Source organism: Podarcis filfolensis (assembly GCF_964270895.1).
Source record: "Podarcis filfolensis genome assembly, chromosome: 13".
NCBI lineage: Eukaryota > Metazoa > Chordata > Lepidosauria > Squamata > Lacertidae > Podarcis > Podarcis filfolensis.
In genome coordinates this window covers 52,856,944-52,964,970 of record NC_139615.1, presented here as the reverse complement: position 1 = coordinate 52,964,970, position 108,027 = coordinate 52,856,944, and the positions used below count along the sequence as shown (strand labels likewise).

Here is a 108,027-nt window from a genome sequence, read left to right as displayed (position 1 = left end):
CGTCCTCGGTTTGCTCCGCGCCGGGGCAGCTGGGGCGCCGCTCGCCTTCCTGGGCGCCGGAGTCGGAGAAGCCTTCTTCGCCCGGAGCGCCCTTGGCCGCCTGTTGGGGCGCGGCGCCCTTCCTGCGCCCCGGCGGCCGGCGAGGGTCGGGGCGCACACAAAGGGAGCAGCCGCCTGGCGGCGTCCCCCGCTGCCGCCGCCGCCCGCCCTCCATGTCGCCTCGGCCGGGCGGCGCGCGGCCCCGGCGGGAGAGGAGCGCGGCGGGCGGCTGGCTCCCCCGGCCCGCCGTGCCGCGGCGCGGCCCTCGCTGCCCGTGAGGCGGCGGCCCATGCCCGGGGGCGGCGGCCCGGCCCGCGGCGCCTGCGGCGGCGGCTGCTGCTGCTGCTGCGCGTCGCCTGACCCCGCGCCGACTCGGCCGCCCTGGACCTCCGCCTGGCGCGCTCTCCGGCCAGGACCTCCTTCTCTCCCCGCCGCGGCTCCATGGCTCCCCGGACGCGCCGGCTGCTCCCGCCGGGGGCGGCCTGAAGAGGAGGAGTGCGCCAGGAGCGGCGGCGGCGCTTGCCGGGTAAGGGCCGCGGGGCGACGGGGCTCCGGCCTCGGGGCGGGAGAGAGGAGGCTGCCGTCGGCCCATCCTTCCCGGGGCGGGCAGGGGCGCCTCGCCCCCTCCTCTCTTCCTTGGGCTTTTCCCTCTCGCCTTTTGTTAGCCACTCTGAGCGTTTTGTCGTGTTCTCTTTTTGCCACCAAGCTGCCTGTTAGTTGACATGCATCTTTTCGGTGCTCGCGACAGCCCGGCCAGGTGGGTTGAGCTGAGAAATGTGAAGTGCCTGCCCCAAGGTCACCTCAGCCAAAGGGCACCTGTGGCCCCCCAGCCCCACAATAACTCCTTACTGCCGTCCCATCTGCCTTGCTTCATGGGGGGCAGGCGGGGGGGGGGCATTCTGCTGCGCCCATGCTGCTCCTGCTAGCAGGGGGGTGAACTTGCTGGCTGAGCTGCAGGTGCCTCTGGGGGCGCCGGAAAAGGGTGCTTTGGCCCAGGGGCAGTGGGAATCTCCTTGGCTGCCTGGAAGAGCCTTTTTCGCGGGGGAGGGGGGAGGAGAAGAGGCTCTGCAATTTGGCTACTTATTTTTCCTGAGACTACCCAGGTGGCCTCTTATTGCATGCTATGGAATCTCTCACTTTGGGGTAAAGAGCTGGAAATCTTTCCTTTGGATGATTAATCTGCTCCCCTCCCCCATAAAATTGGAATGAGTGGCAGAATTGCTTCTGCTTAGGCCGGTGAAAGTGTAGTGAAGCTTTCTCAGAACTCACAAGAGAGTGGTGTTTTCTTTGATTACCTGGCAAGCCTTGTGTGTGTTGGAAATCACCTGCCCCCCACCCTGGGAACGTGTGTGGCGGGGGGGGGGTTTGGATGTACCTTCTAACTCTGCAAGTGTGATCTGTGTGGAGAGGTTGGTCTGCCCACGTGCCTCACCCCCCTTGGTCCTCCTTGGGGCAGGAACAGGAGGTGGGCATGTACCTGTGGTTTTTAATTTCTAAAGGAGCGCAGGGGTGCTTTTAATGAAAAGGGTAAATGTTGCTGACACATCCTCATGGCAGCAGTGGGATGGAGAGCAAGGGAGATCTCAGCCAACCCACCTCAGCAGTACATTGATTTTCTTTTTAGGCTACTGTTAGGGATTCTTGGCATTACATGTAAATGGAGAGGTTTTTGGTAGCGAGAGGAAATCTGCTGTCTTGAATAATACAATATTTTTTTGAACGGAGTGGAGGGTTGACAAGTAGACTGTTGGCCTCCTTCGCAGAGATGTGTAACCGGGGGGGGGCTGCAGATGTAGCTGGACCCCCCTTTTAAAAATTAAATTATTGAACGCTTCACAAACTTGCATGCTGCTGTGCTCCTGAATGCCCTTTGCCCCTAACTTGGGCACATTGGCTTTAGATGATGCTTCAGCAGCCTCTGGAGGGCCACACGTTTGCCACCCCTGCTGTGGAACTACCTGAGCCTCTTGTGAGCAGAGGGGGTGGGTGGGCAAAAGGCTTTTGCCTGGCTTGCAGCTGGTTGCTGGTCTGGTCCACCAAAGCAATTCTGTCTTTGGAACCTTAGATAAAATGCCCGGGGGGGGGGCAGTTCCCTGGCTGCTGAGAAGCAAACCCCCATGTGCAGGGGCAGTCTGCCATGATGGCGGGGAGGGGGCGGGGAGGTAGAGGCAGAGCTTGGGGGCACCTGGCTGGCAAGTCCTGCGAACAGGACTCAGTGTTGGACTGAGTGGGTTTGACCCAGCAGGGAGATGATCTTCTTAATGTCCCTCAGTTTACTCATTTAGTCTGTAGTTTAAGAGAAATCCCATTTTGCTGGAGGAGGTGGAGGCTTTCCAGAACCTGCATTTTTGTTTGCTGTGCCCACATCAGGGGCTAATTTCCTGCTAAGATCATGCCCATCCTTGAATCCGGATTCTTTTAAGAAAGAACAAGCTCTAAGAAGTAGGAGTTTGCTTGGCTGTGTTGTAAGAGGCACAAAGAAATGCAGCAAACATTATCTCCCCATCCTCTTGCAATACAGCTCACCTTCCAGCTGGCCCTTATCTTTCCATGAAAGGAGCTTACAGTAAATGTGTTTATTCCCCCACCCCCCTATTTTTTTTAAAAGTGCAGTCTCTGCATAGTGCCTGATGGGTTGGGCTGCACACAGTAATTCTGGGTCTGAAGAGGCAAGAGTTAAATGGCAGTAGTGAGGCTGTGTGTGTCTCTGCCCGCCCCATCCCTTTTAAGCTGATCTCGTTCCTTTCACATGACCAGGGATGGATGAGCGCACTAACCTCCTTCTCTTTGGCTGAGCAGGAGCAGAAGAGCTCCCTTTAGTGTCTCTTACAAAGAAGCTGTTCAGCCAAAGAGCATCTCGTAATCCGAGGTCGGAGGCATCTGGCGAATTAAGGGCAGAAACTTAGGCGAGGGTCTTAAAGGGGCCGAAGCTGCCCGTCTCTTAGGTGGGGAAGAGAGGCGTGCCTGTGAATGGAGATAAGGGGAGCTGTGTCAGATGCGACTGGTCTTTGTATTTAATTTATTTATATCCCTTCCTTTCCCCCAAATTGCCATTCAAGGTGGCTTCCAATGTTTAAAAACAGCACCATTGTTATTATTTATTATTAGTGGCATTTATTAATCGCCTTCTATGCCATTGTCTTGAGGCGATTTACCCATAAGATAATGACCAACAGTTAAAAGCATAAAAACAACCAGTACCTTTAAAAACAAGACTGGTGCCCTGACAAGTGGTGAAGACCCCTTTACCCAGCTGGGGAAGCCTGTCAGAACATTTCCAGGAGGTGTCAGCGGGCAGGGAAGCTTTTCCATAGAACAGGGGCAGCCACACTAAAAGCCCTTCTCCAGGTTCCTGCAGAGCATGGCTCTCCTTCCAAGGGTCTAATTACCCATGCAATGTCAGCAACGTTATTGGCCCGTGGCCAGTACATTCTTAACGTTATAAAATATAAAGTAGTGAAAAAAGCTAGTTTAAAAAACCAACAGTTGTAATACACCAGACCCCGTTTAGAGCCAGCAGTTTGCCCTGACAGCTGCCCAGTGGTCAGCGCTGCCTGCACCTCCCTTTCCAGAGGCCTGTTCCAGGAAGACACAAAAGAGGGAGCCCGTCTGGCCTCTCTTGGGAGGGAATCCCGCCTTCTGGGAGCAGCTGTAGAAAAGGCTTGCTCTCGCATCCCCACCAGCATCTGGTGTTGAGGGGACTGAGAGAAGGTGCTCCCCTGAGGATCTTTGCACCCGGGCATGTTCAGGCCATAGATTTACTGGTCATCAGCAGTACTTTGAATTGTGCCTGGGATCAGATCAGATGTCAGTAAAGTGGTTTTAACTGGAGAGTAGCGTTCCTGGCTGCTGGTTCCCACAGTGGCAAACTGACCCTCTGGACTTAAGGACCCCAGCCTCCTCCTCTCCCCGTGGCTCAGCAAGAGAGCAACCCTGCCTGAAACCCTGGAGCACTGAGCCAGGTGGGCCAAGGCGGCTTCCTGCATTCCCCAGCTGGTCTTGAGATGGTGTCTGTTGCAGCGAGGAACTTTGGAGCTCACAGGGAGAAGCACCTGCCCAGTTGCATTGGGTGTTTTGACCTGCAGGTTCTAGGAGATGGACTTATGCCTGCTACACAAGGCCAGGGTCCTTTTCTGGGCTGGTTGGGAGCTGCACTTCAAAACGTATGGAGGGCACCAGGTTGGCGAAGCCTGGATTAAACGTCCTCCTGCCACAATCATTTTCTGCAATGTGCTCCCATGCTGTTGATCCACATGGATGTGGTGTGGCAGCAGAGTAGGAAGCTGTGGTTTATAACTCAGTGTTGGGCGCTGATATGTAAATATTCTGGCCTTTGAGCAGACCTATGCTCCTTGCTTTGTAGCTTAAAAGGTAAAGGGTTCATTAGGTTCAGTCGTGGCCGACTCTGGGTTGCGGTGCTCATCTTGCTTTATTGGCCGAGGGAGCCGGCGTACAGCATGACTAAGCCACTTCTGGCGAACCAGAGCAGCGCACGGAAATGCCGTTTACCTTCCCGCCAGAGCGGTACCTATTTATCTACTTGCACTTTGACGTGCTTTCGAACTGCTAGGTTGGCAGGAGCAGGGACCGAGCAACAGGAGCTCACCCCGTGGCAGGGATTTGAACCACCGACCTTCTCATCGGCAAGTCCTAGGCTCTGTGGTTTAACCCACAGCGCCACGCGTGTCCCTTGCTTTGTAGTTTAAGACTAGCTGTATTGAGGGATGGGAAAGACCACCTTCATGTTCTATCAGCGTCCATGGTTCTTGGGTGCCAAAGCCAGATTTAAAATTTTATTTTTTTAAGCTGGTGTCTGGAGTTTTCCACCATGGGCTAATTGCAGACCTTAGTTGGCAGATAAAAACCGTATGTAAAGTAGTTATTATTCATTTTTTAGAAACTTCGGTTGGAGCAAAAGTATGTAAGCTTTCAGGCTTTGTAGGTGCTTTGCTAGGTGAAATGTGAAGGGAACAACATTTCTGGCACAGATGGAACAGGTTGGCTTAGTGGCTGAATACATTTTCGCAAGGAAAAACCTGCTTTCCAAATAGCCCAGCCCTTGTGAACTTTTAAAGCCTGCGTACTTTTTAACCCGACTTAAGTCACTTGAGTGAAAGATGGTAGCTGTGTGGTGAGCAACCTGTGGTCTGAGGGCCACATTCCGTGCTGGGTGGCCTTCCAGGGCCGCGTGCAAAAGTGGGCACAGCAACAAATGTGCGTTTTGCCTTTTTACTACAAGGCTGCTTTTTCTCTCTGTGCTGCATCCATCCAAGCAAGCAAGAAGGGGGGGCTGGACTTGGCCCCCCAGGGCTGCAGTCCCGCATCCCTGATTTAGAGGGTGCTGCCTTGTAAGTGTTTTGCATGGATTTGGCCTCTCTCAGCCATAACGCTCTATGGTGGCCTTAGCTCCCCCCCCCCCCGCCAGCATACCTCACAGGGCTGTTGTGAGGCTGAAACAAGATTGCCATAGAATGGCAGAGTTGGAAGGGACTGTGAGAGTCAAACCCAGGACCCTCAGATTAAGACTTTTGTGCTCTGCTGACTGAGCTAATGTATATGAAATGATAAAACAAACCAAAAAGGGTGGGGGGAGAAACTAAGGTAAATGGTAGCTTCTAAGGTTGTAAGCTCCTTGGGCAGTGGTGGAGTTGCATGTATAAAAACCTTGAAATAGTCGGGGAAATGGAAAGAGGGAGAGAGTTTATTTGGATTTGTAGCGAAATCTCAGCTCATTTCCTCCTCCTGTGCTGGAACCTCTTGATAATGACGGTGCCTGCAGATTATAGATTTGATCATTTGGAACCAAATAAAACCCTTGGCTTCCTTCAACTTTATACACCTTTTGAAAGGCTCCAAGAATTTGGTGGGTCTGTCTCCCCAAGTGGCACCTGCCACTTTCTTTTCCCTGCATAAAGATCCATCTCCGGTTTTAACAGGTCGATAAATCTCCGCTTCCAAGTCCCACCTCTCAGTTTCATGCTGCAAGATATTTCAAGCCTGAAGAGGGAGGGCCATTAAAATTGCAAGGCTCTGAGCCGCTGGGTAGTGATCCGGGGCTGCAGGAAGGCAAAACTCACCCTTCCCCCCTTTTCTTCCTAAGGTAACACTAATGTCTCAGCAAATGAAACTGATCTGTAGAAAACGTAACTTGAAAAAAGAGACATTGCACATACCTTTGTAAACCAAGAAATCTTTAATAGAAATACATTATTTTTTTAAAAAAGACGTTGGCCGTGTGCTTGAGTAGTGAAATGGGACTTCAGTGGCCCACCTTCCTTCTTCCCTGAGACCACCTCCTCTTTCCATGTGTGAGGATAAGGAAATATTTCTTTACAAAGCGGATTTCAGTTGAGAGTGGCGCTCAGAACTTGTTGGGAATTTGATGGCCTTTCACTTTGGAAGAGTCCTGATCCTGCAACCCAGTTGCTAAGACAGTGGCTGCCAAAGTGACTACTTCTGGCCCTTGGGGGAGGGGGGTGCTGATGGCGTAAATGGCTATCAGACTCTGAAAAGCTGGTATCACCGGATCACATCCATCAGTTTCATTGTATTAATTAGACTAAGTAGTTTTAATTAAAACAAAAAAATTTTTTTTCCTTCCAGTAGCACCTTAAAGACCAACTAAGTTAGTTCTTACCAAGACTAACTTGGTAAGTTAGTCACTTACCAAGAACTAACTTAGTTGGTCTTTAAGGTGCTACTGGAAGGAAAAAAAATTTTTTTGTTTTGACTATGGCAGACCAACACGGCTACCTATCTGTAACTAGTTTTAATTAGCTTTTGCAGTAAAGGTGTAATGCATTGTTGCAGTTTTGAATTTTATTGTGTTATTATCTTCCTTGATGGGTCCTGCAGACCACTATTCTGAATCATGCTTCTTATAGGGCAGGGGAGGGGGCACTTGGGGTGAATTCATGGAGCCAAGGGGGGCAGTGGCTGGGGAAAGTGTGGGGCCCCCTGCTCTGAACTCTTATGTGCAGCAAACCTGCTACTTCTCCCTGGAGTGGAGAGGGAGAAAGAGGCAGTGGAGGGGCATTTCTGAGTTCCCGCTGCTCCTACTTGCAAGAGAGTCGTGTCAAGTGGCTGAATGTGCCTTTGCTGTGTGTAAAGGCTGCAGGTGTGGGGGCCATTAATGGCTGCCCTGGTCTGCCTGCCTTGCCAGCTGCCCTTACTAAGCCTCCGAGTAAGCGGAGAAGCTAGATTTTTGCCATCCACCGTGAAAACATGCTTAACTTTTTTCTGTACTGAAAAGAAAATGCAGCTAATGTCATTTTAAGAATAATTTAAAATGTGTTACCCAATTGCAGCCCATTTTGCATCCTTCTCCAGGTTGCATATATGGGTTGGTTTGTTTTTTATTTGAAAATAATGATCTTGAGCTTATTACAGCACTTCAGAGTACAGGACGATACTTAACAGTCTAAAATGGAGAAAGGGGGAAAGTGGAGGTCTGAGTAAACAGGGATTCTTTATAAGGGGTTCTTTCAGTTGCACCAGAGACTTTCCTGAGTCCTTTGTATGGCGCATGAGGTTCTCCCCTCCCCCCTGTCCTCCTGCCCACACGCAGAGTGCCTTCTTGTTCCTGAACAACCACAGTTGGTCTTCTTTCTCTGTGGCAACTAGTACTTAAGGGGCATATCCTGATGGGGTCAAAAACTCTGCTTTGATCCCTTGCAAGCCTGTAAAGGAGGAAAGAGCTGGCCTGTTGCTAATGCCTTGAGAAAATATGTGACTCTCTGGACAAGCTGCTATGCCAAATATAAATGACAAATTGCATTCAGGACTTTCCAGGCAAGCGAAGGAGTGAGAGAGGAAGGACATTTCTCTCCTTTTTCTCTTGCCTGGTGCATTCTTTGGAAAAAGCTAATATTCCTGCAAGGTAATTCAATCAAACAACGATTCCTGTCTGCAAATGCGGCAGAGAGGCAGGCTTACAAAAGCCCCTGCTTTTATTATCTCCTGCTTGCTCGAGAATTGCTTTTCTCCCTCGAGTGAGCTGGCTAAAGCTGGCTTTATTATGTTAACCTATTTGTGTGTCAAGAGCTATTGTGCTGCTCAGTATCTCTGTTTGTGTTTGCTTGGCACTGCAAAGAAAAGGGCAAGGGAAGGGAGAAGAGGAGGAGAAATGGCCGGCTGGTCAGTGCCTGGCACTTGGGGGGGGCAGCACCCCCAAGGAGGGGTCCGCCATGATTATCAGCCTGCTGCCTAATAATGTCTCCTAAAAAGCGCACCTCTTTGAGTTTTTGTAGTGTTTGCGGCAGGGATGCTATTTCTACTTTGGTTGTGCAACCTTTGCTCACCTAGTGCCCCTAAATGTTTTAGCCTGCAGCTAGAGGCTACCAAGGCTGCTGAAGGCTGCACCCCTATCTGCATCTAAGTCTCCCTCCCTCCCCCCGGTTTTGTAGTATCTGACACAGACCAATGGTCCTTCTAGTTCAGTATTGCCTACACTGACTGGCAGCAGCTCCCCAGAGTTTCAAATGGGTCTCTCTTAGATGCTGGGGATGGAACCTGGGTCCGTCCTTCTGCATGCAAGGCAACTGCTCTACCACTGAGTGAGTTATGCCCTTTCCCAGATCATTAGCCCAGCTGGGGAAACCCAGTCAAATGGATAGGGTATAAATAAAAAAATTACTAAATGTATAAAATGAATTGGGTGGTATAAAATATATGCAGGGGGGAAAAAGAACCATGGAGGTGGAAGTCTTTTGATAAGAAATTAGAGAATGAAAATGTAAGATGTGTATTATAGGTCTTTGAAAGTGCATAAATAAAAATTCAAAAAACTAAATAAAATATTATTGTTATTATTTGCCAAGTCCAGTTGGAGCAGGAGTGTCTTAAGTTCTTGGACAGAGAAGAATTTCCCCTCCGTCTTCTTGCCTTTGCTGTCCCAAAATATTTTTAACTGGATGTGCCCACCCAGAGACCTCCTGCCCTCATTTCTTTTGTCAAAAGAGCTCAGGACAGTGAGCTTGATGCTTTTCTGGTGTATCCTCACAACAGCCCTCTGGGGTGGGCCATCCAGTGTGCGAGCAAGTACCTGGCCCAGGATCTGAGCTGTCCTGTCCAACATTTAATCCCTTTGCCACATGAGTTGGATGTTAAATAACTGAACCCCCAAAATGTAAAAATCATGGTGGTTCCTTTCCCCTCAGCTGCTCCTCTGAGGATTTAAGTAAAATGATACTGTGCTTCAATAGACCTCCAGTTTGGAGAAAATGAAGAAAGATGCTGGGTTGAAAGTACTCCAGGATGGAGAAAGCTCTTGTTGCTTTGACTGAGAAATAATTAATTAATTAATACATACTTTTTATTATTTATACCCTGCCCATCTGGCTGGGATTCCCCAGTCACTCTGGGTGACTTACAGCATATATAAAACATTAAAATATCAAGCATCAACTTCCCAATACAGGGCTGCCTTCAGGTGTCTTCTAAAAGTTATGTATCTTCTTGACATCTGAAGGGATGGTGTTCCACAGGGAGGGCGCCACCACCAAGAAGGCCTTCTAAGAAAGCACTTTAAAAAGAAAGTATGAAGGAGCCGGTGGTCTTTTTGATCCACACGTCCCAGGAGTCTGCAGGTAAAGGGTGAAAGTGCATGCGACAGGTGTATTGGGATAGCCCTACCCCCACTGTTAATAACTGGGTGGGCGGGTTGCATTCAGTTGCATTCAAATGCCTTTCTTTTGAAATGAAGCAAAATGCCGTCACTGAATTGATCTTTGCTTGATCCCATTGTCAAGTTGGCCCAAGTCTCTTTTCCCCGTGTTGTGGAGGTCAGGGCCCAGTGAGATTGTGTCTCCTTTCCTTAGATTCTGGAATCCTGAGCGGCTGGTCTTTTCTTGCACGGACCTCACCAGGTCTAAAACGGATTGGGATCCCCAAGTATCCATCAAGATGGATTGAGTCATCCAGACTCAAAGGCGTAACTGAACCCCATTTACCTTCCTGGGTGTGTCTCCGGACTTTCAGTACTGTGGGGACTTGAATAATTTTGAAGTCTCCACCCAGGATGGGTGCCTGTTGTGACCCTGTCTGAGTGAATGGCCTCGCCTCCTCCCAAAGCAGGTGGAAAATCCTGCCTGGTGCCTCCTACCGGGATGCCATGGAGCCAACATGCAGCCAGCCACCTTACTGCCCCCAAGGAGACTCAAAAATGGGGGTGGGTGGGGTGTCAACTCCTCCATGTGCAGGGAGCCTCCACAACCCAGAAGGGCTACCTTTTCTTTCCCTTTTTCTGATACGCCATAGCAAGTTATGATTTATTGATACGCCGTCTTTCTGCCCAGAGGAGACCCCGAGGCGGCTCACAAACAATGCAAGTGCAGATAAACACGTAGCAATATAAATGCGGTGAGAATGAGACAGAAGAGTAACATTTCCAGAGTATTTGAGGGCATTCATTTTCCTGCCCAAAAGACAGCAGATTGTCCCCCACAAAAACATGAAAAGAAAGAGAGAGCCACAGGGAGGACTTAAAGTAGCAGCTCCTCCTTTTAAGGGTCCAAGGAAGGCGCTGGGAGGCAGGTGCAGCAGCCTCTGCCCTTGAGAGCGAGTTACAGGTTCCTACTTTGGATCTAGTATGAAAGCTTCCTCCAGCTGCCAGAAGTTTGCAGACGCCTCTGGTTGGGAGGCCAAATTGGATTCCCTTTCCTTGTGACATGGCATTAAAAGCCGGGGGGGGGGGGAGATGTTTGTTTAAGCCTGTTATGGGTCTCTTGGTGACCCCGAGTGCACCCTTCCACCGGGGCACATGAAATTCTCTCTTGGCCAGAGGCTGTGGACGCACTTAGAGTTGGGCTGAATGTTACCTCACTTAGCTAATAAGCTGACCGGGGGGGGGGGGAGGTTAGGATGACCTCTTGAAGATGCACACAGCCGGATGTGCCCCCCAGGGCTGTGAGCTACTAAAGACGGAAAGGTGTGCAGATTCCTCGCTCAAGACAGATCTTTCCTGAATGGCAGATGATGGATGCTGTCTCTGGTTAAAAGGGGGAAGCCTACAGCCCAAAGGGTGTCTGGCTTCTGTGGGGGAAGGACACAGAGCCCCAGGGGCCACTGAACTGCCTGGGGGCCATTTCTGGAAAAGTTGTTTTGCTCCTTGGTAAGAAGCAGCCAAATAATGAGCATCAGGAGCCCCTGTTTGAAAGTCCTTGGTCCTCATTGGCTGCTGGAATTAAGCCAGGGGCACATTAGCCCAGCTTTTGTCCATCCCCTTAGCTTGGTGGCTTCCATTATCTCCTCCTCCTCCTCCTCTAGGCTGTCCTAGAGGGCTGTGGTGGGACACATGGGAAGGTTAAAAGGGTGTCTCTGTACATGTGCTGTTGTCCTGCCCTGATTCTAGAGCTGTGGTTTTCTTGCTGTTTTGTGCATTGCATTGATTTTGTAGCTGTAATGGAAATGCTCCCTTCCTCCTAGAGGTTTTGAGGCCCAGCACTTACTATTTTAGAAATTGAGCATCCAGTGATTGCCGCCCCCCCCCCCGCCCCGCCACCTTGCAGTAAATGCTGTGGGAGGATTGCAGCACAATTCCATTTCTGTGAGCTGATGGGGGTCCTTAAAACAACGCCTTGTAAATACCTGCCCCTCTTTGTCACCTGGAGGCGATTCTGACTGTCCCCTGGGTGCTCCCCGGCTCCTTTTGCAAGGAGCTAGCTTGGTCTCTGGGGAGCAGAAGTGCCCCCAACTGGGGCTTTTATTTAACCCTCTTCTTCTGCCGTATCTTCAATGGGCAACCAGTCACAGGCCAAACAAGGTGCCTTTGCTTCCCTTTGCGTTTATTGCAAATGCAAAGCCAGGGCTTGTGGGGTGTCTGGAGGGGAAAATGCAGCTCTGTGCTGGGCCGGAAGCCATGAATGCAGCAGCTCAGTCCCATCCTGTTCCCCCTCCGCCCGCTTCTTTCGTCCTCCCTCCCTCCCTCCATTTCAGGGTCTCGTGGTGGCTTTTTCCTGGAGAGGCGCACAAACGCATCTCTTTATGGCTGGCTGTAAACAAGCTTCCAATAAAAACAAGTTAATGACCTGAAACCGACAAGAGCCTGCTGGGGATTTTTTATTGCCCTGGAGACTCCTCTTGCCAACGAGGAGACGGAGCAGCAGGGCTGTCGTGCCACCCCCACCCGGCGCCCCAGCCTCCTCCCACCCCTGCAGAAAGGCGAGATGATTTCTGGTGATCTCTGCAGGGGCCACCTCAAGTGCTTTAACTGATTCCGACCTTCCTTGGGCATTTAGTTCAATAAAAGTTGAGAAAAGGGCAACTGAGGAGCCGGAGTTACACAGAAGATGGAGCAAGCGTGTTTTCTCCTGCTCTGGAGGGTGGGACTCAAACCAGTGGCTTCAAGCTACAAGAAAGGAGATTCCGACTAAGTATCAGGAGGAATTTCCTGGCAGTAAGAGCTGTTTGACGATGGAACGGACTCTGCCTTTGGAAGAAGGTGCTGGACTCTCCTTCCATGGAGTTTTTTAAACACAGTTTCATAGAGTAATAGAATGGTAGAGTTGGAAGGGATCCCAAGTGACAGGAGCGAGTGAGCCTGGGTTCTGCTTGCCAGTTTCCTACGGGCAGCTGGGACCAGGATGCTGGGGTAGATGCCCCCCCAGCCTGATCCAGCGGAGCACAGGGCTCTTCTTGTGTTCTTAAACTTGCCCAATGTCTCTTGGTGGCAGTTCACTGTCCCATTGTGTGTATATGTTACTGGGGGTGAAAATAGGTCTGATCCATTCCTACTAGCCCGTAACTGTCTTGTGGACTCATAGTATCATAGAATGGTAGAGTTGGAAGGGACTCTGAGGGTCATCTAGTCCAACCCCCTGCAGTGCAGCCGTGACAGAGGGCCATCCAGCCTCTGCTTAGAAGCCTCCAAGGATGGAGTCTGTTCTTCTGTCAGCTTTTACCATCAGAAAGTTCTTCCTGATACTTAATTGGAATCTCCTTTCTTGCAACTTGAATCCATTGGTTTGGGTTCTACTCTCCAGAGCAGAAGAAACAAGCTGGCTCCATCCTCCATGCAACAGCCCTTGAAATATCTGAAGATGTCTTTCTCATGGGGTCGGTCACAGTGAAGTATGTGAGGATAAAAACTGCCCATCAGATATCCCTGCCCCTCTGGGTCTTGCCTGGGAAAGGCCTTGCGTCCTTGCGCTGCTCCTTTTAAAAAAGAAGCCTTTCGTTTCACCTGCCTAACTTCTGTAGGCCATTTTTTTTAGCAGCAGAAGGAGAATGCCATGGGGTGCGGGGGGGGGGGGTGTCTGGGAGCAAAGCTGCCTTTGTGGTTGGTAAGCAAGCCCTAATAGAGCAGTAAAACCTTACACTTCAGGGGCTTCATCTGCCCCACACAGCCAGGCTCTGTTGCAACTTGCAGGATACCCAGGACCTGGCAGGACGAGCAAGAAGTTGCCCTCCTACTCATATGCCATAATTTGCCAGCTGTGTTAGTGCCCTGCTTTAATCTATGACCCCAGGCAGGTTATTGAGTGTGCAGTTAGTCATCCGAGAGCGACTTTATGTTTTAGAAGACCAATTAAACAAAAGCATGCTTCTAGACCACATGGGACCAGAGATGTAGGCAATTGCAGGTGAAATATCAGGTATCTGAGAAATGTTGGGATGGTGTGTGTGTGCTCCAGGCAGCCTTTGCCCTGTTCCACCACTGCAAGAATAAAATAGGTGAAGAAAGCAGAAATATGCATTGACAGTTAATTTTTATGCGTTCTCTTGGACACGGAATGTTGGTTAAGAATCTGGATCATTTTAAATATTGAGGCCCTGCCGATGGTATGCAAAACGGAGAGTTCTGTCCACAGCGGAAGAGTTCCATCACAAAGAAGGAGCTATTGCTTCTTCTGCCCCAGGTATAAAGCCTGCCCCCAGTCCCAGGGTGCAGTGAGTGGAATAGACGGGCAACCAGCAAAGCCTCTTGCTGAATGACGCTGACAAATCAGTGGCTTAGAAAGAATTAAATTTGCAGCGACTGTAGCTAAACTCCATTCACATGTTGAGAATAACAAGTTAACACACTGAGGAGGTGGTGAGAGAGGCCTGTAGCTTTTGATGCCTGGTGCACCTGGCTGGATTGGGTTGAATTGCCGTGTATATGTTACAAAGCAGCTCTTCCCGCAACAAATGATAGATCGGTTTGCCTGTTCATCATGACTCAAGGATCCCCCATGGAACTGGGGCAGAAAAGCACAGATTCGGTGGAACTAGTTGTGCGTTTAGGCTGCAGCCTGATGTTTGTCATTGCAGGGGGTTGGACTAGAGGACCCTCGGGGGCCCCTTCCAGTTCTGTGAAATGTGGCTGGAGTCATCAGCTGGGGGTGGCGGGGTGAGCTGGTTGCTTTGCTGGATTCTTCCTAACTGTGCCCTCGGCACCCTGATGGGTGTGCCCCAAGCCCCAGCTCCAGGGGGGCGGGCAGAAGCTGCTGGCTTTCTGCACCTCCAGTTGCCTGGGCAGTTGGGTGCGGGGAGAGAGGGATAGAGAAGATTGAGGCTGGGGACCATTTTTCTAACTCAATAACTGGCAAGACAAGACGGAGTCTGCAGTCCGGAGATATAATTAGTTTGCAGCCACTGCACTTCCTTGATTTAGCTTCCTCGAGCTGAACAAGACAAGGCTGCTCGACCCAATTAGTGGGTACATCCCAGCAGATAAGAGGCTGTTTCTCTGGTCCAGAAATCGGGGGGGGGGGGATAAAAGAGTGGGAGGAGAAAGAGAGGAATTGTTTGGGGGTCTTTATTCCTCAGAGTTGGAGAGATCTGTGTGGTTTCCTATAAACAAGATAAAATTTGTTAGCTGAAAAGTTAACAAATTGTCAACTGTAAAACCAGTAAAACTGCTTCTGACCCCAGGGAGTCACCCCAGACCACTGAGGGCCCTCCTGGCTTGAAGGTTTGCTTGCCATCCTGAATGGCCAGTTGTTTTTGGGAAACCCCCAGCAAGGAAGCAGGTGAGCCGCCCCTGGTGCCTTGGGTTCAGCATCCCAGTGCTGCTGCTGGGTCAGACTCCAGCCTGCCTTGTTCACCCTGCTTCCAGCAGTGGAAGCTGAGTGCAGAAGCAGCGCCCTCCTCTCCCCGAGGGTGGGACCCAAACCAAGACAGGGGAAGGGACTCCCTTGGAGGATGGCAGGTGCTCCTTCATTGGAGGCTTCCAGGCAGAGGTTGGGTGGCCGTCTTGGCAGGGATACTTCAGCTGCGATGTCTGCAATGCAGGGGGCTGGACTAGATGACCCTCAGGGTCTTTCAACTCTACGATTTATTGTGATCCCAACAATCCTGCCTCTGACAGTGGAGCTAGGAGCCATTGATGACCCCATCCTCCATGAGTTTGTACAAACCCCATTGAAGGCCCATGAAGTTGGCAGCCATTGGTACATGTTGCCCCTGCGAATGGATTTGCTGCCCAAAGAAGCTCTTCTTGTCGTTGGTGGTGGACCTGCCTTTGTCCATCCTCACAGCACAACCATACCACGTTTCACACCTCTCTCAAGGGGAAACATGGTGGCAGTGCATGACATTATGTAGTACATAGTTAAACTATGAAACTCCCTCCCACCGGAGGCAGTAGATGGGTCAGCCCCTGCCCGCCTCCCCCAGCTCTGAACCAGTGTCTCTAAAGATAGCACCCCTTTCTGTATCAGGGAAGGTCAGTTTGAGGGGACAAATTTGGCCTGGCCCAGGGAGGGCCACCACCTTGGAGGGCTTTAGAAGAGGATTGGACAAATTCATGGAAGAGGGAGCTATCGGTGCTACTTGCCACAAGGACTACAAGCCACAACCGTTAGGCTCTGCCTCCAGTAATGCTTCCACCTATCAGCTGCTGGAAACCGCAGGAGGGGAGAGAGTTCTGGTGCTCGGGTCCAAATTTGCAGGTTTTCCACAGGCACCTGGCTAGATGGGCCACTGGCCGGAACCACCAGGCTCTTCTTTTCTCCTTTTGCTTGGCATCCCAAAACGTTGCAATGGTGCCCCGAGCTACAGTCCCCAGGGATGGGGGCTTATCAAACCACTCTGGGAGGGGACCAGGGGTCTCCCTGCAGCTGCCAGCACCCTTTGCAAACAACAGCTCCCAAGGTTCTCTGGACAAAGCCAGGATTGTCTGACGTGGCATCATAGCGCTTTCAACATATGTCGTGAGTGGGCTGGGGTTGGCAGGGCGCTGGGACAAGTGTGTGCATCCCCTTTGTAATGTCGTGCGTCAATTCCAAAAGCGTGAAATAGATCCTGAAGCTCCAGTTTTCCTTTGTGATGGCTGGGGGGGGGGGGGGCTTAGATGCACTCATACCTGTTTTTTGAATTCTGATCCCTCCCTACTTTCCTCTCTTGTTTGGAGGCAGTTTTGCGGCTTGGCTCCCTTGCTTGTGTCTCCTGGATTTGTGCACGCCGTGGGTCCTGTTCTGAAGGCGCTCAGTGGCAGAGCGTGGCACAAGGCCGCAGGTTGAGTCTGCGATGGCTACCAGTTGAAAGACTCTCGGGATAATACTGCATCTGATGTTGTAGGAATGGTATAAGGCAGCTTCCTATAGTCCGTGGGGGTGGGGGAGACAATGAAATGATATTGTTTTCCCTCCCCCAGCCAAGATCTCACTCAACCCCTGGTGAAGTTGAGGCTGGGCAAATAAATTAAAGCCGGCAACAGATCAAATGGCTGAGAAGACAGAGATGATGGATCGCCAACGCTCGGTGTTTTGGAGAGGATATTTAAAAGGGAGTTGCTAGAGCTGCCTGAAGCTCCATCTGGTCCAGCTTCCTGAATCCAAAGCAGATGCCTCCAGGACGTCCACAGGCAGGATAAGAAAGCAATAGTAGGTCTCCCCTTTAGCACAACCCATCAGATTGGCATTTGGAGAGGGAGAGAGAAAGTGCCCCGGAACATGTTTATTCTGTTCTCGCCTAGTATGAGCTCCCTGAATTTGTTTACCCCTTAAAAAAAAAACCTACATTTTTTAAAATTAAATACATTTTATTAGTATTTTCCACACAACAACAACACGAAAAATATCGAAAAATAACAATACTTTTTTAGTTTTTCGAATGTTGGTTTTTGTGTGTTGTGTATTGTTAAACAACCTACATTTTAGTGTGCGCTAGAATCCCCCTGTTGGATCAGACCAAAAGCACATCTAGTTCAGCCCGGCTTCCCACCATGACAAACTAGATGGCCTTGTGGGGGGGGGGCACAAGCAGGAAATGAGGACAGTAGCCCTCTCCTGCTGTGGATCTCCAGCAAGCTAGACTTTGGTAAGGGACATTCACTGGCCAGAGTGCTGCTTCTTTCTTTCTTTCTTTCTTTCTTTCTTTCTTTCTTTCTTTCTTATTATTAGATTGTTGAGCTGTGAGGGTGGACATGGATAGTCAAAGAAGGGGTTTGATCTCTGTTAAAACTGTCTCAGTCGGTTTCCCACACCATATCTTGTGGCAGGGAATCCCTGAATAACTCTGGCCCTACACATAGCAGTGGACATGCCTTAGATCTGGTGTTTTGCCTCCGTGAACGTTGGTGTTCCGACACTTAAGTTCCAGTGGAACAAAAGAAGTGCCATGGTCAAATCACTTCTTGGTGCAACTGGACTTCTCTGCAACCCTTCCCCTCTGCAAGGAGGTGGGACTGATTCGGGTGGTCCACCCCCACCACTTAATGGATCCAAATGGTTTACAGAGTGTGGTAGGGGATGTCTTATCCTATGTTGATGGCCTCTCAGCTGATTCCCTGGTGGTCCGCTGGAATGCGGAGTTAACGAGGGCTATCAACTGTCTGGCTCTGAAGTGCCCTCTCCGATTGCATGGAGCTCAGATGGCCCCATGGTTTTCCTTGGGGCTGAGGGTGTTGAAATGGCTAGAACATGAGTGGCCAAAAAACTCATTCCAAATTGGGCTAAACATGGGTTAGAGCTCAACTCTGAGCCGGCCAAGTGGTGATGGCGAAGATGTTCTTCGCCGCCTCTATTGCATCTGCAGAAAACAGTTGCAGGAGACTCTTTCAGGTGATGCGTAGGGTGATAGAAACACCTTTGCCATCGGGGTCCAATAAGAACTCCAAGATCTCCTGCAACAAGTTTTTTGCAGGTAAAGTGACTCGAATTTGGAGGGAGATAGACTCCACCATGAGAGCAGGGCCAGGCAGGAGATTCCCAGAGCTCTGTCTAGTCACATTGTATAGGGTCAGTTTCAACCTGTTACCTTTGAGGATGTGGACAGGCTGCCTGGCCTAGTGAAACAGACCCTCTGTCTTCTTGACCCTTGCCCACTCTGGCTCATAAAAGCCACGCCTCTTGCTGGATCCTAGCCAGGATGGCTCTGCCTGCCTCCCCAGTCAAGGCAGCAGTGCTGGAAGGTGCAGGGGGGACAGACGCTTGTGCTCAGGTCCTGCTTGCGGGCTTCTCAGTTGGGATTGGGGCACCTGGCTGGCCACTGGAAGAAGAGGATCCTAGATTCGATGGCCCGATCCAGCAGCCTCTTCTTACGCCATTATGAGCGGAGCTGGCTGGCTGCCAACCTGACAGCGTTTCAGCTCCCACTTAAAATCTCTGATCGATGGTCAATTGATCCTTCTTTGAAAATCAGAGCCACTCAAGGCAACACGAGGGTGCTACGTGAAAATGTGTCTTTAGTTTTCTTTCTTTCTGGACTCTTTCCTCTTTCCCCTCCTGGCTGAACATATATCCATCTCCTGCCTCATCCCCCCCCCCTTACAATGTCCGTTGTTGCTGCTTTTAGAGAGGCACTGACCCTCGTCCTGTTCCTGCTCCAAAATTTGTTACTACAATAAAGCCGAGAGGTTGTTAAAGGATGTCAGGGATATAAACTGCGTACTAAAAGTTCCCTGTCGAAGCTTTAGATTGTACGAAATCTTGGTTTAATTGCCTCTTTGCTGGATTTATGCAGCTTATTCAGTAACTCTTTATTTTGTGTGTGTTCCAGTTTTCTTCCTCCCACTCTTCTGTCCTTTACTCTTCAGGTGTAGTTGGAATCAGCTTTGCACTCAAAACATCAGCTGCTCCCAGAGAAGACGAATCACACACACACACCAGCTCAAATCAACATGGGCCAGGAGTCCAAGGGAACGTAGAAAATTAGGCTGTCAGCTGCAGACTTCTGCTACCTAAGAACCTCCCGCTTTTTTGTTTGCCATTTTACTTATCAAAAAAGGCCAAGTCTCTAGTCCTCCTGACTGTGAAAGCGTGCTTGGAAAGTGCCTGTGTGCAATGCTTTCTGGGGTTTCAGGAGCCTGGGCTGGGGGAGAGATGCCTTTTCCTGCAAGTCTTTGGCACTTCTTTCCGGTGGCAAGATCTGTTGCTTGTAAGATGGGGGGGGGGGAGGTCTTGTTCCTGCTGGTTTTGTTCCCTTCCCACAAGCAGTAGGAGTCTCTGCCTGGTTTCTTGGCAGAAAACTCACTGGGTTGGCTGGCACCCTTTTCTTGGCTCTTCCAGTTTTTTCCTCTGGCAGCCGTCACAAGAGCATATGCCACCTCCCTCCCTTTCTCTTCCTCTTCCTCTTCCCTAAGTAGGTAGCAGGGAAAAGGGGTGCTCTTTGAAGTTTGAGACCTGGATCATGCAGCCCTACTGCTGTGGGGGGGTGTGGCAGTCTGGGGGCCACCTTATCAGGCCCCCAGGACTCTTCCCACCCACCCCGCCCCCTGCACCAGCCCTGTTCTGTGCCTCCATGGAGTATTTTTGCCTGCTGGGAGGTGTCCTTGGGCAGCAGTGATGCCCTTGGAGGATGGAGAGGTGTGGGGGGGGGATGCTCAAGCCTCTGACTTTTTATGTAACTGGAATGTAGCTTTCTGGAGTGAAGTCTTTGCAAAAGGAAGGGGCACATTTAGTGCCCTGCTGCCACCCGTGCCACATGGCTGCTGGAAGCTGCCCACAAGGAAATGTGGCCCTTCAGACAGAAAGGGCTTTCTGTCCCTGTTTTAATGCGACAGGGAGACAAGTCATTGGTTCTTTGGTGAATGACTCTTCTATTGCTTGAGAGCCAGTGGCACAGTGGTCAGTGTCAGACTAGGGCCTGGGAGACCAGGGTTCAAATCCCCACTTGGGTGTGAGGCTGGCAGGCTGGGTGTCACGGCCCTCATAGGGCTGTTGTGGGGTTCAGATGAGGAGGGGGAGGAGAACGCTGCCTCCTGCCTTGAGCTCCTTGGAGGAAAAGTGGGAGATACATGCAATGAAAAAGCAAGATGCCGTCCCAGACAGCCCCCTCAATTATGTGTGCTAATTGTGAAACAGAGGTAGACTATAAATATCAGTATAACTTTTTTAAAAAAATTGGGGGCATGGGTGAGGTCCACGCTGCCCAAATTCTCTGGGTTTGCAAAAAAAAAAAAAAAAAGGGACAGAATGGGCCTCTGTCCAGCAGGAGGTGGACGCAGTGCAGCTGATTTACCTTCTCTCTCTCTCTGTGTGTGTGTGTGTGTGTGTGTGTGCATGTAAATATGTAAAATGCGCACCCCCCTTGCACATGCATGCACCCCCCACCCCCAGTGGAGGGGGCCCCTGCTCCCCACCACAGGCCTGCCGCTTGCTTGCCCGCCCAGCTGTTCCTGGGTTATTAATGCACGACGCTGATCATGGGCTCCCGTTGTAATCATTAAAACTATTAGAAGGGAAATGTTCGCTTGAAGCTAATGTCAGCCTCTCTCTGTTCTGCTTTGCAAACGCTCACAATTAATGCCAATCAGGAGCCAGGAAGGAGCCAACTTGAAATCGCGTCTGTTTGATCTCATTTGTCAGCTGTTGCCGTTCTGTGTTGTACATTTTCATACAATTGCTATAAACATAGAATGGGAGCTGGGGGGGGGAGTGCCTCATTCTCTCTCTTCTCCACCCCCCTTCCAAGTGAGCATTCACCATTGTTCTGTATGTTCATTTTAATCATTTTGTATTTCTCTGCCTGTCATCTGGTCCTCGCAGGCAGCCTCGAGTGGGGAGAAGAAAGTGGGCCTTTGTAAAACAAATACATAGATCTTGATAGATGCCTCATTTTCTGATCCGGTGGCTGTGCGAGATTATCTGCAGCTAAATAGGAAAGGCCTGTTTAAATTCCTCTTTTCCGCAACAAGCCGCTTGCTTTGCTCTGAATGTAGCAGATGTTTTACTAAGGCTTGTGGGGGGGGGGGGGTTGGGGGCTCAGTCTGCATATTTTTTCTTTTAATGTTTTAAAGGAAGTTGTTTATGTGTGAGGAGAGAAGTGCGAAATCAGAGATGGTTTGACGGGGTCGCAGCACTGCTCTGTTAACCTAATAATAATAATAAATTGCATGAGGTAAGCAAAAGGAAAAGTGGACTTTTTAAATTATTTGGTTGATTGGACCCGTTTCAGCGTTGGGTCAGTGCAGCTGCCACACAGGTGAAGGAAGGGGCTTCTCAGGAGGCACCTGGCTAGCCCTGCCCCCACGACCCACCTTCACTAACCTGGGGCCTCCAGGTGTTTGGGGCACAGCTGGCATCAGCCCAGGGTGCTGAGGCTAATGGGGGATGGAGCCCAGGATACCTGGAGGGCACCAGGTTGGCCCAGGCTTGTCTTGATGTCGCTTTGCAAACCAGCCACACTCCTGGACAGTGCGCTGTGAGTCCTGCACGGCAGGGCTTGGGGGACCCTCGGGGCCCCTTCTGTGCTGGGTGCTCCCTGGTCTTGGAGTCCTGGATTCCACGCAGCTTTTCCTCCAGCAAAATCTGGGGCAGCTCTGTAGGAAGAAGAAGAGTGTGGATTTGATATCCCGCTTTATCACTACCCAAAGGAGTCTCAAAGTGGCTGACATTCTCCTTTCCCTTCCTCCCCCACAACAAACCCTCTGTGAGGTGAGTGAGGCTGAGAGACTTCAGAGAAGTGTGACTGGCCCAAGGTCAGCCAGCAGCTGCAGGTGGAGGAGCGGAGATGCGAACCCGGTTCCCCAGATTACGAGTCCACCGCTCTTAACCACTCCACCACACTGGCTATCCTGTGTGTCCTGTTTTCCCACAGCAACCCTCAGTCCCTCTTCATAGCCAGCCCCATGGGATTTGGACACAGGCTGCCCCTCCCTTTATCTAGAAGGGGCTCATAGACTAAGGTTACCAGATTTTTATCATTTAATCCGGGGACACTTCAACTTCAATGGATTTTGTACTGGGGGACTGATTTGTAAATCCGGGGACTGTCCCTGGGAAACGGGGATGTCTGGTTGCCTTATCATAGACCCCTCCCCACCTCCCAGATTGACCCGTTTCAGCACCAGGCTGCCAGCTTGGCAGCCAGCGAAAGTGGCTTGATCTGACCAAAGAATGGTCAAACTTCACAGTCCTAACAAAAGCACCCTAAAATTTAAGCTCACTTCATTCTAGCAATTTTGATTGGTCTTCTTTTAAAAAAAGTGAGGAAATATGTTAAAGGGACACCAAAAGTAGATTTTCTCAAGCAGAACTGATATATCGCCCAGGACCGGTATGAGGAGCAGACCGTGATGTCGGCTTCGCTCAGCGGTATATCTCTGGGTGAAAGCGCCATCCCACTCTGCCCTCATATGGCAGCGGGGAGGGAGAAGCTGGCTGTCCTGGCGAGGGGCTCAGGCACTTTGTCCCTCCCTCTGCATCAGGAGCGGGCTGGGGCTGTCCCTTCCCGCTCTCCAGCTGAGCTGCGCAAACAAGCCAGGTGAGAGCTGGGCAGTTTCACCTGGTGTCTCACAGGCAGAGGCCAATGCAGCTTGTTTTTACAACATCGCAGTATATATGTTTGGCTGGCGATACACCACAATGTTGAAAAGCTGATATTGCCCAGCCCTAATAGGTGAGCGGAAGGTAGATCAGGACTTTCAGCAGATTAGTAAGGATTTCTGAATCCTGCTTTGTTTGCAATAGTCGTAGGTGGGCCTCAGGGATCTAGAGTAAGGGAAGAAAACCCAGGTCCCTCAAGAGGTCTTGAAGTGCACCCCCTCACCCCCTGGGCTCGATTGCCGTTGGAAGCTGTTGGCCATCGCTCCATCTTGTGGCACGTGAGCTGTTGTGTGAATGATCAGGTTATATTGTCCGCTCTGCATCTGCTGCCTTCTGATTTCCATTGGGTGACCCCTGAGTTCTAGTATTGTGAGAGACGGGGGGGGGGGGGGATTTCCCCTTTCTTGTTTTTCTGCAAACTGATATTCTAACCTCCTTGCAGTCGCCCCCCTCCCCCGGCTCCTCTTTCTAACCTGGCAAACACACAAGTCCAAAGTGCCAAATAACTGCAGTGGTTGCCTTGGACGATGACTTTATGTTGGTGTCCAGTGAACCTGTCCTACAAGTTCATTTGGTCTTTCTTTTGCAGCAAGTAATGATTTAATGTTTGAATATTTCCTGACAGAAACGAACCACACCAAGCTTGCAAGTAGGGTTCCCATTTCAAGTCCAAACAAAGAGTTCAACATGGCTCTCTCTGTTCCAGTGTTTTTTAATATTTCATTGTTCCTGGCAAAAGTTATAATTTTATTTGCTCCAGAAAACCGTACAGCAACCTCCTGAACCTGTCTCTTCTCTCTTCTCTCTCTCGCTCTCTCGCATTCTCGCTCTCTTTCTCTCCCCCCGCAGCTGAACTGTCTCATTTAAAGAATTGCATCCATTGTAGAAGGGTTAGGGGTCTGGCTGTCCTAGAGCTTTGTGTTGCAAAACAGTGTTGGGGGTGATGGACGTCCCATCAAACCGTAACCCAATTAGGCAGGGGAGGGCCACAGCAGAGGTTGGGAGCCAATGGTGCTTGAGGACATTCTTCCCCAGGAGCCCCTGAATGGGAACCCCATCTGTTGACTGGTAAAGCCTTTCTCTGCTCCCGCTGTGTGCCTCTGATAATGGGGGCTGCCTTCAAAGGAGCCCCCCTCCTCCCAAGCAAGAGTTGGATGCTTCCTGAAGGCCCGTCCCAGGAGGGGAGAGAGCGAGTGGTGGGTGTGCTGCAGAGACCCTATTGTGTGCGTTTGCCCTGCACGAGGGAGATGGGGCGAGTCCCAGACGCCCCAGACAGTGGGAGTGAGTGAAAAATGGCCCTTCCATTCAGCCACGACAGCTCCTTTTTGCAGGTGGCTCCGGGGGCGAAAGGTCAGTAAGTCGGGCTGCTGGCACAAAGGCGAGGCAAGGGAGCCGAGCATGAAGGCGACGGGAAGAGAGGCAGCCAGTGGGAAGGAGGGCCAGGAGGAACCGCACTGGTTTCCAGGCAGACGGGATACGAGGTGCCCTCTCCACTTGCATGGAGTTTCACCCCCTGCCACTGAACTGTGCGCCCGCCGGGAATGCCCCTTCGTGCATCATGGCCGCGTGAGCCACATTCCTGAGAATCAGAAGCGGAGCTCACTGCCCCTGGGCAGCCTCTGAGAATGCTGGACCAGATTGGCCTGTGCCCCCCCCTCCAGTTCCCTGCTGAAAGTGAATAATGATGAAGAGACTGGTGCAGTTCACCAGGAAGGGTACTTCACAACCGGGGAGCCACCACTGAAAAGGCCCTGTCACAGGCCAGCACCAACCAGGCAGCCCCTGGTGGTGCCACACAAGGATTTTAGGTAGCAAGGCTGGGCAGGACTCTTCTCTGCCTGAGATTGTTGAAAGTTGCTGCCCGTCAGAGTAAGTACTAGGTGAAATGGGCCACTGGCCTGACCTGATTATCAGGCAGCTGCCCATCTTGCCCCAGGCAAGGGACTGAGGCTGAAATTGCGCACTGTGGCACACAACAGGCTTCTGCTGCAGCACACAGGTGCAGACTTCCAAGGCGCCCGTCTCTGTCGCAGGAGGTCAGGACACTTCCTCCGCTATGACCTGATCCAGGGGTCAGCAAACCTTTTCAGCAGGGGGCCAGTTCACTGTCCCTCAGACCTTGTGGAGGGCCGGACTATATGGGGGGGGGGGTGAACGAATTCCTATGCCCCACAAATAACCCAGAGATGCATTTTAAATAAAAGCACACGTTCTACTCATGTAAAAGCATGCTGATTCCCAGACCATCCGTGGGCTGGATTGAGAAGGCGACTGGGCCGCATCCGGTCCCCGGGCCTTAGGTTGCCTGCCCATGAGATCAGTGCATCGCTCAGCCCTTTCAGCTGTTCTCCAGGCGTTCCAACCAGGTACTCCAATACAGCTCCCACCAGTTTGTGCTGCCTGGCACTAAGAAGCATTGTCGTGCAGAACACCTGGAGGGCACCAGGTCGGCAAAGCTTGCCGTCATTTCCTCCTGTCCCTTGCAGGAGTTCTCAGTAGGGGGATTTGCCTCCTTTTTTCTTCCAGAAGTGGCTGGATGCAAATGACCTTTTTATTTGTCTAAAGTAGATCTTGGGTCTCTTTGCTAGAAATTGCCCTGATTAGATTATATATAGTGCTAATTCTGCTTTTCTTAATTAAAAAAAAAATCAAGAGTGCCTCTGAAAGTGACTGTGCCCAATCAATAGGCTGCTGACAGTGGCATAATTTGTAATTCCATTTGTAATTTTCCATCAGACATCTGTCTCGGTTCCTTGTGAGTCAACATAGATCTGTGCAACTTTACCCAACTGGCTCTGTTCCAGCAGTGTGGGGTGACTTTTCCCCCCTGTAGCTTAGATGGATCTCTGGCGTCTGTCACCATCAGGGTGAACACACTTTCCCCTGGTCCCAAATGCTGATTTATAACCAGAATGGTATGCACTATGTGCCTTAGAAAAGCCCACACCCAGCCCTGGAGGACCCACAGTCTTTATCCCCATAAAGAACAGAATTCTGCAATCTTGCAGATCACTGAACTTGACATGATGTTGAGCTTCGGGCAGTGAAGCCTCTGGCTCTGATTGATTGAGCTTCTGTGACCCTACAGAACAGAGCCTGGGAGCTGGGGTGGGGGCAGACTTCAGACTTGCAGGGTCTACTCAATGTTGCCCCCCCCCCAGCTGGAAGATCCATTAATTGGAGCCTGATCCAAAAGGCAAAAGGCAAAACTTGGAATAAAAGTATTCTGAGCTCAGGAAATTGTTTTTGAGTACCAGAACTGAACCTAGTACATAGTACTTTGTTGTCCACAGCTTTCAATATTTCAGTGTAGTGTAGTGTAGTGGTTAAGAGCAGTGGACTCGTAATCTGGGGAACCGGGTTCGCATCTCCGCTCCTCCACATGCAGCTGCTGGGTGACCTTGCGCTAGTCACACTTCTCTGAAGTCTCTCAGCCCCACTCACCTCACAGAGTGTTTGTTGTGGGGGAGGAAGGGAAAGGAGAATAGTAGCCGCTTTGAGACTCCTTCGGGTAGTGATATAGAGGGGTATCAAATCCAAACTCCTCCTCCTCTTCTTCAGCAGTGTAATTTGGAAAGGGGGGGTGGGATTTTTGCCCCTGCTGCTTTTATATGGTGTGGTGGGGATTTAGAGATCCTTGATGATCACCTGTAAACCACCCTGAGATTTGCCAGTAGATCCCAGTCCACCTTCTTCTCCCCCCCCTCCCGTTGCAGATTGATGTACAGTGTATTTATTTGTCTCTATGCAGGTGGCACTGTGGGTTAAACCACAGAGCCTAGGACTTGCCGATCTGAAGGTTGGCGGTTCGAATCCCCATGACGGGGTGAGCTCCCGTTGCTCGGTCCCTGCTCCTGCCCACCTAGCAGTTCGAAAGCACGTCAAAGTGCAAGTAGATAAATAGGTACCGCTCCGGCGGGAAGGTAGACGGCGTTTCTGTGCGCTGCTCTGGTTCACCAGAAGCGGCTTAGTCATGCTGGCCACATGACCCAGAAGCTGTACGCCGGCTCCCTCGGCCAATAAAGCGAGATGAGCGCCGCAACCCCAGAGTCAGCCACGACTGGACCAAATGGTCAGGGGTCCCTTTACCTTTACCTATGCAGATTGCATTCTGTGGACATCATTCACTTCCTGGGGCTCCCACAGGAGAAGGGCAGCATATAAAAACAAGCTGCATGTGAAAATAGTAAAACAGCCAACTTTAAAACACCTGGACAAGCAGATATGTTTTGACCAGGGTTGAAACCATTGTAAATCAGGTTCTCCCACTGGGTTCCTGCCTCGCTTGGCCGACAAAGAGCCTCTTTGGAAGATGGTCGGGTGTAGAACAGGGGTTGTCACCCTGGTCCTTGCCGCCCACTAGTGGGCGTCTCAGGATTCTAGGTGGGTGGTAGGGGGCTCTACGGGACAAGCGCTGGTGGGCGGTAAGGAAATTTGACCATCAAGAAAGATGCATTGGTGGGCGGTAGGCATAAAAAGGTTGACTACCCCTGATGTAGAAGAACATGAGCAGAGCCTGCCGGATCAGGCCAGTGGCATCCGGTGCCCATGAGTCCACCATGAGATGCTTGTGGGAAACCAGTAAGCAGGACCTGAGTGTGAGAGCCACTCTCCCCTCCTGCAATCTCCAGCAGCTGACATTCGGAAGCATCTGTGCCTCTGACCGTGGAGCACAGCCATCCAGGCTAGAAGCCGTCCATCGCCATCGCCTCCTCATTCCTCTTTTTCAGCGAGTCTCATAGTTACACCTGGGTCCCAAGCGCTTCGGGGTTCTTCTGCCTGCTTTTTCGTTTTTTGAAGCAAACCACCGCTAGGTTTCCCATTCAAAGTGTGATTTGCCCATGTGGACAAAACGGGCAAATGGCAGTGGGTTCATTCAGACGCAGGAAACACTGAGCTTTCCTGATCATAACGCCAGCACTTCTTCTTCCCCGTTTTCTACCTCTTGTGTGATGGAACTGTGACTTTTTGAGTGATGTGCTGGAATGTGACAATAAATACCTTTCCCCCCAGTGGGTGTGATGTGGCACAACAACAACCCCCCTGCTTTCCACACAGGCATGCTTTTGTTGCAGAGAGAGCCCCCCCCCCCCCCCGAGGGGTGCATCTTCCAGTTTAAAGAGACTTTAAGCGGATCTTTGCTGGAATCAAACAACATGGATGTGAGCACTAAACGTGTCCTCTATTCCACTAGTTTTCCAGAATGGCTTTTATGTTAGGTGAAAACTCAAGTATTGTGCGGAAATTAACAGTCAGGGGAAACATCAGGGGAATGGAGCAAACTGCTGTGTGAGTTCAGCCTTGGCTTTGCTTCAAGCTAGACGCAACAGGATTCTTCAGCTGAGATGCCTCCATTTCTGGGGGTTGGGCTAGATGACCCTTGGAGTCCTTTTCAACTCTACCAAGAGAGAGTTGTTGCACACAGTAAACCGAAGCACATCAGCTCATGCATGTGGAAACTGAAGGCTTCTTAAGGTTTGTTCTTGTTGCTCCAAGCTCTGGTTTGCATTTTGGCTGCCCTGGGCCAGTCAGTTGGGTAGGTCATAATTCAATTTTTAGGGGGCAAGTGCAGAGTTCCAGCTTGCTGGCATTCGTGTTGAATTTATGTTTTACTTTAAGGTAAAGGTAAAGGTACCCCTGCCCGTACGGGCCAGTCTTGACAGACTCTAGGGTTGTGCGCTCATCTCACTCTATAGGCCGGGAGCCAGCGCTGTCCGCAGACACTTCCGGGTCACGTGCCAGCGTGACAAGCTGCATCTGGCGAGCCAGCGCAGCACACGGAATGCCGTTTACCTTCCCGCTATACAGCGGTCCCTATTTATCTACTTGCACCCGGGGGTGCTTTCGAACTGCTAGGTTGGCAGGCGCTGGGACCGAACGACGGGAGCGCACCCCGCCGCGGGGATTTGAACTGCCGACCATGCGATCGGCAAGTCCTAGGCGCTGAGGTTTTACCCACAGCGCCACCCGCGTTCCTATGTTTTACTTTAAACCAGGTTTAGAGGGGCATTTAGTATATTTGAAAAATGAAAATAAAGCATGCTTGAAGTGGGATTTTTATCTGTTCTCTGGCAGGCTGCAGGATGAGGCCAGTGGGTGTTGTTTACCTTGCTTGGGTCACATCCTGCACAGGCCAGCTGCAGCTTCCTTCAGCTTTTGTGCCTCTGCTGCTTTAGACTTTCCTTTGCTGATAAAGATCAGGTTTGAATGGGAGGCCTGCCTGGGCTAAATGTATGCAAACTAAATCAATTTGCAGATAATGATTTACTTTGCTTAGTTTTGCTCTTTAGAGACTTTCAGGGTTTTTTAAACTGTGGTTTTCCCCCTTTACTTTTGCTGGGGGATGGAGGGGAAAGTGTGCTCTGTGGATGGAAGAGATAAGAGCGGTTGGGAGCCTGAAGTACATGGAGGGATTAGCTTGGCTGTCTTTGTTCCGTGTTCATATGGGCAGATTCAGAATCTTGAGTGCCTACGATTGTGTTGTGGGTACGCACACCAGAAGCTACTGTTGCTGCTCATGTGGCTTTCTCGCAAATCCCACCAGCCCCACACTCCCCTTGCCAACCCACAGCCTTCCCTTTACACCTCACCCAGACCCCCTAGCCTCACAGCTCCTCGGTGCCCCTCCATCCCTGCTTTAGTCAAAGCTGCCTTCTCTTCATGCAAATCCAGGACTGTGACGCTGGGATGAGGCAGACCAGTTCCTCCTACGGGGACTGCACGTTGACTGCCTTACAGACAGATAGGTACTGTAGATAGATAATTGGCAGATAGGTAGATAGATAATTAGAAAACGAAACGTTGCTGGCTCTCCTGAATGCAAAGTGAAATCCTAGAAAGGGGGGGGGGGGGGACTAAGCAGTTCTCTCTTCAGAGTTTGTCTTTTGGGCTTTGCACCTCACCATTCACCTCCTTCCCCTCCTTGGAGGAGCAGATGCAGCCATGCAGAATTAGCAGGTCTGTGCAGGTGACATGATTTACTCAGCTTGCAGAATCCTAGAAGCCAGAGCTTGGCAGAGAATGTTAGATACTTCCTCACACAAATAAAGATGCAGCCTTGACTATAGCAGGGATAGCCTTCTGGAAGTGGATATGCAGCTGGTTAGATATGCTGCAGGGCTTCAAAATGAGAACTCTTGGTTTCATGAACACTCCAGACCACACATTTTTCTCAAGTTTTCCCCATAATCCATGAGAACTAGGAACTTCCTTTAAGAGAGAGAGGGAAATTACCGTAAGGTCAAATTCCATGCCTTGGGGAAAAAGCTGGTGTAAGGAATCTACAGCTGCTGGCCCTGGGTGCCGGCCCCTTCCCACTCTCGCCCTGCGACGTCTCCAGTCCAAAGCCTGGTCTTCCTTCATTTTGCCAGCCAGTTATGTGCCTTTGCTTTGCCTTCTGATCCTCTTGTGTGGCTTTTCTTTTTAATCTTGAAATGTAAAGATTCAGACGTAACATCTACCACTCTCTCCTAAATAAATAAAGGCATAGGGGCTCTTACTTGCAGAGCAATCTTAGGCATGTCTACTCTGAAGTAAGTCCCACTGAGGTCCCTAGGACAAGCACATGGGATGGCAGCTTTTAATGCCTTTGCAGATCCACTTTGTCCCTCTTTCCCTCCCTCCCTCCCTCTCACGCACTTGTCATGGGCTGAGCTTTACAACAGTCACAGCCCACCTTCAGCAGACAAGAGCTCCTGAGGCAGCATTTTTAATGCAAATGAGGCAGAAGAAGGGAGTTACTGGCTGTATTATGAAAATCCACTGTTGGAGCAGGAAGGATTTGGGGAGACCTCCCATATTGTATACATGAAGGAAAGTCGGGACCATAGAATGGTAGAGTTGAAAGGGACACCCAGGAGTCATCTAGTGCAACCCCATGCAATGCAGGAATCACTGGCAGATGGCCACCCAAACTCTGCTAGGAAGATGATGGGAGCTGGTCTCCCTCCCAGTAGCAGATGGAGGGCTGCCCCACAGTTGTAGCTGGGGCACAGGGGAGGAAAACTCAAGGAACATCCATTTTTGCAGGGTAGGGGTTGAGTGATTCCCCCCTGCTGCCGCCGCCCAATGTTGTTGTGAAGGAGACAACCGAGCTTCTTTAAATTAACAGACTTGGGGGAGGGGGGAGAGGATGCCCCCGGTCCCCCCCCCCAGGTATTATCTGTGGAGAAGCCCCCTCTTTTAATCAGCAGTGTCTGTGTCTCTTTAAGATCACCAGGCTTTTAAAGATCACACAAGGGGTTAGAGGAAAATTACCCTTGACTCTTAACATGCTAATATAATCTTGAACCACATCTTCAGAACGGCAGCTAAAATTGCTTTTTAGATTAACATTTAATTATTAACAGGTCTCTCTCTCTCTCTCTCTCTCTCTCTCTCTCTCTCTCTCTCTCAGCTAGCAGGCTGCTCTCCCCCCCCCCCCGCCAAATATATTAGGCGGGTCTGATGGAGACATTTTCAAGTGAAGGTGGGAGGGAAGGAGGGTGACAGAGAGGAAGGTCAGCCATGCCTCCGACAGCCCCCCCCCCCCCGCGTGCTTTATTGCAAGCCGTTGGCAAGGTGCTAGTGAACTTTCCCTTTTGGGTTTTTTATTTTATATTTCCCATAATTTACAGAGGGGTGACCTTTCCCCAGATTAACTCATTCCACCACCCAAACTGTCAGCTTTGCTAATTGAGTCTCCACTCATTTTCCTTTTCAAGGTTGAGCATAAATTACACCGCAGTTTCCAGCATAGCAACCTGGGGGGAGGAGGGAGGGACACACCCCCACACACACCCACACACCCCACAAACACGCACAGTAATTCAGCAGTGACTAGCCTTGGAACATGTGAGGAAGGAACAGAGGGTCCTTCTGAACATGTGCAGAGTGCATTGCTATCCTTTCCCAGTGTTGCAGCTTGGAATGGGCTCAGGTGGAGTTGCCCCACGTGGTCTTGAATCCTCGAGCTTCTTGGGACGTTGTTGGGGTTTTTGAAGAGGACGTGAGGAGCTGAACAGTTGGTGCCCTTAAGATCATCAAAATGTAGAGCTGTAAGGGACCCCAGCGGTCATCTAATCCAACCCCCTGCTTAGGAAGGCCAGAACAGCCTGGCTTAGGAAAGTTGTTACAGGTTGGGTTTAACAATTGGGTGAGGAGCCTCCAAACTACTTTTTTGTGCTGACATTTGTTTCCTTGCAAATGGCTCTTGAGGAGCAGTTTTCCTGATCAAGCCAAAAAGAACATTTTGAGAAGACGGGGCAGATCCCTAGAATTCGGGTCATGTCGAGTTTGGTGAATTGCTGAGCCTGGCAGATGGGATTCCCCCGAATGTGAAGCTTTAACACTTGGCTGATGGTAAAAGCTAGACCTGACGAGGCTTAAAACAGACCAGAACTATTTTATGTGTTAAGGTTTTACCCTCCAAATGACATCCTCACAAGAACCCTGCTGGGTAGGATAAGCTCTGAGGGGGGGGGCCTGTCCCCCAGCAAGCTCCGTGGTGGAGCGGAGATTTGAACCCAGGAGTTCCCTGCCCTACTCCAGATTGCGACACCACACTGGCTCTTGTCTGGGGTCCAGATTCAGCCCTTGACCGTTCAGCTTACCAGGGGACGTGGAGCCAGTCTACCTCACAGGGTTGCTGGGGACTAACATGAACTTGTGAAATAACCATTGTGGGAAATGGTGTCAATGTTCCTGGCTGCTATATGTAATGACCTGTCTGTGCACCAACACTGTGCTAGTGCTGTACAGACAAGGGAACTTGGGGTCCAGGTCAGGGGAGGTAATAGTCCTTCTCTCTTCTGCCTCGGTCAGAGCCCTCCTGGATTCCTGTGTCCACTTCTGGGCTCCCCACTTGGAAGAAGGATGTGGACCAGCTGGAAGGTGTGCAGAGGAAGGCAACCAGGGGGATCAGTTATCTGGAAACTGAGCCTTACAAGGAACGGTTGAGGGAGTTGGAGATATTTAGCCCAGAGGAGAGAAGACTGAACGGTGACAGGATCACCATCTTCAAATACCTGAAGGGTTGTCACATGGAAGATGGAGCAAGCTCCAGGACCCAAACCAGTGGGTTGAAATAGCAAGAAAGAGATTATGGCTAAACATTAGGAAGAAATTTTTGACAGTGGGACAGACTCCCTCGGGTGGTGGTGGACTCTGATTCTTTGGAGGTTTATAAATAGAACTTAGATGGCCAACTGTCGGGAATGCTTCAGCTGTGATTTCTGCATTCCAGGGGGTTGGACTGGATGACCCTGTGCGGTCCCTTCCAACTCTACAATTATGTGATTCCGTGGAAGTTTATGGACCTTCTGCCAGATGGATTTAAAATTATGACTAAGAATAAAAATAAAAAACCAGGCAGAGGAAATGTTGTGTATCGGTGGAGATGTTTGAATGGTCTGAGGACCGATTTTGGTAATGAAGAAGGTCCTGCGGAGGGAGAAGGCATCATTCCAAAAAGGGACAGAGCTTGGAGAAAAGATAGCTGCCTTCCTGTCAGGTAAACAGAGGCAGCCAAAATGGCATGGTTGCCATGGATTGTGCCAGAGCAGGATGCCCAGCTTTTGACCTGCTGGGAGAACCTTTTGGGATTTTCTCCTGCGCCAGCCCTGCCAGGAGATGTGCAAGGGGATAGAAGTGCGGAAGGTTGTGCAGGAGAACATCCCAAAGAGGGGATTTGGCTCCCGTGTCAGTGAATGCTTTGGTACTACCATTTTCCTTTTTGTTTGCCAAGTTCTGTTGTAGCCCTGAGTGAAACTTGGTGCTGTCTGAATTGGGCACCTTGCTATTGGGCACCTCTGCTTTTGATGGGTTTTGGGGAACTCCTGAGCATATCAGTAGGGGGAGGGCACCAAATTTGGAAGATTTGCCCATGATGCACATCTTGGATTGAGAAGATGAATTGGGAGCCCTGCCTTTTCCTTTGAAGTCTTAAACCACCTGTCCTCGTGTGACTGGCAGGCGGATAGCCCTGCTCACTTGCCCAGGGGCCTGTGGGTGTCCTGAACGCGTCTCCTTCCGCAGCCCTGATTTTGATCCCTTCATCCCTAGAAGTCCAGTGTGCTCATTATCCATTGTGCCACGGAGCCACCTGTTTGGCCTGTTGAGATTGTGGCAGTTCCCAAATCTTCAGAAATCGTCTTTGGGTTGGTTAGCACTTCTCCAGCAGCCTCTCTGGCTCTGAACGTGTCTCTCTCCTCCGCTCTGGCCTCCACCCCCTTTCCCTTTTATCTCAGCCTTGCCGGGCAAGGCGGGAGAGAAGGGCATCGACAGCTGTGCGGCGCCTTATCTTGCCACGGGGACCTTCAGCGCTGGAGATAAGGCCCATCTTATCGCCTGCGGATGTCAGAAAAAGTGCCAAAGAGTTCTATCATTGGCGCATTAGATGTCGGCTGGGTTTTTTTCTTTTATTAAAAAAGTCACAAAGACCTTGGACTTATAAATAGCCTCGATTTTAACGATAGGCTTTCAAAATTAGCAGGCGTTAAGAGAAAAGGCTGTGAAATGGGAGCTGAAAAAAACAGTTGGTTGCCATAGGGTAACTTTTAGAAAGGCAGCTATTTTTAAAAACCGGAGAGTGGCGGATATTGAATGCATTGTGTTGTACCGTTGCTTTACGGGAAGCCTGAAGGCAAAAAGGTGCAGCTGATCTGTTTTGAGTTGGGAGGTGCGATTCAGACCCTCCACCATTGATGGTCGACAGAAAATGCCTCTTCTTGTCCAGAGAACCTGGGGTGGAACTCCCCCTCCCTCCCTTTCTGCCTCCTTGGATCCTTGGCCCCTTGCCCACATCCCATAATAAGTTTATGGAATGCAGTGCCACAAGCTGCTTGGTGACAGCCACTTGCCCAGAGAGCTGTAAAGCACACAGATCTCTGGAAGAGGAGGGAGGAAATGTCTGTCCGCAGGGACTTGCCATGTACAAGTGTCGTTCCCCCCTGCTTATGTGGGGGTTGCATTCTGGGCCCCTGCGCACATAAGTGAAATTGCATAATAGGGAGGGCGTGTGGGGAGGACATAGAGAGAGACTCGCCCTGGAAATCAGTCAGGCCGCTGCCTCCCTACCTGGGGGGGGGGGAACCTGAGCAAGTGGCGGCAGCGGCCACGGAGGGCGAGGGCCTAGAAAGGGGCCCAGCAGGGCCTTTGGTCTAGCGGCCTTTCGTGGAACCTCCATGTTCAGAATCGGTGTGCCTGTGAGTATGAGCTCCTGGGGATGAACCACAGAGGAGCCCTGTTTCCCGTGTGGCTTCCTAGGGGCACTTAGCTGATGACTGCGGAAGGGGGAAGGACCTGGCCTGATCCAGCCCTCCTGCAATGCACAGTTTTCCTTGCCCTTGAGTCCTGGGAGGGAGTTTTCTCTCCCCAACCCATTTCTGTAGGTGACCTGCTATATTCAGCCCAGATTCAGCACTTCCGATATATTTCAGGAAGCTGTTTGTTTGCCTGTTCTCTGTGCATTTGGACAGCTCTTAAGATACCATAAACAAATTTGGCATGGTGGTTCCTGAGATCAAGGGGCAGGTTTTAATTGTGCTCGGATAAGATTGGACACCATTTTGAATCAAGGCTGAACCTTTGAAAACAACATGGATTTTAACAATTGATGTCAAAACTGCATTATTTGTTCCTGAGCCATGGCTGCTGGTTCATTGCAAGAGGGGTCCTCCTCAGCCTTTTCTGAGCTGCACCTTGCAGGGCAGAGGGCCCCCCATTTCTCAATATGCCTGCCTCCCCCCTTCTCTCTCCCTCTGTAAAACAAAACCAGAAGGAGCTGTGGGCATTGGTGCTGACGGGCAGCGTGCCTTAGTGTGGCCCAGTGGTGGCTCCGGCCTCACCAGGGTGCTGGCCAGGGTGCAATAGAGATCTTGTACCTGTAGAACTGCCTCTTCTTGAGGTGGGCAGAAGATGCTCTAGGAGACAAGGGGACCAAAGCATCTCTCCAGGTTCAGGTGGTTTGAGGTTTTGTGGCTAATTAAGAGTGATGTGACCTTTTCTAGGAGAACCTGTCAGCGGAACTTATTGGGGAGGGCATGAGAAGGATGTTGGCGCCCGCGGCACCCTTTGCCTCTTTGCCTTGCCACGTGAGTTTAGTGACCCAGAGAAGGAAATGGGGATCCACAAATACAGTTGCTAACAAACGGTGACGGCTAGAAATTTAATTTTGTTCTGGAAGGACTTCCGGGGTGGCGCCATCGGCAATGGCGGACTCCCTCTGAACTGGAGGGACCAGCTCCGCGCGAAACGGGTCGTTTCCGCTACGGCGAAGCGGGGACCCTTTAAAAAATCACAGGCGGGTGAAGCCTGTGACCATGGGACTCGGCGGGCACCTTTAGCGCCCCCCCAACCCGCAAAGGAACCCATTAACGGGCTCCGAAGCGAAGAGGGGGATGTGGCGCGGTGCTGTGAGTCTACTGCTTTTTCCGTGGAGCGAAGCCGCATAGCCGTTGCCGGAGAGCGCTGCCTTTTTCCTGGGACAATTTGGCATTTAAAGAATCACCCGTGAGTACTTAAAACTCGAACAATTGGATTTTAAATAAGGACTGGCCAGTAGAGAGGAATTGGACTCAAAATTTACCTCAATTTGGTACTGAAACGGGAAGGTCTAAACAGGAAGTCAGCCTTCCGTTTCTTTGTAGTCAGAATAAAGCAAAGACAACGTAAACTAGAGCTTAGAAAATTACTTTTAAAGGATTGGCTTTCATCATTTAAAATCGTGGAACCCCCCTTCGGTAGCAGGAGAAGAAGGGGGATCTCTTTTTGGACTGTTTAAACCTGCAGAAGTGAGTTTAAAGTAAAGTAACTTTCCACCGTCCTGATCCTGGAGCGGAGTGTCAGGACTGACGTTTGAAGCTCATTGACCAGAGACAAATGTTTTTGACAGACAGCTAAAAGAAAAGTAACATAGTGATTCCATTGTTTCCTTTCGCATTTCAAAGGAACAAATATTGACTGAATATCTTAAAAAAGAAACTTTGTTGCTATTGTTCTTAAAAGAAAGAAGAAACAGAAGTTTTCCCCCTAGAGGGAGACTGTGAAATTGTAACCAACTTCAGGAGCTTGCAGCTGTTACAGATTACAATCGTGGGAAAGGACTTGTGACCTTGTAGGACAATGTTTTCAGAAGCTCGGTTGGGTGCTTTCTGTAAAATAAATGCCCTATTGGACCAGCTAAGCCAGAAGACGGATTTGATGACTAATGCGGCCAGAAATTTTGAACAGGCAGTAGGAAACTACATGGAGCCTACCCAGGAACTAAAACAGGAGTGTGCTATGGCAGCACAGATGAGAGAAGAGGATACTGCTGAATCCTGGGTGCCAGAAATGGAAGGAGTTGCGGCCCTGCAGGATTATGAGCCTTTGGATTTGATAAATGAATTTGGAAAAAACCAGATTTGGAAAGATAAAGTTTGGTTTGGTTTGGAAATGGGGGGTTGGACTGACCCTCCCATGCAGGGATCTTTGGACTTTCTGAGTCTGGTAATGGGCCGTCAGATGTTTGGAGCTGTGGGGGCTCTTAATTTTGGAAGGAATCTGAAACAGGTGTTTAAATATCACATGGAGTTTAGTCTGGACTATGGAAATGGGGCTGATCTGCTGAAAAGGGTCAAAAACATTACTAAGCTGGAGTTCCTACGAGTGAAAGGAAAATATGAAGAAGAGTCGCGGAAGGGACATGGAAGAGACTTGAGGGCCTCGGATATAAGGATACCAGGTTAATGCGCTAGATTAATGGGACAAAAAGGACTGACAAAATCCGGGAGCAGGAGGAAGGGACGCTGGATGAAGATTGGATTGTTTTACTTTTTTTTCTCTCTCATCATTAGGACTGTTTTAAAATAATTAATGAATGTTAGAAAAATGTTGAAATGGAACTACTTGGTTCTAGTAAAAATGTTTAAAGAAATAGGTTAATGATATGGTTATGAGAAGTTGGTAAAAATATGATTTAAGTTTTAAGTTTTAAGGTTTGCTATAAGACAAGATGAAAATAGATTAAGATAATGTAAGGACAAAATATTATGAACTATGGAAAGGATTTGCTGTGCTAATTATTAACCAGGATACAAGAAAGGGGAGGAGGAGGAGGTCAAAGAAAGAAGGTAATGAAAGTTAAAAATTTGAGAATGATGGATGTATTTTTTCTTTCTATTTTTCTGTTTTGTCTATTTTTTTCTGTTTTTTCTTTTTTATATAATTTTAAAAAACCTTTAATAAATATTACTTAAAAAAAATTAATTTTGTTCTGGAAAACCTGCTGGGAAGACTCTCAGAAAGGCAGTGTCTTGTGCTAGGATCAGCGTCATGTAGGTTGGATGCTTTTGAAAAACACCTGGTGCTCTTAAACTTTGCCTGTGTGGAGCAGAAAGCTCAAAAAGGCCGTCTCTTTTTCTGACTAGTGAAAGCATACAGTGGCTTCCCAATGCAGCCGTAATTTGTGGGTCCTTGGAGAGAAGCCTCCCTCCCTCCCTGGATCGTGAGGATCCCCAGGCTGCTGCGAGGATGGAGGCTGTATTTCTGCATGTAGAGAGCACCTCCATCACATTCGCTGCATCTCTGCTTTCAGAGTTTCATCAGAGGCAGTAAATGCTTCTGAGTAGTCATTGCAGGAACTGCAGGGAAGGAGAGTTGCTCTTCTGCTGGGGTCCTGCTTGCAGGTTTCCCATAATGAGCATGTGGCCGACCATGGTGAGAACAGGGTGCTGGAGTCTTGTCAGCCTTGTTCTGCAGGCTCTCTTTCTTCCTATCCATTGCAAGGGTGACCCTCTGCTGTTGTGCAGTTCTTTATTTCAGGTGAAACAGAAGGCCAGCAGTCCTTTTCCATCTGAGCCGAATACCCCAAATAGACCCAACTGGAGCCTGCTGCAAAGAGTTGTGGGAGCTGGGGGGGGGCTCCAGAGCATACCCCTTGTGGCTAGTGGCCATCAGTAGCCTTACCCTTTAAAAATCTGTTCAGTCCTCTTCTTAATCCATCCACACTTTGTGGCCATCCCGGCCTCCTGCTGCAGGGAGTTCCATAGTTTAACTATGTGCCGTGTAAAGAAGTCTTTTTTTCTGTTCCAAATCCTCCAGCCTTTCGCTCCCTTGGGCTGTTTTGCGTCCCAGTGGCCTGCTGGATGAGGGAACTGGTGGGAAGTGGAGTCAGCAGCAGCTGGAGGGGCTGCAAATGGGTCTCCAGCCTCCATCTCCACTTTCAGTGTCCATATTATAAAGCCCAGACAGCAAACTCTGGCTAAAGTGGGCAGGAAGAGAACTGTGTGCTGAGCATGGTCTCTTGCTCTGTCTCTGGCCAGAGCCAGCTTGGAACTCAATCTGGGGTGGTTGGGAATTAGTTCAAATGCAGATGAAGCTAACTAAGCTAATGTTAAGCATTTGAACAGATCAGCCTCAAAGTCTCATCAGCTGATTCAGGGCCTTGCAGGGTGCACCCTTCCCTTTCGAACAGTCCTCCTCAGATGACAGTCAATCAGGACAGCTGGCTTCTGTGCCCCATCTCGGCCCTCCCATGTGCAGACCACGATAGGTTGATGTTTGTGGGTGGGGGGTGTTTCTCATGCTGGATCTCCTGTAGGAATTAGGGATGCAGAAGGTTACAGTTTGTGCATTTGGGGTGGGATCCTAGAAGGGTCCCCAGGGGACATCTTGTCCTACCTCCAGAAAAGGAGGAATCTCAGCTAAAGCACAGGTGACAGGTGGCTGTTCAACCTCTGCTTAAAAATCCACCGCCTTCTGAGGGAGTCCATTCCACTGCCAAACACTTCTTACCCTCGGAAAGTTCTTCCTGGTGTTTAGCTGGAATCGCCTTTCTTGTAACTTGGCTCCATTGCTTCGCGTCTCCCCCCCCCCCCCGGAGTGGCAGAAAACACAGCCCTTCAGATATTTGAAGATGTGTTTTTATGTGTTTTTAGATTTCTGGATTTTGTCTGTGTTGCTTTAACTGATGTAAGCAACCTTGAGTCCTGGTTGGGGGAAAAACATGGAGTATAAATAAATGTTCTAATAATAACTCACCTGCAGCTTAAACTCCATGTTGGGAGATCCCATCTCTGCCCCATTTCGAGACACACAACCCCCACGGTTGGCCCAGTGCATTTTCCTGCAAAATCCAAGCAGCTTTTCAATTTTGAGGCAGTAGGGTAGGTCTGAAAGTGAGAGCATTTGCTGCCAGTCAGTGTTGACAGTACTGAGCTGAATAGACCAGTGGCCTGACTCAGTACAAAGCTTAGCCTGTTCCTAGTAGGTTTGCTCCTTCCATAGGTTTCATGGCAGCTCATGTCTGGCAGTGTACCTTGAGTTCATGCCGCAGAAGCTGCAGTGGACCCCTGGCAGGGGTGGGGGGAACATAGCAGATGGAGTAAACCAAATGCACAAGGTGCCCCGTTAAAGATGTGGTAGATCAGCCTGGCTAGTTGGTCTCCCGCCATTCTCTGGTCCACAGCCTCCAAAGCTCCCTCAGGCATTTCCTCCTCTGCCTCATACCAAGCCAGACCTTCATGACCTGGACCACCAGAAGAGCCCCTCTGGCTCGGGACAGCGGGGTCCCCTTCAGCACAGCCTCCTGTTCTCACGGTGGCCAGCCAGGTCCCTGTTGTGGGGAAGAGCCTCTGGCCTCCTTGGGCTTCCAGCAACTGGCATTCAGAAGCGTTGCTGCCGTAAAGCTAAAATTTGCATTTGTTGCTTTGCCCCCCTTTTTCTTTTTTTAAAAAAAAGATATTTATTGAGATTTTACAAAAACATAAGTTTACAAAATAGAAAAAAGTCACATAGGAAGAAAAAGATACAAAAAAGAAGACATAGAAAAATACATAAAAAAGAAAAAAGAAGAATAAAAATACAAAATACAAAAAACAAATAGATAACAAAGAATTAAAAACAAATCCATTTTTAGTAACTTTAAACTCATTAGCTTGTTTCCTTGACCTCCTCACACCTCCCCTTTTTGTATTCCCATTTAAATAGTCAGATCAGCAAATCCTTACCCTCTTTCATTTATCTTAACTCTATATCTTAACATATTATAACTCTATATTTTCATCCATTTATAAGTTCATTTTTGCATATTCTTATTAACTTTGTTGCTAATGCCACTTATTTTCAATCCAACATCATTTTAACATTCATTAATTTTACAGTGTTTCTGAAGGTAGTCTTTAAATTTCTTCCAGTCTTCTTCCACCACCTCTTCTCCCAGGTCTCGGATTCTGCCAGTCATTTCCGCCAATTCCATATAATCCATCACCTTCATCTGCCACTCTTCCAGGGTGGGTAACTCTTGTGTCTTCCAATACTTTGCAATCAGTATTCTTGCTGCTGTTGTTGCATACATAAAGAAATTTCTATCCTTCTTTGGCACCAATTGGCCGACTATGCCCAGGAGAAAGGCCTCTGGTTTCTTCAGGAAGGTATATTTAAATACCTTTTTCATTTCATTATATATCATCTCCCAGAAAGCCTTGATCTTTGGGCACGTCCACCAAAGGTGAAAGAATGTACCTTCATTTTCTTTGCATTTCCAACACTTATTATCGGGCAAATGATAGATTTTTGCAAGCTTGACTGGTGTCATGTACCACCTGTATATCATTTTCATAATATTCTCTCTTAAGGCATTACATGCCGTAAATTTCATACCGGTGGTCCACAACTGTTCCCAGTCAGCAAACATAATGTTGTGACCAATATCTTGTGCCCATTTGATCATAGCAGATTTAACCGTTTCATCCTGCGTATTCCATTTTAACAGCAAGTTATACATTCTTGAAAGTATCTTAGTTTTGGGATCTAACAGTTCTGTTTCCAATTTTGATTTTTCCACCTGGAGGCCAATTTTTTTATCCAAATTATAGGCCTCTCTTATTTGATAATAATGAAGCCAGTCTCGCACTTTATCTTTTAATTTCTCAAAACTCTGCAATTTCAATTTGTCTCCTCCTTGTTCCAATATTTCCCAATATTTCGGCCATTTGGCCTCCATATTGAGCTTTTTCTGAGCCTTCGCTTCCATTGGTGACAACCACCTTGGGGTTTTATTTTCCAGTAAATCTTTGTATCTTATCCAGACATTGAACAATGCTTTCCTGACAATATGGTTTTTAAATGCTTTATGTGCTTTAACCTTGTCGTACCACAAATATGCATGCCATCCAAAAACGTTGTTAAAACCTTCTAGGTCCAAAATGTCTGTGTTCTCAAGAAGCAGCCAGTCTTTCAACCAGCAGAATGCTGCTGATTCATAGTAAAGTTTAAGGTCTGGCAGGGCAAATCCACCTCTTTCCTTTGCATCAGTTAATATATTAAATTTTATTCTAGGCTTCTTGCCCTGCCAGACAAATCTGGAAATGTCTCTCTGCCACTTCTTGAAACAGTCCATCTTGTCCAAAATTTGCAATGATTGAAACAAAAATAACATTTTTGGCAATACATTCATCTTTATAGCTGCAATTCGACCCAACAGGGAAAGCTTCAAATTTGACCATATTTCCAAATCTTTTTTCACTTCTATCCAACATTTCTCATAGTTATCTTTAAATAAATTTAGATTCTTAGCAGTCATATTAACCCCCAAATATTTTACTTTCTTAACTAATGTTAAACTTGTCTCCTTCTGAAACCTCTCTTTCTCAATTGGTGTAAAATTTTTCTCAAGGACTTTAGTTTTTGACTTGTTGAACTTAAATCCTGCCACATGACCAAATTCTTGAATCAATTCTAATACTCTTTTCGTACTAGATTCTGGCTCCTGTAACGTCAAAACTAGGTCATCTGCAAAAGCTTTCAATTTGTCCCCCTTTTTCTCTGGGGCTCCTGGAAGGCTGCCCCTACGTGCCCTTGGTCTGCAATAGGGTCCCTCCAGGCAGAACTGCATGGAAAGAGACCCTGATGCTTCCTTGCACTCACATGGTTGCTGAGCAGTTTTGGGTCTGTCTGTGCATGCTCCATGACATCACAGCAGATGAGCCAATCCGATGGGGAGCCTGGCAGGCCCCCGTGCAAACCAGCTTGACCTTGTTACCATACGGATATAAGAGGCAACTGGTTTTGCGTTAACCTGCACCCTGTCTTCAGTTCCAGGAGTGGGTCACCTCTCAGGTTTGAGGTCTGTCATAATGTAGCACGTCACTCTTTGTGTGATGAGGAAAATAGGAAGCTGCAGTTCTAAGAGTTTTCGCTTCCCAGAGTTTCTTCCCCAGCCGCCTTTGCTCCGGCTTCTCCAGGTGGCAGCGTTGGTCTCCGGGGAGAGGAGGGCTGCCTGTGGATTTGCCAGGAGGATTAACACAAAGCGCCAGGCGGGCAGGGAGGGCCAGCAGCAGCACCCTCCTGCCAGAGACCCAGATGGCGAGTACCTGTTGGCTGGTCATCAAGAGCTGGAGGAGACGGCAGGTGGGATGAGGCTTAGGACAAGGAGGGCGGGCGAGGGATTGGAGCAGCGCCATGGCTGTGCAGGAGAAGCGCTGCGGAAAGGGGACGGGCGGACGCCTTTATTTCAGGGAGCATCTCAGCTCTGCAAATAAAGAACGCTGTATCTGTCTACTCCAGGGCTATTGTTATTGCTATTTATTTACATTCTGCCTTTTCCCCAGACTGGGACTCCAGGCAGCTTATGGATAAAAATGCAAAAACGGAGAGAAAACTGGGAAAGCTAAAAACATAGAAAGGATAATAATTTTAAAAAGCAATTACAACAATAATTTAAAAATGTTTTATTTTTACACACACGCACACCAGAACAATTGGACAAAGCAGCAGTGGCCTGACCCAGTCTTGATACTTAAAATTATTATTATGGTCACTTTCCCTCCCCCCTATGGTCCCCGGGCTGGGTGCAACCTTAAAAGACAGTAATAAAGGCAAGTTTAAAGCTGCTTACAGTCACAGAAATAGGGTGGATTGTGAAAATCTGTATCTCCAAATGTCCAATGCCAGGGTAAAGAGGCACATCTTCTGCATTTGCCAGGAACTGCATAATGACAATGCACCTCTGGGGGGCAGAAGTTCTTCAGCTGAGGGGCCACCACAGAGAAGGCCCTCCACTCGCAGGCCACCACTCCCTGCCACTTCTCAGGGTGGAGGAAGTACTAGGAGGTCCCCCTCTGCCGATGGCAGCACCCAAGTGGGTCTGTAGGGAAGGAGGGGGTCTTTCAGATATTGGAGGCCTGAGTTGTTTAGGGCTTTGGACGTTAACGTGAGCACCTTGAATTGGGCCCAGAAATGAACTGGCAACCAGTGCAGCTCGTTTAAATCGGGCGTTATGTGGATCTAAACAACACCGGCTGGTAATCTGACAGCTGCATTTTGGACCCATGAAAGTTTCTGAGTTGTCTGCAAGGGTAGCCCACATAGAGCGCATTGGCCTCCCCACCCTTTGGGAGCGACCAGGGATTGAGCCCAGGACCTTGGAAATGCTTTGGTGGAGCACTGGCTTCTCATTCTGCTGGGAGGGGCTGGCTGTGTTCAGGACACAGGAACCACCCGAGAATTGGAAACTGTGGACCTAGTCCAGGTGCAGCCCCATGGCACAGCCCCACTGTGGCTCAGCCATGCCTGGGGAGTGGCAGCAGGAGCCACAAGGAACCTTGTGTGGCCTCGGTCTTCTCTCTGGGAACTCACTTGTGGGCCTAGTGTGACGTGCAAACTGGGAGTGTCAGGATACCTTAAGTGAGAGGAACATAGGCCCCTTCCTGCAAAATCTGCAGCACATGCATCCCTCTAGCTGGTTTTTTGCACCTTGCATGAATTGCATCTGATTGCGCCCTAAAAACCCCACCTCCTGCCTTCCTTGTGGCTTTTGTTGTTGTGGAGTTTAGCTGCTTCCCAGCGCTCTAGCGGCTTGCTAGCTCCCTGTATGACCAGGCCAAGGTTGTAATCCTGGCATTGTGGAGGTGAGCAGCTGGCTGGCTTATCAGTCAAGTGTATTCAATTCCCAAATAAGCCCTGCTCTGTTCTCGGATGTGTGCGCGTATATGTATTTTCTTCTCTCCAACTACATAATTTCTGACTGATTGTGATATCATATTTTAAAATTACCAGAAATCAAAGCTGGGAAATGGATATCGCTGCTTTTTACCACGAGCTGCATTAACAAGGGACATATAACGAATGCTCCTTTCTCTGTGTCTCGCTCCTTTTCTTAAAGACAGTAATAGGAGAAAATTGGTTTTGAAACAGAATAAAAGTCCCTTTCAGAGGAAAATCACTTCTTTCAAGGTACCTTTGCAGAAAGTAAAATAGTCAGTGATGAAAGGTGGTTGTGTGATTGTCTTCTGCTTTTAGAGAGAGTCTGCTACAGATGGGGAAATACAAGATTGGGATAATTACATGGTAATGAACTCTTGTTGTGAAATTAGCATCTTAAGAAAAATAGTGGAAAAGGCTTTTATTCATGAATACTTCATTACTAGGAGGAAAGTGGACCAATTTGGCAACTCCAGGCACCTGTTCAGGATTAAATAACTTTTCTCTCGGCGCACCTTTCCCTCGCAAGTGTAGCATGTTTTTGCCGAACTTTTTGGCTGAAGGAGAAATGGATCCTTTGAGGCGGTCCGGAAAGGGACAGCAGAAGCAGCCTAGTCAGCCCAACTGGCCCTGTGGGAATGGCTTCAGAAAGGTGCAAACACTTCTGTGGTTTTTGAAAAATACCAGAAATCAAGTCAGGTTTCCCTACGCACAAGGAGCAGTTGTTCAAACTTTGGCACACCACATGTGCTGTGTGCCTTGATTGCTTACAAGAACGGGCAGAGGGGGGAAATGTATACTTGTAAAAACTGTTTAGGAATAAAAAAAAATGTACATTTTGGAACTGGTTTGATTTCTCCTTTTTGTGAGTGTTTTGCTTTTCAATATTTTTACATTTTGGTTTTCTACATCTTGGTTTTTCTACATCTTGCTGTTTCTCCACTAGCTGAGTTTTTAGCTACTCATTCTTTTTTACTTTTTCAATGAAATCTGATATAATATGCACACATTTATAAGTGGCACCAGTGTGACCTGGTTTTGATGCAGGGACTTGAACCTCCCTCCCCACAGGACAAGAACCCACAAGCAGGATTTGTGTTGAGAAACAAAAGATTGCCTCTGTTGTTCTTATAATAAACCGCAAAGTGTCTAAGTGCGTGCTGCTGTGCAGCAACTGAGTTTTAAAAAACTATTTTAAAGCCTGCATATATACAGTCATTTAAAAATAAATACTTTTACCATTCTTATTATTTTTAAACTCACTAGCTACCTTTTTTGCCATTGCAATCCAAAGCAACTCGCAACAATATGTAGATAACATACATTAAAACCATCACAAAACAAAAGCGTAGAAAAATAGAAAACACATTCATGGTTTTAAAAGGCAGGATTAAAATATCCTACCCATCCAAGGGGCCACAGGTAGTTAAAATACCAAAGCTCTGGTGAAAATGAAACGTTTTTGCCTGGTGCCAAAAGATGCGTAATGATGGCGCCAGGAGGGCCTCTCTAGGGAGAGCATTCCACAAGTGGGGAGCCATCACGGAGAAGGCCCCATTCTCGTGTTGCTAGCTCTGGACCTCCCATAGAGGAATGCGGGAGGGACAAAGGGCAGAATAAACAGCAAGAAGCAGCAAAGGTTGCAGGCAGCATAAAAACCTGTTTGAGCCCAAGCCTGTGCTGAGCTGGCTACAGCAGCAAGCCAGAGACATGAAGTGCTGCCTCTGAACATGTGTGCAGAGACCCTTCAGTTGTTGTTTCATTCCATTATGAGATCTGGGTGGGTGGCGTGCTTTGAAAATGTATTTTTCTTCCTTCCTTGGTTTTAAATGTACCCATCTGGTTTTTTGCTTGCAAGTTGCCTTAGAACTGTAGAGGTGGAAGGGGCCTCGAGGGTCACTCAGTCCAACCCCCTGCAATGCCTTGAGTTGCCATTGGTAAGAAAAGGTGGCCCATAAATTTACTGTGTGATAGCAGCCCTTGTTAAGGGAAGGTGTCTCTTGGGGTAGGCGGCCTCTCTGGCTGACCGCTCATGGCTGCCCTGCCTGCCTGCCCCCTGTTTGAAGGCCAGAGTTCCCTCCTGAGGTTGCCTTTTCTCTCTTGGGGGACGAGTCACGAGGCAGCAAAGGACACAAGTCTGTTTGGAAGGGAGGAGGACGATCCGCAGGGAGGCTGAGAGCGAGCAATTCCTTGCTGTCCATGCTAATTTATCAGCCTGGAGAGGAGACGGCCAGCCATTTCCGCTCACGCCTGTCGGCTGCGTTCAGGGGGAAGGACGTTGGGCTAAATCGTGCTGACATAACCATTAACCAGTTCACTCCAGTCAGAGGGGACAGACGGTGTGCAGTCTCCCACTTCATGGGCTGTGATGAGGAAATGTCCCTGGGGGGAATCGTGCCGGGGCAAAACGCCAGAGCAGGAGGGAACTTCCCTGCCTTTCTCCAGCACCCTTCCTTGCGCTTCTGGGCGGGACGAGGGCCGGCCATGGCCCCTTCTGGGCTCCCACCTGCAGAAACATCCCAGGAGGGGTGACCTTGAGCCTGGCCAGCCAGCAGCCGCCCCATTTTGGCCAGGCACTTTCCTCGAGGACCGCTGGCTGTTTTGTTTGCTTTCCATGCAAATGGAGTTGGCGCAGCATGGGATTGCAACTGCTTTCCCTCAGCTTTATTAATTTGAAATTTTGTCTGCACAACAATCTTCTTTTAAAAGTAACCAGAAGTTTACTTACATTCAGTTCACAGTAGGTTCCCTGAAGGCAGGCTTTAGCTTGTAGTTACAGAAGGGAGTGTGGGTTCATCCCATATGGGGATTGAGCCCATGTACTGCTGGCTGAGAGCCAGCAGACAGCAAAGGGCATCAGGATGGAATAAAGTGAAGAAGAAGAAGAAGAAGGGAAGATGGATGTGTGACCAGCCCTTTTATGGGGTCTCCCAGGGTCACGCCCATCTACTTGGTCACATGTAGGAGGAGGATGCTCCAGACAGGTGTGACAGAAAGTCCTCCTGGCTGGAGTAACATCCCCCTGTGGGTCTACTCTGGACAAACAGGAAATGTTGTATTTGACTGCCTTCTGTGATGTTACATCCCACGCAATTTAGGTTTTCTTTTTGTTTCCCTTACCACCACTCTGAGATTTTAAGGGCCTGCCTTAGTTCCACCTGTGTAATTTCTCCTGGGGACGTTTTGCTCGCAGCCTTGGGGAAATGGTGCCTGCTTCCATTTGGCATATCCAAAGGAGGAGATTTGGTGCGGGGCAGAGGGAAAGGAGTAGCTGCAGGTCTTGCACCTGTTCTTCTGGCTTCGTCCCTGTTCCGCTCCGCCCATCCCTCCAGCATTTCTCAGGAGGTTGCTTCTAATTAGCAGCCCAAAAAGGTTAAAATGAATTGTTTGAAAGTCACCCGGAGCAGAGCAGGACACTGTTTTATTCCAGTTCCCTCTGCAGTCAGAATTGATGGTGAGGAAAAGGATTTGCACACAAGCTGCTCCTGCGCCTGCCATGCTGAGGGAGCTAGAAAGCCGCAAGGGTGGGAATCCAGACTGAAGGATCAGGAAGAAAGGGGTGGAGATCCGCTGCAGGGTTTAATCTGAGCCCAGGACAAAGAGCTGATCTTTACATGGACAGCAGTCACGTAGGACCCTGATATTTGGGACTTCACTGCTTGCAGATTAACAGGCTGCATTTTTTTAAAAATGGCCCCCTTTGGGGAAGGTGGTACAACTAGGGCAGGGGTAGGCAACCTAAGGCCCGGGGGCCGGATGTGGCCCAGTCGCCTTCTCAATCCAGCTCACGGACGGTCCAGGAATCAGCATGTTTTTACATGAGTAGAATGTGTCATTTTATTTAAAATGCATCTCTGGGTTATTTGTGGGGCCTGCCTGGTGTTTTTACATGAGTAGAACGTGTGCTTTTATTTAAAATGCATCTCTGGGTTATTTGTGGGGAATAGGAATTCGTTCATTCCCCCTCCCCTCCCAAAAAAAATATAGTCCGGCCCACCACATGGTCTGAGGGATGGTGGACCGACCCACGGCTGAAAAAGGTTGCTGACACCTGAACTAGGGGGTTAACATTAAAGGGCAAAGAGCAGCAACCATTTAGTTATCTGTGTGTGTATGGTGGGGCACCATTTATTTTGTCTTTTTACCTTGGGCACTAAAATGTTTTGAGCTGTCTTGTGTTCTTGGTGGTTAAAGAAAACATACACGGAGAGAGACAGCATCCCTGCATTTAGAAATGAGCAGCTAAGGGAGGAAGGCTGTAGCTCCAACTTTAACCATTACCTGCTAATTTTCTAAGTGTAAGGATTATTTTATTGTTAAAAAAAATGAGAGGGAATCTAAACATGCAATTCCCCACCTACAATCATGGTAGTAAAGTTCCAAGAAATAGTGCACAGTTGTTCTAAAGAGAGGAAAATCTGCTCCAAACCTATTTATGATGCCTGGGCTTAGACCAGGAATATGTTAGGGAAGATCACATAGCTATCTATCTAGATCAAAGGCCAATTAAAAAAACAAAACCTCATATTTCAAAAATGCCCATCCTATGAAGTGTCCCTTAAGAACAACTTTTAAAAATGCAATCTGAATATGATACAGTCCAAACATTTTCAGTCATAATATTTTAAAATAAAATCCATGAATTTTTATCTAAGATATCTAGATAAAAGTCCGTTTTTCCATTTAAAAGAAGTAGTGTGACTTTTGAAGTTAACTGTACATCAATATTTTGTATGTTTGTTGCACTGGTTAATATTTAGACCAAGATGGGGGAACCTGTGACACACACCTCATCTCCCACCCCCCTGAGCCAACATGCCAAATGGTCAGAAATGGTGGGAGGTGCATCCAGCAGCGTCTAGAAAGTCACAGGTTTCTCACCCCTAATTTAGCCCCTGAGGTGTTTACTTTCTGGGCCATGGGAAATCCGGCTCTGGCTGCTCCTGGGTTCCAGTGAGGCTTTCTGGAGCAACAAACCAGACATCTTAATTCTTGCAGCAGGCAACAAGTATGCATGCCTCTTGGGTGATTTGCATGAATCCGGATGTTGGAAGGCTAATTTTAAGTCAGTCCACCTGGAAACAAGTGGAGGCAGTAGGGAAAGAGGGGGACTTGTGCCTTTCCTCAGAGACAGCCAGGCTCCGGCTCTCCTGAGACCAAGAGGCAGCCTTCCTGATCAGAGAACCTTCCAGGCATATGCTGAGTTCTTGCAAGCTGCCTGATGGTTTAAGCCGACCTCCCCTTCTTTCTTCTCCCCACATTTGCTTGCTGCTCCCTAGGTAGGCCAGCCTTTCCTCCAGCAGCCAGAGATCTGTGTGTGATGTGATATATGCATCCTGACAAGCAGCTGTCAGTGGATTTCAGCATGGAAGCATAATGGAACAGAAACCTCCTCTCGGAAGGACACTGCCTGCTCCTTGTACATTGCCAGCCGACCTTTTTCCTGCGCCCGGTTGCAGTGGCAAGGCCATTCCAGACGTCACTCAGGGTGGGGAGGAACGAAGCATAATTTATGCCATGCGCTGCATTTCCCAAAGGATAGTGCTGTGTGCTGAGCTCCAAAGGAGCAAATCGTTGGCTTTGGCCTCTTTCCCCTCGCCTTGACTTTGATCATCTGGATTTCGAGGGCAGCCTGAGATGGGGCAGCTGAAAGCTCCTGAGCCCGCATTCCCCTTTTGCCAGAGGGAGGGTGGAGCGAATGCTGCATGCTGGGGGGAAGCATTTGCTACTTTTTGGGTGGAGGGGGGACATCCAGTGTGAGTTGAGTGTTTTCTAAAACTTGGGGAAAGTTTTGTGTTTTGTTTGTTCCCATCAGGTGTTGCTGGTAAAACTTGCCCTGTTGGGAGGACTGTCCTATCAAACAAATACAAGGATTCTTTGGTTGTGATTTCTGCATTGCAAGGGGTTGGACTCTGGGGTCCCTTCCAAGCAGACAGTTTTAGGATTCTGTCATCTGCTGGGAAAAGAGCCCACATTTGTGCCACTTCAGCTTTTATTGATGCTTCTGGGGTTATTTGGGGGGGGGGCTTGGTGTTCCTACCCACCCAGAAGGAAGTGATAGAAAACCACTTTTGGAAAACTTCCATAGTTGACTTTCTGTCGTGTCCTTGGATCAGCCTGCTGAGTCCTCCATGGTGCACACATTTAAATTGTAATGCTCAGACCATTCTGGAAGTCACTCAGGGCTAGGACAGAAGGCAGTGGGGTGGGGGCGGGGTGATTAAGCATAAGTAATTTAAATAATGTTGCCAAGACTGTCCAGATTCTGCACCAAGAAAAACAATAATAAAGCTGGATTCAGCAAACTGTGTGCATTATGCAAATTAGGCAACTATGCACAATATGTCTTATTTGGTGTAATTTATTTTCCTCTCTGCCATTCTGCATACATTATTCTGGCTTTGTTAGTCATGGGTAGGGCCTCAGAAATTCCCTAGAAATATCATTCAGCAACTTCTGTTGTTTTGAGGCTTCTGGCAGTATCTCCCTCGTCCTTTCAAGCACATCTCTGCCACCATAAGGCCTATGTCCTTCGTTTGTCTTGAATTCAGCTGCCTGGTGCTGCACTCTGAGCTATTCTGTTTAGCAATCTTCTTATTGACTCAGTTTGCAAGGTCCTCTGAAGTGGGAGAATCACACAACTTAGTCTGCATTCACACAGCAGTTTATTCCACAATATTTCCCTCTTAATTTCTGCATTATATTTGAACTTTCATGCAACTTAAAAGCCACTTCCATAAATTTAGCAGAATATAGTGCAAGTTTAGTGCTCATTTCAGTGTTATTTCCAACAGATTTTTTTACTGGAAACAAATTACATGGGAATGAGTGCTAAACTTTCACTATATTACGCCATATTTCTGAAAGTAGCTTTTACATTGTTTGGAAGCTCAAATATCTCATGAAAGGTAATAGCTAGGGAAACATGAAAGTGGAAATAAACTGTTGTGTGGATGCAATCTGCATTTTTCCTAGGCTGTCTGTGATGTCTGTTATTACTGACTAGTGAGGTTCTAGGGGTCTTAGTGGACCACAAGCTGAACATGAGGCAACAGTGTGATGCAGCAGCAAAAAAAGCTAATGCTATTCTAGCCTGCATCAACAAAAGTCTAGTGTCCTGATCAGTGGAAGTAATAGTCCCACTCTCTTCTGCCTTGGTCAAAACACACCTGGAATACGTTGTCCAATTCTGGATGTCACAATTTAAGAAGGATGTTGACAAGCTGGAAGGTGTGCAGAGGAGGGCAACCAGAATGATCAAGGGTCTGGAAACCAAGCCTTAGGAGGAATGGTTGTGGGAGCTGGGTCTGTTTAGCCTGGAAAGACTGAGGGGAGATGTCTAAAGGGTTGTCCCATGGAAGATGTAGCAAGCTTGTTTTCTCCTTCTCTGGAGGGCAGGACCAGAACCAATGACTTCAAGTTACAAGAAAGGAGATTCAGAATCAACATCAGGAAAAACTTTCTGAGGGTAGGAGCTGTTCAACAGTGGAATGGGCTTCCTCCGGGGGGGGGGGGCTCTCCTTCCTTGGAGGTTGGATGGCCATCTGTCAGGGATGCTTTAGTTGAGATTCCCTCATTGCAGGGGGTTGGACTAGATAATTCCATGATGCGATGACTCCCTCCAGTTTTGCTGACTGACGCTCTTCCGTCTTTTTGGGTCCCCCGCAGCGCACTCTGGATTGACGCCACTGGAGCCTTTTCCCTGCCACCAGTCATGTTGGCCTGCCTGCAGAGGACACAGAACCCGCCCAGCCAGCACCTCACCTGCCCAAACAAGGCCCTGGAGCCACGCAAGTGTGAGTAGACCCCCTCGCTGGTTCTTCTGCGGACTTGACGCACAACTGCCTTCACACAAACCAAAGCTGGTGTTAGTCGTAACGATTCCCATTGTGGGACACTTTCCAAGGTGTGCCTCTGTGGCCACATCTGCACCATGTGGGTTAAATCGCTGTGGAACCATTTCCAATAGCTGCAGCTTCCCCCCAAAAGTTTTGGAGCTGCGGTGTGTTGGGGGTGCCAAGAGTTGTTGGGAATGCGCACCCCCCCACACACACACTTAACAGAGATTGATTGTGAAGCCTCCCTGGGAATTGTAGTTCTGGGAGGGAAATTGCTGGGACAGTTATCCCCTAACAACTCCCAGCACCCTTGACAAACTACACCTTCCAGAATTCTTTGGGGGAAGCTTAAAGTGGCGTTGTAATGTTTCAGATGTATGGTTTGAAGGGAGCTCAGCCCGTGTGGCCAAGGAATGGCCAGGGATAAAGGGGGAGATCTAGGTCCCTAGAGCGGAGGAGAGAGTGGAAAGTGGGTGGGTGCTCAGGGGTAGCCTGCAGTCTGGGGGCCATGGCAATCGGCCTAGTTTCCTCCCCCAGCAAAAGTGCAGCCATTGGTGGCATGGGAGCGGCACTCTCTCCATCCCACGAGGGTTCTGGGCTGTTGCTATTTTGGCTCAGCATCCCTTTGCTGGTTGGTGGGGGCTGGGAGCAGGGAGCCGTTTGACTGGAGTGGGTGGGGTGGGGGTCGCGCTCTTCTGAGTCATGTCACATGGAGAAACACTGCCCCCTGAGTGAGCTTGACCAGGGTTTGGCGTGGAGAAGGATCCCTGGGCTGAGAGCAAATGCAAGGGTGGCAGTCGGAATGAGAGAGAGAGAGAGAGAGAGAGAGAGAGAGAGAGAGAGAGAGAGAGAGGAGAGACTGTGCTTTCTCTGAGCAGGGAGAACGGCTGGCCCTTCCTGCTTCCCCTTGATGCTGTCTGGCCATATTGAAAAGTATATTTATTTAGCAAATAAGAAGAAGAGGAAGGGCAGGTGGGAAGTGGACACGGGAGCTGGGCTTGGATGGGTGGGGGAAGTGGGTTCCCGTGGCTGGGCAGTGCCCCGTGGCTGGGGTGGGGAGCACCCTTTGCTGCCGTGCTGCGACTTGGGTGCTTGCCAGCCAGGGCCCCATGCAGCCAACGCCCCGAAGGAATTGCTTCCTGCCTCCCCTTCCTTTTTATTTCCTTCTCAGGCCCCTGTAATTATTTCTCTGGGTTTTGCTGTGACTCTGCGGCTCCTGATGAGTTGGCCTTTCAGATAAGCCGTAAACTAGTTACATTAAAATAGGTTCCGAAAGGTCACTCATCAAAGCACCTGTTCCTTGCGGTCTTTGTCTCTCCATCCAAAGCTGTGATTAAATGTCTATTTAATGAGCCCGGCTGAGGCAGGCTGCGGTGACCTCTCTGGCTGCAAAGGCGCATTAAGAGTCTCAAGTGATGAATGTGTGTTTTTAAACCGGAGGGCTGGGTGTTGGGGGTTCCCCCCTCCCCTGTCTTGCATCAGGAGCCCTCTCTCCTCTTCTCCCTTCAAGTGTTTGCCGTGTTCCAGGCCTGGAGATGAACATTTCTGCTGCTTTGATCACTGAGACCCAGCATGGGTTTCTCAAAAACAAATCATGCCAGACAAATCTCATTTCTTTTTTTGACAGAGTTACAACCTTGGTGGATCAGGGGAATGATGTGACGTCATGTATCTTGATTTCACTAAGGCTTTTGACAAAGTCCCCCAGGATATTCTTGCAGAGAAGCTGATTGAATGGTGGCCTGCACAGCATTTGAGGAACTGGACTTGCAGTCCTTCCTCCCCGTCCTCTGATGAACGGTTGTTGGGGTAATCGGAAAAGATGGCTCTTCTTAGAACTAGGCACGATTTAGAAGCGACTCTGATTACTTAATTTGCTCCTGAGTATCTCGGCAATTATCTTTATGGGCCTTATTTCTTGTCCTCTGGCGTCGTTTCCGTCAATATTAAATGAGCCCACCTCGCAGCGTGGCAGCGGCTGGCCTGCCACCACCACAGAATCCTATTATCCTGCCTGTGCTGCTGAATAATTTTTGTATTAATTTCACATCAAAGGTGAGCCTGTTAATGTTGGCCTCCCGCCTGTGCTGGAAGGCACAGGGGATGTTGGCATTTCTGAGGCTCTTCCTCTGCCTTTCTCCTCCTGCTGTGGACACGCTGGCTGGCTGGCTGGCTGCCCTGGGGGGCTGTCAACAAGCACCCCTCTCTCTTCCCAGTTTTCCTTCTCCCGTTTCTCCTGGGCTTCCTTCGTCTCGCATAGTGGTGCATTTGCAGCAGGAACGGTGAGCTTGTTGACCTCCATAAGTTATCATTATTGTTTATTAAATTTGTATAGCCTCCTTCACCTGTAGATCTCTTCAGAGGGTCTCCTGTCTGTGCCCCACATGTGCCCCAATGCAACCAGTGCTATGCCCCTGGTGGGTCTGGAAGCTTGGCAGTGAGGTCCTGCTCACTGTTGTGGCTTCTGTGGTCCCTGCCACAGGGCGAGGGGACAGCCTCAAGGAGGGAGTGAGGGCCAAGGAGTCAGGCCTGGTGGTGAGCCTCAGTTGTCCATTTGAGACTTGTGGGTATAGAGCAATATGTAAATTCTAATAACAACAATGATGGTGGTGGTGGTGGTGAAGATATTTCGCTCAGAGCCAATTCTCCAGCTGCAGACTCCTGGTTTATTTTTAAAGAGGTAACTGACCTTGCACCCGTCTCTCCTCCCCCTGCCCTCCCCCCCATGGATGCATCCTCCACGGAGCTGGATCCTCCTCTCTCTGCTCCCACCTGCAGGAGGGCCAGCCTTGGGGCCGCCTTTCTTCTTCAGCTAGGCACCCCCTGAGTGCTGTGCCGCTAAAAATCGGGGCAGAAATCAGCCTGCCCTTTCCGTCTCTGGGGGGAAAGCGCTTCTCTCTCTCTGCTGATTAATTTAGTAATGGATTTCTCCCTTCCCCTTTAATATATGATTTTATATATTTTTCATACCAGGCAGCATTAGTGTGCAAAGCAGTGAAGTTTTAGAAGCAATCAATATCCCTGAGCTATGGAGCATGTGGAGCATTATTTCCAACTCTGATTTGGGGACTAGCTGGTCCTGCAAAAGGAAGTTTTTATATATCTCCCTTTAAAAGGAGTAAAGGAAAACCAATAGTGGGTGAGTCCAACGGTCAAGAAAGCAGTTTCTGCCCATGCCATAGAGGGAAGTGAGGGGCAGATGGGGCTCGTCCGCCTGGGAAAGGAGCCCATCTAGGAGAAGCAAAACTCTGATCCTAAACCTCCACTGCCTTGCAGGATATCTTCAGGAGAAGAAAAGGCTCAGGAGGAAACCCTCCACAAATCCAGGGTGGAGACTCTAAGACAGTTGGATGGTGCCTCGTTTGCCTCCTTCTAGCAACTCCTGCAGCCAAGCTGGTGCCAAACGTCTGGCTCTGCTTTCTTTTGGACTACAACAGCATAGCTGAGAGCGGGTCTTGTGTTTGGGCTGCCCAAGACCTCTGTACACACTGCCTAGGCTTGTGCCCAGGGGAGGGGGGTTCATTTCAGTGCTGCTGACACAATGGCTTGACTTCACCCCCAGACGTGCACTCCATTGTCTCTCAAGACAGATGGATGCCAACAAGTTATATCCCACCTTTTTCTCTAAGGAGCTCAAGGCGGCGTATGTGGTTCTCTGCCTCCTCCTTTAATCTCCACAACAACCCTGTGAGGTGAGTTAGGCAGAGAGGCAGGGACTGGCTCAAGGTCACCCAGTGAACTCCATGGCGGAGTGGGGATTTGAACCCTGGTCTCTCCCAGGTCCTAGTCTGACACTCTGACTTCTGTACCACTTTGGCTGCCAGCTGCCCAGCCTTGTTTGACGCAGCCTGGATTTATAGCCTGGGAATGTTTTCTTGAAACAGAGCAACTCGGCCCAGCCTTCCTTGCCACTGTCTGTCAGCAAAGCAAGGTGGACCACAAAAGGGGTCGTGACCAGACTGAATCTGTGCCCTCTCTTTAGCTGTGTCAGGTGATGGTCTTTTTATCTTCAATTTCTCTCCCCCCACTTCTGTGTTTATAGGAGCATGGAGCTTTACTTTAAATTATAAATCAAACACCCCCTCCTCTGCTCAGCTGCCCTCTCACTCCTCTGCTGTCTCCCTGCAGCTGCAGAGCCCTGGCTCATATTTTAATTAAATGTCACTTTCCGCATGCCTCTGCCTTTGCACTTTGTCTGTGCCTGTATCTGCTCCTGGAACCCCGGCTGCTGTTTTTACTACAAACGCAGGAAGTCTGTGCTGCCGCTGTAACGGCTGGAGATCAATATTCTTCTCCTGAGCTGGCTGGTGTCTTCTTCCACGAGCAATTAAAAAATACCTCTTGGAGGGGTCTCAATGGAGCCAATCAGTGGGGCATCTTGAGTCTGGGACATGCATCTCCTGTCCCAGGTCCTGCTGCCTCTCCTTGAGCTTGCGGTCTCTGCCTTCCACTGCTCACAAAACGTCAGGCACCCCGGCCAGCACCACTCTTGGACGAGGCTCCCTGCTCCCTTCTTTGGCAGAGCTCAACTTTCCTTTTTCTTGGAACGAAACTGTGGAACAAAGTTGGTGGCCCTTGTTGCCCTTCTGGCCAAAGTTGCCCCCTCCAACGCACCATCTTTGGGGGTTATTAGTTTCAGAGATGGCCTGCTCCAGAGCCGGGGGAGGCTGGCAGGGTCGGCCCCCGGCAGTTGTGCTGGGCTTTGCAGCAAATGGCAGGAGCCCAGGAAGCTTTCTTGTCCCGTTGGTCCATCTAGCTCAGTATGGCCAGCACTGAGTGTTGGAAGCTCTTCTGAGCTGTAGCCGGGAGACCTTCCTAGCCCTACCTGGAGATGCCAGGTTTTAAACCTGGGAGCTTCCGCATGCAAAGGAGAGGTCCTGGCACTCAGACCCAGCCTAGGCTCATGAGAGGTGGAGGGAAGAGGGGGTTTAGGCCATCGGGCTTTTAAAAATGAGCATGCGCTTGCGGAGGTGTTTCCTGCTTGGCAGGGGGTTGGACTCGATGGCCCTTGTGGTCTCTTCCAACTCTATGATTCTATGATTCTAGGTGGCTGTGCTGCTCAAGTGATCCACCAGATGTGATCCGTTGGCTTCCTATCAGGGACTCCCTGCTGTTGGTCACCCTGGTGAGTTCCTTCCGGAAGATAAAAATCTACTTGTCAATAATAATAACAGCAACAGTTTTGATACAACAATCATCAGCTGTGTACAAATGCTGCTGGGTATTCCAAGAATACCACTGTGCAGATTTCAATATTTTATTTAATATCCTTTTCCCTTGATGATAGGAGCTAATAATCCCCCCACACCCCATAATTACTATGTTTTTCAAACCTTTTTTGCTCCCACAACATTAAGGCTTTGAAGATGCTTCCGTGTTCCTTGACAGTGCCTCATGGATTCGTTGACCAGATCCCTTTTTGGCTGATCAGATTCCCAGCCCTTAAGTGGTGGGTCATTTTTGCAGGTATCAGAAGAGACTTGCTGGATCTAACCAAAGGTCCATCTCAGTCAGACCCTGTTTTTCAACAAACCCCCCAAAACATCCCACTGGAGAAGGCTGGGGGTGTCCACAGTAGCTTTGGGGTGCTGGGTGGCTGTCTCTCTCCTGGGGGGAAATGAAACCCCATGGGGTGGGGAATGGGGGGTGGACAGTACAGCTGCAGTACAGCTTATGTGTTTGTGGGTGGCTTGCTGGTCCCCTGGGTCCATTGGTGCACCTTCATCTGCACCTGAGCACTTTCAGTTTTATGCCTTCCCAGCCATACTGGGGGGGGGGGCTTGTCCCCTCCCCTTAATTAGTAAGAACACAAAAAGAGCCTCCTGAATCAGGCCAGTGGCCCATCTAGTCCAGCACCCTGTTCTCACAGGGGCCAACCAGATGCCCGTGATGGGAAATCTGCAACCCCCAACACAGATGTTGGGTCACCCCCAGCCCCCCAAATAGAATCAGAGAGTGTTATCTTGCGCAGTCTTCTCTGTTTCCGTCTCTTTGCCCGCCCCCTTGGATGGAGGCTGATCCTGGCCTGCCTTCTCCCCCATGGATGCAGAGAAGGATGAAAGGAGGTGGAGGAGGAGGAGGAGAAAAAGAAAGACAAGAGGGAAAGAAAAGTAGCGTGAGCGTTGACAAGACTTTTCAGAAGTCTTCTTCCAAGGCCCCATTACACAGTGTCCTTTTGTGTTCCCTGAAAGTATTTTGGCAGCTTATCTGCCAAAGGTTTTCAGCCTCTGAAATGCTCAAGTGGGAGGTTCAGGGATGCTTTTGAGGCATCTGCTGCTGCTGCTGCCGACTCTGAGTGGGATAGCCTTTGGGTACTTTGAGATCCTGCTTTCGAAGACTAGAACTTAAGTGCCCCTGCCTGTATGCGCCAAAGACCAACGAAAGCTCTTATGGGCATTCAGAGGCACACTAATGCGTTGCACATGCATGAATGGCGCCCTTTTCTGAATTGGGGGTGTGTTCTGCATTCTTCCCCAGGCACACACAAAGCTTCCTTGGGCATAAGGGGGTCCAAGAGACTTCTTACAGAACGCCATTGTGCAAATGTCGCCTCGGTTGAACCACGTCATGTGACTGAGTCCAATCTCAATCTCAAAGTGCCAGAGACTTTTCAGTTCAGTGAAAAGTCAAGTAAGAGGTGGCAGGATAGGATCATAGAATCGTAGAGTTGGAAGGGACTGAAAGGGCCCTCTAGTCCAGCCCCCTGCAATGCAGGAACCTCTGCTAACTTGCACCCCCTTCGCTTAAATCCTATGCAGAAAAACTCAGAATCCTGCCAAATGTATAAAATTAGGTGGGGCCTGGAGAAAGAGGAAAGAGAAAAGTTTTTCTTGCTCTCTCATAACCCTGGAACTTGTGGACATCGAGTGAAGCCAGGTGTTGGAAGATTCAGGAGTTTACCTCTATTTATTTTCAGCTATCATTCATGCCATACTGGCTGCTCTTAGGGGGAGGGGGAGCTAGCAAGTCAAATTAATTAGAGCAGGGGTTCCCAGTTAGCTAGGTACTGCAGACCTTATTTTTCCAAAGCCAAACCATGGACCCTCTACTTTGGAAAATGTTGATATCTCCATGGTAGGTTTGTTATGCGAATGGTGCCACAGATCCCCTGGGTGGATCACGTGGACCCCCTGGGTTCCGTGGACCACCAGCTGGGAGCCACTGCATTAGAGCAACAATGGAAGTATCTAGGGGCTGCTAAAAAGGTCCGGAAGAGGAGGCAGTGCCTTGGTGGGCCAGTTGTGGCCTGTTAGATGTGGCAAGTCCTCGGATCTTCACAAACTCTTTCCTGGTGCCTCTGGTGGCAGCAAACCTCTTGCTCCCTTTGTGTGCTTCCTGTGCGCTGCTGCCCTGGTGTTTCCTCCCATGGCAGGTGTGTCTCTGAAAGGGGAGATAACAAGAGCTGCTTGTTTACCAGAGCCTGCCAATGAACAAAAGGGCTTTGACGCTGCGCTTCAAATGCCACCTCTTGCAGTGAAAACACTGCTTTTGAGCATGATTGGATTTCGTGCCCAACCAGAAATAGGAATATTTTCCTAAATGTGGCAAGCACTGCACTCACTGGTCTTTACAGCACATAATGCTCTGTGTCTCCCATGTTCCCTTCCCAAGAGTCCCCTCCTCTGCAGGGCAAAAAGAGAGAGGGAGGTTCAGGTATTCATTAATCATAGATAGTTGTGTTAAAAATATAAAGGGAATAAAATCAACAAATCAGGTTTCTGTACAAAAATCTGGGCTATTGCATGTAAACGATACTGTTAGCCTAATGTGCAGAAACCTTTTTGTGTGTGTTGTGGATACGGGGCAGTGGGGGGCTGCTGCTTGGTGTGGTCTATTTCCCTGTGGCACACCCCGCCAGAAAAGTTTGCCTGGCCAGTTCTTGGGCTCAGCCAGAAATGCCCCCAGCCCACATGCCCTTGGTGGGCAGGAGCCAAAGGAACAAAGTAAGCGGAGCCACCAGTTCTGCTCTTACTCTTGTACAGCTGTGCAAAAGAGCAGAAGTTTCTCCATGCCCCCCCCATCTGTCCACCCTCTAGCCGAGAAAGTGGAATGGGCACAGCTCAGTGGCATTTGCTTGGAGCAGGGGGAGGGAACCTGGGCAGAGTCTGGCGGGCCAGATGGATGGAGAATGGGGACCTCTGCCTGAGGACCCCCACCCCTAGGCAAGTTGGAGGAGGCTGGATTGCAGGGGGTTGGCCAGGGTTCCCCTCTGTGATTCTATGGTGAAGCTGCCTTGGCCCTCTGGATTTTAACAGCTGCATGCAAAGAATCCTGCCCTTTTGTTAGATTGTAGGATTTTTTCAATTCTTTCTGTTGGGTTTTGCTTAAAGCTCCGCTGTGCCAGAGGTGGAAAATAAGATGATAAACTCCCACCTCCCCACCCTTCAAGAGCTCTGTTGTTTTCCGCTCTGCTTCCAGGTGTGATACAAAACACCCAGCGAATCTGGGAATGTGCCTGCTGTACCTCAGAGACACAGGCTCTGCAGAACCCCACTTTCCAAAGCAAGTGCTCTCTCCCTTTCCCATCGTGACCTGCAAAATGGTGCTTTTGCAAAAGGTAGTGCAGTCCTGTGTCTCCCAGGGGATCCATGGCCGGGGGGGGGGGGGGGGGAGATCCCCTTGGCTGAAAAACGTTGTGCCCACTAGGCCTCTCCCAACAATTGCTGGAGGGGGGCTTCCCTCCAGTCCCCTAATAGGCAATTAATTCTCCTTCAAGCCCATTTCGTCTTGGGGCAAAGTGAGGCAGCCTGTGGAATTTGCGGCATTGCATTTTCTGTGCTACCTTCGCATGTGATTTTACACATGCAAGCCTGTTTACCAAATCCATGTCAAGTTCACCTCCATGCCTTTTGCATCTGATTTTGCCCCAAATTGTCCACCTGTAGCAGACCAGCCTCTCACCCTTTTTAGAAACTCTGTAATGTTTCTTTCTGCATAAAATTGCAGGCAGCTGTGGATTCTTAATCTCTCTTTCTAGGAAACAGTCTTAAGTTTGTTGCATAGCAGTGGAGCCTGGCTTTTTATGGTCCATCTGCAGAGGCAGCATGAGGGTGTTGCACTTGTGGAAATTCCCTCTGTTGAGTGATAAAAACTGTTTTAATTGCATCTGCATTTTTTAAACAACAACAGCACCACCTCTTTTAATAGCTTCCTAATTAATATATTATACTAACTTTTTATTATAATATTTTTTATTGGTTTTTACATATACTTTCTTACATAACATCATCGTGTACAAAAGTAAATAAAACATTTGGCTTCATGAGCCTAGAACTTCCCCCCTCCCCGACTGATGGTTTTCAAACCTATTCTCTATGTACTGCATTTTCTTATATATTTTTTGCTATTAAATCATAATCTTGTTTACATACTAAATTAACTGTAATAAGTTTGACCTTACAAAACTTCTTGTAGCCCTACTAGCGATGTTAGTTATTTACAGTTGTCCTTCAGATATAACACACATTTATTCCAGTCTTTCAGAAAAGTCTGATCCTGCTGGTTCCGGATTTTTCCCATCAGTTTTGCCAATTTGGCATAGTACAGTAATTTCATCTGCCACTCTTCTTTTGTTGGCAAATCTTCTTGTTTACATCTTTGGGCTAATAACATTCTCGCTGCAGTTGTTGCATATAAAAACAATGTTTCATCCTGTTTATGTATTTCTCGGCCTACTATATATTTCAACATTTTAAAAATTTCATTATATATCATTTCCCAGAAAGCATTCACCTCCTTACAGGTCTACCACATATGATAAAAGTACCCTCTTTTTCTTTATATTTCCAACATTGGTTATTTGTTCTATATATTTTTGCTAATTTCACTGGTGTTATATACCATCTATACATCATTTTCATTATATTTTCTATAAGTGAACTGCATGCGGTAAAATTTACCCAATCTTCTAACTGTATATTATGACCAATATCATTTGCCCAATGTATCATTACAGATTTAACTTCATCTTTCGTATGCCATTCCAAAAGTAACTTATACATATTCGACAATATTTTAACTTTGCTGCCTAATAAATCCATTTCAAACCTAGATCTTATAAATTCAAATCCATTTTTCTTTTTATCTTCTCTAAACACTTCATTTATTTGACGATAATCCAACCAATCTTTTACTGACTCTTTTATCTCTTCATAAGGTTTCAATTTCCACTGGTTATCCATCTCTTTCACCAAATCTCCACAGGTGGCCCATTTTTGTTCCATATTTAACTTTTTTATAGATGTTGCCTCTAATGGCGACAGCCACCATGGTGTTTTACGTTTTATTTTTTTATTTTTTAAAAGATATTTATTAAAGTTTCAAAAAGAGTTACAAAGTAAAAAAAAGAAGAAAAAAAGAAAAAATACAAAGTACAGAAAAATTAAAAAAAATTTAAAAACATATCAGTCTTTTCATGTCTTGTCTTTCATTTGCTTGTTTCCCTGACCTCCTCACACCTCCCTTTTTTGTATTCCAGTTCAGTTAGTTAATTCAGCAAATCCTTTCCCTCCTTGTCTTTATCTTAATCCTTTACCTTAATGTATTGTAACTTTGCATTCTCACCTAATAACAGACCATTTTTACATACTCCTTTATGACATTACCGCTAAAACCACTTAACTTCATTCCGACATCGTTCTAACATTCATTAATTTTGCAGTATTTATATAAGTAGTCTTTAAATTTCTTCCAATCTTCTTCCACCGACTCTTCTCCCTGGTCTCGGATTCTGCCAGTCATTTTCGCCAGTTCCATATAGTCCATGACCTTCATCTGCCATTCTTCCAGGGTGGGTAAATCTTGTGTCTTCCAATACTTTGCAATGAGTATTCTTGCTGCTATTGTAGCATACATAAAAAAATTCTATCCTTCTTTAACACCAATTGGCCGACCATGCCCAGGAGAAAGGCCTCTGGTTTCTTCAGGAAGGTATATTTAATTACCTTTTTCATTTCGTTATAAATCATCTCCCAGAAAGCCTTAATATCTTTGGGCACGTCCACCAGAGGTGAAAGAATGTACCTTCATTTTCTTTACATTTCCAACATTTATTAGGTGTTTTACGTTTTAATAAACTCTTATATCTACTCCATACCTCATAGATTGATTTTCGAATTATGTGGTTCATGAACTTTTACCATCTCATACCATAAATATACATGCCCCCTAAACCTATTGTCAAATCCTTCCAGAGCTAATAGATCTGTGTTTTTTAACAATATCCAATCCCTTAACCAACACAGGCAAGAAGCTTCATAATACAATTTCAAATCTGGCAGGGAGAAACCTCCTATATCTTTAACATCTATAAGCAATTTGAATTTTGTCAGATAAATTTTGTTATTACTTTTTGCCACTCTTTGAAATTACCAAGCCCATTTATAATTGGGATTGACTGAAAAAAAAATAACATTTTGGGTAGCACATTCATTTTGATCACTGAAATTCTACCCCATAGAGATAATTTCATTCTTCCCCACACTTCTAGATCTCTTTTAATACCATTCCATACCAGTATATAATTATCTTTAAACAAATTTATATTTTTTATGTTAGCCAGATTCCTAAATATTTAACCTTTTTTACCACCTCAATACCTAATTTATGTTGCAATTTGTCTTTTACATATTGATCCATATTTTTAACAAGCATTTTTGTTTTCTTTTTATTTAATTTAAAACCTGCTACCTGTCCACATTGTTCAATTCTTTCCAGTGCTTCCATTGCACTCGTTGATGGGTCCTCTACTGTTATAACTAAATCGTTTGCAAAGGCTTTCAATTTATATTCTTTTCAACCGACACCAATTCCTTTAATCTTGTCAGTTTTTCTCATATTTCTTAGAAGGACTTTCAGGACTGTTATAAATAATAATGGCGATAATGGGCAACCTTGTCTGGCAATCTAGCTTTTTGGTCTGAATAGATTGCTCTGATCCCTTTTATAAAACATTGTCCCATTTCCATTACAGTGGTACCTCGGGTTAAGTACTTAACTCGTTCCGGAGGTCCATTCTTAACCTGAAACTGTTCTTAACCTGAAGCACCACTTTAGCTAATGGGACCTCCTGCTGCTGCCACGCCACCGGAGCACGATTTCTGTTCTCAACCTGAAGCAAAGTTCTTAACCTGAAACAATATTTATGGGTTAACGGAGTCTGTAACCTGAAGCGAATGTAACCCGAGGTACCACTGTAATTCCAATTTTTTATTATAAATTCCCAAGAAATATTATCAAAGGCCTTCTCAGCATCTATAAATAATACATTATACTAATACCCATGGTATTTTGACAAAGTTGCGGGAGGAAAGTTTTTCTCTTGTGCGCACCCATAAAATATCACCTTAATTTCCACATGGGTTTACACAGGAGCCGAGACAAGATTCCCAAACCCTCCCTCGACTCTGCCCTGTTCAGCTGCATTCCCAGGTGTCCCTGGCAGCTGCCCCTATGTTAGGACCATGGAAATAAATTCTCTGCCTTCTGTCTTCTAGTTGAAGACAGGAAGTTGGGTGGCCTGGAGCTGACCCCCAGTACTCTTCCATCTTGCCAGGACTTTGCTGACTGACCCCCAGGTTTTGACTCAGCAGAAAGCGTTTGGAGTCTCCATGTTCTTTCTTGGTTATCATTGCATGGGGTGCCATTGGTCCCTGGTAGCTCCAGGTAGGACTGAGAATGTCCCTTGACTGAAACACTGGAGAACCACGCACCAACTCTGCATAGAACAGTTTCCCAGTATTGCTATATCTGTATTCATTCCTCTTAAGTGCATTTTATTGTTGGTTTGCATAATCTTAATTTATGGCCCAAATGCTTGTCAGCCTGCACCTTTATCTTAGTCTTATCGTGGTCCTCTCTGATGGGCATTGCTGTTTATCAGCGAGAGGGACGGGGCTTTGTCTGTGGTGGCACCCCACTTGTGGAACTCCTTGCGCCTTTGGAGGTGCAACCGCCATCCTCATACTTGAGTTTTCACCATCAGCTTTATCCACCCAGGCTTTTCAGATAAGCTGGTGTTTGTGCGGTTGTATGTGTTGTTCTATCTGTTGCCTCACTAATATAAAGACTCATGCATTGTCTGGGGTTTGATTTATTTAGGCATTTTCTCTCTCTTAGGTTAGTTCGGCTTTTGTTGTATTTTATGTTGGAAACTTTCAATAAAATTGATTAAAAATATATAGGCATTTTGATGATTGTTGTTGATCTGGTTTATTGTTGTGCACCAACCAACAATCTCAATTCATTTTATTTTAATTTTTATTTAAAAGCATTTCCTTTGCTTTAGATTTTGAAATTCGTAATTGATGCAAATCAAATAAACAAATGCATAGGTCATTCTCGCCCTCTCTCTTCCTAATCTCCCTTTCCTGCAGCTTGGCTTGCTTTGGCTTGCAAATTCTGGCCCCTTTCTCTCTGCTTGCAGCCCTGTAGTAGTTGTGTTGCACATGCCGGGAACAGGTGGGTAGATGAACCTTCTCCACTATTGCATGGCAGGTAGTGACAGAGATGCTGTTTTTGGGTTTCCTTATTCTCCATTTTACCAAGCTTAGTGGGGGGCGGGCTGGGGGAGGGGGCAGTACCCACTGCACTCGCAGCCAAAGCCACAAGCGGGGGGGGGGGGGGGTAAAATTGTCAAAAACAAGACTGTGCATTTTTACTGGTCTGTTTTGCAATGTGCCTGCCCTCTTTTGCTGCCCTGTTTTATATGCCCATATCCCTGGCCATAAAAGGTAAAGGGACCCCTGACCATTAGGTCCAGTTGTGGCCGACTCTGGGGTTGCGACGCTCTTCTCGCTTTAATGGCCGAGGGAGCCGGCGTACAGCTTCCAGGTCATGTGGCCAGCATGACTAAGCCGCTTCTGGCGAACCAGAGCAGCGCACAGAAACGCCGTTTACCTTCCCGCCAGAGCGGTACCTATTTATCTACTTGCACTTTGATGTGCTTTTGAACTGCTAGGTTGGCAGGAGCAGGGACCAAGCAACAGGAGCTCACCCCGTCGTGGGGATTTGAACCACCGACCTTCTGATCAGCAAGTCCTAGGCTCTGTGGTTTAACCCACAGCGCCACCCACGTCCCATCCTTCGCCATAAAACATGTTGAATTTCCCTGCCCCCCTTTCTCTCCCCCTTAGTTTCACGAGCTGACCTTGGGCCAGTCACCCTCTCTCAGCCTAACCTACCTCGTGGGGTTGTTGTGGGGATTAAGTGAGGAGGGGGAGAACCCTGTTTGCCACCCCTGAGCTCTTTGGAGAAAGAGGGGGGAGTCGAAATGCAGTGAGAACATTTTTGCACTGGAGGCTCTGCTCTTGGTACGGTCCCTTGCCAGTGAAAGGAGCCTCCAGTCAAAAGCTTCAGGCGCCGCTGCTGCAGCCCTTTGTGCCGGAGTATCGAGCGTCTTCCGAGAGTTCCCTCCGCCGCGCCTGACCAGTGGGGTCCGTCAGCGCAAAGGAGGCCCCTTCCCTTCCCGCGAATCAAATATTAATCTGCAGCCATTCAAGGAGGATGTTGCTTAAATGGCAGAACAGAGAGGCTGGGAAGCGCCTCCGGCATCCTGCAGGGCCCTTCAGTTGCGTTTATGCGCGTCCTCTGCGCAGCCTCTCCTGTCGTCCTGACATCTGCCCGCCCCTCATCTCTGCGCCTGCTGCTTCCTTCCCCCGCTTCCCTCGACTGGGTGGCAGAGAAGGCCAGCAGTTTCACGAAGGCAAAGCGTTGCTGCTTCTGCAGCTGCAGGTGCCTCCCTCCTCAGATCCCTAAGCCCTTCCAAAAAAGGGCTGCCTCTTTGTGCAAAGTTCTGTGGGGATTTTGATTTCTGCCTCACGTAGAGCAGCATGACCTGGGAGGAAGGGCATTTCCAGAGACTCCCTGGTTCAGATCTCACAGAGGCAGCAATGCTTCTGAGTACCAGTTGGTGGAAACCACAGGAGGGAAGAGTTGCTCTCGTGCAAGGATCCTGTTTGTGGGTTTTCCAAAAGAGGCCTCTGGTTGGTGGGATAGATGGGCCCCCATTGGGCTGATGCAGCATCCCGGCTCTTCCTGGGTTCTCAGGTTGCACCTCTGCCACGGACCGCAAGGCGCTTGGGCAGGTGTCTCTCTCTCTCTGTCGCAGTGCCTTAGCTGAGCCACGGACTGCTGGGCGGCCTCACAGGACTGCTAGAAAGAATGGAGTAACAATCAATGTGTTTGCGTCTCTTTTGCATACAGAGATTTGCTTCTTCCTTTTATAGATTTAGAGGGATTTCATACACAAGTGTTGGTCTTTAAAGCAGAGGACTGAAGGTCCAAAGGAACTTTTGTCCCATGCAAAGTCTGTGGAGAGATGTCCTCAGATAGCCTGCAGTCGCTGCAGCCCCCGTGCCAGGGCTTGGGGAAGGGCATCTCTCTCTTGCAAGCAGGATCCCCTGTGGCATCTCCAGGAAGGGCTGGCAGAGGCTCTTGCCTGAAACCTTAGAGAGCTGCTGCCAGTCAGTGTAGACGAGACTGAGCTAGATGGACCAATGGTGGCACAAGGCAGCTTCCAACGTTTTCTGCCCCCACCCACCCAGCTTCTTCTCCCCAGCTCAGCCCTTCAACTCTTAAGCTAACTGAAGAGGCAGGGCACTTCCAGATGGCTGTTTGTTGCAGGATCTTCAGAGGATCTAGGCATAGATGTCCAGCCCATATGTCCAGCTCCCCCCTCCCAGTGTTTAATCCAGTTTTACCTTTGGGGGATGGGGGACCCAATAAGTTGTCAACAACCCACTTGCAACCTGCCTGAACAACCTGCCTCCCAAGAGCAGCCCAGAGAATATAGCCAGTGTCTCCATTGCTATGGAGGGGTCAGTTCCTTGCATCCTGCTCTCCTGCCAGGTGGGACTCAGAGAAATTCTTCCCTCCCTGTTTGTGGGCGCGCGCACACACACACACCCGCAGGAGCCACATAAGGAGCTATTGACAAGACCGGCTGGTGCAGCCAGGGCGGTGATCTGTTTTGTGGCTGGCACAGCACCCTCCAGCTCCTGAGCTCAAGCGATCCTCCAGGAGAAGCTGAGTTGCAGGCCCTCTCTTGGGGCTGGTTTTGCTCTTCCCCTGAGATTTAGGTTCCCAGAGGTTATGCAGAATAAACTGGTGCAGACAACTCTTAATCTATGCTGGCTTGCTCCAGTTTACAGCCTCTGGGCTTGCAGTTGCCTGATTTTGTCCTAATGGGGCCTGCCAATCTGTGCCCTGCTAGATTACCGAGCCCAAGAGGGTTCCCTCCATCCCTACTCCAGGAAGCCCTCCCCCCCCAACATCTTTCAAGACCTGATGGAGACACCCAGCTGGAGGTTGTTTTAAGGCGACAAGGCTGCCCAGGAGGAAAACACTCCTGTCTCTCTTATTCTGAACCCCCCAGACACACAAACACACAGAGTTTGTTTTCGCACTGACCCTAAGTGGCACAGTGTGTGGCATCAACAGTACCAATTCCTCACGAGGAGACAAATGCAACATGACACACGTGTGTAGCAGTATCTGCGGTGACACTTTGGCGGCAGATAATAAAGAGCTTGCCCTGACGTGAGCAGATCTGGCAATGGTGTCTTGAAAAGCCTTTCTGTTAACGGACGGGCTGGTTGGGGTGGCAGCAGTGGAGTTGCCTCATCTGTTCCCTTGTGTCTCGTTACGCAAGAAAGTTGGGAGGGTGTAGCAGCAGGGCCTTGTTTTCTGGGCTCTGCAAGGCTCCCTCAGATTTGGAGAAAATCGGGAGGACAATCCTGAGAAAGCTTCTGGGATCTCTTGGCTAAAGAAAAGGGGGGGGCACTTAGAATCATAGAATCACATAATTGGAAGGGACATCTAGCCTAACCCTTTGCAGTGCAGGAGCCCCAGCTAAATAGCCCCTGATGGATGGCCACCGGGCCTTTGCTCAACAAGCGCCCAGGAAGGAGAGCCCACCACCTTCCAAGGTCTTCTGTCCGCAAGGAGCGCTTTGTCCTTTCAGCCGTCCCAGCATGGGCGCTTCCTTAGCCGGGGTCCGTCCTGTTGCTCCTCGGTCTCAGTCTGCCCCACAGGAACAAGCAGCAGTGGCTCTCTGGGGTTTGGCAGGGCATCTTCCCTGGCCTTACTTGGAGATGCCACTGGGGACTGAATCTGGAACCAGCAGGGGATCAGCTGCTGTGCGCCAAGGAGGCTTCTACAAAGTCAGATCTTTGCTCTGTCTTAACCCACTATTGTATGTTCTGGTCAACAGCAGCTCTCCGGAACTTCAGGGAAAGGGGGGGGGTCTTTCCTAGTCTTAAGATCTGGGTTTGATTTTTCTTTTTTTAAAGGCAGTATTGGTCAGCCATCGAACAAACCTGAAACTTCCTTTGTGCCAATCACTTCCTCAGCTATAGAGCTGTGGCCCCACCCATTAGAGCACAGTGGATAAGATCTCCCCAGGGAAGTTCGCCTGGTGCCTTCCCTACACAGGCATTATTTTAGACATTCAATTGATTAACATTCTGTGGTTTTTTAAAATGTTTTTGTGGGAGGGGGAGTCGTTGGTGTGGTTTTGGTTTTGTTTTACTATGTTTTATCTGTTCTCATTTTGTGTTTTTTCTGTTGTGAACTGCCCTGGGATCTTTGGATAAAGGTGTAATACAAATTTAATATAACAACAATGAAGAAAAAGAAGAAGACCATGACTTTTTGAAATTTATTAACTGTCGTTTTGTAAGCTGCCCTGAGACCCTAACCAAGGAAGGACAGGGAACAGAATGAACAGATAATCCAAAAGGCAGCCCCTTTCCCACTGCTCCAGTCAGCCAGGGGTGCTAGCTCAGCAGCCAGGTATGTGAGGAGCAGTCAAGGAACAGAAACTGGTGCCCAGAGAATGAAGGGAGCTCCTCTCTTGGCACCGTCTAGTCGCAGGTAGCTCATGAGAACAAGCCCCCTGCTTCTAGCAACACCCGGCTCCTTTCGCCCCCTGAAGCCCCTGAGATGCTTCTCTGTTTACTCTGGCAGTAGCCCAATTGCTCTGGTCGTTGAGCACGCAGATTCTCCCAGAGTTTTAATTTCTGTCAAAGCAAGGTTGTCAGTGTGAGGCTGGGCTGAGATGGAGCCGTGGGCAGGGCTTCCTTGCCACTTGGTGTGTTCTCAGGAGGTTGGGAAGTTGTGTGTGTGAGAGTGAAGCAGCAGCCCTTCTTTGGAGGCCCCCATGCCAGCTTGTGGCTCTGGCATCCGCTCTGGTCCTGCGAGGAGGAGGGAGAGAGGGTGATTGCCACCTCCCTCTATTTGCCTTGAGCCTAGCAGCTCTTAGCTGTCAGCATCCGGATGAGCCCTTGCTCCTTGCTCCTTCGCTGTAGCTTGAGCTCCTTGGGAGCCAAATCGCAAGACAGGCTGACAGCTGAGCAGTGGGGGGACGGACCCCTTCCCTCCCCCTCCACAAGGGCCTCTGCAATCGAAGGGGCTCCACGATTAACCCTGCCTTGTTCTCCACTTTGTAACTGATTTTTGGCACATTTTTTTAAAAAAAGTATGCGGTTAAAAACCAGGGTTAATTAGGCGCCCTGGCAGCTGGGCCTTGGCGGAGGCCATTGTGTGCCTGAATTTAACCGGAACTGGTTTCACAGCGTAGTCTGCTTTAATTGGTAACTATTGTGAGTTTGGGCAGGCCGACTGCTGCCTCACGCAGGCCTAGCCAGCCTCCCAATTAGGGGCTTCCCCCTCCTCTCCCCACAGTAAGAATGCTTCTGTTGAGCCCCTGTGGGATGCCTTCCCTCCAGCCCTCTGCCGGTTAATCTGATATATACAATGGGCTGAAATTGGTGCGTCTCCTGGGAGCCGTCCTCATTAGCCCTGACTCCTGTGATGTCACGGCATGTTCACTGCTGTTGGCGAAGGTTTCCTGGCTGCAGAATGTTACTCAGAGGCAAGGGCTCTGGGGGGAGGCGCAGAGATGGAGGGTTTTGGAGGAGGGTGCGGGGAGCCTCTGCATTTTGCATCTTGAGTCCAAGTAATGTGCGTCTTGGCTGCTGGTCTGTGTAGTGTTAACCTTTTATTACGTAGCCCAAATATACTCCTCTTTCTGTTTTGGGCCAAGTGCTTTCTCTGCGTAAATGGTCGCTCCTGATAGATGCTTTCCCTGCAAGAATTTTGTTTCCCCTCAGTTCCGCTCAATGCCATCAGCTCCCACAGCAGCAGCTGCTTTTCCCCTGAATGGAGCTCCTTTTCTCCTTCACGTGGGTGAAGCCCACCAGACAGTCATAATGATAAATAGCTGGCCGTATTTGTCCACGTCACTGAGGACAGATGTAGTCAACTCAGCGACACTTTCTGAATCACTTCCAAAGCAATCGCTGAAACGTTTTTTGGTTGGGAGAATACTTTTCGACATTGCTGAAAACGTTCCTGGAAAGTAGTGAGTCCTTGTTAGCTCAGCCCTTGTTATTGCTGCAAACCTCCTGGGCTGGATCTTTGCAAGGGAGCTCCCAAGCATCCCTCTGGCGCCTGAGCATTCACCCCAGGGGAAGGAGGCTGCTGTGGGCATCAGCTCTTCCATGCATCTCTCTTCTGTGACAGTGCATGTGCTCGTCAACCTGTCCAGGATACATTGCAAGTTGTCTGTGCAATCTGTGGCTGACTTCACTTGTGATGGTTGGGCCACAGTCCTAAACAGGAGTCCTGGGGGCGCAGCAGTGCTTTTGAATGCCAGTTGACGGAACCCATAGTGGAGGACACGGCTCTTGTGCCGAGGTCTTGCTTGCGGGTTTCCCACAGAAGAAACCATTGTGGCCATTGTGAGAAGAGGGTGCTGGGCAAGATGGGCCCCCTTGGGCCTCATCCACCAGACTCTTCTCATGTTCTCCGTATTGCTGCTGCGTTGCTACTTGTGCTGTAAAATGTAAGAGTGTTCCAGATTTTGTGGGGCAGGGGCCTTGCGTTTTATATTTTGCCCCTCCATTCCAAAGAATGTAGAGTTGCTTGGCTGGATCCAAAGAGAGATCTAGTGTACAGACCAGCATTTGGCCTCCACGGAGAGCCAGCCAGATGAGGGGGCTGTGACAGCCACAGGCCTCTCCCATTGCTGGGTCTCCATTTCCTAGAGTTACCAGAATGGTGTGAGATGCAGTCACACACTTGTGTGAATGTAAAGTTGGCCTTGGTGCACTTTGGGTGTGTGCATGGGGCTTGGCCTTCCCCCGCATTTAACCTTGACTTTGCCACCCTTCCTACAGCCCAGGGTGCCAAATGATGGTTGCACTCGATGACATCAAATAAACTCACAGTCCATGCCGTGTGTAGTCCAGACTAGATGTACCAAATTAGACGTTGATGGTCCATGGGCTGGCTTGGCATCCATCAGCTCTTCCCACCCCCAGAACTTCCTCCACACACCCCAATCAAGTCCTAAGATTTATTTCCCATTGCAATATTCCCAGATCTGGGCCTAAATCTGCCTCTGAGCCAGCCTGTTGGCCAATTTGCAGGGAGCAAAACACTCGCCTTGCTGCAGGCATAATCTCATAAGCCTCTGCTGCCATCCTAATGGCTTCTCCTGCCTGCCTGCCTGCCTGCAAACCGCTCTCCCTCCAGTATAGATTCGCCGAGTAATATAAAAAGCCATCGGATTATTACTGCAGGCGATAGGTTTTCCATTTACAGTAATAAAATACTGAGGAAACAAAACAATTTAAAATTCTAATAAAATTCAAAGCAAATCTTCAGCAGCTGAGATGATTCAATTATTTAGCTGTTATTGAATGCAAAGATGGGGGATAGGGAACAGGTTGTGGGGTTGGGAGACGGGAGGGAGGACTGCTGGTTTGGGGTTTGTTGTCCTGGGCAGTGTCTTCTGTGCCAAATAAAAAGCAAGGTCACGCCAGGGAGCCAGCAGCCAGTCGTGAGAGGTGAGCATCGTGGGAGGCTGGGGCAGAGGCCACAAAGGTGTGCCATTGGCTTTTCTGCAAGGAAAGGTCAAAGCATTTTGAGGCTTTAACCTCTTCTGGAGAAACAAAAGAACAGCTTTCCCCAACAATGGCACCCTTCTACTCTTTGGCACTACATCTCCCGTCGGTTGTGCTGTCTGCAGCTGATGAGAGTTTCAGTGCACAAGAGCTGCAGGCCTCTAAACCCAGTTTCCTTTATCCATAGATTCATTCATTCATTCACTGCATTTCTGCCCCACCTTTTTCTCCGAGGAGCTCAAGGTGCGTGCATGGTTCTCTTCCTCCCATTTAATCCCCACAACAACCCTGTGAGGTAGGTTGGGCTGAGAGAGATAGTGACTGGCCAGGTTCGCCCAGTGAGCTTCAGAGCTAGTGGGGATTTGGACCCAGGCCCTAGTGGGTAGTGAGAGAAGTTTTGCCCACCTGCAGAATGTTAGAATTCAGAGCCACCCAGTGAAACTGATTAGCCCTGGCTCAGGACAGACGAAAGGAAGGACTCCTTTGTGGGGCTCACATAACATTGCAGGGGGTTGGTCTAGACGACCCTTTGGGTCCCTTCTGACTCTCCAGTTCCAACTCTACAAAACATAGGACCCGTGGGGTGCAGCAGTTGAGGGTGCTGGGCCAGGGAGACCAGGGTTCAGCCCCCCACTCAGCCATGGAACTCCCTGAGCCACCTTGGGCCGGTCACTGCCTCTCCGATTAACTTACCTCACAGGATTGTTTTGAGGATAAAATAAGGAAGGAAAAGACCCATGTATGCCACCTTGAGCTCCTTGGAAGAAAAGACGGAATATAAATGTCTTGCTGAATAAAGCTGCAGCCACACGTTGTGGTGGCTGTTAAAGTTGGGTGTGTTCACAGTGAAGTTGTATGTGGCTTGGGGGCCATTTCACAGTGCTCCCCCACTTTTCCTCACATCAGCAGGGCTTCATTGGTGTCAGATTCACCACGCCAGGAGGCATTGACAGGCCAGGGCTGACTCTGCCCCAGGCTTGCTTGTCGCCATCAGAAACACATGGTGCCCAAATGCACCTTCGCCTCTCCCCAAACATCCAAGAGATCTCTCGATGCCTCGTACTTCCAGGCTGGGAGGAGTGTGAGGTTGTTGAGTGGCTCAAGGGAGAGATGAGGCCAAGTTCCCTGAAAGAAGGGCTGCAAGAAGGGAGGGGGGCTCCCATTATGCACACACAGCCCAAACCCTCAGCCCCACAGAAGGTTTTCACAAAGGTCTTTGCAACTTGGCTGGTGACCCTGTCCAGCACCTGAGTTTTATAAAAAAAAGAACAGGATTTGCGTGCATCTCGGACAAAGTCATTTGAACTCAGATTAAGAGCCCTGCCCAGTAAACGGCTGGGGGAGCACAGCCTTGGCTGGCTTCAGAAGAGAAGTTCAGTGACTGTTGAACAAATGGCACCAGCAAAATGACTTTTCTGCCTAAATTTGGCTGCTGAAACGAAGAAGGCAAACCAGGTGCAGGTTTTTGTATGAAAGGGCTCTGAGCTCAGTTCAGTTCCAGAGGCAGCCTTTTCTTCCCTTCTCACTGGTCTGTGATCAGTAGGTTTTGGGATCTGGCAAGACAGAAGTGGGCTCAGCCCTGCCCTGCCCAATCCAGATTTCTCCCCCCAGGGTACAGCGTTTCCAGGCCATAAGACTGTAGAGTTGGAAGGGACCCCAGAGTCATCTAGCCCACCCCCCTGCCATGGCGTTTCTGAAGCCCCTCTGCCCGGACGCAGCGTGCCCCAGCCTTGGCTTTAGTCAGCGCTCAGCCGGAGCAGATGGCAGCAGCCTCCACGGAGGAGCACCTGGTGCCTGGGCCAGAGAAGGGCTTGGCTGTGCAGCCGCTGACAGCTCTGCTTGCAAGAGGAGAAGGGGTGAGGGAAAGGGCAGGCCGTTGGTGCTGGCAACCGCGGCTGCGTGTCAAGGCGAGGCTGCCTTTGCATGACGGGTGACGGGGTGATTGGGGAGAGTAATTACGGCCCGTTAGAAAGCAGTAATTACTGCAGGGAGGGAGAGGCGCTTGCCAGCGGAGTGCAGGAGTGCGCCAGGAACCCTCTCGGAAATTGGTAGCTCTATAATTTTCCCAGTGGGGGTTCGCTGCGTCACCCTGAGATGTGACAACACATGGAATTTGCAGCTTGTCACAGCGAGCCCAACTGGTGTTCAGGCAGTGACACAGCCTCTCTCCCTGACCCCCCCCCCCACCCTTGATCTGGGAGTGATCTTCCAGGGGCTGCTTGGTGCGTTTCCTGTGCTTGACTCGCGGTGGCAGAAGGCTGGCACCCAGTCTGGCTTGTGCCAGGGCAGGTGGGCACTGCAGCCCATGCACAAAAGGGCATCAGTTGCTGCATTGGGTGCAGGAGAGGAGCTTCCTGGGAATCTGTGCCTGTAGTTTAAGGAATCAGGAGCAGGTGGAGCCCCTTGTGCATGTGTGGGGAGAGTTTTGGTGGCCCCTCGGGAGCAACTGACGGTCAGAGGGGCAGCCCTTCAGTGCCCTTCTCAGTACTGTATCCCTCCCTCCTGAAGGCTAGGGAAAAGCAAGCTAAATTATGCAAGTCAGTAAAGAACTATGGAATAAATTATGCAAAATCAGAGGAATTAAAGACATAATTTATTCAGGGTCATAGGGTTCAGCTCTTTTTGGCCCAGGATTTGGATAGCCTGGGAGTAGAATGTTAATAGCTTTTAGCCTGGGCGACTCACGACCCCAGCTTGAAATCCCATTGAAGTCAACGGGGATTTGAAAAGAGGGAATAAGTGCACAGAAGAGTTTGCATCGTTCAGAGATTCCTAAGAGCTGGAAGGGGGGGGGGACCATCTAGTCTGATCTGAAACAGACACAGAATAATCTTCACAATCCAGGCCCCAAACAGGGAGCCATGCACCCCAGTGAATGATGCCTGCAGAGCAAATGAACCCAAGCTGCTTGTTTGGGGAGGCCAGGCACCTCCGTTGTTCAGGTGTGGCTCTGCGGCTGTTGCTCACCAGCATTGTGACACAGAGCAGGAGAGCGGTTTGTGCAATTCCTGCCTCTGCAATGGGCAGGTCGCAGTGGCCGCAGCCGGTCCCTCCTCCTCCGTGCTGGGGAGGCCTACCTGCCCTCCTCTGGCTGTGGGGCTCAGAAGCGCTGGAACAGCACAGCTGGATCCTGCAGGGCACCACGGAGCTTGACCTTGCGGGCACTCGCCCCGCTGCCCCCACCTCCAGACGGGAACCTTTCCCGCCAGCCCTCTCACTGGGAGCCATTTTCATTAGGGATTCTGCGAGTGTCACTAGTTAATTAGCGTCATGTTAATTGAGTATTTGCCATGCTTCCTCCTCCAAGGACAGCCGCGCTAGCATGGAGGGGAATGCAGATGTGTCGTCCGGAGGGTGGTTGGGGTGGCAGCCGACCTTGTCCTCCTCTAGCCCTGGGCAGCAGCCAGACCACAGGGCAGACCCCCATCCGAGCACTGCCCTTGGGTAGTCCACAGTGTGGCAGGGCATTCCTGCAGGGTGAGCTCTTGGGAGAGATCATACAGAGAGCTTGGCTCCTCTGGAAGATGTTTAGGGCTCCTGGGGCTCTAGGCAATGTCTCTTTTGTGTTGTTTGCTCTGCCCAACAGAGCAGGGATACTGAGGCATAACAACTTCTTCACACGGCACATCATTAGACTATGGAACTCCCTCCCACAGGAAGTGGGGATGGCCACCAACTTGGTTGGCTTTGAAAGAAGATTAGGCAAAAATCACGGAGGAGGAGAGGGCTCTGGAAGGCTATTAGCCAGGGTGGTCATGGTTTGCTTCCAGGGTCCGAGGCAGTTGCTGGAAGCCATGGGAGGCGAGAGTGTTGCTCTTGCTTGCAGGATTCCCATAGAGAATGGGCTGCTGGCCTCATCCAGCAGGTGCTCTTCTGATGTTCAGGCCAGGGGCCCACCAACTCCAGCATCCTGTTCTCACAGGTGCCTGAGGGAAGCCTGCAAAGAGGACCCGGGCACAAGAGCGCTCTCCCCTCCGGCACTGCTGCCTCTGACGATGGAGGCAGAACATAGCCATTGTGGCCAGTAGCCCAGAATCCAAACAAGCACCAGGTGCGTGTCGGGAAAGTGCAGAATGCAATTGCCTGAGAATCTCCACTTGCCTTACCTGAAGAGAACACAGTTCTTGCCCTTTTAGGGGTTGGGAAGGTTTGCTTGGATGCCTGTGGGCAATGCCTGCTGAGAAGGAAGGGGGGCAGCAGTCAAGGGGTGGGACTTCACTGCCATGCGTTCCTCCTCCCATGGGATGGCGGCAGCGGCATCCTGCTACTGCTAATTGTTGCTTGTAATTATCTTTGTACCCTTAATGTGCATTGTGACAAGAAGACCTCAAGGAGGTTACTGTGTTTGGATTTTGACATTGGAAAAGCAGTCGAGAGATGGGAGGAGACGAGGTCAGGAGGAGGGTTCGAGTTCAGCGCAGTGGTGCATGCTGAAGATTATTTGCAAATAAGGGATGCAAGATGGCAAGCTTCTCCAGCCAGGTGCCCCCCAGATGTCGGCCCCAGCCAATCTGACCATGCTCCCACTGTGAGGACTTTGGCATGTGCCCACAGGAGCTAACTCCTAGGGGCCGAGGTCCCTTCACCCCCCCAAAAAAAATTGAGGGGGCCAGCCACCCCCAGTTAATAGGCATTGCCATTCAAATGGTGTGCGTGTGACGTGTCATATTATGTGGGTTAGGGCTTACCTGAACATACCCCCCCCCCCAATATTTTATTCAAGCTGGCACCCCTGTGTGTGTCCAAAGACTTCAAGGAAAAGGTGGCTTGGAGGATGAGAGGGAGGTGGAACTGGCCAGCCGTCATCTCTGTGATCAGATCAGCCTCTCTTTCCTGCTCCCTGGCCCTCCCTACCACAGTCCACAAGCACATGGGCTGGTGTGGTGCAGTCCTGGGAAAGGCCAGGGTTCAAATCCGTCCTCAGCCATGAAGCCCACTGGGCCTCTCTCAGCCTGAGCTACCTTGTTGTGCAGATAAAACGCGGGGGGTGGGGGACCATGTACCTAGAGCACCCTGAGCTTCTTGGAAGCAATTAAGAAGCAAGTCTTTCTTTGGCCTGCCTCTGGGGGGCTCCTCTGGGAGGCCTCCCTTCCCTCTCAGCCTGTGTTGTGTCTGCAGCCGCAGAACCTGCCCAGCCTAGACAGACAGACAGGCTATTTTCCTCCCTAAGTGATAGGCTTAGCTGGGCCTTTGGGGTAGACTATTGACGAGATATTGGCAGCCAAGGATCAAGTGGCAGCTGGATGTCCTGGGCTATATTTGTCTTGCTGGCTCGTGATGCGGCCGTAATCCTCACAGAGAGCGGTCAGGGTGAAGACACCAAGACGTGTCTTGCCTTGGAGACCTCCAAAGGCTCCGAGGGTCCCCGGCTCCGTTCCCAACGGCAGGTGCTGCTGGGCGGGCCAAGGTGCAGGTGTTGGCTCCTGGCTTTGGAAGGGCCCTTGAGCAAAATGCTCCGCCTCCTCTGCAGCAGATGCCTGGCCATGCCCGCCCTTGGCGCCAGCCCTGCAAGGTGGGCCCCTCAGCAGCTGTCCAGGTGCTGCAAGCGGCTCTCCCACGAAATCATATAATCATAGACGGGTGGAGTTGGAAGAGACCCCACGGGTCATCTGCTCCAACTATTTGTCTTGAGCATAAGGCACTGATAATGAGGAAGGCTGTCTCTGACTATGGGCGACGTCTTCACTTATCACGGTTAATAACAGGCCCCTCCTCCAAGAAAGAGGTCTGCCTCTCCTCTTTTGATGCCTCTGCTCACAAGCAAGTCATAGGTCGTCAAACATTCCTTGCAATTGCTTCCCAGAACCTGGTGCTCTTATTTATCTGTCTATTTCGGAAGATTAATGCACTTAAAGCCATTTCCAAAGAGAATAAAACAAGAAAATTAGCAGTAAAAACAATACATTTGAAAGATAGAATCAGCAATAAACTAAAAATAGATTAAAAGATACATCAGCATTCTACATGTCTGGGTGGGTTTATCTAAACAAGGATGTTATTTAGCAGGCTCCGAAAAGAGTTCAGGGAGTTCAGGCAGGGAGTTCCAAAGTGTGTGGCTGCTGCCACACTAGAAGATTGATTTCTAACAAATTGGGAACGTGTGTTATGTGGCACCTCAGATCAAAGTGGGCATATTCGGGGTAAGGCAATCTTGCAGGTAAACTGATCCCCAGTTGTTAAGGGCTTCACATTTTAATAGTAGCCCCTTGCACTGGGCCCAGGGGCGCATTGGCAACCAGTGCAGCTCTCTGAGTGCAGGTGTTGTACACAGACAGGATTTAGCTTGTCATTCCATGCTAAGAGCTGCCAAGAGACAGAGGAAGTTGCTGATTCTGAGTCAGACCCTCAGTTGTTCTGTTGTGTTGTATTGGGTGTTTTTTCTTCTTCTAATATATGTTTATTGATTTTTTTCAAAATGGCAACAAACAATAACAAAGAAGCAGAGGACAAGGACTGTGTGGAGCACATTATTGAAGTTGGAATAAAATGAACAGAAGGTTCAGGACACTTGTGCAGACATCATAATAAAATAGATTCTGCTAAGGGACATTGGGCTGCCCTGCATGATGACATTTGCTGAGAGAAAGACAGTGGAAATGTGTCCCTGTTAATTCTCTTCAACCTCCAAGCGGTTTTCAGTACAGTCAACCATGGTATCCTTCTGGAGCGGCTCTCCAAACTAGGGGTGGCTGGCATCGCTTTGCGGTGGTTCCAGTCCTACTTGGGTGGTTGTTCCCAGACGGTGTGACTTGGGGAATGCTTTTCAGCCCCGTGGAACCTTCAATGTAGGGTTCCGCAGGGCTCAATCCTATCCCCCATGTTGTTTAACTTCTACATGAAACCGCTGGGTGGGGTTATCTGGAGGATTGGAGTACGTTGTCAGCAATATGCTGATGACACTCAGCTCTGTTTCTCCTTTACATCTGCAGGTGAGGCAGTGGAAGTGCTGGACCGATGTCTCGCCTCCAGTCATGGACTGGATGAGAGCCAACAAAGTGAAGCTCAATCCAGATAAGACAGAGGCACTGTTAGTGGGTGGTTCCCTAGACCAGATGGGTGGGAGATCGCTTGCTCTTGATGGGATTACCCTCCCTCTGAAGGAGCAGGTTCGTAGCTTGGGGGTCCTCCTGGATCCTTGAGGCTCAGGTGGCCTCAGTGGCCCAGAGTGCCTTCCATCAGCTTCGGCTGGTGGCCCAGCTACGCCCCTATCTGGACAGGGACAGCCTAACTACTGTTCTCTATGTTCTGGTAACCTCTAGGTTAGATTACTGAAATGCGTTATAAGTAGGGCTTCGTCTGAAGATGGTTCGGAAACTTCAGATGGTGCATAAATTTGGTGGCCAGGTTGCTCACCAGAGGAAGACGGTTTGAGCACATTACACCAATCCTGGTCCAACTGCACTGGCTACCAATTAGTTTCCGGGTCCAATTCAAAGTGCTGGTTTTGACCTATAAAGCCTTGAGCGGCTCAGGACTGCAAGACCTCAAGGACCGTCTCTCTCCATATAACTGACCTGGACCCTGAGATCCTCCTCCTCCTCAAGAGGTCCGGAGGGTGGCAACACGAGAACGGGACCTTTTCTGCAGTGGCTCCCCGTCTGTGGAATGCTCTCCCCAGGGAGACTCTGGCGCCTTCATTATACACCTTTAGGCGCCTGGCAAAAACGTTCCTCTTTAACCAGGCCTTTGGCTGATTGGCACCCGATGCCCTTTTAAATGTGTTATGGGAGCGGGGGTTATTGGGTTGTTGTTGTTCTTCTTATTTATATTACGTATTTTGTGGGTTTTTTATCTTGTAACTTTATGGCTGGACAGTTTTATCCTAACATATCTCCTTATATATTTTGTTAACTCTGTTGTGTTCTAATCCATGTATACAGTACAATTTTTCTATGCCAATAAAGGAGATTGATAGATAATTTTATGTTGTGAACTGCTCTGAGATCTACGGATGAAGGGTGGTGTGGAAATTTAATAAATGTAATAATTAAAATCATAAACAGAACATTAAAAACAAGCAAACCCACCATAGCACCTTGAATTGGCTACTCGTATTAAGTTGACACCACAGTTGACAGTCTGGGGCTCTTCTGGAGGGTCCTGGGCCTGTGTCCTAAATTTGTGTTTTACAAATTTAATAAACAATGGTGAAAATAGCCATAATTTTGGAAATCCGAGTCTCAGGTGCCCCATAGAGGTGGGTGTTGTTGGGGGCCTGTGCAGCACCTTCCTTTTACCTACAAAGTACAGGAACGTCAACCCTACAACGTCAAGAGGGCCTCATTTAAGAGTAACCTCTTAAAATCCTCCTTGTCTTTGTTGCATGCTCAGACAAGGCAGTATTCCACCTCCTCTCAATTCAAACCCCCCCCCCTCAGTGGAGGCTTCTGTGCATGGCAGTGCAGACCTAGCAGCTTCTTGCGAACAAGGATGGGGTATTATTGTTATCTTATTTTATTTATTTATATCCTGCCTTGTTCCCAACGGACTCAAGGCGGCTTATAGATAAAATCAAAACAGCTGGAAAAAACCACACAGGAATAGAATTAAAACTATATGCACACGATCTATTAAAACACTACAAATCATAACAATAGAAACATTGCAGCACCAATCCTTTCCTTAAAAACAGCCTAATCCTGAAAGTCTGTTGAAATAAGAAAGTCTTATTCCACAAGGAGGGAGCCAGTCAAACCTCTCCAAGGAGGGAGCTCCAAAGTCAGGGAGCAGCCACCACCAAGAAGGCCCTCTCCTGTTTCAGTCACTTTCAGTGGCCAGGGCAGTTAATCCTGGGTCCAGGGCCAGAGATGGGTTTATTAGTACAGAAGGGTCCCCAGGGTTTTATGCAGGGGCCTTTGATACTCAGGGGATGCAAAACGGATGTGCAGAGCACTAAGCTGCCACCCTTTTCCAGGGACACCAGGAATTTATGTCATGCTTTAGAGCAGCTTCCCCCCCCCTCCCTGGTGCTTTACAGATATGTTTGTCTCCTGCTGACTGGGGCTGAGGAGATGTTGGTGCAAACCATCTTCGAGGCGTGGCATTTGAGAAAGCCACTTAAAGTCCATGCTTCTGAGATGTTGCCAGCCAGAGCTTGAAGGCAGCAACTTTCCCCTGCTTTGATATCCCTGGCACCTGGTTTTTCTGAGGTAGGCTGCCTCGGAAGCAGAAGGCTTTATCCTTCGTTATCACAACTCATAGCTCTTGAGAGACCAAGAAGGCTGATCCTTCCCAAAGGATCCTGGGACAGTTGGCTGTGTAGATCAGTGGTGCCCAAAGAGGGGGGTGGGATTACCGGGGGGGGGGGGTGTGCTAAGAGGCAAGAGGGTGGCAGGGGGCACTGGAGGTGTAAATGGCTGTCAGGCTTGGGAAAGTTGCCATCACTGGATCAAGTTCATCCGTTTTCTTGATTTAGTTTCCATTGGATTTTCAGCAAATCCTTAGCGGGTTGTGCAGGCCACTGTTCTGAACAGGGGCTTTTTGTAGGATAGGGGGTGCTGGGGAGGAGTTTATGGAACCAGAAGCACGGGGGGGCTGGGGGGGAAGGGAACCCCTGGTTCAAATGCAGCCGTGGATCTAGCTCATTCTTAGCTCTCCAGGTTAAAATGGGTGAGCATTTGGACACCCCCCCCCCACCTATTTGGGCTTCCTGGTTTTCCTGGCTGTGGCAGCAGGACACAGCTAGGGCGGATCTGCCGTCCTCAGAACAACAGCAGGACGTGGCATCACCCTGCGTGCAAAATGTGTGCTTGTCCACGTGCGCTTCACTTGAGCAGCTGCCCCTCCCCCAGTCCATTAATCGCAGGCTTCCATTAAAACCCACCGCAGCAGGTCGTTTGAGAAGCGAGGCGAATGGGTTCACTGGCCATTTCCCCATTACATTAACGTTATGGGCTTTTTACAGGTGTCTTAAATAGACATTGTTATTAACGAGTCTATTAAGTCAATTAAAACCCAGTCCTTTGAGCTGGATTTAATGTAGCCACTGGGAGAGATTGGGGGGAGGGGGCTAGAGGTATTTTTGGTTTCCTGCCATGGTATAAGGAGCAGCCGGCCATTGTAGTTTCTTTCTGCTCCTCTGCTGCCTGCCTGCCTTTCTTTCTTTCTTTCTTGTGTCGTGTCTCACATCCGTCTTTGGAGATATGCCTCTCCATTCCTGGGAACCAACTTTTCATTTTCATTATTATTATTACTGTTATATATTGCATATATATCACACCTTTTTCTCCAAGGAGCTCAGGGTGGCCTGCATGGCACTCCCCTCCTTGATCCCCATAAAAACCCTGTGAGGTTGGTTAGGCGAAGAGGCCAAGCAAGGATTTGAACACATGGATCATGGAATACAAACCTGCTTTTAAAACCCTCCGGCCTCTTGTGCCCGCGGGAGGGAGCCGGGAGCCGGGTGCCGAGGCAGAGCAGCAGCACAGGCCAGGAGGCCGGTGTGTCCCTCAGGTCTACCTCCCTCCCTTGGCGAGCAGGAGACGGTCAAAGCCCCGAGAAAGACTTGGCATGTTGTTTTTAAATGACTTGGTAGCAGCTCTCCCCTTTTTTCCACCCTCTCTCAGAGGCAGCCTTTTCAAACACCTAATTTATTCCATCTATTAGATAGATTTTGTAGATTTAATCATTTTCACAGTTGGTGGCTCATTGGATACTCAAGATAAACTCCAAATGAAAGTATAATGGGAACGACAAATGAGTTTTTGCACCAGAAATAGCAGAAACTTGCTCAAGAAGGGAGTTTGAGAGGAGCAAAATATATATAATTTCTCCTTCTGCTCCCCCCACCCCTTCTTGGCGCTGCCTTTTGCTGACTACAGTAGGTTACCACAGTTAATTTCGCCAGTTTTGTTCATCTGTAAAATTGCATAAAAGTGACATTTTTGTGCTCATTATAAGAAGTGCTGATTTATAGCTGGTAAATGGAATCCCCCTCCCTTTTGTGTGTGTGTGGAGCTCTCATAGTAGCGTAAAGCACCCATGAAATTGCTTGTATAATGTAGTTTAAATCCAATCTCCGAGAGAGATTCCCTCCCTCCCCCCTCCTTGGCTAAGGAGATGTTTCCTCTCCCCACACCAAGTTTATTTAGGCTGCTTGGAGAATGGGGGGGGGGCGGGTCGTGTGTTTCTTTTGGTTGCTGTGGTCCATTTCAGAAGAGTGAGCCAGCTACTCATAGAAATGTGGAATTGGAAGGGACCCTGGAGGGTCATCTCCTCCACCCCCTGGACCACCGGCCAGGCTGACGGGGGCTGGCGTGGTCTTCAGAAGGACGGATCTGCCGTATATGTAATACAAAAAGGGCAAAGCACATTAAAAGTATCTGGAGGTTTCAGTCCTTCCTGAAGTCACAAATTAGGCACAATCTTCTCCATTATCCCAGAGTGAGGGGCACCAAGCATCCAGCGTAAGATTTTGGGCTGTTTCCAGCTGAGTTGCAATAACTGTTTGAACTGATTCTTCTGACAATATGTTGACATTGGTATCATCCGAAAATATTTGGCAACGTTAATTTTTGACAAGCAATGGTTTACGGAGAGAATAAACCAATTTTGAAGGTGTTTTTTTAAAAAGCAGTTTATTTGCGAAATAAATAGGCGATTGCCCACTTAACGCTGCTGCCTGCCTTTTTGTGTCCTAGGTGAAGTCATGGCTCCCCTGCATTCCCCGCGATACCCCAGCCCAGCTGAACTGGACGCCTACGCGCAGAAAGTGGCCAACAGCCCCCTCACCATCAAGATCTTCCCCGCCAACATCAGGGTCCCACAGCACAAGCACCTTAACCGGACAGTGAACGGGTACGACACGACGGGGCAGCGCTACAGCCCCTACCCTGTGCACGCCAGCGGCTACCAGGGACTGCTGGCCATCGTGAAGGCTTCCTCCTCCTCCTCCAGCAAAGGCGTGGTGAAGAGCACGGAGGGCAAGCGGACTAAGATGTCCCCTGCCCACGTGGCTGTTGCCCCCTACCCTGTGACGAGCACTTTAGCCCCAGGCCCCTCCTGCGCAGCGCAGCTGGGCTACCACAGCAGCCAGAAGCAGATGGAGGCCCACGCGGCCCCCAACGTCACGGTACCCACCTCAACGATCCCGCACGCTGGCAGGAGCCTGGCGCTGCCCCAGTCCAACCTGCCCTCCATCCAGAACATCATTTTCCAGATCAATCAGCAATGCCAGGCGCAGGCCAGCCAGCCGCTGTGCCAAGGGGTAGTGGTAGCCAACCCCAGCCCCGCCAAGCATGGCGCCGCCACCGCCGCCGGATTTGCCACCATGGCGACGGTGGGTGCAGCCGTGGCGTACGCGGGTGCCGTGCTGCCTGACTGCCGCAAGGGGGCTGAGCTGGTGGCAGGCTCCCACCCGGGTGGTGGGCACCTTGGTGCCAAGGCCAGCCTCTACCCCGACGGCATGGACTACCTGCTCTGGCAGCAGCAGAAGCCGCAGCAGCAGCAGCTACGCATGTACAGTGCGGGCAGCGGGGGTGGGGGCGCCGTCAGCAAGTCCCCTGAGGTGTGCGCCGGGGTCCTGCGTGCCTATCCCATGACGGGCACGGCCGACAAGGTGAGCTCGTCCCCGTTGAACTGCGTGGGCATGCACGGGAACTTCTCAGTGGGGCAGTACTTTGCTCCCCCCTGGAACAGCATCCTGGTCACTCCCAACAGCGACTGCTACAACCCCCCGGAGCTGGCCAACGGGCACCGCGAGCTGGGCGTCCAGCCCTCAGACGGGCTGCCCAGCTTGCCCAGCAAGACGCTCTGCAATACCTCTGTCCTCAGCAGCAGCCTGCAGTCGCTGGAGTATCTCATCAACGACATCCACCCTCCGTGCATCAAGGAGCAGATGCTGGGCAAGGGCTACGAGACGGTCTCCGTGCCGCGGCTCCTGGACCACCAGCACGCCCACATCCGCCTGCCCGTCTACAGATAGGAGCTGCCGGCACTCTGCTCTGAGCCTGGAGGGCAAACCGCTTCAGCTACGGACCCCCCTTTCCCCCTGCTTTGCCCTCCCCAGCACCGCCAGGGCCCAGACGGCCGTGGCAAGCAGGGGCCCCGAGGAACGCAGGCAGAGGCAGGCAGCAGCATCCAGAGACTCGGTTGTGCAACCGGCTGCCCTGGGATGGAGGAAATTGCTTGTCTATATAGCTCAGAAGTTTTTGTTTCTATTTCTTCAGAATGTGAACAGGGAGATGCTGTCCAATTTTGCTGCTAATCCAGGGAGAGAAGGCTTCGCTCTGTGTGTGTGTGTGTGTGTGTGTGTGTGAGAGAGAGAGAGAGAGAGAGAGAGAGAGAGAGAGAGAGAGAGAGAGAGGGGCGTGTGAGTATGAGTCTGTGACCAGTTGGATTTGCATGTGGAGGGGTCCCTTTCCCCTCTCCCAGAAAGAAGTTTCTGTCCTGTGCTGAGTTCAAGTGGGAGCTTTACGTGCATCACGGTGAGGGGGTGGGCGGGAGTGGACCGAGCCCCTTCCCCAGCCTGCTCCTAGGCATCCAGGTGGCTTAGTTGTGTAGCTTTGCCTACTTTCTAGTTGAAGTCTGTAACTTGCACTGTTTCGATTTAAAGCTAATAATTGGGGAAAGGTGTGAAGCCTATTTAAGGAAGGAAGAAGAAAACACTTGAAAAAAACTTGAAGAGACTTTTTTGTTTTGTTTTAGTTGAATCTACTGTACATTTCTGCGTTTGGCTGCTACACAACGGAGTCCCTCTGCCCTATGTCAGCATAGCCCTAGGTGATTTTTTAAAATTAAAACCTTACATTTTATTGTTATTGTTATTAATATTAATATTATTTTTAATGGCAATATTGCATTGCCTGTTTTTGTCTGGGAAGCCAGCCTATTCAGCCAGGAAGTTATGCTAGAAAGAATGAGAGGCCATCTTGGAAGGATTGTCGTCCCCCCAGCCCCCCCCCCCCCCCGTTGGCCGTTCATTTTGACTATTTCTGTCTCTTTCAAGCCCACCTGTGTTGCACCTGCCTGCGGATGCACAATTTGAAAGGGCAGAGTGCAGGAAAGAAACTAATTTACCTCTGAAATGTCACAAGCAGAAGACTTGCTCCATTTTTGTTTCTCCCAAAAAGTTAATGGAATCGGACCCACAAGGGCCCATGTGACGTCACGCAATAGGTCCCCCTGCAGCTTGGCTTGTGGCTCGTGGTTTTTGCATTAGGTTGGACCCAGGTCTAAATCAGGTCAGAAGCGTGGCTGGGCGGCGGGACAAGTGGGGTTCGTAAATGATTTCAGAAGAATTGGAGGTGAGCGTAGATTTCTCCTCAGCCCAGCCAGTGTCGTGTCCATTACACAACAACTCCTCGCCTCCACCTGCTCTGATCAAGTTGCAGGCGCCTTATGGGTTCTCAGGCAACACATGCGGTTTCGTTGTTGGCAGTGTCTACTGTTGGAGAGGCAGGTTGCAGCTGAGAGGAGTAGGACTAATCCCATTGAATGCATCCAGTGTTTAGTTTTTCTTTCCAGCATATTATAATTTGCTTACTTTAATTTCCTTTTTTTAAAAAAAGAATTCTCCAAAAATATTCCTTCTGCTCTTGTCATTCAACCCATGTAATTTATGTTTTAATAAGTTTTATTCAAGGGACCTGCTTTGCGGGAATCACAGAGGAGTTTCCTCCCTCCCCTCCCCACTGTTTAAAAGAAGGAAAAAATAAGAGTGGCCCAAAAGGGGTTGTGCTCTGAATATAGAGGTACTGTGTCCTTAACCACCTGTTCCAGCACTAAGTGCATTTACAAATCTCTGAGAATGTGTTTTTTATATGAAAAAGTGACCATTATATTCTACTGTGAGAAGTGCATTGTGCACTATATTGTTTTAAAAATGAGAGAAAACAAAAAGTTGGAAAAAAAAACAGCAAACGATGTCTCTGGATGTTGTCTTTCTTTTTTCTCTACCCCCCCCCCCTACCCACCACCCCACCACCACCAAAAAGAAAATTAAACCTGGGCTTTCACTGGCTGTCTGGTTCTGGAATTTGCTTGTATACCTTTTGCTCTCCCTTCCTGTTTTTCAGTGGGTGGGGGGAGGAAGCAGGGCAAGTCACACGGAGGGGGGGACCCCCTTGGCCCCCTGGTGGGAGCGCCCTTGGCCACGTGGAGTTCCTCCGTCCACAAAGGAAGTTTCCCACCCATTTCAGCAGAAGAAGCAGGCATGCCTGGGTCTCCCGAGACGCACGTGGTGCTTGAGGAAGCATTGGTGAGCCCCACAGCCTCACCAAAGCACATGTGGGTCCCCAGATGGGGAGCAGACCGCTTCTGCCCTTACTGACCGCAGGGGAGAGCCAGATCACCCCAAGGAAGGGGGCTGAGGATGGATCCTCTGTCAAACTTCTGGTGTGTCAGATTTCCCCCAGTGTGTCATTTTATTTGGAAATGAGTCTTCATAAGGAAGTGTTGAACTTTTGCAGGGAGGGTTTTTCTATAACTTGATTTATTGACATTCTGAAGATTCGTACGGCATAAGACGTCACCCCTCATTTTTTAGTTTTGCTGTTCCCCTCATGTGCTCCCTCTCTCCAGTCATGCAAAATATTACCACACAATTTGGAAGCCATGTTTTCTTCAACATTTCCTAATCCCCTTCTCTTTCTTTGTGAGATTTTGCTTCTCTTAGCTGTGCCTTGCTTGATTCAGCATTGACCCCATAATTAAAACACTGATTTCCCTCATGTTTTGCTCCAGATAAGCTTGCATTGTACTCCTCAGAATAATGTGTAAATTAGAGGAAAGTGTCAACACTGAATGCTGAGCTACCTCTGCTAGTGCTGCCACCCCTGTTCATTGTTTTGATGAAAAAACAGAAAATAGATGGCGAATTCTTCAATGATAGAGGTCCGTCTACCACAGTTTTACCACACCAAGGAAAATGTTATAATGGTGAATCATTACAAAACAGTTTTCTCTCCCGCCTTGTGGTGTTATTTCCCTGTAGAAAATGATCCCCCAAACCCCTTTTTCCGTTGACTTTGGGACATAGGGCGGCTTTTATTTATCTTCTGAAAGGATTAAGAGTCCAGGGTATTTCCTTGGCAACCGCAAAGGTCAATAGATAATTTATATGATGCATAAGAAGTGGAGCTTTTTGCCAAACAGCAGGACTCTCTATGCCGGCTCTTGAAGTGGGTTTTCAGATCCAGCTGGTGGTCTGGATATGCCCCCCCCCCCAAGACACACAGCCATGTCGTCCTCTTAAAAAAACCCTTGTGCTCCTTTTCTTAAGACAAAGACCACAAGCTTCCTCCCCACACCCCAAGACACTTTCTCTCTGAGGTGAATTTATCTCCTGTCAGGAAAAGCTGTGATGGAGGAATGTTATTTTTTTGTCTTTTTTTGGGGGGGGGGGGATTGGCCAGCAGGCTCCTTCCTTCTTGCTCCCTGCAGGGTCTGTCCTCTGGGGTTCCCAGGCAGCTGCAGCAGCGCCTTCTCCCTGCCATGACCCCATCCGCGGTGGGCGAGGGGGCAGATTACTGCCCCAAACAATGAGCTCCTTGCATTGGGGATAATAGTATTAAATGCCAAAGAGGTTTCGGCGCAGGGCTGCTATCACTCACGCCCTTGTCTTCCCCCTGATGCGGCATATGGTGCGCCATTATGTGGGCCTCTGGCCTCGCAGAAAAGCTTTTGCGCTTGGGAGGCTGGCAGGACTCTCGCTTTGAATCATAGAATCATAGAGTTGGAAGAAACCACAAGGGCCATCGAGGGCGAGACTTTCCCATACTGCCTCTCGCTTTTTCGTCCAGAGGAAGAAAGCGGCACCTCTTCCAAATAAAGACCTCAGATGGAAATGTGGCAACACCTAAAAAGGGGTGGGGCGCTTCATGGTCTTTTAAACTGAAAAATGGGCCCTTGGCTGAAATGATGCGCAAAAGCCCCAGAGGTAATTTTGTTGAATCGGGGCTTCCGTGGCTGATCCTGAGAGGAGGGAGTCTGGTGCGCTCTCTTCATTTCTGTTTACTTGTTTTTATGCCGTGGCCTTGAAGGGGAGAGACTGGCATGGATGAAAATATGTGCTTGCTACCAGGAGAGGTAGGCTTTGTGTGATGTCTTCTCCTCTCCCCACATGAGCCTCCCAATTCCCAAGCGCTCCCCTTTCTTGGAAGAGGGGTGCTGCTGTCGGTTTGACTGCTCACACAAAGGTTATTCTATATCTGGGCAACGGCTGCGCCTGTGGGATGCTCCTCAAAATTGCCTCCATTTGTCTTTCCTTGCACACATAACAACCTGTCTTCAAATTTCATGCTCTGCATGGAGAGGGGAAGGCAGATGAGCCAGGAATCCTGAGAAACGTAGAGTCTGGGTGTCCCTCTGCTGGCAGAAAACGGCTTCAGACTTCTTGGAAAGAGGGTCAGAACATGGCCCAGGAAAATAGCGCATGCGTATGGCCACCACTTGGCTGCAGTCGGAGCTGGCACGGCAGCTTTTCAAAGGCATCTAGTTAGATGCTGCAAGAGCATCGTGTGTACTTGTGTCTGGGTCTGGTCAGTGCCTGGGTGGGAACTGCTTCGGGTTCCAGGACAGAAGGAAGGTGGGCTATAAATGTAAAAGATGAGAGGGGGGTCAAGCAGCAGAGAGATGTCCATTTCAACAGTCACACAGGACGGCATGTCTCTCCCACCAGGATAATCTGCCTTGGCCATTGCCAACTTCCCCACTGGAGATGGCAGAGGTAACGGCAGAAGGAACACAGGAAGGTGCCTTGCACCAAGTCGGACCCTGGCTCTGTGGAACCTGGTTTTAGGAAGCCCTGCCTGGAGATGCTGCAGGGGGTGGAGACGGACCTTCTGCATGCAGAGCAGATGATGTACCCACTGAGCCGTGTGGCCCTTGCCAACTATACAAAGGATGGGTGCTGAAAGTACCAGTTAGCAGTGGTTCAAGCCAAAGGTCTATCTAGTTCAGCCTTTCGCAACCTTCGCCAGACATGGTTGAACTACAGCTCCCATCCTTCTTACCCAGCATAGCCATTGGCCAGGGATGATGGGAGCTGTAGTTCGAGAACATCTGGCGACCCAAGGTTGAGACAGGCTGATCTAGTCCCACGTGATCTTTTTCACAGTGGCCAACCAGATTTTTCAACTCTATTTTGATAAATCTTATATCTGTTTTTTATGTATATTTTATATTTTTTATGTAAAGCGCAGAGAGGTTTTGTTCGCTTAATGGTCTCTGTCGAGAAGCAGGACAGAAGGGCAGTAGTCTTATCATGATGTCCAGTGACAGGCATTCAGAGGCTGATGTATATAGAGCCATCACGGCTCATTGCCATTGGTAGCCTTGCCCTCCGTGAATTTGTCTTACCCTCTCAACTATGCACTGTGTGGTTTGGGCATGTAGAACACACACAATGCATGCCAGAAGCCTGATGTGACACTTGCTCTTAGGTGCATGCAGAGTGCTTTGTCTTCATTCAGTACAGTCCACATGCACACCATCCCAGCAGTGGCAGACCTTAGGGTCTCAAATTCCACCGCCTCTTGCCTTCTACATCCTAGCTGCGTCACCCCTTGCAGAACCCCCGAGGCTCTGTGCCCAGCGGACTGAACTCCGCTAAATCCACCTCTGATCCCAGGGTCAAGGGAAGGGTTTCCATTGCCGTGATTAACCCTTGCCTCCACTATGGGAAATGTCCCTGGATCCCATGGCTGCCATTTGGGCAGACTTCTTATCCTCTAGAAGAGGTCCCCTCCAAGGACAGTCTCTCAGCAGGGAAATCTGATTCTCTTCCTACCCTTGTTCCTCCCAGATGCATCAAGCAACCCACTTCCTCCTCCGCCTTACCCAGTAGGAACATTTCAAGGGCAGCTGGGGGGAAATGGCTAAGCCTTGGAGGCCCTGCGGATCTCACTAGCAGGGGTGCAATGGGGAAGTCTCTCAGCAGTTGCTTTTCATGCAGCCCATAGAGGGGCCAAAGGCTTCCTCCCTCACACTGGGAAGACACAGGACCCCTTCCAGTCCCACTCAAAGGGCAGCCCTTTAACTGCTGCACTTGGATGCCAGGCCAAGAGTTGTGCCACAGAAAGGTTTCTTCCTGCTGTGGTGGCTGAGTTGAGAAGCACCATGGACATCCAGCAAAGGACATCCAATGAAGCAAGCACACCAGCTTGCCCCCGCAATTGTGGGGGGGGGGGGCGCTGCCAGGCGACGTGGGCATGCCATGCGCACACGCCATGCAACATGCTGATATCACGCGTGCTCTGACTTTGCTTGTGGGGAAGTGGAGAATTTGCACATGACTTTCCCACATCTCTGCATTCAATTCCCCAGCTGCTTTTACTTTCTTATTCGCTGTGATTCCTGCCTTGCAGGGGGCTGGACCAGATGGCCCTTGAGGTTCCTTCCAGCTCTACTTTGAATGTCTCTGCTCTGCTCTGTGTTCAGGAGACCCAGCAGGAGGCTGGGTGGGAATGCTCCCCAGGTGAGGAGAGGAGGAGGAGGAGGTGTGGGACCCAGGCTAGTCCTTCTGGAGGACACAGGAGACAGAGGGATTATGGCCTCTCCCCGTGCGCCTCCTGTAACTCCGGCTCCCGGTGTTTCTCTGGATATTTATGGCAAGCTGGGAAGGAAGCGCTCGCTCAGTGGCACTGTAGCCCCATGACAGCCAATCAAGGGAACAAAGAAGGATGGGCACAAAGGGGGGAATTTCACTGAGGCTCATGCTACCGGGGGGGGGGGCTGGGGGAGAGAAATCAGCGCAAGAGATCTGACTGCCTTGTGGCATGTTCAAATTAAATTGTCTTCAGGAAAAATATTTGCTTAGATCTTTTTTAAAAAAAAAAATGTCAGGGGGAGAGAGGCAAATAAAAGACACTGGAGGTGCTGCATTCTGCGGAGGAAATGGAGGCTGGAGGAGTTTCTCACGGCCAGAGACAGCCACTCGGTTCAGTGTTGCCACATCAAGCGCTGTGAGCCAAAGCCGCGCTCGCTTGGCCCAAGCTGGGCAGTAAGAACAGCTGGGGGGGAGCAGCCAGTGGCGTAGCGTGGGGGGTGCAGGGGGGGTCGGCCGCACCGGGCGCAACATCTGGGGGGGCGCGCTCGCACTCGCAGCTCTCTGTCCCCTGCTAAAATCCACAGGTTAGGGGGCGCAAATTACTTGCCTTGCCCCGGGTGCTGACAACCCACGCTACGCCACTGGGAGCAGCTGCTGGGCATGCAAAGAGCCCTCCACCCCCTTCAGCCCCAGGTGTCTCCAAGCAGGGCTGGGAAAGGCTCTTTGTCTGCAGTCCTGGAGAGCCGCTGCCAGTCCGTGAAGACACTGCGGAGCTGCACCGGAATAAGGCAACTCCTTTTGAGGAGCAGCTGCTTGGCATGCAGAAGGTCCCCGGGTTGACCCCCATCTGTAGTCCTGGAGAGCCGCTGCCAGTCAGTGTAGACAATACTGAGCCACACGAACCAGTGGTGCATTGCAGGAGGTTGGACTAGATGACCCTTGGGATCCCTTCCAACTCTACAATTCTCTTCTATGAACTTCCCAATTTCATTTTTTAAATGGAAATATTTATATACCTCTATCATAAAAGTATATCAGAGCGATTTGCAACAGTATAAAAGCATAAAACCAAACAATAAATCACAAAAAGTTAAAAAGAAGTTGAAAACCAAAAGAAGTTAAAAGCAAACTTCAGTAGACCTTGTGGGGAATGTATTCTTAACAGTCTGCATCGGAGGAATAGGAAAGTTTTACAGCCTCTCCTGATTCAGATGTTCTGGACAAGCAAAGCTGTGCCTCAACATCAGCATCCTGGCGTCACGTTGCTCCCAAACTCCTGGTGCCCTGTAGCGTCATAGAACACTCAAGCAGCAGGTGCAAGCAAAGCACTATCTCCTCTGAGGATTCAGCAAATGAAAACAGTTTTTCATTTTTCTTTCTTTTTTTTATAATTTTTTTATTGGTTTTTTAACACATTTTAAAGAACAAGACAAGACAATACATAAACAAACAAACATATAAACACGTATAATTTCTTAACATTTTTTCCTTAAACCTTCTTTCATCGACTTCCCCATACCTCCCTTTTCTGCATCCCTGTTTTAAATCTTTCTAGCAACTCCTAATTTCAACTTGTGACACTTTTTTTTTAAAAATCTTTTTTCTCATATCCAATTGTTTGTCCCTGCAATTCTATTTTACGTAACCCAAGACATTTTAACACTCATTAATTTTGCAACAGTTCTTAAGATAAACTTTAAATTTCTTCCAATCTTCTTCCACCGTCTCTCTCCCTTGGTCACGGATTCTGCCAGTCATCTCCGCCAGTCCCATGTAGTCAATCACCTTGGTCTGCCATTCTTCCAGTGTGGGTAGTTCTTGTGTCTTCCAATACTTTGCTAAAAGTACTCTTGCTGCTGTTGTAGCATACATAAAAAACGTCCTATCTTTCCTTGACACCAATTGGCCTACCATGCCCAGGAGAAAGGCCTCTGGTTTCTTCACGAATGTGCATTTAAGCACCTTTTTCATTTCATTATAAATCATTTCCCAGAAGACCTTGACCCTTGGGCACGTCCACCAAAGATGGTAGAAGGTACCTTCAGTTTCCTTACATTTCCAACATTTATTATTGGGCGTATGGTAAATTTTTGCAAGCTTGACTGGGGTCATGTACCACCTATAAATCATTTTCATAATGTTCTCTCTTAAGGCATTACATGCCGTGAACTTTATACCGGTAGTCCATAACTGTTCCCAGTCAGCAAACATAATGTCATGTCCAATGTCTTGTGCCCATTTAATCATAGCTGATTTAACCGTCTCATCCTGTGTGTTCCATTTCAACAGCAAGTTATACATTCTTGACAAATTCTTAGTATTGGGTTCCAAAAGCTCTGTTTCTAATTTTGACCTCTCCACCTGGAAGCCAATTTTCCTGTCCCAGTTTTTCATTTTTCTTTTGAGGCTGTTTAACAACAACAACAACAGCAGCAACAACAGTATATTAATTTATTACTTGTACTCCACCTATCTGACTGGGTTACCCCAGCCACTCTGGGTGGCTGTTTCATTATTTAATTTTTTGAAAAATAACTTGTATCCTTATACATACATTTCTGAACAATATCTGGTGCTAGCAATGTGCTCCCCCCCCCCCCCCCGCCCCGTCTTGCTAAATGCTTCTTCCCACAGATTCCCAACAGATGGCCAAGTGCAGAGGATGGGCTTCCAATTTTGCCTCATACAGGCAGCAGAATTACAACGTTCCTCCAGTCAGCAGGGTGCCAGCAAAGCACTATCCCCTATTGACTCCACAGGGTGCAAGAAAATGCTCTCTTCCAGTGAAGCTGCATGGTGCAAACCAAGAAAGGAACAGGCTCAGTACACCCACCTGTCACACTAAGAGAAAAAGGATTTTGCAAGGGGCCCTTCCTTCTGTGGCTGATAGAAACAGGTGATGTTTATCTGGTTCTGAGGCAGGAGGAAGCAGCAGCAAGTCTCTAAGGCTCTGGGCTCTTAAGGGTTCAGCCAGCCCAGCTCTGCGAATGAAAGGCTTTTTCTCTTTCTCAAGCAGGAAAGCAGGTCTGTCCCTGCAATGGAAAGACTGGGCTTTTCTGATCCTACAGAAAAGAAGACGGAGAACACTTTTCTCCAGTTACATTTGCAGAATGACATCTGATTTACTGTGGGATCAGCCTCTGAGCTGGGTCAGTTCCTTGGCTGCCTTGGGTCTCACTTCTGGAGGGGGCCCTGGGGACGGGAGAATATGCCTGTAATGAATCTCCTAGAAGAGGCAACCCAGGTATGATGAAGCTGTCCTCTGACCCTATAAATTCTGCCAGGCACTGCGTTTCATCCTTCTGGCAAGAAAAACTAAAGAATGAAGGAGGGAGGGAGGGAGGGAAGGAAGGAAGGTGAGCAGGCCTGTCTGGATCCAGGTTAATGCTGCATGTACAAGGTCTTAGCCTTGGGCTTTTACGTTAATTAATCTACAAGAGCAGAGCCCCCCCCCCCCCCGCACAGATTAGCCTCTCTTTCCGGCTCCCCGGTCTCCTCACCACAGTCCGCAAGCACATGAGCCAGTGCAGTGTAGTGGTTAATAGTGTCAGGCTAGAACCTGGCAGGGACCCTGGTAAGGGTTCAAATCCTCCCTTGGCCATGAAGCTCCCTGGGTGACCTTGCGTGCCACTCACTGCCTATCACCCTGACTTGCTGCACAGGGGTGTTGTGGGGATTAAATGAGATGGGGGGGGGAGCCACATGTGCCACCTTGAGCTCCTTGTAGGAAAAGGTAGGGTGTAAATGCAATAAAATAAAATAAAAATAATCAAACAAAAACCCAACCTTTGGGTACCTTTTTGAATTGCACTGGTCATGCACAGGGCTAGCAATCAAAGGAACAGGCTGAGCAACTTGTTTACATGCTAACAACTTCCTGAAGGAGGCAGCATTGTTCCCGTGCAGCAAAAGCAGCAGAGTCCTGCTGTGGCACCTTAACCAACTTGATTGCATACCCTCCAAGTGTCCCGATTTCCCAGGGACAGTCCAGCAATTACAGAAGCCATCCCAGATTCTGAACTGATCCTGGAATGTCCCTGTTTCCCCTGCCAGTGCTGCGGAGGGTGAGCTGGTCCTCAGCGGTGGGGGCTGCAGGGGAGCATCCTGGTGTCTCTCCACAGTCGCCCCGGCCAGCCGCCTTCCTTGGGCAGCTGATAGCAGCCAATGGAGAGCAAGCGAGGAGGAGGAGGAGGCTGCCGCTGCCAAGGCCTGCAGGACGTGAGGTGCAGGCAGAGGGCAGAGCTGCCCTGGACGGGAAGGACAGCCGAGAGCAAGAAGGCTTGGTTTTTAAAAAAGAAAAAAGCTTTGTGCATCCACATCTAATCTTATCCCTTTATAAAATGCATTTATTGGAGTGTTTTTATTTTTGCTAATCTACCAAAGGATAACATAAAATCAGAATTAAGGTGTTTTCTCAGGATGGCGGAGAGCAGGTGTGCTGTGTCCCATTGGTGTCGTGGTGGTGACACTCGCCCTTCTTCTGACAGGAAATGCCGGGGGGCGAAAATGGGGGGTCGAGGAGGGTCAGTTGCGGGGGAGTGAGCAATGTTGGAAGGCATGTTATTGTGGGCTGGGTTCCACTTTGGCACTCATCCTAAGATGCACCCAAACATTCACTCCCCTTGCCTTGTCCAGCCGCCCAGTGACTGCTGGGGCCTCCTCTGCAGGGGACGCTCCTCTTTTTTGAAAGGCCATCAGAGCTGCATTAGGAGAGTTACTGGCAGGAAGGGCATTTGAAGGGCTGTCCAGCCCAGTAATGAACCCTGAAGAAAAGGAGGCATGTAAATTGCCATATGCAAATTTTACGCAAATTCACATGTTCTAAAACCACCCACCCCCAATGTTTTGATGATGCAAAACATGCTGCCCTCCTCTGAATACCTGTGTGCCCCGTTGTGCTTGGGTCCTGCTTGTGGACTTGTTATGGAGGCAGTTCCGGGCCTGGATGAAGCTGGTCTTTTGGCAGAGCAGGTGAGATGCCCTCTGCTTCCTGCCTCTCCCACCACTGCTGCCATGGCCTCCTTCCCCACCTTTCCAGGCAGCTTTCTGATGACATTCGACAGCCGTCAAAATGGGTTATTTATTCCCCCGAGCTGCGCACACATGCCCTCCTTCCTAAGCACATTATGCTGCAAATCCTGTTAAACTAACGTCACCCTGCTTAGGTGCCTGGTGCTCAGGGGGCATTTCAGCCCAAGCCCTGAAACTCGCCCTACCTCTTCCGCTTGCCAGCCAGCCAACCCAAGGCAAATGCTTGTCCGTTGCCAGTGGAGAAGTGTGTCTGGTGTGTCTGTGCTGGCACGACGTTCCCTGGCACTCGTGAGAAGCTGGTGCTCTCCTCTGGCACACCCAGGGACAAAGGCAGCGGGTGGGGTGGCTGCCCTCCCTCCTTGCCCTTGGCCCCACAGATGGGACTCGACTCCCCTGCCAGAGCTGAGGCCTTTAGGCTGCATTGCATACGCAGAAATCTCATTACCTGCATTAGGAGAGTTACTGGCAGGAAAGCCATAAGCAAGCTGGCTTTGCAGACTCCTTTGAACTTTGCAGAGCTGCTGGCCTATATCTCAGAGCCGCTCTGGTGGGGGCGGGGTGAGGATTGTGCCCCCACTGGCCGCGGCTGAGGCTCTGCATCAGGAACACGGCTGCTGTTCCCTGGTTTGCAGGGTTATAACTTTATTGGGGAGGGCTGTAGCTCAGCAGCAGAGCACCTGCTTGGCATGCAGAAGGGCCCACTTTCAATCCCCGCTGGCATCTCCAGGGAGGGCTGGGAGCGACTGGGAGCCCTGGAGAGCTGCTCCACTCAGTGTGGACAATATTGAGATAGATGGGCCAGTGAGATGGGCTCCTGAGACTCCTACTATGTATATTTATTTTGACCAAAAATCAAAATTGTTTGGCCTTATCTTTGCAGTAACAGGTGGAAAGTCAGCAGGAGACTTCCCAGGGCTCTGCCATATGCACCATTCCAGCCTGGTTGGCAGTGGGAAGGGCAGCCTGGTTCCTGCCAGGTCAGGGCTACAAGCGCTTTCTACACAGCAGCCCCATCCAAATGCATCCCTGGCCTGAAAGGTAGGACCAGATATTGCAGCCAGGGTGCCTGGAAGGAGTTGGGTGCCGGAGGAGCCCCTGAGCTTGGGCTGACTTGACTCCCCCTGCCCGTGTGTCTAATGTCAATTCTCTTTGATCTCTCCCCAGTCTCCAGCCCCAGCTGACTGTTTCATCTCAGAGCCTCTTCCTCCATTAATCTGCCCCTTTGAAGTGGGGAGCAACCAATGAGAATCCTCAGAGCAGCTCCCGACATATGGCACAGCTCTGGAAAATGCATGTGAGTTTTCTGGCTGTGTTTAAAAAGTTCCCTCCTTTGGAAAATGGAAGGCACATCTCGCTTTCCCCCACACTGGCCCCTGAGCTCTGCCACCTGCTGCCTGCCTTTGCTGGCACCAACGCCAAGCAGGCCAGGCTGCCTCCTGCGCTGACAAGGAGCAGAGCCACACCATGGCAGTTTCTCCATCAGGGAGACTGGGAGGAGATCTAAGGGGAGGGGTCGCAAGCTGCAAGGGCCAGCGGAGGGGCATTGGTGAGGGGCACAACACTCGGTGCCACTGAGGGACAAAACACCCACATTCCCTCCCGGAGAGGATTAACAGAACCGTAAAGTTGGAAGGGACTACCAAGGGTCATCTAGTCCAGCCCCCTGCAATGCAGGAATCACAGTGCTAAAGAATCCCTGGCAGGTGGCCACCCAGCCTCTGTTTAGAAACCTCCAGAGGTTTAGAAACTTAGCAAAATAAGCAGAAGTGTGGATGGTGTCAAGGCAGGCGGAAGCTGCGTCAAGGCTCCAAAATACGCTCGGCAGGAAGTAGCCCAGAAGGCTGATGTATCTCTGGGACATTTCTCGTTTATCTCCCAAGCATCCAACTCTCTCTTGCCAAGCCAGGAGTTGCGAGGCTTTATAACGTGCCAGGGGTAGCAGCATTTTCCCCCTGCAGACCCGGCCTGGTCAAAATACAGTCAGGAGGATAAAAATAATTTCAAGGGAAGCATCTGATAAAGCAGGTCTCAGGAGGCAGCTACTGTAAAACTGCACAGCTCAGAAAATAATTTAAACGGGGAGGGGGGAGCCTCCGTTCATCTCTCACTTTGATTGAATGTTCGTTTCCAAAATTAACCTTCAAATTTATCTAAAAATAAATTTGCCGCTGTGCTTGGCATTTGCTCAACTGCATGCTGTCTCTGACTCCTCCTTTGTTTGGGGTGAGCAGGTCTGTCAGCGCTGGCTGGTGGCAGCAGGTCTTTTGAATTGGGGGTTTCAAGGGGGGGGGGGAGTGGTAATCCAAAACATGGGTGGTGTGCCAGGTGGGGGAAGATGGGTTGACTTGGTTCAAGGCAACATTGCGTGATCTTGTGCATTAGGCCATGTATCTGAAGCGCTATGATACTATTTTAGACAGGCACGACTTCTCCCAAAGAAACCTGGGAGCTGTAGTTTGTTAAGGGTGCTGAGAGCCATTTGGAGGTGCCTGTTACCTTCAAAGAGCTACAGTTCCCAGCATACCCTTGGAAGAGGAATTGAGTGTTAGACCACCCTGGGAATTGTAACTCTGGGAGAACAGGCGCCCCCTAATAATTCTCACCTCCCAGAATTCCTTGACGGAAGCCGCGGCATTTAAAGTGTCGTCGCAGTGCTTTCAATCCATGGGGTGAAGTCATCATTCAGTACTCAAGTACTTTCTCATAACAAGCAGAGCCTGCATTAAAAAAACCACTCTTCTATATTCCCGTTAAAGTTTCCCGTCCCCTTGCTCTCTCTCCTGCTGGGGGGTGGGGGTGTTTGTGTTGGCTTTTGCTGTGTGTCAATTTAGCATGGGCTGCAAAGGTCAGTTCACTCCTGCATTGACTATAGAAGATGTCGATACTTGTTTATTACCCAGGACTGTTAATGCAGCGCCATTTTTGTGGCTTTGGGGCAATAGACATCATATTGACTGTGGCCTGGAATGTGCTTTGTGACCTCCTCCCGGGAGTCGCGCTTGGCCCAGGCCAAGGGGGAGGCGAGCCAGGCCTGAGGCCCAGGAAACATCCCCAGGGCAACACCTTTCACCTGCCACAAATCCCAGGAACTGGCCAGAACTGGCCAAAATAAACCCCCACTGCAGTCCCAGAGGCTTTGTGGTGTTTCCTAGGCATCAGGGTTCACTACATTGAGCCCCCAGACCTGTTTTCACAGGCTCTTAGAGGCTCAGACTTGTGTCCCATGAAGGCTTTATCTCACAACCTGACACAGCGGGTGCTCTTCACACACACACACCCCGTGGGCTCCCCAGTGCAAAAGCATTGCAAGGGTTAAGGCTGTTGCTCCATTAAATAAATATTGCCCCCCCCCAGTCAACTGAAACTCATAATTAAGGGACTTGGGCCCCATCCGCCCCACACCTTTAAAGCAGTCACAGTAGCTCATTCCCCTTTCAGAGTTACAATTTTCAAATTGGTTGAACATGCCATCTTCCCCTAGAGAACTCTGGGAATTGTAGCTCTGGGAGGGGCGAGGGGAGGGGAGGGGGTGCCGCCTCACAACTCAGCCCCCTGAACAAACTACAGTGCCTGGGATTCCTTGTTTCTGATTAAAGTGGTATGATACTGCGTTAAACAGAGGTTGCAGGTGGGGCCCAAGTCCCTTAATTAGGAGTTTCAGTTGACTGACTAATCTACATCTGCGTAAATCTACGCATGAGTAAGCCAACAGTTCTGAAGCAAAAAAGTCCTCTTTTGGATTTTACTCTAAGGCTATGTACACACTCCCGTTTACTCCGCATCCGCTGGCTTGGAAAGGGGTGGACACACACTGTTGGCCCCGATTCATATCTATCTGGTGTCCATCCTTTTGTTGCCTATGAAATAGCTGCATTTCAGTGCCTTTTCCCCAAAACTGGCTTCGATTGAGAAAAAGAATGACCTAGTTGTGTTTTAAGCTGGTTTTAAGCCTAAGAGAGAGATGGTTAGAATCATAGAGTTGGAAGAGACCACAAGGGCCATCGAGTCCAACCCCCTGCCAAGCAGGAAACACCATCAGAGCACTCCTGACATATGCTTGTCAAGCCTCTGCTTAAAGACCTCCAAAGAAGGAGACTCCACCACACTCCTTGGCAGCAAATTCCACTGTCAAACAGCTCTTACTGTCAGGAAGTTCTTCCTAATGTTTAGGTGGAATCTTCTTTCTTTCTTTTTCTTTTTTTAAATAATATTTATTAAGGGTTTAAAGATACAGAAAAAAAGAAGAATGAAAAAAATGAAAAATTAAATACATAAAAAACATAAAAAAACAAAAAAACCAATACAGTAAAAGAGAAAAAATAAAAACAAGTATTTAAAAACACATCCAATGTTCCCCTATTTACTTGTTTTCATTTACTTGTTTCATCGACCTCCTCACACCTCCCTTTTTTGTATTCTAGTTTAATTAGCTGTTTCAGGAAATCCTTTCCATCTTACTCAATTTTTGTTCCATAATTTATCTTAACCCAATGTAACCTTAAATTTTCCACTTTGACCCATTAACAATTATTTTTACTTAATTCTTTATAACCTTTCTGCTAAAGCCATGTAACTTCATTCCAGCATCCTTCTAACATTCCTTAATTTTACAATATTTCTGTAAATAAACTTCAAATTTTTTTCAATCTTCTTCCACCGACTCTTCTCCCTGGTCTCGGATTCTGCTAGTCATTTCCGCCAGTTCCATGTAGTCCATAAACTTCATCTGCCATTCTTCCCGGGTGGGTAAATCTTGTGTCTTCCAATGCTTTGCAATAAGTATTCTTGCTGCTGTTGTAGCATACATAAAGAAAGTTCTATCCTTCTTTGGCACCAATTGGCCGACCATGCCCAGGAGAAAGGCCTCTGGTTTCTTCAAGAAGGTATATTTAAATACCTTTTTCATCTCATTATAAATCATCTCCCAGAAAGTCTTAATCCTTGGGCATGTCCACCAAAGGTGGAAGAATGTACCTTCAGTCTCATTACATTTCCAGCATTTATTATCGGGCAAATGATAGATTTTTGCAAGCTTGACTGGTGTTATGTACCACCTGTAGATCATTTTCATTAGATTCTCTTTTAAGGCATTACATGCTGTAAACTTCATACCTGTGGTCCATAACTGTTCCCAGTCAGCCATCATAATGTTGTGTCCAACATCTTGTGCCCATTTAATCATAGCAGATTTCACTGTTTCATCCTGCGTATTCCATTTCAACAGCAAGTTATACATTCTTGACAAATTCTTAACTTTGGGATCTAACAATTCTGTTTCCAATTTTGATTTTTCCACCTGGAAGCCTAGTTTTTTGTCCAAATTATATGCCTCCATTATTTGATAATAATGGAGCCAATCTCGCACTTTATTTTTTAATTTTTCAAAACTCTGCAGTTTTAATCCATCTCCCTCTTATTCCAGAATTTCCCAATACTTCGGCCATTTGGCCTCCATATTGAATTTTTTCTGAGCCTTTGCTTCCATTGGTGACAACCCTCTTGGGGTTTTATTTTCTAACAAGTCCTTATATCTTATCCAGACATTAAACAATGCTTTTCTGACAATATGGTTTTTAAACGCTTTATGTGCTTTAACCTTATCATACCACAGATATGCATGCCAACCAAATACATTGTTAAAACCTTCCAAGTCCAACACATCAGTATTTTCAAGAAGCAGCCATTCTCTCAGCCAGCAAAAGGCGGCTGATTCATAATAAAGTTTAAGGTCTGGCAGGGCAAATCCACCTCTTTCCTTAGCATCAGTTAATATCTTAAATTTTATTCGAGGCTTCTTGCCCTGCCAGACAAATCTAGAAATATCTCTCTGCCACTTCTTGAAACACTCCATTTTGTCCAAAATTTGCAATGTTTGAAACAGAAACAGCATCCTTGGCAATACGTTCATTTTTATCACAGCAATTCGGCCTAACAGTGATAACTTCAAATTTGACCATATTTCTAGGTCCTTTTTCACTTCCGTCCAACATTTTTCATAGTTGTCTTTAAATAAGTTCACATTCTTAGCAGTCATATTAACCCCTAAATATTTCACTTTCTTAACCAGTGTTAATCCTGTCTCCTTCTGAAACTTGTCTCTCTCAATCACAGTTAAATTTTTCTCTAAGACCTTAGTTTTCATCTTGTTCAACTTAAAGCCTGCTACCTGACCATGGAATCTTCTTTCTTGTAGTTTGGATCCATTGCTCCGTGTCCGCTTCTCTGGAGCAGCAGAAAACAACCTTTCTCCCTCTTCTATGTGACATCCTTTTATATATTTGAACATGGCTATCATATCACCCCTTAACCTCCTCTTCTCCAGGCTAAACATGCCCAGCTCCCTTAGCCGTTCCTCATAAGGCATCGTTTCCAGGCCTTTGACCATTTTGGTTGCCCTCCTCTGGACACGTTCCAGTTTGTCAGTGTCCTTCTTGAACTGTGGTGCCCAGAACTGGACACAGTACTCCAGGTGAGGTCTGACCAGAGCAGAATACAGTGGCACTATTACTTCCCTTGATCTAGATGCTATACTCCTATTGATGCAGCCCAGAATTGCATTGGCTTTTTTAGCTGCCGCGTCACACTGTTGGCTCATGTCAAGTTTGTGGTCAACCAAGACTCCTAGATCCTTTTCACATGTACTGCTCTCAAGCCAGGTGTCACCCATCTCTCATTTTTTTTTTTTTTTGCCCAAATGCAATACTCTCTCATTTTTTTTGCCCAAGTGCAATACTTTACATTTCTCATTTTTTTTGCCCAAGTGCAATACTTTACATTTCTCCCTGTTAAAATTCATCTTGTTTGTTTTGGCCCAGTTCTCTAATCTGTCAAGGTCATTTTGAAGTGTGATCCTGTCCTCTGGGGTGTTAGCTCTTTATAAGAACCTCTGTGGTTCTTATAAAAAAACACTTAAAAACAAAGAAACAAATCTGACCATTTTATGGGCGGGGGGGCGGCTTTTTGTCAAAAAGTTGTGTGCATCAGTGGAGCCAATGAATCAATTTAACACGGCAGCTCTAATTTAAGTTGGGGAAGCAAAATCAGGGGAGGACCCCCTCCCTTCCCCTTCAGAGTTTTGCAGAAGTGAGAATGTGGACGGCAGCAACTTCTCTGCCCCCCCTCCTTCTCTCCCTCTGTCTTTGGCTCCTGCATTAAGCACCCCCTTTCTTCCCTCTGATGTTCCTGCCTCCCCCCATCAGTCTGTCTCGCTTTGTTATGCCAGGGGAGGGGAAATGGGAGGGATCCGATGATAATAAAAACGATTGTGTGTTGCATTGACAGGAGGGGCTTTTAAATCCCTTCTTGACGTTCTTAAATTACAATAGGAGAATAAAGAGCTGGGGGGGGGGCGGGGAGAGAATATGGGACTTTGGTAATGTGTTAATCTTAATTGAACAATTACCTCCGCTCCTGAAGCGTTCATTACTGCAGCGCTTATTGTCAGCTGTTTTTATTGTCTTGCAATGAATGCTGGAGAATCCATTTCTTGAAAAATGAAAAGCAGCTTCAGAAACCAAGCCTCCGGTTCCCCAGTGGCCCCCAGGTGCCTCAAGGAGAGCGCAAGAGGCCCTGGGGGAGGCAGAGCCCAGAGTCCTCGATAGCCCTCTCCTCTCGGAACTGGCCCAGTCCTCTTCCGCTGCGGCAGCGAGTGCCGTTCTCTATGTGGAACATGAAGAAGTCCTTTCTTTCCTCTGTCCTCAGTCTTCCAACATTCGCTTTCGTTGGACGTCCTCAAAGTCTAGTGTGACGAGGGAGAAAAGCTTCTCTTGGCAAAACGATCTGGTCCGTGGCCTTTGTTAGCAGGAGAGACCTGTTGCATTGGCACTCTGGGCACTTGTGACTGCGGGCAATAAATCTCCCTGGCATCTTTCTATCCTAGAAATCAAATACATCGTTTCCCCATGTCTTGCTCTTTCCCCCAAGTGATTGTTGGGCTGAGGCCTGCTTGGGACAGATGCTTAAGCCCTGCCTGGGTTGGGGGACGAAGAAAGACCTGCTTCACGTCCTCTGGAAGCCCCGGTGTTCTCAGTTTCTGGGCAATTAGGCCACGCATGACCAAACTGGAGACAACTTGTTTGGGCAGCAGAAGCAGTAGCTGCAGAGGCCATCATATTCCAGGAGAGGCAATCAGGCTTGTTAATGAATCCCCTACAATCTGTTCCTGCGTTGCAGCAGAATGGACTGAAACTAAAAACTAAAACTACAGTTTTGCCAAATAAATTTGCCAACGGTTGAGGGAGTTGGGCATGTTCAGCCTGGAGAAGGTGGCCATCTTCAACCATCTGCATGGCTGCCACATGGAAGGGGGTGCAAGCTTGTTTTCCCCTGCTCTGGAGGAGAGGATCCAAACCAATGGAATCTGAGGTCCCTTCCAATTCTAGGATTCTAATCTCCGGTGCCCCTGAAACAGTTTTATTTTACATTTTCAGGATTCTGAGTGCAGGGTGGTAAAAGCGGCTGCTCAGCTGCTGGGGTGGGGGTGTTGCTCTGACCAGAGTCAAATGTGTCCAATACTGTACTAATGCATCACCTATGTATTTATTTTTATTGCAGCAGTTTGGCTGGCGGAATAATGTGCAACCTTTTGCGTCTCACTGCATTGTTCAGCAGGCCAAGCTGTTAAGCCCCAGATAGATCTCTGTTTTAGAACTCTTCCAAGAGCCAGCGCTCCCTTCAGAAATCAACATGTGTTCCCACACATCAACACCGAGCCTGTTAGAAGCAGGCTGTCAGCCTCTTCCCAGGTCTCCTTTAAGAGAGCAACTGAGAAAATCCTCATCAGTGTCAAAAATGAGATTAACGCTGGAGCTGTAAAGATGCAATTCGGAGTTTTCCTCTACTGCGCTTTGGGCTAGTCAAGTGCTTACCGAGGAGAGAGGGAGGGAGGGAGGGAGGGAGCCTTCCTTGGAATATTTACTCTGCAATTTCACATCACTTGCTTAGTCCATTGCCGGCAGACTCCCCTGACGCGGGCGATTTATGCTGCGCTCCATCATCGCCCAGGCGCCTGTCGTGCTTCAACGTGACAAAGCGCCATTGTGACCCCCAGCAGTAATTGACTTTCGTTGGCTTAAGATGCTGCCGCCTCAGCCCTTGGATCCCCCCGTCCGTCTCACTCCTCTTCCTCCCCCATTGCCAAACCATCAGGACACAAACCCGGGGGGGGGGCTTATGGGGGAGCTGACACGTGAAGCACTGTGGTGGGATTCCTTTCTGCAGAATGGCACTTCTGTGCTTGTGATGGAAATGCACCCAGTGCTGCCCTAGAGCAACTCTCAAAGAAAGCTGCTTGCTGGTTGGGAAAGGCACTCTGCACATGCTCAGAGGGACCATCTCTTCTCTGGCAGGGGTGGGGAACCCGTGGTCCCTCCAAATGTTGTTGGGACTGAAGCCCCAGACAGCTTGGCCAGCGCGGAGGGGGCAATGGGAGAGGCAGTCCAAAGCCCACGGCTTGACTCCCTAGCCCTGCTTTAACAGGTGTCAGCTCCAAGCGGTCATGGGAATGCCATACCTGTTGAATGCCTGCCTGCCACAAGCTGAGGAAGCGCCAGCAGAACTGCTCTCTCTCTAGATGGATCCCAGCAGAGACTGTACCCGGGGCTGCACTGCCCCCTTGTGGCTCAGAGTTGCAGTTGCAGGCTGACACTGTGTGCTCCTGTCCAAGGCTGTGAGCTATTACTCAAGTATTTATTTCAACGGTTAATATATTATTAAGCAACATTTATTAACCATTCTAATAGGCAGCAAAACCCCCCCACTCCATAGCAATGCAGAGGCTTTGCTGTGAGCTGCTAAGGGTAATGTCTTCTTCTGCCCTAGATGTGATTTTAAAACTTCACTGTACACCACGGATGCCAGACTGCCCGCCCCCACTTGGATGTGGGGTTATTTTTACCTGCCCATTTGTTGCCCTTTAACTAAAGCTGCTATGCAGGCTGAACTAGGAGAGGCACCTCCGCCTGCAAATCCTGTGACACAACTAAAACTACAGTTTTGCCAAATAATTTTGCCAACGGTTGAGGGAGTTGGGCATGTTCAGCCTGGAGAAGGGGGCCACCTTCAACCATCTGCATGGCTGCCACATGGAAGGGGGTGCAAGC

The 108,027-nt window shown here is 49.2% G+C and overlaps 1 protein-coding gene across 1 annotated transcript; it reads left to right on the top strand.

Moving 5' to 3' along the window:
* The first annotated feature begins 405 nt into the window (after nucleotides 1–405).
* On the top strand, nucleotides 406–88,274 carry FAM222A (family with sequence similarity 222 member A). The gene is made up of 3 exons (XM_083583898.1): nucleotides 406–565; nucleotides 52,335–52,462; nucleotides 85,050–88,274. Exons 2-3 carry the CDS (start codon nucleotides 52,381–52,383, stop codon nucleotides 86,330–86,332), a joined length of 1,365 nt encoding a protein of 454 aa, XP_083440024.1. The 5' UTR covers nucleotides 406–565; nucleotides 52,335–52,380; the 3' UTR covers nucleotides 86,333–88,274.
* The last annotated feature ends 19,753 nt before the right edge of the window (nucleotides 88,275–108,027 follow it).

Coding starts and splice junctions, on each gene's coding strand:
- FAM222A (XM_083583898.1), top strand. CDS start 52,381: ATGTTGGCCTGCCTGCAGAGGACACAGAACCCGCCCAGCCAGCACCTC. Junction 52,463..85,049: donor GGCCCTGGAGCCACGCAAGT/GTGAGTAGACCC, acceptor TTTGTGTCCTAG/GTGAAGTCATGGCTCCCCTG.